Source organism: Armigeres subalbatus, chromosome 3 (genome assembly GCF_024139115.2).
Source record: "Armigeres subalbatus isolate Guangzhou_Male chromosome 3, GZ_Asu_2, whole genome shotgun sequence".
Taxonomy (NCBI): domain Eukaryota; kingdom Metazoa; phylum Arthropoda; class Insecta; order Diptera; family Culicidae; genus Armigeres; species Armigeres subalbatus.
Genome location: NC_085141.1, coordinates 226,805,969 through 226,941,031, shown reverse-complemented (window position 1 = coordinate 226,941,031; position 135,063 = coordinate 226,805,969). Strand labels below are relative to the sequence as shown.

At 41.2% G+C, this 135,063-nt stretch overlaps 2 protein-coding genes across 7 annotated transcripts; one reads left to right on the top strand and one right to left on the bottom strand.

Moving 5' to 3' along the window:
* Nucleotides 1-14,516: 14,516 nt before the first annotated feature.
* Nucleotides 14,517-84,620, top strand: LOC134226281 (uncharacterized). Of its 6 annotated transcripts, XM_062706948.1 has the most exons (6): nt 37,467-37,983; nt 38,185-38,676; nt 68,156-68,942; nt 83,576-83,774; nt 83,842-84,000; nt 84,066-84,620. In XM_062706948.1, exons 3-6 carry the CDS (start codon nt 68,482-68,484, stop codon nt 84,249-84,251), a joined length of 1,005 nt encoding a protein of 334 aa, XP_062562932.1. In that variant the 5' UTR covers nt 37,467-37,983; nt 38,185-38,676; nt 68,156-68,481; the 3' UTR covers nt 84,252-84,620. The 6 variants fall into 6 exon arrangements, with proteins under 6 accessions (XP_062562934.1, XP_062562932.1, XP_062562936.1 ...); XM_062706950.1 differs by lacking the exons at nt 37,467-37,983; nt 38,185-38,676 and adding an exon at nt 14,517-14,539; XM_062706952.1 differs by lacking the exon at nt 38,185-38,676 and having other exon boundaries at nt 68,467-68,942.
* On the bottom strand, nt 66,635-67,188 carry LOC134219076 (NPC intracellular cholesterol transporter 2 homolog a-like). The gene is made up of 2 exons (XM_062697750.1): nt 66,975-67,188; nt 66,635-66,909 (listed from the first exon to the last, which is right to left on the bottom strand). Exons 1-2 carry the CDS (start codon nt 67,186-67,188, stop codon nt 66,635-66,637), a joined length of 489 nt encoding a protein of 162 aa, XP_062553734.1.
* Nucleotides 84,621-135,063: the final 50,443 nt, after the last annotated feature.

The window sequence follows — 135,063 nt, the reverse complement described above, 5'->3', positions numbered from 1 at the left end:
CTAGCGACTTGCAATTCCATGTTCCAAGCTTCCAATCGTGATCCTGTATTCGTCGCCTAGGTCTTTGCCGATTATATCGAGTCGCATTATCTCTTATATTGTTCGTAATGATTGGTTTTCTAGGCGGCTTATTGGGCCAGCGCAAACCTCCTGTCTCGTCGGAGGGCCGTCGTGTCAGGGCTGTTTAGCGTCCCACCTAACACCAGGACTTGGGCTTGTGCGCTTTGAGCGGCACACGGTCGCTTTGGTGGGGCCTACTTGCGGATACATGCAGCTTTTTATAGAGGTTTAACAGGGCCCACTGTCAAACCCCACCACATCCTAGGCAAGCCCCACAACTCGCAGATGGCCTGGGGAGGGATCGTCAAGCCCTTGGACATAGTCCCTGCTGCCCGAAAAGACGAAGTATAGTGCTAATGTTTTTTTTGGGTTTCCGTCACTCAAAGCTCCAATATATAGGCCCAACATTTCAAAAGGGGGACATTGCTTTTGTAAACAAGAGCTGCTCACATTGCAATCCAACACCACTGATAGAAGCAGTGAACCCTCTCCTATCATTAAATTGCGCTGGATTGCGTAGGTGAGCACAATATGGCACAGCAGCGACGTGAGGAGCTTTTGTTTAAAATAGCAGTTACTTCGAAGAAATGTAATGAAAATGGTTTAACACGTATCGGAACTATGAATGGCGAAAACCACTACAATCACAACTGTTGATTGAAGGTTCCGAACTCAAGAAAAGTTTGGACAATCTAAAATATTTACAAGCTGTCTTACAATGTCTTTTGGTCTTACATACATCACCTTGATGGATACATGTCGAAGCTTTGAGCAACAGAAGAAACCTTCAAAGCAGCTATAGCGTTCAAAAAATTAGATGATGCAGAAAATATAAAAACTATCTCACGATTTTAATTGACCACCCAGGAGCTGTACTGCACATGGTTAAATATAAACTGTTACTTCCGATTACCGAAATCGATAAAATTTTACTGAGTTTTTGAACAGCCGACTAAAGTCGGTAATAATTTGAATTACTGTAAACTCGGTAAACCGAAATGCTTATGACTTGTCAAGAAGTGCCGATCAAGTCAGTAATTATTATTACTGTCTTGTTTGGTAAAAGTTTTGTTTACTATTCGTTTGCTGAGTTTTTCAGTAAACAATATTTCTAAAATTACCTATAGGTATACCAAAATAAGAAAAAAAAAATGTTTTCCAAAAGTAGCAATAAAAAGAGTAAAGATCATTGTTTTACTGCAAATATTAGGCACTCGCTGAATTATTCATGTTCATTTGAAATTGATTATTTTTTAGCTCCAATCCGGAGACCTAGAATATCAAACCACTCCTTCAACTAAAATGTTCGTGACAATTTTCTATAGTTTTCATTATGTATTGCTGGATTTCACATGTAAATTTCTTTTCCGGCTGTACGAATCCAGATTGCACATTCCATGGCGATGAATGTATTCAAATGATGGCGATGAATGTATTCAAATCGACGAAAAATGTTTCTTTCTGCAGGAAAGTAATTTCAAGAATTTCTTTGTAGATTTTTCGGCTGAATTTCTGACGAAATCACTGGAAATAATTTCGGGAATTTCCAAAAGAATTACTTAAGGAATTTACAAAGACGCCGTTAAAGGAATTTCCGAAGGAATTTCGATGGAGTCCCAGAAGGAATTTAAAAGGGAATTGCTGAAGGAAGTCCTGATTTCCATAGGAACTTGTTAAGGAATTTTCATAGGAGATTCTCGGAGAAAAGCCCAAAAATATACATAGAGAAATTTGAGAATGTCGAAAATGTCTGCAGGAGTTTCTTTAGAATTTCCTTCAAGATTTCCTCCTTCATTTATCTTGAAAATTCGTTCTGGAGCTCCTAAAAAAATTCTCTTAATCCGTCCTAGAAGTTGCACGGTGGCGGAAACCCCGACAAAACTTCATTTTTTTGTATTTTTGCGAATCTCGTATTTTGTTAATTTTACACATTATATTAAATGAGCTAGGTCCTAAGTTTGATGATTGTAGCTTGTAAATTTAATTTTTGGTGACTTGTTAAAGTTGGTGCTGTGAAGCATCTCCCTATGTAAAGAAAAAAGAAATTTGACTATTTTTTTGTCGGGAAGGATTCGGAACGTTCTGGTATCATGTATCAAAATCTATTTTTTTTTTCTATTTTCCGGTGGTTAGTGTGGTGAATTGCGCCTAGCTGCGCCAAAGCTGGAAATTGACTTCTTCAATGTTAGAATGAGGACGCTGTTACTGTTTTAGATCCTAAGGCTAGGGCTTCCGGAAGTACTTGAGTAGCATAGCATATGTCAGATGACAATTCTAACCACAAAATGAATTCAGCAATCCAAACTTACTCTTTGGTGAAAAATTCATATTAGGTTTTGTCCGACATTTGTTTGTGGGCCCGCAACTGTGGGTCTTACAGTTTTGGGAGAAAATCCTGGAAGAAATTCCGAAATACCTGGAGCATGTAACCTGCCAAATTGCTTACATTAGAAATTTACCTAAATTTACTATACATAATTAATTATTCATAAAATTCTACTTACTATTTACATAAACTATTACCTACTATTGCTCTAAAAATATTAAAACTAATATGAACTTAAAAGTAACGGAATTGAATTAAAATAAAACTGAACACAAAGTATCGAATATTGAAATACAGAAATTATCTTGCACATCCCTAATCCCATCCCGCATCACACCCGTAACGCACCGTTGACATCGACTGTCAAAGCGACAGCGCATCGCCACCTTCTCGAATCGCAAACCAACACATCGACAGATGAGGCATGAAAAACGACTGGCGATCGCCGAGATCGCTCTCTACCAGGGACAATACCAGTTCCCCCGTGCAGCCAATCTGGCGTCCATTGTTCTCTGCTGAGTGTGATTAGCTGATACAGCCTAGGCATTGGATTCCGGTAAAAATCGAGCCAGTGAAAACACGGTCATCAGCGTAGTGAAGTGAGACGTATTCGCATTACCGTTGTAAAGCGTCGGGGTTTTGCCGAACCTAGTGTGAAGAGCGGTTCCGATAGTCAAGCCTCCGCTGCCGAAAAACGTGTTCTGTTCGACCGTTGACGAGAACGATAAGCGGGCGGCCATTTCGACGCCAACAACGTATTGAACCATCGAACTGCTGCTGCTCCCGAATCCCTCCCAGTGGTTCCCGACGTCAAGAATGTCGGACCGACAGATCGCATGGGCAACGCTAATCCCCCGTTCGGATCCTGGTCGCATGATGCCAATCCCCAGGAGAAATAAATCTCCGCAGTGCTGAAAGTAAGATCAGAAGGAAGAAACTTCGCCGCCTGGCGATGTCCCGGCAGCCTCCTTCGCCGCGGCCCTGCATCCAAACCAACGGAAATGATCAAAGGTGTGTAATAATCCTATTATCCTCATTCCATTCAATCCAGTAATTCATGTTATAATGAGTATTGAGTCGAAAGCATTAAAATGAAATCGTAAACTTCAAATGAACACTGTAATATTTATTAGAGCTTATTCCCAACATTACTATTTTTCAATTGGATTAGTCCACCTTGACCGTTTTGTTTAAGGGAAGTATTTCCGCTCATCCGCCCAATTTCTCCCGAAGAGCTTCCGGAAAACGACCCTGAGGTCACGATAAGGGCAGACGAAAGTCCCCAGCAAATAGTATCTCTAACAAGCAATTACCAAATTACCAAATGAAAGAATTTCTGATGGAATTTCCGATGAAATTCTTGAAAAAATGTCCGAAGGAATTCCTAAAGGTATTTCGTATGATATTTTTAAAGGAACTTCTAAAAGTTTCTAATGAAAACTAATGAAAGTTTCTAATATTTTCCTAAAGAAGTAAGATGAGTAAAGAAATTTCTGAAAGAGTTCGTGGAGGAAATTCCGATGGAACCCCTCAGGGATGTTCCGACAGAATTCCTAGAGTGTTTGGATGATTTTTTGCATGAATTTCTGGTTTCATTGTCGGAGGATTTTCCGAAAGAATCCCAGGAAGAATTTCTTCAGGAATGTCCGAAGGAACTCCAAGATGCATTTTAGAATAAATTGTTAAATGAATTTCTAATGGAATCTCCAGAGGTATTTCCTTAATAATTCCTTTAAGTATTTTCGAAAAAAATGTCTAGAAGGTTTCTCGCAAAAAACACTGAAGTAATACCCACAATTGAAATTTCGTAGTAAGTATTGACAACAACCTTGTCAACGCCTAACAACGCTGTATCTGATTAATTACTTTACTGATTAGCCCCTTCAATTATAGCTGTTACTGCTGACGCTAAATTATCAATGAACCGTTTACGCCAAAATAACTGATGCCTCATCATTACCAGAACTCTGGCTCCGTCAGTGATTTTAAGGCTAGATTAGGCAGGACAAACACCTGTCATCCCCGTACAAAATCACTCTACTTATCATCGTTTTTGGTACTTCTGTTTTTGGTACCTAGTTTCAGGGTGGTATACCTTAATTTAACTGCTCATATTGGGTGATTGGCTTGTTTGAAGTTAGTGCTAGTTACCGGCAATTAATCTTTCCTAACGGAAACTTGCAATTAGTTGAGATTTATCGAACATTTTGTGTTTGTATAGGGGCTGTCCATATACCACGTGGACAGTTTAGAGGTCAGTGGAGATATGTCGATTGTCCACGGTACATACAAATTTTTGAAAATTTATATGAGCAAATGTCCACGCTGGGGGAGGGGGTATCTAAATCTGACCAAAACTGGTCCACGTGGTATATGGACAGCCCCTTAGATATTTTATGTCGAACGTTCAGCTGTTGAGAATTCATTCCATTCTGATCCAATATTGAATAAAAGCATTCCGCTGTAACATATGTGAAATATTCTGCTTCTTCTACTTCTTATTGGCATTACATCCCCCACTAAGACATTGCCGCCTCGCAGCTGTGTTTATTAAGCACTTTCCCAGATATTAACTGAGAGGTTTCTAATCCAAGTTACCATTTTTGCATTCGTATATCATGAGGCTAACGCGATGATACTTTTATGCCCAGGGAAGTCAAGACAATTTCCAACCCAAAAATTTCCTAGACCGGACGGGGAATCGAACCCAGCTACCCTCAGCATGGTCTTGCTTTGTAGCCGCGCGTCTTACCGCACGGCTAAGGAGAATGTCAAATATTAGTATGGTTGGAATATTCTTTCCCAAAATAGTTGACCTTGAGGTAAAAACAAATTATTTGATATTTTCTCTCACAACCCCATATCATGGAAATGACCAGCCACTGCCCCATTACTAGCATCTTAGACAATTGATATCGACTATTTCAGTCAAATTTGTTTCAATGTTAAATAGATTCGAAAACCATTCGAAAAAGACCGGAAATAAAAAAAATCGCTGTGTTTTATCCAGTACTGCAATTTCTCTTTTCTTTTCAGTATCTATAGACGCGCGGTTACAAAGCAAGAACATGCTGAGGGTGGCTGGGTTTGATTCCTTGTCTCGACTTAACTCGCATAAAAGTATCATCCCGTTGGCCTCATGATACACGAATGCAAAAATGGTAACTTGGCTTAGAAACCTCGCAGTTAATAACTGTGGAAGTGCTTGTGGAAGTGTAATGCTAATAAGAAGAAGAAGAAGATGTAATGCCAATAAGAAGCAGAAGAAGAAAAGAAGAAGAGAAACGCAAAGAACGAATGGCATGCTACAAAAATTTCAAAAAATATTTGTCTCGTGACTTTATTTTCAAATTTATTACCACTTTCAACTCGGTGATTTAAAGAAATATGATTATTATATCGACTAGTCACTATTCTTCGCATATATCTATTAAAATAATTTAGAAATTTCAAATTTAAAATAAAGCACAACATCCTTTCATGCGAAATTGATCAAAGAGCCCAAGATTCTTTCATTTGGTCGCCCGAAATAGAAAAAGGTGCTTTGCTCTCTGCCTCATGATGATCACGACCTTTTGCAGTACTGGTTTTATCTTCGAAGCGTTGTATCACTTTTTCCGTTGGAAGTTTCGCGTACTTTCATAAAATCAAATTGATAAAAACTTAAAAATTATATTTCAACCATTTTTGAAAAACCAACTTATTTAAAAATATATACCATTTTTGTCCACTATTTCTTCCTTATGAAACATAGTGCAGAATAAAACATATATTATCTGCTACAGCATATTAAAAATGAAAAAATACAAAATTTTATTTTTGAGGAAATCGATTTTAAAGTTTTGTTTTCAATGTTCAACAGTTTTTTTCACAGTGTATATTTTTCACATAGCCCCATTGATAACCTAAAACTTTGCCTAAGACATCAAAACCATCGTACAAGCTGTTTTCGAGTTATATTTTTTTGAAAAGTGTTAAAGGTGGTTTTGCTTTGGCTTTTGTCAAAAGTTACACTAAAGTCAAAATGACAAACCAATGATGCAAATTATGTTTTTTGTATAGGAGGCCCGGCGTTATATACCAATCGACTCGACGAGCTGAGGTGATGTCTGTTTGTGTGTGTGTGTATGCGTTTTTTTTTTACAAGGGAGATTGCATTTACACACTAACCCAGTACACGTTCATTGTAGTTGCCAAACTACCACACGGAAGTGTACTGGAGTGTCGGACTCGACCATACCGGTAATACCGACTAAACTCCCTTGGGCTCCATCATCGTTTCCCCCAGGAACTACCTCCCAGTACTACTTCTGGGGGATGGCAGTACTTAACGTACTCGCTCATTCTCGCTCACACAGGCACCCGTCCCATGCGAGTCTGACTTGGGTGCTCGCTCTATCGCACCCTCAAACACACCCTACATACTCTGTTGCACCTCTATCATGCCGTGTGGGTCTGACTCTTGTGCCCACCCTTCTCATGCCATGTGGGACTGACTTGTATGCCCACCTTTATCATACCATGTGAGACTGCTCACCTCTTTCATTCAGTTCGCGCTGACACATACTACTCGAGTCATTCGACCTAACACTCCCTCTGGCATCCCTTGTGGGACATTTCGCTTAGGTTCCCACTTCTGACATACCATGTGAGTCTGACTCACCTCGTTCATGCCATATGAGACTAGCTCAACTCGACTCAACTCATTCCTTTCGTACCATGTGAGACTGACTTGGATGCTCACCCACACTCCTCTGCCACGCCGCGGGGTATCAGTAGTCATAGGAACCAACATTCCTGCGCTACTCCCAGCGCGGCATGTGCAGTCCATACATACACCTATTCATTCACACTTCTGCCATGCTTCGAGGTGACGATCTCGGTTGCCACCCACTGCGCCAATACCTCTGCATGGGCAGACCATTCACACACTTCTCCGCTTTCGGCACTTTCGCTCTAACTAACCAATCACAAGTTAGTCATGCTTGTCGATTGTTGCTCAACGCGCCAGAATCTCTGCAAGCTGCAGGCAATCTGAGTGGTTGCAGTCGAGACTGCGTTCCACTTCTCCACCGCTTGACACATCCTCTGAATAAGATTATCCGGAGTTGTGTCCCGGCCGCAAATGTCTAGCATTGCTCTTCTTTCGACGTCGAAACGAGGACATACGAACAGTATGTGCTCTGCAGTTTCGTCAACACCTGGGCAGTCAGGGCAGACGGGGACCTCCGCGTGCCCAAACCTGTGGTGGTACTGTCGGAAACAGACATGGCCTGACAGGAATTGTGTCAGATGGAAGTGAACCTCCCCATGGGGTCTCCCCACCCAGCTTGATATGTTAGGAATCAGCCGGTGGGTCCACCTACCTTTCGATGAGTTATCTCACTCGCGCTTCCATCTGGCAACCGAAGTCACCCTGGTACGCTCGCGGGCTCCTCTGCTGCCACGTAGGTCAAAACACTCCTCGTCTTCCCGGATGACCAGCCCGACTGGCATCATACTCGCTATCACGCAGGATGCGTCGCACGATACCGTGCGGTAGGCCGATATCACCCTGAGACACATCAAGCGGTAGGTGCTCTCCAGTTTCTGCAGGTAACTGGTTACCCCCAGTGCTTTTGCCCAGGACGGGCCGCCGTACCTAAGAATAGATGCGACAACGCCTGCCAGTAGCCTACGTCTACTGGCGCACACCTTGGAGCTGTTGGACATCATCCTCGATAATGCCGCCACAGCAGTCGAAGCCTTCTTGCACGCATATTCGACATGACTACCGAAGGTAAGCTTGTCGTCTATGATGACCCCAAGAATCTTCAGACTCCGCTTTGAAGTGATCGCGACGTCTCCTACGTGTTCAACTGCATGTTGTGCCGACTTACGGTTGCTGACGATAACCACCTCCGTCTTATGTTGAGCGAGCTCAAGGCCTCTCGCACTCATTCAATCCGCCACAGTGCTGATCGCGTGTTCTGCGGTTAGCTCTACTTCGGGGATTGACTCCCCGTAGACCTCTAGGGTTACATCGCCAGCAAAGCCGACGATCTTCACACCAGGAGGGAACTTTAGCTTCAGAACTCCGTCATACATCAGGTTCCATAGTACCGGGCCCAGGATTGACCCTTGCGGGACTCCTGCGGTAATAGGAACACTTTTCTGACCGGCATCGGTCTCGTATAGCAGCACTCGGTTCTGGAAGTAGCTTTCCAAGATCCGGTACAGTCCCACCGGCAGGCTAAGCCGGTGTAACGAGAGCGCGATGGCATCCCAGCTTGCGCTGTTGAATGCGTTCTTCACGTCTAGTGTCACCAACGCACAGTATCGAATTCCTCGCCTTTTCCGTTGGATCGCTACCTCTGCAGTCTTGAGCACTGAGTTGATAGCGTCCACCGTGGACTTACCCTTCCGAAAACCAAACTGGTTACTCGACAGGCCATCCGTACCCTCTGCGTACGGGGTGAGCCTGTTGAGGATGATCCTCTTGAGCAGTTTCCCCGTCGTGTCGATCAGGCAAATTGGTCTGTACGCCGATGGATCGCCCGGAGGCTTCCCGGCCTTCGGCAGCAGTACCAACTTCTGCCTTTTCCATCTCTCAGGGAAACGACACTCATCCAGGCATCTCTGCATAGCTAGCCTGAACATGTTCGGGTTCGCTATGATCGCTGCCTTGAGTGCACTGTTTGGAACTCCATCGGGGCCTGGAGCTTTGTTCGTCGCAAGGGTGTTAGCCGCTGCGAGTAACTCTTCGTTCGTTACCGGAGCCACCATTTCGACCACACTCCCAGCGCCTTGCAGCGCAGGAGGGTGCCAGGGACTTGTGGCTCGGGATGGGAAGAGTACTTCGATAATCCTCGCCAACCGGTCCGGTGACCGTTCGGGGGGTGAAGAGCCCCCTTTGGTCTTGGCCATCACGATCCTATAGGCGTCACCTCACGGATTCGCATTGGCACCATCGCACAGGTTGTCGAAGCACGCTCTCTTGCTGCTCTTAATGGTCTTGTTAAGGGCCAGTCTCGCAGCTTGAAACACTTCCCGGCGGACCCCTCTTTCCTCCTCGATGCGGGCTCATTGCGTCCTACGTCTAGCCTTGAGGCAGGCTGATCGTAAGGCTGCAATTTCGGCACTCCACCAGTATGCCGGGCGTCTGCCATTTCTTGGCAGGGCTTTCCTCGGCATAGTAGCATCGCACGCGCGTGATAGGACAGCTACCAGCGCATCCCCGCTGAGACTGTCGGTGTTGGCCTCCAGTCCCAGGGCCGCGGTGAAAAGTTCGCTATCGAAGTGATTGGTCTTCCACCCACGGATCTGGCAGGGATCACGCGCCCTCGGACGCTGCACACCATAGTTGATCTTGAAGCGAATTGCCAGGTGATCACTATGGGTGTAGCCCTCGTCTACCCTCCAGTCCAGGTCCGAGACCAGACTGGGGCTGACAAACGTTACATCTATCCATGACTCGGCCCCATTCCTACGGAATGTGCTACTGGCTCCGTCATTGACAAGCACTGCGTCGAGTTTTGTAAGTGCCTCGAGTAACGCTTGTCCCCTCTGATTGGTGCAGCGTCTGCCCCATTCCAGTGCCCAAGCATTAAAGTCTCCCGCTATAACGAACGGGCTCCGACCTACTAGGTCGGACGATAGCCTGTCGATCATCTGGTTGAACTGTTCCATTGACCTCCTTGGTGGGGCGTAGCAGCTACAATAGAACACCCCATTGATCTTGGCTATCGCGACACCCTCCGCGGAGGAGTGTACAACCACTTGAACGGGGTACCTTCCCGTTGTGCAGATTGCCGCCGACCTAGACCCGTCCGCCACCCAGTTGCCATTGTCGGCAGGGACGTTGTACGGGCCGGACAGGAGGGCGACATCGATCCTCCACTCCGAGACCGCCTGCCACAGCAGTTGCTGGGCAGGTGCACAGTGATTCAGATTCAGCTGTGTTACTTGCACGGCTTTTTCCGATTGGCTTCTCCGAAGGGACACGCAGGCCCGCCCATAGCATGGTTCCGGGCCTGCTTCTTACTGGCGCAGATAAGGCACCTAGGTGCCTTGTCGCATTCCTGCGCCTTGTGTCCCTCCTCGCCGCAGCGACGACACATCTTGCTTCGGTCTGGGCCCTTGCAGTCATAAGACTTGTGCCCGGACTCAAGGCACCGGTAGCACCTGTCCACTGAAGGTGGCTGGAGCACGCTTACTGGGCATACTGACCAGCCGATCTTCAGCTTCCCTTTCTCAGTGACCTTTTTGGCGTCAGCCATCGGTAGTCTGAGATAGGCTACCTGCGTACCAAAGAATCCCCCTCTTTGACGGCAGAGACGACGTCTTCCGCGGTCGTGACCTCATCCAGCTGCTTACACTGGAGGGTCACTTCCGCACCCAACGACCTGACCTGAGCGCCGTCACCCAAGACCTCCTGGACAAGCTTTTTGTAAGCCACCCCGCTGGATTGCGCTGGATTTCACCGTTCTTGGTACGTCTAACGCTGCGCACATCCTGGCACATAGGCTATCGGCCACTCGCAGCGATTTCAGGCCATCGGCGTATTTGTCCTTGTCGGTTTTCACCAACAAGGTCTCGCCTCTGCCTCTCACCTTCTTCGTAGGTCGAGGGGTGTTTGACTTCCGGACCCTACTGACCAGTTGCCAAGGATTCGCATCCCCTTCGGCGAGTACCGATGGCTGGCTGGGGCCAGCTTGTGGCTCAGCAACTTGTGCCTGTCTAGTGCCTTTTGCCTTCTTGGGCACACGCCCTTCAGGCTCCGGTGCACCTTCCAGGCGACGCTTCGCCTTAATGGTAGCGCGTTTGGGTCGCTTCGAACTTGGCGTTTTCTTGCCCTCACTGGCCGTAAGGGCGGTCGCCTCTTTCACCGCAGTAACACCGCTAGGGGAGGAGAGGACCTTGGTCTGCGTACCTTTGGCTACCTTCTCTGCTGCCGCTACACGCCTGATATAAGCGTCCTGTTCTTGTCTTGCGACACGAACAGCTTGCCGTAGCACCAACAGGCTCTGCTTAAGCTCCTTGTTGGTGTTCTGCCTGCCGCTTACGAACTCGATGATCTCATCGAGTTGCTCGGCCACCACCCGTAACCCTGGTAGTGGCTCGTCAGGCGTGCAGGCAGGGCTACTCCCCATCACCACTCCACTCGCCCCCTCTTTAATAGGGGACCTCGCTAGACCCCTTTTGGCAAAGGGGTTCGTCACCTCCAACTCAAAAGATTGATTACGTTCAATGCTTATTGCTGTATGGGTCCCCCTTGCGGCTGCCGCCGAATCCTACTGGAGTAGTCGCCTTTAGTGATCCCATGGTTATCTATGCCTGCCTTGCGGCAAGCAGGGAGGCCATGCGAGGGTTGACACTTGCGTGTTTAGAGCCGGATCAGCGCAAGTCAGGAAAGGGCATCTGAGCCTACTCCCACCCAGTAGGCAAAACTGGATGGCAGGATTGGGCAGCGTGCTACAAGGCCCGCCACGGTTTTATGGTACGGAAGACAGCCTAGCCATTAGCCCACTCGCCGTTTCGAGTCGGTGTCACCCGGCCCTACTAAGAGAGTAGAATGTCAGACTGGCAGCCCTCGCTTCACAATATAACAATATCCAAATACAAGACCAATACACGCAACCAGTATGCCATAATCAGGGTCTTACTGGTATCAACCCTGATGTGCCAGTAGCACTCCCTGGGCTTGTGCTTTTGAAGCGGCACACAGTCACTTTGATAGAGTCTGATTACGGGCACTTGTGGTTTTTTGGGAGGGATTTTAGCAGAGCCCACTGCTAAATCTCACCACGCCCTAGGCAGTTCTCCCTGACTCACAGACAGCTGGGGAGGGGTCGTCAAGCCCTTGGATATGGTCCCTGCTGTCCCCTGTGTGTGTATGTGTGTGTCTATCTGTGTGTAAAAATGTTGTAGACGCACTTTTTGGAACTTAGCATTGTCCGAATTACTCGCAACAAGTTCTATTCGACGGGGAATCCTATCCCATTGATGCTATTGAAAATTAGCCACATCGGACTATGGAATCAGAAATCACGACCAAAATACTATTTTTTATGCCCAAAACACGCTAAAAACTACTCATTCATATATATATATATATATATATATATATATATATATATATATATATATATATATATATATATATATATATATATATATATATATATATATATATATATATATAATATATATATATATATATATATATATATATATTTTCCACGAGAAAGGAACCAACACCGCTAGGTGGATTAATCAGGGTTTTGATCATAAAGAATGGATATGCAAAATTTCAGGGAAATAAAAAAAAAAACAAATATAAATCGACCTTCGATTTCACAGATAATTGATCTATAGCATTTACGTTTACATAGTATACGAGAAGACAAAAACGAAAAGGAATAGTGAAGAATGAAGATGGAAGAATTAAAATGGTGTTAAAGAAGGAAGAAAAAAGATGGAAGCAAGCAGAAGGAGAAGCATTCAAATAGAATAAAGAAGGAGGAAGACAGGAAAAAAAGAAGAAAGAAACAGATGGAAAAAAGGAAGAACAGACTTCTCAGTCACTCATCACATCTCATCACATCATCATAACCATTAGAGTGATTCAAACTTGTTTTTTTTTTTTGTTCGGGAAACAAAAAAGTCGAAATTTGAATCACTCTAAAGACCATTCAGCCAAATGACCTTCGACGTATGAACAAAACCCTGAGGAAAGGTCCTCAATTTCCCTAGTCTTAAAATATTGACCTTCCAGACACATGTAGCATTGAGAAGTCAAATTTTCATCGTTTTATAGTCAACGGTCACCCCACCTAAAGTGGATGTAACCCGAAGTGTCGACACTGTCAGAATTGGAACAAAATTCATTTGTCATTTCCATGCAAAATCGTGTTCCAAACGAGCAGAAGACCTGTCAAATGCAGCAGATGTCGGTACTCTTACCTAAAGGACACTAACCCCACCATTCATAGTATCAAGCATGCATCGGCCCACATAAGAGTGCACTCAGAAGCATCTTCCCTTGGGATGAACGCGTCAACGAGCCAAGGGGGATCAATTGAATAAACAAACGATCGATGCCGGACTTGGAAACAACAGCTGACGATCGTTCAACTTGTTTATACCATGTGCTCCATTGATTTCCGCACTACTGGGTCTGGGTGTGAGAATCGCTGCTCTCATAATACTACTGATGAAGCGCTGCATATCATCAGTTGATAAATCACATGATTACACATGAAAGAACGCTGCTCAAATATGAAAATATGATGAATAAATATTTTTGCCGGTGGGTGTGGGATGTGTACAGATGACGCTTTAATCGCCGCAATTGTTGTTCTTTTTACATTTGCTATGGATAATGCGATCAGATGTATCACTCTTTGCCTGGGTGCTATTTTGTCCGAGTAGCATTTTACTTCGATCGTTTTAATTTACTGGCTGTTAATAACGCTCATTGACAAGCAAATTCTTTTCTTCTTTCATCGGCATTGTTTCATACACGAAAGTCAGAGAATTTATTATTGCAATAAGAGTGATTCAAGCTGAATATGTGCTAGGCATACGAATTATGTAACTTTTACATAACCTGCGAATTATTTTTTTCGTATTGTGCACGATTGTACGTAGGTACATAATACGAATATTACCTTAGTAACACCGACAGCATTGTACTTCATCCTCTAGTTATTTTGTTGCCATATGATGAAGTAAGTACCCATTTACGCATTGTTGCGAAGGTGACTTGAACCAGAGGTTAAGGTTAAATCAAAGTCTCTGTCGTTAGTGTAATCAATTGTGCTAGTCTTATCAGTTTTACTATTTTACTAGAAGTTAATCATACTCACAACTCAGTCTGTTGCATTGAAGACATAATACGTAGTGCCAACTTAGACATATCAGGAACTATACTACGATTGTCTTATCAGCTGCACATTAGCGTGTTGGTTTTTATGACAAGCTTGTGGGGATAGGTTATGTTAAATACCTGTGTCAGACATACAAGGTTTGTACAGAGACTAATCTTATTTTTCTTCTACTGGTATTTTGTTTCTCAGTCGGGACAGTAGGTACTGCCTCGTAGCTTAGCAATGTTCTTCCCGCCATTCAATCGATTATATTCATTAGTGTTTATTGAGCATTAATTATTAGGTTTGTACATAATTGCACATTTTAGTATTTTCATAGCATGTGGCCAGTATGAATACTAGAGTGATTCAAGTTTTGACTTTTTTGTTCCCCTGGTCTCCAATAGCCTTGCGAGCAAAGGCGTAGGATTGTCAATCGGGAGATCGCAAGTTTGATTCTCGGTCCGGTCTTTCGGATGGTTTTCGGATGGCAAATATTTTCGATTCCCTGGGCATAGCATATCCATTGTATTTGCCACACAAGATACATGCTCATTAGGGAGCGTCCATAAATTACGTAACGCTTAGAGGGGGAGGGGGGGTTAAGCGAAGTGTGACGATTCATACAAAATTTTCAGATGTTTCATACAAAAAGTGTGACAAAGGGGGAGGGGGGGTTGAAAATGCCCAATTTTTACGTTACGTAATTAATGGATCTTCCCTTAGAGTGATTCAAATTTTGACTTTTTCGCTCCCCTATGCTTAAACGATGACATTTTCTGTTTTATTAATCCTCCTAAATTTTTAGCTGATTTGGATGTAACTAGACTGAGCACGAGCAGTTTGAAGTTTGTATGGATATTACTATAGAAATCGTCACTTAAGCAAAAGACCGTTCCGTGTTGCAAGCCATCAAATATTCAAATGTAATCGACCCGATGACTTCATAGAATACTTCCTTAGTTATAGGACAGTTGTTGTTGCGAAGTGATCTGACTTTTGTAAACGAAGTTATAAAGAAAACAAAAATGCTCATTATTGATATTGATGTTATTCTTTTACGTGTTAAATTGAATTTACCACGATTCAGTATTTCCCCAATTACTTTTCTTAGAAGCACAGAATCGTTTCGCAACAAAGACGACCAGTTTCATTGCAACATTTTCTATGTTGCCAATAAAGTCGTATATTTTTTGAACTTAATGAGTAACGTTATGGAACGGTTTTTCACGAAAGTGACTGTTTTCATAGTAATTTTCATACAAACTTCAAATTGCTCGTGCTCAGTCTAGTTACATCCAAATCAGCTAAAAATTTAGGAGGATTAATAAAACAGCAAATGTCATCGTTTAAGCATAGGGGAGCGAAAAAGTCAAAATTTGAATCACTCTAAATGCTCATGCAATAGCGGGCATAGAGAAGCTTTCAATTAATTACTGAGGAAATGCTAATAGAATATCAAGTTGAAATGCAGGTCAAGTTACAGTTGGAAAATAGAGCCACTGAAGAAGCAGAAGCTCCCGTTGCTGAAGCCATTGCATTTGCTATTTGAATAATCCTCCCAATTTTTTTAGCTAATGTGGATGTAATTTCAATGCGCATGTGTCATTCATGTTGAGAACAAGGTTTTTATGAAAACAATAATGGTTGATGATATTTTTTTACATATTAAATTGAATTTCCCACGATTCACTATTTCCTTAATAACTTTTATTGCAAGCATGAAATCGCAGCATTTTAGTGCAAGCATCAAATCACGGTGGCCTCCAGTCGCCTTGCGAGCAAAGGCGTAGGATTGCCAATCCGGAGATGGCGAGTTCGATTCTCGTCCCTGTCTAGGATGTTTTCGAGAGTATTTAGCTCCTCTAATGTGAACGTGTACTATACACATGTGGAAGTGTTGGCTTGAGAAATGGATTGCGAGTGATTTGACTATGCGACCAATTTGGGAATCTCGAGCTCGTTCAGTAGCCGCTAGGTTGCGAAGGCTGACGGAGGTCCTTCGTAGCTTAGTTGGTTAAAGCACCAGTCTAGCGTACTGTAGGGTCATTGAAGGGAAAGTGGTTACCTCCAATACATTTTCCAAATCAATATCCAACACATAATGTACATATTCACATATGAGTTTTCACAACATTGTAAATTAATCCCCGGAAATAGGCAATTAACTTTGATTGAACTATTGTCGGCGTAGCACCAAGTTAGAATTCGGAAGTCGGGACTTCCGAACCGAACTTTCTTCCGAAGTTTTATTTGTCAAACTAATTGATGCGTAGTTTAGCGCATCTTTAGGCGAATCCAGTGCACTACTTCCGAAGTTGGGAAAGTTGCCTGTAACTGGAGAAAAATCCAACTTCGGTATAAAAAGCGGTATAAATTTATTCCGGATAGAGTAGAGTGGGGCAAGAGTGCGCGTGGGGTAAGAGTACGTTTTCGATTTTTTTAAGTAATAAAAAAAGATAAACTAGCAGCACTGCATCAGTTTGACAGGTATTCTGGCCAACTATTATCATGTGTAATTGTAAACGATTTGAATAAACAACAAGGGAGATATGGATTTAGATAACTTTTTGGTCATTTTGCTAAAAATAATTGGATTTCCGCAACTAGTATTTCATTACCATATATACATTCAATCAGGTGAACATTATACCATTTCGATAACCTATTGTATAGAGTACTTTATGGTACAGAACACCAATCCGGATGGTTTTCCAAGAAGTCAAAACCATTACTTGAATAATTTTTGGGACTGTGGGGTAAAAGTACGCAGGAACCGGTAGGGCAAGAGTACGCATATGAATCTTCAAGTTATGATGTCAAACCCGTGTCTATGGCCGAAATAAGACTTCTTCCAAAGCGTAAAGATTCACAACTAAGAAAAAAGGGACATTATCACAAGTTTTTAGGATAAGTTGAAGTAATTCGGTGTTAGAAAGGACAAAGCACTGAAGCGAAATAATGAAATTGTATTAGGACTTGTTGTACACCTAAACATAGTACGAAAACACAATTTCATCTAAATGATAATTTCATTTAATGAAAAGAAGCATTCATAAATTACGGAACGTTTAGCTGGGAGGGGTTGTGAGATGTGTGACGATCCATATAATTGTTAGAGGATTCATACAAATAGTGTAAGATAGGGGGGGGGGGGGGGGTTATGAAATAGCCAAATTTTACGTTACGTGATTGGTGGACTTTCTTTAAGGAAAATGCCTTTGTATACGCCACGCGAAACCTGATATATATTTTTACCTCTGTAGTTTTTTGTATATATAAAAAAAAATGGTTTTTCGTATGAAAGTGCACATTTTTAGGACCTCCTCCCCCTTTAAGAGTTACGTAATCTTTAAACATTCCCTAATATATGCTAATTAAACATCAATTAAATGTTATTAACTCTTATTTGTGTTAATATATACTTAAAGCACATGATTGGATAAATACGCACTCTTACCCCACCCGATGCGCACTTTTACCCCACCGGTGGGGTAAGAGTGCGTTTTTCACTTGTCTTGCAATAAGGGTTCTATTAAAACGAATCTCAATAATTTCAATATTTTTTGCACTGGGTAACATAAAGGAAGAGTATATGAATCATCGACACTGATTTGATATGCAGAAGCTTGCTTCATAAGGGCCACATGATCGATTGAAAACTAAGTGCGTACTCTTGCCCCACTCTACTCTACACAATAACTCGATGCAGGTTAATTCGTCTCGTTAAAAGTATCCACGCTAACTTTCACCTACTCAGTGACTGAGTAAAATTGTATTGCTCTCTCTTTCTATCTCACGGAAATTTTACTCAATTTCCGCCAAAAGCAGGACAACTCAAAACTATGAGTAATCCTGCTTTTGACGGAAATTGAGTAAAATTTCCGTGAGAAGAAAAGAGATGGTAATACAATTTTACTCAGTCACTGAGTAGGTGAAAGTTAGAGTGTCTCCAGTTTAATCAACTGACACCGATCCGGGTAAGGTGGCAGATTTGATGGATTCCTCCAAGGAAGTTCCCTCAATGTAAAGCGGATGAACTTTTTTTGGCACCCGTTCAATTGCGAGTACATGCGTTGTTTGATAAGGACACCATATGGGGGCAGAATATTCGTACAGTTAGTGAGCAGTCAAGCGTTTTTAATGCGTATGTATCGGTAAAGCTAGAAGCATGGCGACGAATGAACCCTAGTATGGAATAGGCTTTAGCAGTTATTATCCCTATGTGATCCGTAAACCTGAGCTTAGAGTCCATAGTTACTCCTAGATCACAAGTGGATTGTGCACGATTTAGTATGACGTTTCCCATGGAGTACTCGTGGTGCAAAGGACTGTCTTTCCTTGAAAATGATATGACGATGCATTTTTTATTGTTGACTCGCATGCCGTCACACCATAAAAGCATGTTGTCGATATCTTCCTGCATTGCTTCTCAATCGGATATGCTGAAGATAACTCGGTAAAATTTGAAGTCGTCAGCGAAGGAGAGTTTAGACGAGGATATCATCGTGTTCAAGTCGTTCGCGAATATGCTAAGCAACAATGGCCCCAACACACTGAAGCTATTGAGATCGACCGAGAACGGCAGTTGTTGACTACCACTAATGCTTTGCGAGACGTTAAGTAGGAGTAAATCCAATCAGTGATCCATTCGGGATATCCCAGGCGCTTCATTTTATCGACCATCAAAATGTGTGGAACGGTGTCGAAGGCTTTTGCAAAGTCTATCCAAAGGCGTAGCCAAGGGGGGCAGGGGGAGGGCGTCGCCCCCCCTAAATTGTGGAAAGATTGAACGGGTACTGAAATGAATTCCCTCAAACATGTGCACTTTACGATCCAATCATATACAGAAATAGGTGGTTGAAATTCAAAAGATTCCCAAAACTTATTAGGGCATCCAGGATCCATAATATATGAAAGTTCAAAACAACTCGAAACATTTCGGGCTCAAAAGTTCTCCTTGAAATCCTTCTAGAAGCTCCCCTGGGAAATATAAGAAATATTTTCATTAATTTCTCCTGGAATTCGTCCAAGTATTTCCCCAGAAATTCTTACAGGTATTTTTTTAGTTTCTTCAGGTACTTCTCCAGGAATTCCTTCAGGAATTTCTCCGGGAGATTTTTCGCGGAAGTGTACTAGAATTCCTTCCGGATTTCACTCGGAATTTACTCGGATATCTGCCAAGAGTTCTTCCAGTAATTTCTTCGCAACAATCCGCAATTCATCTGGGAATACTTTCAGGATTTCATCTGGGAATTTCTGCATTAATTTCTCCTGGTATTTTTCTGGGAATTCCTTCAGATATTTTTTCGGAAAATCCTTTAGGAACTTCTCCAAAAAATATTTCAGGACTTCCTTGTGGGAATTCCTCCGGAAGTGCTTGTGGGAGTTCCTCCGGGAGTTCTTCCAGGAGTTTTTCCAAGAAATTCTCCGTTAATACCTCCAGGAACTTTACAGGGAATTCCTGGACGATATTTGGCGGGAATTTCACGGGAAATGGGATTTCGGAAGTTCCTTCAGAAATATTTTTTCTCTTCCTCTAGGGTATTCCACCGGATGTTTCTCTGAAGCTCCACCAGTAGTTCCTTCGGGAATTCAATCAGGATTTCTTCCAGGAATTCATTTAGCATTTCTTTAGGCATTTATCTACAAATTCCTCCAGAAGTTCCTCGGAGAATTTCTCTGGGAGTTCTTACGGGAATTCCTCCGGAAGGTTCTTTTAAGAGTTCTTCCAGGAGTTCCTCCTGGAATTCTTACGGAAGTTCCTTTGGGAGTTCATCCTAGAACTCTTACAAGAGTTCCTCCAGGATTTCCTCCGGAAATTATTCCTGTAGTTCTTCAATAAATTTCTCCAGAAGTTCCACCGGCAGTTCCTCCGACAATTCCTTTGATAATTTCTCCGGAAATTCCTATAGAAAATCCCCCGGGAGTTCCTCCGGAAATTACTCTGGGAGGGAGCTCCCGTAAGATCTCCCGTAAGAACTCCCGGAGGAATCTCGGGAGGAACTCCTAGAAGAATTCCTAGAGGACCTCCCGGATGAGCTCCCAGAGAAACTATCGGAAGAACTTCGGGAGGAATTTCCAGCTTAATTTCTGAAGAAAACCTAAATGATTTCCTGAAAAAAGCCTGAATAATTTCCTGGAATAGCTTCTGGTGGAACTCCCGGAGGAATTTCCGGAGAAACTCCCGGATGAATTGCTGGTGGAATTCCCGGAGGAACTCTCGAAGGAATTTTCTGGAAGAATTTCTGAAGAAATTCCCGGGAGAATTTCCAAAGGAACCCCGGGGAAACTACCAGAAGCATTCTCGGAAACAAGAGAATTCATCTTATAGACAAATCTCGTCTAGCTGGAACTTTTGTTGGGGTTTGTAGCTGGACCATCATCAGAGGACCTCCCGGAGAATTCACTGAGGAGCTCGCAGAGAAATTCTCGGAGGAGCTTCTGGTGGAAAATCTATATAAATTCCTGAAGAAGCCTAAATAAATTCCAATTTTGCCGAAATTCCCGGAAGAATTTTCAGAGGAACTGCCGATAGAACTACCGGACTTATTCTTGAAGGAAATCCTAAAGAAATTCTTGGTCGAAATGCCGGTGGAACTCCTGGAAGAATTCCAGGAAGAATTTTCGGAGAAACTCCTGGAGGATCTACTAGTGGAAATCTTGAAGTTTCCACCGGAATTATTTCAGGATTTCATTGCAAATTAATCTAGGAATTCCTCCGAAAATTCCATTGTTGATTTCATTTTCGGTATAATTTCTGTATAAATTTGCAGTGGAATTCCTGGAGAAATTCTTTTAAATTTTCACAAGAAATTATTCGAAACAATTATTTTATGGAATTTACACAAGAAATTCGAAGATTTTTCGTGAAATTCTCAGGAATGTTTACTGGCAATTCTGCGGAATTCTTCCGGAATATTCTTATTCCTAAAAATTATGGGAAACAGCACGAAATTATTTAAATTATTACAGGGAATTCTGCAGAACTTATAAAGAAGTTCGTGAAGATTTTCTTGGAGTAAATAATGGTGGAATTTTCGGATCAATTCCCGGCAAAATTAATGGTGGAATTCCTGAAGACACTGCCGAAGAAGTTACTGGAGGCATTCCTAGAGAATCCCTAATAGAATTTCGGATAGAATCCCAGGAGCAATTGTCAAAGGAATTCCTGGAGAAAGCTTGCATATTGATTTTTCTGCCTATTTTATAATAAACTAGCTGACCCGGCGAACTTTGTCTCGCCCAAAACTGATCATTTTGCTGATATATTTTTTTACGTACACAATTTATCTAAAAAACAAACCGGTTTTTCTAAATAATTTTTCCTGTTTTTGACATTATTTTATCATGACACTTTTCGAATTAATTTAGTAGCCAAACCAAAATTAACAAAAATCGATCTTTCCGTTATCTGATGATAATGTCAACTTAGATGACATGATTTGAAATTATCATACAAAATGCACGACAAACCATTCCTTCGGAGAGATTTTATTTCGATTGTCATTTTTTTTCAAAAAGGAAGGGATATAAATTAGCAAAAATTAAGCAGTCTATTCTTGAGCCACGCGCGGCCAACTTTGTTTTATATATATATATACATATAGATGATCAAAATTGAAAAAAATCATGCAAAACTGTACGAAAAACCATTTCCACGAAAAGATTGGGCATTGATCTTTAAAGTATTCCATTTCATCTTAACATTTTTCCTCGTAAATAGAAGAAGAAATGGGATATAAATTAGCAAAAATTGGGTTGTCTTTTCTTGAGTGATGCGCGGTTGTACGAATGCCATCTTTGAAGAAGAAGAGATGATCAAAATTGAAAAAAATCATGCAAAACTGTACGAAAAACCATTTCAACGAAAAGATTGGGCATTGATCTTTAAAGTATTTCATTTCATCTTAACATTTTTCCTCGTAAATAGAAGAAGAAAAAGGATATAAATCAGCAAAAATTGGGTTGTCTATTCTTGAGTGATGCGCGGTCGTACTAATGCCAACTTTGTTTTATACAGGGGATGGACAAAATAATTAGGATAGGCAAATTTTGTGTAAAATTAGATGTGTTGTAACTATCTTAGTTATCACCCGATTTTGACATTTCAGGCATGCCCGAACTAGGAAATTAATGCAGTTTGACGGTATGTCCATGGAACCGACTATGGCCACCGGATTCCGGAGATATTCCGGATTTTTCGGAGGTAGGTTCAAAACCGTAAATTTGAGGTGGATATTAGGAGAAGTTGTGGTTAAAAATTGAATAATATTAGTAACCACAAATGAAGTAGGGCTCTTGCTGATTGGAACCATACATTGAGATTTGGAATCGGACCAGAATCAAGTGAGATATGGCCATTTCTTTAAAAACGGTTCCGATCGATACTTATCAAAGGGGTCAGGCCACAACTTTATTTGAATCTCGCATTTTGATAGATCGGCCACTATGATTTTATTCTAGAAGGGCTCTAATGTGTCCAGAATGAAAAAACAAATGAATAAACGGATCCTGGAGTCGCTGGGATGTCCCCGGGGAACCTGTGAATGGGGACATTTAAGTTTTAGCACCAAAATCAGACATTCGACGGCTCCTTTTTCATGGTTTTCGATCAGGAAACGAAGTATGATTAGAAAATGGTCCATTGGCGGCTCTGACGGCTTCCAGGATCTACGGATTGGCCTCGGGGAACCTGTTGGGGACATTTTAGTTTTACCACCAAAACCAGTCATTCGACGGCTCTTTTTTCATGGTTTTCGATCAGGAAGCGAAGTATGAATATAAAATGGTCCATTGATGACTCTGACCGCTTCCAGGATCTACGGATTAGCCCCGGGGAAGCTGTTGAAGGAGAAATTTTAGTTTTACCATCAAAACCAGTCGTTCGACGGCTCTTTTTTCAAGGTTTTCGATCAGGAAGCGAAGTATGAATATAAAATAATCAATTTACGGTTCTGATCGCTTCCAGGACCTACGGATTGGCCCCGGGGAACCTGTGGAAGTGGACATTTTAGTTTTACCACCAAAACCAGTCGTTCGTCGGCTCTTTTTTCATGGTTTTCGATCAGGAAGCGAAGTATGAATATAAAATGGTCCATTGTCGGCTCTGACCGATTCCAGGATCTACGGATTGGCCCCGAGGAACCTGTGGAAGGGGACATTTTAGTTTTAGCACCAAAACCAGCCATTCGACAGCTCTTCATTCATGGTTATCGATCAGGAAGCGAAGTACGAAAATAAAATGGATCATTGACGGCTCTGACCGCTTCCAGGACCCAAGGATTGCCCCCAGGGAACCTGTGGAAGGGAACATATAAGTTTTAGCACTAAAATTAGTTATTCGACGGCTCTTAAGTATAAATATAAAAGGACCATTGACAGCTTTGACCGCTTCCAGGACCTACTGGTTGCCCACGAGGAACCTGTGGAAGGGGACATTTTAGTTTTTACACCAAAATCAATCATTCGACAGCTCTTCTTCAATATAAGCAAAGTATTAATATAAAATTGACCATTGATGACTCTGACCGCTCTCAGGACCTACAATTTCCCCCCGGAAAACCAGTAGAAAGGAACATTCAAGTTGCAGCACCAAAATCAATATCTCGACGGCTTTTTTCGTGATTTTTGATCAGAAAGCGAAGTATGAGTATAAATTGGACCATTAATGGATCTGACCGCTTCTAGGACTTACGGATTGCCCCCGGGGAACTGTGGAAGGGGACATTTTAGTTTTATCACAAAAACCAATCATTGGACGGCTCTTTTTTCATGGATTTCAATCAGAATGTGAAGTATGAACAAGAAATGGACCATTTCTTGGCTTTGGATCAGGAAGCGAAGTATGAAGTAGGCAGGTTCCCCGTGAGCTATCCGTAGGTCCAGAAAGCGGTCAGAGCGCACAATGCTCCCTTTTATATTCATTTCTCGATTCCTAATCTAAACCACTAGAAAAGAGACGTCGAATGACTGGTTATGATGCCTAAACTAAAATGTCCCCTTACACAGATTCTCCAGGAGCAATCCGTGGGTCTTGGAAGCGGTCAGAGCCGTCAATGGATCATTTTACATTCATACTTCGCTTCCAGATCAAAAATCGAATGGCTGGTTTTAGTGCTAAAACTAAAATGTCCTCATTCACAGAATCCTCGAAGGCAATCAGTAGGTCCTGGAACCGGTCAGAGCCGTCAATGGTCATTTTTAATTCATATTTCGCTTCCTGGTCGAAATTCATGAAAAAAGAGCCTTCGAATGACTGGGTTTGATGCTAAAACTAAAATATCCCCTTCAACAGGTTCCCCGGAAAAAAGAGCCGTGGAATGACTGGTTTTGGTGCTAAAAATTAAATGTCCTCTTCCACAGGTTCCTCGGAGGCAAGCAGTAGGTCCTGGAAGCAATCAGAACCGTCAATGGACCACTTTATATTGATACTTCGCTTCCTGATCGAAAACCATAAAAAAAAGCCGTCGAATTACTGGTTTTGGTGGTAAAACTAAAATGTCCCCTTCCACAGGTTCCCCGGGGCCAATCCGTAGATCCTGGAAGCGGTCAGAGTCATCAATGGACCATTTTATATACATACTTAGCTTCCTGATCGAAAACCATGAAAAAAGAGCCGTCGAATGACTGGTTTTGGTGGTAAAACTAAAATGTCCCCTTCCACGGGTTCCCCGGGGCCAATCTGTAGATCCTGGAAGCGGTCAGAGCCGTCATTGGACCATTTTCTATTCATACTTCGCTTCCTGATCAAAAACCATGAAAAAAGAGCCGTCGAATGACTGATTTTGGTGCTAAAACTTAAATGTCCCCATTCACAGGTTCCCCGGGGACATCCCAGCGACTCCAGGATTCGTTTATTCAATTGGTTTTTCATTCTGGACACATTAGAGCCCTTCTAGAATAAAATCATAGTGGTCGATCTATCAAAAAGCGAGATTCAAATGAAATTGTGGCCTGACCCCTTTGATAAGTATCGATCGGAACCGATTTTAAAGAAATGGCCATATCTCACTTGATTCTGGTCCGATTCCAAATCTCAATGTATGGTTCCAATCAGCAAGAGCCCTACTTCATTTGTGGTTACTAATATTGTTCAATTTTTAACCACAACTTCTCCTAATATCCACCTCAAATTTACGGTTTTGAACCTACCTCCGAAAAATCCGGAATATCTCCGGAATCCGGTGGCCATAGTCGGTTCCATGGACATACCGTCAAACTGCATTAATTTTCTAGTTCGGGCATGCCTGAATTGTCAAAATCGGATGATAATTTAGGTAGTTACAACTCATCTAATTTTACCTAAAATTTGCCTATCCTAATTATTTTGTCCATCCCCTGTATATACAGCGATTCCACGGGAAAAGAATAGAGTTGAAAAAAAAGTTGTCCAATTTTGCTCAAAATCGCTTGGTATGTTCTTCATCGAAAATAATTAGACCCGTATTTTTTTATTTTTTTATTAGGGTGACCATGTTCGATATAGGGTTTCCAGAAAAATCGCTATATATATAGATATTATTTCAGAGAGGATTTTTTTTGCCCCTTTGAATTGCTATGATCGGGGTGGGTTTTTGAAAATTGACAAGTGATTATACCGAAAGAACTAGTCTACTTTGACCAAATGAACACCGGACTGTGGGAATCAGCTAACATAATCTTCTTGAAAACTTTCAGGAATGTGGTTTTGTCAGTCAAGACAGTCACATAGGACAAAGTCTAGTCAAAATGTAAATTAGGCGTTGATTATTTCTATTATTGTGAATTTTATAATTAATGTAAAACACTACTTGTCTTCTATATTTGAGATCTATTATTGTCATTGTGTTGTTCTCGGTTTTCTGTTATGTTTCAACATAAACGTCTTATATAACTTTGTCTTATTAGTGTTTTAGTCATTGTTAGATACAGTATGTATAAGACTACAAAAGAATTGTTGAGTATTTACTTACAAATCCTATGTCCTTCCTCTATCTATCAATATCTGCTTTCTCCTTTTTATCAATCTCTTTTTCTTTTTTATATTTCAATCTCTACTCTTTTAATTCTGTCTTTCTTCCATCTCAGAATTTCAATTCAATATTTCTCTATCCAATAGTACAGTAATCTTCTACCTTGGCTACTCTAAACAATTTCTCAAACAAAAATTTAAAAAAAATTCTGTTTAATAACTGAATCTAAAATGTTCAATATTATTATTTCATTTTATGATCAATCTAATTTTTTAATCCTACGTTTTTTCTTGGCTGATGTCTGGTTTGCTATGATGTTAAGAATTGTCATCAGAACCAATACAAAGTTTATGCAAGAAATATTCATTGTAATGGAGAAACATAAATTCGGATTCCTATCATTAAGCTATTTTCTATTCATTTAATTGCATAATGCATCGACATTACTATTTTGAATTTTTCAACCTGATGTAAAACCTGATAAGTCTAAACTCCCAATTGAAAACATTTTGAAAATTGAATGTCTCTAAAATACAAGAATGATCTATTGTGATTCATGGCTTCTCAATTTCAATCTGTATTACAACCTATCCTATCCTACCTATGGCCACGCGTTGGCTTCGCTACTTCCAGTTGACGAGAAATTGATTAATTTCCCGACCCCTTGGAGAGTGCTAATGAGCCCTAGCGGATCCTCCATGTAAAGAGCTATACCTGATAAGTATGCCGGGACAAATACGATCAGGGGCTCAGTCTGCAAAGCAGCCGATCCACTGTGAATCGTTAGAGGCGCACTGAAGTGCTCCAAATGTGATATAATACACAGATGAATATTATCTTCAGTACCGTCAACCCCCGTGACCTTGGCTAGGGATAAATATTATTTCAGAGAGGATTTGTTTTGAAAGTCAGATGCATGGTTCTAGTTTTCTTAAACTTATGGAAGAATGCAGGATTTTTATAATAATTGTTATAGTCGATTTTATATTCTTTCTGAATACTAAGTTCGTTAATATGTTTCTCACTTTATTTAAAAATATCTGATGAGCAATAAATCACGCATTTTTAAATCCATTATTGTTTCGATTTAATTTCATGTGTTAATATTCATGTGTTTTTATAAAACTACTATAAAACTACGATTTAGAAGACCAACAAAGTTGCCCCCCTTTCTCGAAATCCTGGCTACGCCCATGAGTCTATCTATACTGCATCTACCTGACGTCGTGCTTTAACTTCTCGTGACAACGCGGCGATGTAGCTCATCAAATTGGTAGAAGTTGATCGATGTTTCATGAATCCATGCTGGGTGTTTGAAATTAACGGATACGCTGCATCATACAAAGCTTTGTGTACCAAATTTTCAAAAACTTTACTTAAGCAGCTCAGAATAGAGACTTCTCTGTAGTTGCATACGTTGTTACGATTCCCAGATTTGTAGATCGGCGTGATTCTTGCGGATTTCCATGCAGCCTGAAATGATTTATCGCGTATCGAACGATCAAAGTTTTTGTAATCGGAAGGGCAAGTGTTGAAGTGTTGAGGAAGAGTGGCGGAATACCATCTGTACCAGCGCCTTTGTCGGCGTCGAGATTACACAGTGCTTCCAGTACTTCATTCGTTGTAAAATGAATAGCAGGCACAAAAATATCGCAGTTGGGAACATGTGTAAAAAGTTTCTACGTTGAACTGGCGACGCTTTGCTATACACATTTTCAAAAAAAAAAAAAAATCGGCAAAGAGATCAGCTGCTTCAGAAGTAGTTTTGGCCGTGGTTGAACTATAGCATATATTAGATGGAATCCGGCTAGTCGACTTTCGTTAGCTCACGAATCCAAAAAAAAAAATGACGGGTCTTGCTTAACCTTCTGTTGTATCTCATCGATGTACCTGTAGTAGGACGATGATAATAGCGATTTATATGAAATTTCAATATCCCGAACGATCTCTCTGTCGTTATTGGATCTTAGCGATAAAATCGTTTGCGGGCTTTCCTCAGACTATTTCGAAGATTTCTTAACTCTGGTTTCTTGGAAACAGGATTCGACATCAGAACTTTCCTTGGCACGTGATTGTATATGACTGCGTTGAGACTATCGTAAAAAATCGAAAGCATTTCATCCACTGTTCCTTTCATAAGCTTAGTATCCCATCTGATGAGAGAAATAGCATCGTTCACCTGGCAATAATCGCAAGCTTGGAAGTCGTGAATAGTCCTGTAGTCTATATGGTCTGGTTGATCAGTTTCGCAGCCGTCCAGGAGTAAAGCTTGATCCACTTAGTGTTTGGCCGTTTCTTTCCAATTACTGCGGCGCCTCTGGTGGCCGTACCGAGAAGTAAAATACATCACATCGTTGCGGAAGCCAATCAACGCAAGGATGTGCAAGCTGAGGATAAAAGGCCGTTTCTTCAACTATAGCATCATCAACGTGCACTGCCCACACGAAGGGAGATCCGACGACGAGAAAGAAGCATTCTACGCACAGCTGGAGCAGACATACGATGGATGCTTATTGCGGGACGTCAAAATCGTCATCGGTGACATGAACGCTCAGGTAGGAAGGGAGGAAATGTATAGACCGGTCATCGGACCGGATAGTCTGCATACCGTGTCGAACGACAACGGCCAACGATGCATAAACTTTGCAGCCTCCCGCGGAATGGTAGTCCGAAGCACTTTCTTCCCCCGCAAGAATATCCACAAGACCACATGGAAATCACCTAATCAAGAAACGGAAAACCAAATCGACCACGTTCTAATCGACGGTAAATTCTTCGCCGACATCACGAACGTACGCACTTACCGCAGTGCAAATATTGAATCCGACCACTACCTCATTGCAGTATGCCTGCGCTCAAAACTCTCGACGGTGATCAACACGCGTCGGAGTCGTCCGCCGCGGCTAAACATTGGGCGGCTACAATACGGTAGGCTAGCACAAGAATACGCGCAGCAGCTGGAAGTGGCACTCCCAACGGAAGAGCAGCTAGGCGCAGCATCTCTTGAAGATGGCTGGAGAGATATTCGATCCGCCATTGGAAGCACCGCATGCAGCGCATGCAGGCACGGTGGCTCCGGATCGGAGAAACGACTGGTATAACGGCGAATGTGAGCAGTTAGTTGAGGAGAAGAATGCAGCATGGGCGAGATTGCTGCAACACCGCACGAGGGCGAACGAGGCACGATACAAACGGAGAGGAAAAAGCGCCAGCAGGAAGATCGAGACCGTGAAGAGACGGAGGAACTGTACCGCGCTAATAACGCACGAAAGTTCTATGAGAAGTTGAACCGTTCACGTAAGGGCCACGTACCACAGCCCGATATGTGTAAGAACATGAACGGGAACCTTCTTACAAACGAGCGTGAGGTGATCCAAAGGTAGCGGCAGCACTACGAAGAGCACCGCGATATGGCAGACAACGGTGGCGGTATGGTAATGAACCTAGGAGCGCGCAGGACATGCGACTTCCGGCTCCAAATCTCCAGGAAATCCAGGAGAAGATCGACCGGCTGAAAAACAACAAAGCCCCTGGAGTTGACCAACTACCAGGAGAGCTGTTTAAACACGGTGGTGAGGCACTGGCTAGAACGCTGCACTGGGTGATTACCAAGGTTTGGGAGGATGAGGTTCTGCCGCAGGAGTGGATGGAAGGTGTCGTGTGTCCCATCTGCAAAAAGAGCGATAAGCTGGATTGTAACAACTACCGCGCAATCACATTGCTGAACGCCACCTACAAGGTACTCTCCCAAATTTTATGCCGCAGACTAACACCAATTTCAAGAGAGTTCGTGAGGCAGTACCAGGCGGGATTTATGGGTGAACGCTCTACCACAGACCAGGTGTTCGCCATACGTCAGGTATTGCAGATATGCCGCGAATACAACGTGTCCACACATCATCTATTTATCGACTTCAAAGCCGCATATGATACAATCGATCGGGACCAGCTATGGCAGCTAATGCACGAAAACGGATTTCCGGATAAACTGACCGCCGATAACGATACCAGCAGAGAAATTCGAAGGCGCATAGTGGCTGGAAATCGTAAGTACTTTGGACTCCGTAAGACGCTCCGATCGAATAGAGTTCGCCGCCGTACTAAACTGACTATCTACAAAACGCTTATAAGGCCGGTAGTTCTCTACGGGCACGAGACCTGGACGATGCTCGTGGAGGACCAACGCGCACTGGGAGTTTTTGAAAGAAAAGTGTTGCGTACCATCTATGGTGGGGTGGGGATGGCGGACGGTACGTGGAGGAGGCGAATGAACCACGAGTTGCATCAGCTGTTGGGAGAATCATCCATCGTTCACACCGTGAAAATCGGAAGACTGTGGTGGGCCGGGCACGTAGCCAAAATATCGGACAGTAATCCGGTGAAAATGGTTCTCGACAACGATCCGACGGGAACAAGAAGGCGAGGTGCACAGCGGGCAAGGTGGATCGATCAGGTGGAGGACAATTTGCGGACCCTCCGCAGACTGCGTGGTTTGCGACGTGCAGCCATGGACCGGGCTGAATGGAGAAGACTTTTATGTGCAGCACAGGCCACTCCGGCCTTAGTCTGATAATAAATAAATCGTTGCGGAAGGTTTGTTTAATCTATGGGGAAAGTTTCATCAGTATTGATGCTCACGTTCAAAAGTTATCGAAAATGGAACGCGAGAGATGGGAAAAAAATTTGCACACTCACGTTGGAAATCCAACATGTTCAGGAGGAATGGTTTCAAAGTATCTAAAATTACCGAAATTAACTGTAAAAACTGTCAAACGTTATCGGGAAACACTATTACTAATTCAATAGAATAAATCCAAACCTAATCCAAATGCAATCCAAAATTTGTTCAAAGCCAATCCAAATGCAATGAAATCCATTCCAAATACAATCCGAAGGCAATTTTAATCTATTCCAAATCCACTCAAGTTCTATTTTAAAACCATTCTAAATACAATCGAAACTTAATCCAAATCCTTTTTAAATTCAATCCACATGCAATGCGAATTCATTCGAAATCCAATCCAATTTCAATTCATTCCAAATCTAATTCAAACAAAATCCAATATTGAATCCAAATCCGTTCCAAATCCAATCCAAACCTAATGCAAGTTCAATCCAAATCCATTTTAAATCCAATTCTAATCCATTCCAAGTTAGAAATGTACCCTCGACCCAAGAACTTCCAGCCCACCGTGCTGCCAAAAAGCCAGGAGCTTTTTTTAAGTATGGAAATAATCCTTCATCATTAATTTACTTACTTGATACTTGTTGGGCTACAGCTCTTCGATGAACCTACGCCGAATGGAGTATCTTTCTCCAGTGGACTCAATCCTGGGCCAATCGCTTCCAGTCGCCCTGAACATTGAACGCCCTCAGGTCCTCTTCAACTGCAAAAAGTCATCGTGTACGCGGCCTTCCACGAAGCCTGCGGGCTCTTCCGGGTTCTCTACTAAATATTATCTTCGCTTGACGTTCTTCCGGCATACGAACAACGTGACCAGCCCACCGTAGTCGGCCGTGTTGTATAAGCTTAATAATATCCAGCCCTTTATACACCTGGTACAATTCGTGATTCAGATACCGTTCTCCTGTTTACCGCCGAGTATTGTCCGCAGCACCTTACGCTCAAACACTACGAAAGCTCTCCGATCAGCCTCCTTTAACGTCCATGTCTCATGGCCGTAAAAAGCCACCGGAAGAATCAGAGTAGTATACAGCTGGTTACGAAGTCCGTAATAAGCCCTATTTGCAGCTGCAATACGCCTTTTCACCTCGCGGGTAACATCATTATCGCACGTCACTAATGTTCCAAGATACACAAATTCTTCTACCACTTCAATTTTTTCACCATCCAGCACCATTTCGCTACCACCAAACCCACTTTAATTGCCAGCGACCATGTACTTCGTATTGCTGGTATTGATCGTGAGTCCAATCCTCGCTGTCTCCCTCTTAAAAGGCACAAAAGCCTCTTCCACGGCACGTCGATCAATCCTGATAATATCGATATTGTCAGCAAATCCCAGAGCATATGCGATCTTGTGATAATGGTACCGCTTCTTTGCACACCAGCTCTCCTAATCGCTCCCTCGAGCGCTATATTGAACAGTAGACTCGAGAGTGCATCACCCTTCTTTAATCCATCTAAGGTAACAAATGACGTCGATATTTCATCCGCAACCCTTACACTTGATTTCGATCCGTCCAATGTAATACGAATCAGCCATATCAGTTTCGCCGGAAAACCATATTCAAGCATAATTTGCCATAATCCATTCCGTTCCACTGAATCGTACGCTGCCTTGTAATCAATAAACAGATGATGTGTCTGCAAGTTGTACTCCCGGAATTTATCAAGGATTTGTCTCAGGGTAAAAATTTGACCCGTCGTTGATCGGCCCTCACGAAAACTTGCACGGCATTCGCCGACGAAGGACTCTTCAAGCGGTTTCAATATGTTGAACAGAATACGGGACATAATTTTGTACGCCGAATTAAGGAGGGTTATTCCTCGTTAATTGGCGCACTCCAGTCTGTGTCCTTTCTTAAAGAGAGGGCAAATGAGGCCGTCCAACCAGCTAGCAGGCATTTCCTCGTCTTCCCATTATTAGGTGCAGAACTTCATAAAGCTGCTCACTGCCATGCTTGAGAAGTTCAGTCGGGAGCTGGTCCTTCGCCGCAGCCTTATTGTGTTTCAGCTCTTTAACGGCTTTTTTAACTTCATCTAGTGGCATCGTTATTATACACATTCATTTTAATCAAAAAGCTCGTGTTATTATCTATGATGCCATCCGTCTTTTTATTACATCTTTTCAGAAACCAAGAAGTCTATTTTTCGATCTTTGAATCAGAATGAACAATCTTCCGAATAATCGGCTTTCAATCTCTGAAGACAGCATAAATCCAAAACTAACTGGTGTTGAAGAATGGTCCTCTTTCATCCAGGACATGCAAATTGAAACTTGGTGATAGAATTCCATTATATATTATACATCCGATTCTTTTTATACACGGGTGGGTTCCGTGTAAAAAAAGTTTTCAGTTCAAAATTTGAAAATACGTGTAAAAAAAGTTTTATGATTTCTCGACAAATCACGCAATATTGAGCAACTTTGCAAAAAAATTTATCGGTGTACTATTTTGTGAACCATTCACACACCAGCCGGTTTGCCTTCTCCAATGAAACCCCACCCAACTATAAAAGCTGGCAAACGAGGTGAGAAGGACAGTTTTTGGATTGGAGAAGGCAAAGGAACGGTCCTGTTGCAAGTGTTTATTCCGAACGTTAAGCAATAAACGGTAAAAACAATCCAAGTGTTTGAAGTGTGCGATCCGAAAGACTTCCCATATCGCGTTGGATAAGAAATCCAACATGTATATATTTACCAAATTATTGAAACCATATGATTATTAACAAACAAAAAAAAACATCAGGGCACCCGATTGAAGCGATTTGGATAGGAAGAGTTGAATCGCCAACTTCCTATTGTTAACACCGCGTGGATAAAAAGGCGGGTTCTTCTCCCCATCTATTGGATCAATCTGGGAAACGAGGGCTAACTAACTTTCTTCTAGAGGGAGATTCTCTATTCATCCCGTGAATTCGCGTAAGTGTCTCTGCTTATGGAACCACCCCACCCATTGTTGGCCCTTCATACAGGATTTTGATGAAATACGAACAATAATATAATCATGATCAAATCGTTTGTCATATATTGCCAGTGCTATCGGCAGGTGCCTTGCTAAAATGGACATCATCATCATAAAATGCAATAAAAATTTCGTAATACATATTTGAAATCGGTTGACGATTTTTTCAATTGATTTATCGCTTGACTGATTACGCTCCCAACTGTAGTTCAACCCCGTACTGCTTACCGTTTTTAATTAAATTGCTTTTAGATTTTTTTAGAAGAGTTTTAAAAACTTCTTCATATGCTTTCCCGTGGAAAGTTTTTCGATTATCATCTTTCTGCTTCTTCTTCTTCATGTAACATCAATGCGCCAATTAAGATTACGAGAACCTTTTGAAAAATTTGGTTTAACTTTTGAATAGCTCTTTATTATCAAAATGAAAAAAAAGAAGAAAATTTGGAATATCAGTTGTTTTGAAATTTTATTTAGATAGTTAAAATTTTATCGTGTTTGTTTGATATGGTTTGTTTCTTGAACTTCCGCTTCACAATTGCTCAACTTTTATCATAAATTTCTGTAAGTTCGATACAAGTGCTCACTTTACCTTCCAAACCAAAAAAATTACTATTTACCTCTACATCATCTTTGTGAAGGTTGTCCTATTTGCCGCTGCAGTTTGAACTAATATTGTTATGAATTTATTAAGAATTAAAGTTTACGGAGAAATTGTTGAAAATTACATCAGACCCTATTTTTACGGCCTCGTTTGATATTTTGGATAGTAATAGCTATTTGTCCGGTCTCAAAAACAAAATATTAGCTCAGGTACCTTATCATATTTCGAGGAAGACTTATGCTTGAACAACATACCTACGCCTTAATAGTGTTTCAATCTTAATTTAGCAAACTGTTCATTTTACCACCTCTTCCCTTATAACTTTTCGGTGAGTTTAGCACTGCCCAAATGTTGACCGATTTGGCAGAAATTCCGCCCAAAGCCCATCAAAATATTTGAAGTATACTACTATACTAATTTGAGCCACCCTGATATTAATATTGCATCCTGAGGTAGGGACACGGCAGGTATTTCCGTCCATCGTCGTAGGGGCTAAAACCAACAAAAGCAACGTCCATTTGCTAGAACTCCACTATAGCAAAACGTGTAACGGCCATTCGGTCCGCTACAGTCGTGTAAATATTTATAACAAAGCAATTTGAATTCATGTAATTATAGAAAGTAGTTTAATTAATATTTTCCTGTAAATAGTATAAAGCTATGAAATAATTCCATTCCAGTACACCGCGTTTCAAAAGCTCTTTTATTCTCTCACGCTCGCAGAACGCGCAGAACGTTCTAGATCAACGTGCCTACCATGTGGCGACCGCGTGCGATTACGTCACGGGTCGGGTAGTGACCATCCACCTGGGGAAAATCCCAACAAAGCCTCTTTGATAATTTTCGGGAAAGATCGGCAGGCAAAGTAGGCTGCGATCCGAATGGATTAATTGCTTCCTGCACTTCGATCGTTAGGAGGGGGAAATGCGATCTAGGGACTTCGTGAGGTCAAAACCGAAGGCTAAGAATTAGGACAATCTTACATTTAATCTGAGGATTCTTGACTGTGACTCGTTCACTTTGATCTGGATTGTGGAAGAGGCAGGAGTTGTCCGATTTAGTTTCGCGTCGTGAGGTGATATTACAGGTAGACAAGTGACATGGTAGCCTCTTTGAATTTACTAATTCGAGTCTCCTAGTTATAGCAAAGACAGTCGTTCACTAGTTCCTAGTTTAGCTAAAAACTGTGCTGGTTGAGGAAAATGTGCGAGTGTGGAGCGACAATCAGGTAAATCACGTGCTTTTAAATGTGCTTTGAATGTGCTTGTAACAGCGTGGCGAACACGTTTAATCTTCAGAATCGTGGCCGGTGTGCTGAAAGCCCGTCACCTCACCCGTTTACCAGTGACCACTCCTGACCCCACTCTGCAGCTTCGAAGTTTCCCGGCGGTCCACTTTGCCGGAAGGGGCAGCGACCGACAATTTCGCGCCCAGGCAGGGCGAAGGCAAAGTAAGTCAGCAACAGCAACCGTTTTCCCGCTGTCGGTGACGACCGAGAGCGCAGCAGCAGTAAAGACCACATCTCGTTGGCGAGGCGCCGTCGGCGCATGAGGACTACCGTAGCGTAGAAGGAGGAACCGCAACAGAGCGCGCACCGCGACCGCGGTGTAAGAGACCGGCATCGTGTTAGATGAGCCGTAGGTAAGCGTCACCTTCTCCACCATCCCGTAAGCACATGGCAAGCGTCGCCATCTCCGTCCGTGGAGCACGTGCGTAGGCGTCGTCCGCTCATCAGGCAGCCTGCGGCACCGCACCGTTCTTCGACCGGTCAACAGCATCGTCCAGCAAGCGACCGATAGCAGCGTCCCCGTCGTGGAGCTACAACGGCGACAATAATACAGATGGTCCGTGAGTAGAACAAACGCATGCATGCAAATTAAACCAGCCAAGCGCGCTTGGCTAAGAATATTTTGGATTTGCCTGCTCCCAATTTTGGTTGGTGATGCGTGGCGGTGAGAGGCTATTTTTCTATTAGCCGATCCCTGAAAGTGAATGCCCCACCGCACAAAAGCACGTGATAGGAGATAATTAGATTACGAAAGAATAGAAGCGAACAGAAGAAGTGAAGAGAGAGAGAGAGTTTTGAATGGATAGTATGTAGGCCTACGATAGAATAAAGAGCAATGAATTAAACTGCGAATATGTATATTGTTTGATGAGTTTGAATAAATAGCAATAGGGTCCACAGACAATCCGACTTGTTTAGTTCGCCGGAACGAGAAGAGGTAATGTAGAGGAGGTTTCCATGTCACCCGGTTTCGTTATTTTGTAGCATTTTCTTTTGATTGTTTTACTGGGGAGGTTGACCCTGAATCCAACCAACGGACACTCTCCATTTTTTCAGATCTGATCGGGGTGAGCTGTTTATAGCCAACCGATGATGATAACGACTGTAAGCGGATATTCTGCTTTAGACTAGGTTGTCTTTCTTTCGATTAACGATCGATCTGTGTTTTGAAGGGGGAGTAATTTTTATTTGGAATACCTGTAGCCTGCCGATCTTCGCGCTTTCCTTCCATTATTGGAAAACAATAACCCTTTCCCCTGAAAGGTCTTAGGCCGAGCAACCCTAAAACAGGTGGATGGTCTCCATTAGGAGTGGCGCTAAAACCATCCGCTAATCCTTTCGGAAGGCGCGGACGGATCGTACGGTTATAAACGTTTCTCCTGAGCTTATGGTTTAGTACGGATGAGTTTGGCAAAAAGTGTCTCCTTTTATTGGTTTTCAAAACTATGACGAAAAAGACGAAAATGCCTGCTTTAACCCTATATTCACAATTTCATGAAATGCATTTCATTAGAAGTTTTATGCTTCTATGAAAGCTTCTATGACCTTTGAGTTGAACCCTGAGTCAGCTAATAAAGTTATGTTACACAATTTCTTCGTCCAAGAACTCAACTCTTCGCCTGCTCTGCTGTCATGTCATCTCTCACAGCTCTTGAATTATGAAAATACAACGCCGCATGCTTTCGCCAAGAAGCAACACACACTTGAATTTGTCACCGACATCAACAGGCTGCTGGGCTGAGTTTGGCCGATTAGGTGCGCTCTTCTCAGCTGCTCTCTCTCTCGCACATTCCTGGCTGGACCAAACAACATTAGCTGCTGATAACAAAAATATCGAACTCACCGGATTGGAGCTCTTGTGGTATGCGAGGAAAACTGTTTTTCCAAGAGACCAAAGGCCAATTTCCCCGGGAGAGTGAGTGCATCGGAAAAGTAACGTTCCTTGTTTTTCGCAATTTTCGCGCACGTCCCATATCGAAAATTTCACTCGACCGCCGTGCAAGTAAATCAATTTTCGCTCCGTTTGCTGCCGTTTGTATCCAAAGGTGTGATTTTTCACTTGGATTTTATTGTTCGTTCCTTGGTGTGATTCATTGAGGATAGTGTGAAAACGTTTGAAAAATTATTGTTCCTACGGTGAGGTGGGCGGCGCTATTTATGCAGCGGTTTGATGGAATAGAAGCGAGAAAACTTATTTCGGTGAACCCGCTGAAGTGCTGCTCTTGAGCCCGGGGCAAAGTGTGAATAGTGTCCAGGTCAGTATTCTAAAGTGCTATCTATACAAGTGGCAATAGAAATGAAAGCAAAGTGTTGAGTGAAAATCACGGCTGCCCCAGAAGGGCCAAGAAGAACTAGGCATAGAATGGGCTAGTGCAGAGGGACGACGAATTTATACGATGGAGTAGTGATGAAAGCTTTGTGTGCCGTTTTCTAAGCGAGTCTTCTCACCAGTATAGTAGTCGCCATACGGATAGGATGGTGGTACGATAAGAGTCATGGAAAATGCTAAAACCTAATGGGGAAGAAAACCGTGTGCCGGATGGCGCAGGAGCGTTTTGCAAAAGCGATGGGGGAAAAATAAGCGATGCGAATAATATTAGGGCGTAAAGTGGTTCGGCACGATCTGGCGATCTTATTTTCTGTGCATTACGGGATGTGCGCCAGTAGCAGGATGCTATACCAATAACAGTGAAATACCGCATACATCATTAGTGGATAATTAATCGTTGGGTAGGAATTTTCTTCATCGCCATTCGCTAGTCTTCATCGTGGAAGTGGATATCTAGGACTATGAGTGACTCGGCTTTGTTTGCATATTAAATGGAATGACGGAATGAGCCATGGTCTAGATGATGGTATGCAGCATCTCATACACACAGTTTGGATTGTTTCCAAGTTGCCATGTGGATAAAAGATACTCGATACTATACGCCGACCGAGACATTAAGGTGAGTTAGCATGTGGAAAATATGCGATTGAAAATTTATGAGCGATTTGTTTTGTTGAGAAATTTTACTAAATTTGTTATTGATGCTATTGTGGCGATTACGTCAAACTAAGTTGAAGATGGAGATGGATGAATATTTATAGAATATGACCTATTTTTAATTATTGGTAAAATAATCGGATAATTTGTTCTAGATTGAAAATCTTCCATGAAACGTGCGATAGTATCTTATAAGAATTTAGATCATTTTCCTTCCGAAGCCTTTCTGATGAAATTGCCCCAACGTCACATAAATAGAATAGCTTTTGTGAATGAGCAGCGAGCTATGCCTATGCTTCGAGCGTGAATCAGTTGATATTTTATCAATATGTTATGATGGATCCAAGACTATTACTTTGCATTGATGTGTTTGATTAGCTTTTTCTTCCTCTAACACTTCGTTTGAACATTTTCTTTGCTAGGAGTTATTGCCTTAAATCTGGCCGTTATGCCCGATCTATTTACCATACGTTCTCGTGCTAAATACAACATACCAAAGAGATCCAATACAAACACTATTTCATATCATCCTTGAGCGGTGACCAGAGTTTGTAGAAATCGCTCTCAATAGTAGAAGTATAAGTACTAGAACGCTAGTGGCGTTGTAGTCATTTAAATTATTAAGCCAAATTATGCTTCAACAAGCTTCAATTGGACATAATTTATGCATCATGTTGTAGTGCATGTTTAATTCCATCACAATCATCGGTTTGACACTTGTAGTACCGGTGCTTTGGCTGCCAGGTCAAAGTAACCTAGATGTTAGTCACGCGAACAGGAACGACATTAGCAATCTTAGGGTGCGGCCAGAGTAGACGCGAAGTGCGAAGCGAAGCGTCCATACGATTTGACAGCTCCTTATTATTGATTGTTATTCCTTTGTGTGCAATTTTCGCGCCGCGTCGCGTAGACGCGTCTACTCTGGCAGACACCTTAGGGTGCGGCCAGAGTAGACGCGAAGTGCGATGCGAAGCGAAGCGTCCATTCGATTTGACAGCTCCTTATTTTTGATTGTTATTCCCTTGCGTGCAATTTTCGCGCGGTGTCGCGTAGACGCGTCTACTCTGGCAGGCACCTTATACTTTTGAATCAACTCTCTCAATAGATAACGAACAACGATAAAAGAGAGCCGAAAACCTCTTCGAATCATAGAAAGCCATGAAAACAAGTCTATCGCACTTGTAGGGTATGACGGCATAAAGTGCCTGCCCCTGTCCAACACGCCCCCTTTGATTTGTAGCAAACTATAACTAACTTAGGTTCAACCGTCTAAGACGAATTAAGTACTCTCCATTTAATTCCACCAGTTAATTTTCGTTATCTTTGCAGATACGTATTTCGACCACAACTGTGTGGTCGTCTTTAGTGTCTCGTACTTGACTCGACTTACTCGACTTAAGTACGAGACACTGAAGACGACCACACAGTTGTGGTCGAAATACGTATCTGCAAAGATAACGAAAATTAACTGGTGGAATTAAATGGAGAGTACTTAATTCGTCTTAGACGGTTGAATACATTCCACTAAAAGAGCTAATATATTTTTCTAACTTAGGTTACAGATTTTTTTTATTATCAGACTAAGGCCGGAGTGGCCTGTGCAGTGCTTAGAAGTCTTTTCCATCCAGCTCGGTCCATAGCTACACGTCGCCAACCACGCAGTCTGCGGAGGGTCCGCAAATAATCCTCCACCTAATCGATCCAGCTTGCTCGCTGTGCGCCAAGCCTTCTTGTTCCCAGCCCCACCTGCGCGATGTATGTAAAGCGACCCCGGTAAGGTAGCTTACTGAAGCCCCGCAAATACCACGAAAAATGAAGATAGAAGAAAAAGAGAACGTTATTTTTGGCAACCGACCCGGCAACGAAATAAGGACTATGATTGGAAACTCGGTACCTGGAATGTCAGGACCCTACCCGAGCAGCACAAGTCCGACAAAACTGGTTGCAGCAACTTGATTGTGACTAAATCTGGTCACATATGAGTTGTAGTAACCTATGTGGAATATGTGTGCTGCTAGGGTAAATGAACCTGGACGAGTGAGCCTTCTGGCTCGTGAACTGCAGAAGGACGTGGCCACTATTCAAGAAGTCCGATGGCCTAGATCCGGAGAATGTGAATTCCGAGCCGTGGACCCCACGACCAACACTGCATTCAAGTATAACATCTATCACAGCGGCGGCGGAAAAGCAGAGCATGGAGTTGGTTTCGTAGTGATGGGCAAGCAGATGAAGCGAGTGATGCGGTGGAAACCCATTAGCGAACGAATCTGTGTGTTGATGATATGGGGCAAATTCGCCAATTACAGCCCAATCAACGTTTACGCGAAAGATATCGAGTAGGCTTCGCCGCGAACGGTTGACACTAGATTTTACTGTTACGGTTTTTTTCTCGCTCTTAGTGATGCATAAGAATAGTATTTCGCGTCCGGAAGGAGAAACAATTGCTGATTCCATTCCACACCGCCGTACATTGTGACCCCTATGCAATAAATGACAAAAAAGACAAACCCTTGAAACGAACTCCTTAACTTATACTACCATCTACTGCAAATCGCCGGAAAAATCGTTTCTGTGGTCGTCGTTGTTGGCGTATCCTGCTGAATTGTGCAGCTGATTGATGGAGAAAAAAAACTTGAATCTGGTGAGAAAGTTCCAATTGTTTCCTTTAACCCTTTAAGACCCAAATGTCCGTATTCGCTCAAAACCATTTTTACTTCCTTTTTGTCAAATTCAGTTTTTGAACTTTTAGAATTTTGTTGCAATAATTTGTCATACTTGGACATAATTTGTATCATACCAAAAGTATTATGTATCTTCTAAGCTCTTTATGATATCGGATTAATTGTGAAAGAATACTAAACCACAAATATATCACTCATCAAAGTAATACAAATTTGAATACTAAAATATAAAAATAAAACGTTACTAAACGTTACTAAAGTTACTCTAAAATACACATTGATTGACTTCAATGTCGATAAAATGAATTATGAATTATAATTATTTAAAAACTAAAAACATCCGTTTAAAGGTGATCTTGGGAATTAGAGAGTTAATTGTATTATATTTTTGATACCTCATTTGTATCTATTATATATTTGCAAACTAAATACGTACAGGGCATCGTTTGCTACTATTACCGCGGATATTGTGGGAATCCCAGGTATCCGGTTCACGCTTTAGTTGGCAGCGGTGGTTCTTCTCGACCTTCTTCTACTCCCTGAGTAGTCAGTACGAATAAGGGCGTCCTTGTGAAGTTTTGCTGTACCTGTTATGGCTAGCTAGTGCATCCTCATCCCCTACACTTCCTGAAGACACCCTTCTTGCTTCAGCAGTGATTCCTTTTTACAGCACTAGTCTTCATAACGAAAAGGGCACCATTACGGAGCATGAGATATGATCAAATTTTTCGTAGTACTACTCGACCAACACCCCCAGCTGGGTGAGGGATAGAGGATGACACACACAGCCTAATCAACGTTTACGCATCGACAAACGATAAATCCGACGTAGTGAAGGACACGTTCTATGAATGTCTTGATAAAGCCTATGGAGATTGCCCAAAGCATGACGTGAAAATTGTTATCGGAAACGCTAACGCTCAGGTCGGTAGAGAGGACTTTTTCCGTCCCATAATTGGTAAGGAGAGCCTTCACTCCGCTACCAATGACAACGGCCTACGGCTAGTAAATTTAGCTGCTGCCAGAGGGATGGCCATTAGTAGCACCTACTTTGCACGAAAGAATATCCGAAAGCACACCTGGAAACACCCAAATGGTGAAACTTGCAACCAGATAGACCATGTTCTGGTGGATGGGCGCCATTTCTCGGATGTTATCGATGTGCAGACATTCAGAGGTCCGAACAATAACTCTGATCACTACCTCGATGTCAGTAAAATTCGATCACGGTTGTCAACTGTATTGAACGAAAGATCACAGCGAACGATGCGTTACAACATCCAGCGATTGTCGGCGGAATCGGTATGTGCCGCCAGAACCTCGACGAACGGATAATTGCAATCAACGTTAGCGACAACATCAACGATCTATGGGAGTTGATCCATGGAGCGGTGAGCACAACAGCACGAGAAGTAGTAGGCACTGCACAGAGGCGACCCAAGACGGGTTGGTTTGATGTGGAGTGTCAGAGAGTGACAGACGAGTAGAACGTTGCCAGAAGCCGGGTGTTGGTGTCGGGTACCCGATCGAATAGAGATCGGTACAAGGAAGCAAGAGTACGAAGAACAAGTTATTAGTGAGGCGCAGGAAAAAATGGAGCAGAACGATATGCGGAGGTTTTATGAGTCTGTCAATGGCGTGCGGAGAAAGACAGCGCCATCTCCCGTCATGTGCAACGACCAACATGGGAATTTGCTGACAGATAAAACTGAAGTGGCTGCCAGGTGGAAGCAAGCCTGATATGTGTAAGGACATAAACGGGAACCTTCTTTCGAACGAGCGTGAGGTGATCCAAAGGTGGCGGCAGCACAACGAAGTACACCTAAATCGCAAGTAGAACGCGCGCAGGACATAATTTTTACCGGCTCCGAATCTCCAGGAAATCCAGGAGGAGATTGGCCGCTTAGAAACTCCCTCGGAAATTCCTTCAGCATTTCTCTCATAAATTTCTTTAGGAATACTTTTCGAAAATCCACTCAAGTTCTCCTTCGGAAAATCCTTCAATAATTCATTTATAAATTCCTCCAAAAAAAATCTGGGGGCTTCTCGAGGGGCACATTTTCCAGGAATACCTTCGGAAAAGTCCTTGTAAGTTTTTCCAGAAATTTCTTCGAAAGTTTCTAAAGGAAATCCTCTAAAAATTCACTATTGAATTTATATTTATATATGCTATTGAATGTCGACCATTATTTTACAAAACTTTGGAAATTCCTTTTGTAATAAGTTCGGATACTCCTAGAGCATCGCCCTAATATTTTCTAGATGAAATCCCAAATGATCTACTGGATACATTTTTGAATAAATGGAATATCTCGTGTTGCGATTTCGATACAAATTAATAAAATAATTTCTGAATTAATTCCTGTAGAAGTTTCTGAAAATATTACTAAAGGATTATTTGGAGTAAATCCCTTAATAAAGAATTTCTGATCAAATTGCCGGAAGAATTCTTTACGGAACTTACTAAGGTTGTCCTGTCCCATATCAATCTGTTTTAAAAAATGGACGCCAGAGCCGCAGGAGCATGCGCATTGAAAATACACTGCAGAAAAGGGAATTAGTTTAAGGGGAAACGTTTGCATTCTACAGAATCGCAAATCCGTCCCGGAACAATGCTTTGATTAAGTAAATAATGATTTGATTAAATTTTTAGCAGTATAATTTTATCAGAATTCCTTTAATTAGGTACTTTCTTATAAGTTTTCACCAATATTTAACCCTTTGGATTTTGATAAAGACTTAGCATTAGCATTAGCATTAGCATTTAGCAGTTCGCACAAATTCGTAGGTGGTACAAGCCAAGACTATTGTATGAGATTAGCATCACTTTCATCCGTTACCACAGATATTGATTTGGGACTAACCACTAACTCTTAGATGGAAGCAATGCATTCTTCAATAGTCGAGATCTGTCCTGGCCACGTCCTTGCGAATGCTGTGGAAGGGGAAGGATGGTTTGTTGGACACCTACTTAAGAAAGATGCAGAGAACTCTACGACCTCTCATAGGTGTCACGGGAGGTTTTGGGATTGTGTGCAAGGTTATAACAGTAGGAATCGTTTTGGTATAACGCGAAACACAGAAAGAACTAAGATAGAAATACAAAGTAGGAAAGGGACGAGCCTGGAATTGAACTCACGACCTCCTGCTCATAAGGCAGAAGCGGTAGCCATTAGACCACCGAGCTCCTCTTGGATTTTGATAAAGACTTATAGTAATAATGCTAGGTCTTCAATCGATATTTAATAAAGTTTTATCGCTTTTTTTTTTCAAATTCCTGCTTATATTCAAGTATTTGTTCAAAAAAGTCTTACGAGCTTTGAATAATTTTCTTAAATTTTATCAGCAATCCTTACTGCTTTTACAATAAACATTCTGATAAAATTGCGAAGCTTCCATATTTTCGGGAACTTTAATGAAGTCTATTCAAATTTTTGGAAGTCCTTAGGAGCTTCCTGCAATTTACGCAGATTTCCATTTCGTTCACTTTTTTAACGGTTGAATTATTTTTTTGTAGGTGGTCAATCGGCCACCGATGGCGCTTCCATCGATTTTGCTTGTGTTTGACGTTTGCGCACTACCGCCATCTGGTTGCCGCTTGACCACACACAATGGTTTTAGCATTGGGCGACAATGTTTCCGTGACGATAATTTTGATTGCATTTTGTTCTAAGTAAGACGTCTGTTTCTCTGTGGTCGAAGCTTGCCTTTTACAGCAAAAGACTGTTAGATCGTTAGTTTCAATGCGAGAAATTAGAGAAAACATTAAACATATTTATGAACATTCTTTAGGTAAATTTTTTTAATGGTTCATCAATTAACCATTTTGCAATCTTTTAAATATGTTTTTCCTATATCAACGGTTTCGTGCAAAACAGACACAACTCGAAATCAGAAAATGTTTAGAAACTACATTAAAAAATTTCAATAAAAAAAACTTGATTGTTTTGTAAATATTTCGAATTCCATGAATACTTTGGCATGTGTTGATAGTGTTGATACATCAGGATTACTTTTATGTGTTTCAATAAAAAAAACTTGAAAAAAATCAATAAATTGGAGGTATACAAAGTTTTTGAAAAATCGTCAAATTTTGATGCATTGTGAATGTCGACCTGAGACTTTGTCAAGTGTTACTGTTGGTGTTACTTTATATTTTTTTCTGTGCTTTGCAATTAAAATGTCAAAAATTAAGTTTTTTGAGTCGTGCCAGTATTGCACGAAACCGTCGATATGTGCACTTTTCATGATTTTCCTGCCACATAGCTTCTAGAGTGCAATCAATATCTCAAAAGCTTTTTGGACAAAGCAGCAGTTAGAACTAGAAGTCTCACTAGAAGTAAGTCATGAGTCCGTAAGAATTCAATGCTTTCTATCAAATAACTGAATTAATAATTAAATAAAATGTTGTTTATTTTACATACCAAGAAACTATTCTCTTTGTTCAAATAAAATACTTTGTTTTACATAATCAAAACCCTCTCAGGTACTTTTAAAAATTTCCGGGACAATTTTGAAAAGCCTACCGGGAAAACCGGGAAAACCCGGGAATTTTTTTTTTTACTAAAGTGGTCACCCTGAATAAATAAAATGTGAAAACGATAGTATTAGCGTTGGGAATAGTTACTGTCAAATATATGTATAGGAACTGCCATTACGGCGAGTGAATTGTGTGTTTAGGGCACTATGCCTTGAATCAATTTCTTTTTGATTTTTAATGAAAGTTAGGATATAACAAGACCACACACTTAAATCATTTCACAGATTTCGGTGAATGTTGCTTCAATTCACCGAAATCTAAACAGCAGATTTGTTCGGTAATTATTTCACCGATTTTCTGCGGTATTTTCCTTTGTTCAACTGTCAAAACCACCAAATAATCTGTAAAATTTTTACCGAACAGTTCTGCTGTTGAGATTTTGGTGAAATTTCACAGAAATCTGCATTTTATTTTATGTGTGCAGTAACTATAAATTTTGACGGTTAGTAGTCTTGTGGTTATCTAATTTATATGCATTGAGAAAAGTTAGAGATGAGACGTGTAATGTTCTGTATTCTAGGATTGTGGAGGAGCGCCGAAGCGCCAGCAAAAATTTTGAGCGAATCTACTGAATTGATGTTGAAGCAATCTGGCATCGCTGAGCAGAGCCCAAAACAGTGGGCGCTGAACGACGGCCGTAATGAGACTCACGTTGCGGAAGAGAATAGGAGGTGCTGCCAAAATGGTCCGATACCCTAGTCTAACGTTGATAGTCAACGTTTCAATAACACTGACAAACTGATGAAGAGTTTCCGAGTCGATTGACATATAAATCGCAAAAATCCATCAAAAGATGAACGCACTATTAACGTTCAAATCTTACATGATTTCGTGACGGTCCTCTATTTTGAAATTTTCATTTTACACTCTGTATCCAAGCCTTCCCCTTAGACGTAGTTTTCGTCAAAACGAACTTGAAGAGAAGACGTTCAGTAAATCGTGATAACTAAAATTAATATTTCACGTGTATTTGCTTTGAACTACGTTCTGGGTAACGCAAATTTGGTTCGGAATGGATTTCATGATGCGCGGATTTACTTTTAGTTGGCACGGAAAACATTTCAGGACTTCCGGAACTACCCTGCATTTGTAGTTTTTATCCTTTTCTTTCATTTCCCAAAGCGAAAACTAGCAAGGAATTTTGCAGTGATGTGTTCTTGAACTTTTGAATATCCTAATGCAAAGCGTTTCATATATACACATGTGATATGAATTCCAAGTTTACTTAGTCCTTGTAGTGGTATGTCGAAGAGATTGAGTCAATATTTGCTTGAGACAAATCTAAAAGGTATTGAACTTCTCTTTCGTATAGAATGCAATGATAGCTGTACGACAGACCTTATACAGCATAGTCAGGGATTCGAATGAATCTTATGTTGCCTTTGCGTTATGCTCTTGGGGTAAAATGCAATTTAGTACTATACATGTTCTTTTTATTAGATTGGAATTACAATCATAGCCCCTCTGACCATTTGTAGTGTACATTTCTATTTACAATGCAAATTATTCCGCATAAAGTTTTGATCCATGAGCTCCAAGAATGTAAATTTTTCATCAAGACTACTTCGCTAGGTGAATCAATCCTGTTCATAGTCGCGTTTCTAGGTTGTTATCTCTGGAGATACGATTCTTATTTATGCATCATCATAGACCACACTTTTGGGCGAATGTACGAGTGCTGACATGCTTTATCAACCACTGGTTCCGATCTGGAAGCATGGAATGTAGGTGAACCATGATACACTCTGCAGGATGAGACATCATGTGACGGGGAATGGACGACGATGACGAGCAGCATCATAGCTCTGACCGTGGCGATGAATATTGAGCAGCATAACATAAATGAAAAAAGCAGAGAAACATTCAGAAAAAGGACGACGGATACATTCTAGTCAAGGATGATGCGGTGAATGAGACACGTGGCTTTGCGCACATATATGTGAACCAACCTATCGTAATGTCTGGATTTATGGTGGTGAGGTCTTTCATCTTGCTTTTCTGTGGTTTGTGTTTGATTTCCAGGAGCAATTACAAACCTGACGTACATGATAGAGCACATTTCATGCTTAATGTGACATAGAGTGACGTTCCTTCAGTAAGTCGTAGGAAACGACCTTGAAAGAATATGACACCGCTTATGCCGTTAGACATTTGTGTGATTCTTGCGATTTATTTTATTCTTTGTGGTGGACATGTGGATATCATTCGTATAAATAGTCATGATATCGATTACTATCGAAGTCATTGCCCCAAACGCTGTATAAATTGTCCTAATATCGATAAGAGCAGCCTCAAGCAAATGGATATGTTGGATAAGTTGATACTACAGCAATTAGTTCTTAGATGTATTGAGTAAAATTCTCGTGGGAAGAAAAAAGAGGGCAATACAATATTACTCAGTCACTGAGTAGAAATAAGTTAGCGTGTTGAAACTTTTGTACGCTCGTAGGGCGCTAAAAGATAAAAAGGTGGATCGTTGTTTGGAATTTTAAGCGTAAAAAGAGGGGCATAAAAAGAGGGAGCGTAAAAGAAGTTTTACAGCCATAAATCCTTAAAAACGCATTCGTTATTAAACTAATAAGGTGTGGTACACTAGTTACGTTAGAGTTGTTTCTGATCATTCTTTTGCCCAATAATAAGATATTTGTTTTAAACTATTTTTTTTGTGTGAATCTTGAGAAAATGATAGTTAAATCATCTCTCCATAAACCCGGACGTATTTAGTGCATGCCCTCAAATATTTCTTAAATATATTCTAACATTCAGTTAACAATTTCCATCAATTATCGCGTCATTAGCTTCGCTATATTTGTGTAGTATCAATTATCAGTTTATTATTCGGGGACGCTCAATATTGATTCCGTTAATGCAATAAGCGTTATGATGTCAATCAATAGACACGCATATGGCTGGTTGGCTTCCAGTTAATTGGCTCGTGCTATCAATTGGGTCATACAATCTGGGAGTTGTGCATTATGAATTTTGATATTCTGGCGTCGTTTGTGTGATATGCTGGGTCAGGTGAGATTGATATTCACCGGGGATTAAATGTCAAAATTGCTGTTTGATGTAAAAATGTTACTTTAACAACAATGAATACCGTGTGTGTGACTCGTGTGTTACAGTAATGATAAATGATAAGTGTAGTGTATAGTATAGGAGAAAACGATTTATTTCAGGGCCAGCTTCCAAGCTAATAAATGTTTTCAAAGCCATATCCATTTTCAACGTTACAAACATCAGCTCGTTCCGTAACATCTATTTAGTATTGAAATTCACTGTTAGTCATACCCGCGTTCGGGGAAGTGAAGGTAATTTTGCACAATCAATCATATTCGTAAAATTAATTAAAAATTAAATAAAATTCGAAAAGGAATCGAACAGATCAGAAATAAATTGAAATACCCGATCTTCAAATACTATCAAACCAAAGAGTAAATTTTGTCCGTACATTAGATTGCAACTCCATAATTTCATTGCACCGTCCTTATTCAGCGTTTGCTTGACGATTTGACAACACATTCATCAATTTGAAATATTAATGATTGAGCCGTTAGTGCTTTAAAATGGAATTGTTTTCCGTCAATCCATATTCTTCGAATGGAAGATTGCCGGAGTGTGTGGGTTTAGGTAGGGTAAAATGGTATGTTGTGCGTGAGCCTCAACGTGGCCTAACAGTTTGATTTTCAAAAAAAAAACACGGCCGAATTTGAAATTCAGTTTGTACAACAGAATATGTGTATCATCATATTATGCAAATTTGCTTGCATGACGAGAATTAAAGCAAAACGCCAAAAGTAATGCGTTGCATTAATGATAGGTTCCTTTCTCTGATGACGAAAACATTCGAATTTGCTTGATATCTCGAACTCAATGATCGAATAACCGATTGTGGAACTTGTTTAAATTGAATTTAAAACCAATAATCTTAAAAGTTGTCTATATATTACCTTGAGATATCTACCAGTAAGCTGAACTAATAGAGCAAACGTGATTATGTGAGAGACTGTCATTGTTACTTCTTCATTATCTTTGGGCTACCAAATAACACATTAATTACGTGAACTGTATTGATAGGCTCTTTGAAGTTATTTGAGGGGTCGTAGTACGTCTTCTTACCCTACTGCTAAAATTAGCAGCACTCCGAAACTCATGATGTCCAGTTGAATGCCATCTCTTCCGTTTGGTTTCAAGTCATCGTTTGCTTTTCCTCTATGTGCTCCACGTGTCGGGATAACTTTTTTCCATCTCAGGTCGTTTTCAATTATTCGTGAATAAAACGCTCCATCCCACGCTGTTTTCCACTTCCAGTGCTCGCTGGTTTCGTTCGTTTTGTTATCTAAAGCACAGTTAACTCAAACGAAAATTTACCTTCTGCATCAATCGACCTTGGCACACTCAGTGCCGCTCTCTTCAGGTGATTCTCGTTTTACGAATCACCAAATCATGGCTGTTAGTGGATGACGGATGATTTTGGAAACGATGAAAGTTTATCGTTCTCTTCTGTTTCTGGAAATTCTATAGCTCCACGTGTATACAGAGAAGTGAAAGCATAATAACAAAAGATGAGGAAAGACGAGACCAAGATGAATACACAGCTAGGTGTTTCAATCTGCCCAGTTTATGGACGAGAAGAAGGCGGGGGTGAAAATTCATTTTCGGTGCAAAACATAAACAAACCGGCTGGCTCTTCCAAACTAAAATCCAAGGTGGCTGAATCGATTGGAACACCTAGTGGTGTATTCATCTTGGACGAGACTATAATGTTTAGGGGTTAGTATGGGGGTAGAATGTGGAGATGTGAATGTGTATATAGGGATATAGCTCCGGTACATCATCCCATAGCTCCCTAATTATCTCAAAACTTATTTTTTAAATTTACGTAGATGTAGTTAGTGGGAGCTCTACATAGTTGGCAGAGTGCCCTTCTTTCACATCTGTTTTGGTTCCGCCGTGTGTTCCTTCAGGTTTGGTGATGACAACTGAGGTCGCCGCAAAGAGTCGCCAGCGTCGTTGAGTCAGCTCGGTGATTGTCGGGAGTCAGGGATTCATCCCGCATGTTAGCTTGTTTAGTGTAGTAGCACGGTAGTAAGCCGCGCTGATGGGTCTGGTCCTGCATAAGTGGTTACTTTATTGCCTATGGCATGAATAACTTTTTGCTTAGCACTTGGCTGTAGAAGGAAAAGATATTTTAGTTACAATTAATTGCATATTATTCGGCAACTCGGCCGTACGAAAACCATTTTTTTGTTAAATATCTTGGCTGTGCATATGCACAGCATATGTTTCGAAATGGACAAATTGATATGAAATTTGCGAAAAAGAATCCACCTCCTACTAGGAGTAGGAGGTTGAGGGTTCGAGTCCCTCCAAGACACGTGGATTCTTTTTCGCAAATTTCATATCAATTTGTCCATTTCGAAACATATGCTGTGCATATGCACAGCCAAGATATTTAACAAAAAAATATTTTAGTTACTAGATAAAGATTGTCGCTGTCTTCGCTGTCCGGAACATCTTTTGCTGGCGAGGATAGGGGATCAATGTCAAGGAAGAAAAAATACATACGATTTGACAGTCAGGTATCACACATATTTCGGACAGCAGAACAAAGGGAACCGAAGCGACAATCTTTATCTGGTTACTAAAATATCTTTTGAAGAAGGCAATTATTATTGCGAAGCTAGGCGATGACCAATAACCCTTTTGGCGCATAGCCGATATAGACCTTCTTTTCAAGTTCATTAGGTTAAAAAAATCATCCTTTAAATATGTTGGGTCTATATTGAACAATTGTCCTATTGAGGATCTTAAATTCATGGAATGGAATATTAAGAGCCCATACTTAACAGCAAAGATTATTAAATTTTAAATTTTCTTGATGGTGCTTAATTTTGAAATTTACGGTTGTATACTATTTCGCCGAAAAACATTTCGCGGAAATTTTTTTCGCGGTACGACATTCCGCGGAATGCATCAAATCAATCCTTGGTCGGACGCCAAGAAAGCTACGTGTAAGGGAACGGGCCAACGGATTATCCGACGCCTCCGGCGACCAACCAAGCGACGCCACGTGTTCGTCATGCACACTCAGTTCAGCTCGGCATTTTTTTTATTCTTTTACCAAGATCCGCACAGCTGAGCGCTCGATTCGAGACTTTTAGCTGATATCCCAGCTGACAAAGTAATTTGCTTATTGCAGCACTCAAGAGTGCCGCTGTAATCATACGTCAATGCAGCCGATGTCTCAGCTATTGAACTTTAACCGAGATTTGCACAGCCGATATCGGTGAAAAAATGTAAGTGTGTGGCATCCATCCTGCCCCTCGTTCCAGGCCAGCCAACCCACTTGAACCCATTGTACCGGGCGTATTAACACGGTAAACGCCACCAAGAAAGGTATGCCACCAGCGCATCTTCTTCTTAGTCGCATGAAAACACCAGGTACCCAACGGCAGGTCGCACTGAAATTAATCCTCCCAAAACTAACCCTACCAAAATGAACCCACAATAAACAAAAAAATGGCAGAGGGAGTGGAACAACTTGACTACCCGAGCAGGAGCGACGACCTGGATAACAGAAATTGGTATGAACTAGCCATGCATAAGAGGTAAAATACCAAAAACTTATATGCAGAATACTTGAGACATAACATGCTTAGGTATTTCAATACCAAACAAATAATTATTGGTTATGCATTTGGTATTGAAATTCAATTTAAAAACTAAGTGTGTTGTGGCTTAAGGTCACTCCTGACAGAATCCAAGTTTCAAAGTGCTCACGTTTTCGGGGGCACACCACTCGATACGGAAGCAACGCACAACTGTCATTTTTATTATTTCACGCATGCTGCGACGCAGCAAAGCTGAATCAACAAAAATGACAGTTGTCCGCCGCCTCCGTATCGAGTGGTGTGCCCCCGAAAACGTGAGCACTTTGAAACTTGGATTCTGTCAGGAGTGACCTTAAGTATTGTGCATATTAGTTATTGGCATTTTTCCTTTGGTATTTTACCTCTTATGCAGGGCTAGTTCATAACAGAATATGGTATCAATGACATAATTAGGTGTTATTGAGCCAATTTATCCTGCTCGGGTAAGGGTAAAGTAGACCTATCGCTTATTTCTAAGTGTGTCTGCATGGATTGGCAGACTTCATGGAGAGCTAAACGTTTACTTGACCCAGTTGTTAACAGGCCATAACAAGGTTTGGACAAGCGGCTTCCTCCGCCTGTCCGCAATGATAAAACAGATAACTAAACAGATAACACAGAATCAACAATTTGACGCCACAATACACGGTTCGAGGCCGCATCTCTCCATCCTCGAGTACGCCCCACGCTCGCCAAGTCGTTTTGTACCTGGTCTGCCCATCTCGCTCACTGCGCTCCACGCCGTCTCGTACCTGCCGGATCGGAAGCGAACACCATCTTTGCAGGGTTGCTGTCCGGCATTCTTGCAACATATCCTGCTCATCGTACCCTTCCGGCTTTAGCTACCTTTTGGATACTGGGTTCGCCGTGGAGTTGGGCGAACTCGTGGTTCATTCTTCGCCGCCACACACCGTCCTCTTGCACACCGCCAAAGATGGTCCTAAGCACCCGTCTGTCCGCAATGTCCAGACCTGACAAAAAAGGCTGAGCACATCCTGTTCACATGTCCCCGATTCGGAGCGGAGAGGAGTACGGTGTTGGAGGACGATAACATCGTCGGAAGAATGTGCCAGAATGCAGAACAGGGGAGTGCTGTCGCAAGAGTGACCACCAGGATAGTCGACATCCTACAACAAGGTTGGCAAACGAAGCAGCAACAGGTCGCCATTGCGGAAAGCGGATCATGAGCGTCACACAGTTAATTGTTTTACCAAGATCTTAGCAATTTTATCGAGATTCGCACAGCCGAGCCCCAGCAAAAATGTTTTTGCTGAGATTTCTGTCAAAGTTGCTAAAAATCAGCAAATAATTTGCCGGAACCCACAAACGCCATTTTTGCTGGGATACCAGTTTTAATTTTTGCTGGGCAAACGGCTATGTGAATTTTGATGAGCTGCAGAAATAAAAACTGAGTGTGCAGATTACACTTCCGCGGAAGAAAGATGTTGTCAATGAACTTGAGCGCAAGCGCCCGCTACCAGCGTCGGAACTGTTGTCAACTTGCAGCGAGTGCTTAGTCGCAGAACGGGGTCTGTTACGGGGGACCTCCCGGGTGAATGACTTAATGACTATGTTGGAAGCACAATGGCTTAAAAATGTTGCGGCGGAATTGACTTGAATGAAACGGCTTTGACATCAGTGTTATCCATTACACACAGCGCCAGTGTTGTCGGTTTCACTAAACATATCAAGCTTCACTCAAGGCCCCAACCCGTGAAACAAACTTTTGATTACAGTATTAAAATTAATTCATGAAAAGAATGCTACTTAGGTCCTTTTAAAAAGTTAAGCGAGTATTCATCCAAGCTCGTTCGATGGGCAGGACGGCGCAGCCCTGGTTCAAACATGGAATAAACCTCTCAGTCATTGAAATGATGAAATTGACCATAGGTATCTTCAGCGAAGTTTCAATATACATCAAAGCCGGAGGAGTTGTTTATCACTTGATTTCGATGAACCTTGCTAAAAATTTCAAATTTCCAGAGCCTACTGTGATGATTTATTTGCTTATTTTCAAAAGCAAGACAAAAAATATGAAATTTGATCAGTAATTGTACTTTTTCAACACTTTTAAACATTGGATATTATTCAAAATCATAGATATTGGTAAAATACACGATTCGTGGCGTTGATCCAGTTAGAAAAAATGATTTTTGACGATTAAACGCGCAAAAAAGGCAAATTTATGGTATTTTTCACATATGCCGATTATGCGATGGTATTTCGGAGACGAGCCAGCCTAGGGCTGAAAGTCTCCTTAATAAAGACACAAAAAAAAAAAAAAAAGATTATGCGATGGGGCAGAGACGGGCAGCTGTTTTAATCGGCAATGGACAGAAAAATTGATGCCCTTTCAAACAAACACTTTCCTAAAGACATGATATTCGATGATTTTTTTCTAAATTAATTTTACTGAATGTCAGTACTGATGCTATAAAAAAATAACTCCTAATTATTTTCGATTAGTTAGGAGGGTAAATAATTAAACAACATGGTACAATGAATTAAATTAAAACTCGCATCGCACAAAAAATATAAAAACTAATGAAATATTGTTATTGCCCCTTTGGAATATATTATTTTATTTAAAAATATTTGTATGCACCCAGACGACAATGGATAAACATTAGATTTGTAAATATTGTATGGATTATTTTTTGTTCATGAGTTTTTTATATTAAACAATACCAGTATTTTCATATTTACTTTTAGTAAATAATGTAATATGTAAGTGTAACAGTAAAATATGAAAAAATACAAACAAAAGGAAAAACGCAGATATATTATACTTTTTGCAAATATCACAATGCACAGTAAAAATATTACATATGTACTGGTATTCAATTGTGTAGTATAAAAAAACTGAATAAAATGTCCATATCATATTTAAACAACTAACCCTTTTCTATTTTCTACTAAGTCGATGAGCGGCAATAATAATATTTCATCAGTTCTTAAATATATGTTCAACAAATGTGATGCGAGTTTTAATTTAATTCGTCGTACCATGTTGTTCGATTATTTACCCTCCTAACTAATCAAAATCATTAGGAGGTATATTTTTATAGCATCAGTACTGACATTCACTAAAATTAATTTCGAAAAAAATTATCGAATATCATGTCTTTGAAAAAGTGTTTGTTTAAAGGGGCATGATTTTTTCTGTCCAGTGCCGATTAAAACAGCTGCCCGCCTCTGCCCCATCGCATAATCGGCATATGTGAAAAATACCATAAATTTGCCTTTTTTGCACGTTTAATCGCCAAAAATCATTTTTTCTAACTGGATCAACGCAAATCGTGTATTTTACCAATATCTATGATTTTGCATAATATCCAATGGTAAAAGTGTTGAAAAAGTACAATTTCTGATCAAATTTCATTTTTTTGTCTTTCTTTTCAAAATAAGCAAATAAATCATCACAGTAGGCTCTGGAAATTTGAAATTTTTAGCAAGGTTCATCGAAATTAAGTGATAAACAACTCCTCTGAAGAAATCACACTTTAAAAACGCTGTTTGGCCAATTTGGCGTTTGGGACATTTATGCGATTATCGCTAAAAAAGATGAATATTGACCAAAAGGTCGGCATTGACGTATATTGAAACCTTGCTGAAGATACCTATGGTCAATTTCATCATTTCGATTACTGAGAGGTTTATTCCATGTTTGAACCAGGGCTGCCCCAGTGTGCGGCGCAAGATTGTCGTCGCTGTATCTCTGCTGCTTTACAACGCTTGACCTAGTACCGGTTCAGATTCGTTGTTTTTCTCTTCCAATAGAAATATGTTGTTCTTTCTTCACCGATTTTTCACAGATGTTTCGCTCACTACATTTGTTAACTATTAATGCTTCCCAACTGGATTATCTTTCATTTTTGACCTGTTGATCCAGCCTTGCTTTGTTTTGCTCCTCTAGCAGCTCGAGCTTTCTTCTTAGTTCGTCTATGGCGACTCTTCAACTTGATAGTTAGCTTCTTTGAAGAATGTTGCGGCAGAATTTTCTTGGCTCGAATGAAACAGTTCTGGCAGCAATGTTGTCCATTACACGCAGCTTCAAAGCTTGAATTTATTATCCAATAATAATCATTACACTTATGGTGTTTATTAAATCACTTATAAACTAGCCTGGTAATATAGGACATATGTCCCCTTCCTTCCAATCTTCCGGTAGCTGTTCCGTTTCACAGATTCTGATTATCGGTTTGCGCAGGAAAGTGGCCAGCTTTTCTCAGTGTTGCTTTCACCTTTCAATCACCACACGTTCGTTCGTCAAGATGTTTCCATTCTAATGCCTGCACATCTCGACTCGCGGTACAAAGCCTCTACGGAATGCGTTGAGCTTCTGATATATTTTGCGTGTTTCTTGAGAACGGCACAGCTGTTCCATCACCTCGCACTCCGCTTTTTTTCAGGCGGCGTTTCTTCTACTGAAAAAAGGCAGTTCTACTGTCTCCGCTTCCAGGTTCTGCCAGGACCCTTGCTTTAGCGCGACCGCTTACGCTGCGTCCTTCTCCTCCAGAATCTGTCTGAATTCTTCGTCGAACCAATCTTCCCGTCGACTTCGTCCCTGTTTGTTTTCCGCTGCGTCGTTAATGGCTGCCAGCAGCATTTCAGCATTCCTCAAGAGGTGCCCCATCGAGCTCACCCTCTTCCGGCAATGCTGCTTCGAGATGCTGCGCGTATGCAGTGGCGACATCTGCATTGTTCTGCGAATTCGAAGCTGTTTCTTACATGGTTTTCCGGCTAGAAACTGGGCTAGGTTGTAGGTGGCGGAGCCAATTGTTGATACTACTGGCCGGAGCGGTCTTCCTTCCTTATGAATTCGCAGAACAAATAACAGGAATGCACGTCCCAGCAGAGCACGTGCTATTCTCACTCGACGTGAAATCTCTATACACGAACGTCCCTGTGGATTATGCACTTGAATGTATTGAAGCGAGGTGGAATGAAGTAGCCGAAAACACACTGATCGAGAAAGAAAGTTTCCTACAAACAGTCAAACTTGTCTTAGACTCCACGTTCTTCAACTACCAAGGAACATGCTACACCCAAACTTTCGGCGTACCGATGGGGTCGCCACTATCACCAGTGAAAGCCAACATCGTTATGGAAAGGTTGGAACAGGAGAGCATGCGTAAGTTGGAGGAAAAGGGGATCGAAATGATCGTGTACAGAAGGTACGTGTACGATTGCTTCTGTATAGCGCGTGACGTAGACTTAGACCAAATACTCGTAGTTTTCAATAAATTCCATGAAAGACTACAGTTTTCAGTGGAAAAGGAAGAGAATCGAAAAATAAAATTTCTCGACATGAGAGAAAATGGGATACTGGAAAAAACTTGGCTACCGAAACAAGAAAACGGACGATATCTGGAATATCAGAGAGCCCGTTCTCGCATAAACGGAACAGTAGCTCTAGTAGATTGAGCAATCAAACTAACCGATGCTGTCAACCGACCAGAAGCCATCAACACCGTAAAAGGCATTCTGAAATGTAACAATTATCCAACATGGTTCATTCAGAATGTCTTAAAGCAACGAGTGCATAAGCACTACAATTGCAGGATATAAGAGAGGTAGAACAGACCAAATATGTTCCCTCACCGTATGTCCCATGCCTAAGCGAGAAGCTTACAAAAAATCCTTAGGCAAAGTGGATCAACCCTTTATAAGGCAGACGAATCTGAGCAATAAATTAACAAAAAAAACAATAGGACACAAAGTTGACATGGTATTAAACTCAAATGTATGTTTGTTATACATTAAACAAAAGATATTTTAATTACTAGATAAAGATTGTCGCTACTGTTCCCTTTGTTCTGCTGTCCGAAACATGTGTGGTACATACCTGTCAAATCGTATGGATTTTCCATCTTTGACATTTAGCTCCCCTATCCTCGCCAGCAAAAGATGTTCCGGACAGCGACGACAGCGACAATCTTTATCTAGTAACTAAAATATCTTTTCATTAAACAGTTCAGAAGCATTGAAAAATTGGTGGCAATATAGTTGCCACTGCCGGTCAAGCGGGACAACATTGGTGGCAATATAGTTGCCACTGCACTGCAAGCGGGAAATCAGCAACAACAAAAATAAATACAAGATTTTTTTAAATTAGGTTTTACGTAAAATCAGTCAAATCAAGGCACGTTTTATTTTTTGGTGAAGAGTCCTAGTCGGAAAACGCATTATAAGTGAAACAAAAACAAACACAATATCATCAAAAATCCAAAAACCAAATATACAGAAAGGCAAAGCTTTTTTTTCACGCTAATCACCTAATAATCTAACACAGGAGATTCAAAATAATTAATATCAACGGGAAAAAATATATCTTTGTCGCTTTTTTAACGAATTATAACTGAAAATCCTTCTTCCACTCGAAACTTACGATCTGTTCGTAAAAAAACTGTTCTCAAATTGACATTTCAATTTTTTATGGCTCAAATTCATCTGGGGTATTACTAGGAAGCAAATAAAGCCCCTACATGGGAAATAGGGAGTGAGTGCTAGTAATGGACCCCGTGCGTATAATGGACCCCCTGAACAAAAACCGAGAGTTTACGCTTGAATCTACAACTTTCTGCAAACTTCCATAGGATAAAGTTGCTTCACTTATCAGCGTAGTAGTTCCATACAATTGTTATGCACTGGGAGACTGAAATTTAGTTATATTAACTAATTTATGAATGTAAACGCGCTAGAGGGTCCATTACTAGCACAGAAAGGGGGGTCCATAATAGGCAACAGGAACATGTGGAAATGGAACATGTAAATCAAATGGGGGGACCATAATACGTATGTAAACAAACTCGATGTTGCGTATTATGGACCCGGGGGTGGCCATAATAGGCAACCTGGCTACATAATTTTAAAATACATATTTTAGTAGTAAAAATGCATGTTTTATCATGTGTTATGTACGAAACGCGATGCTGATACCTGTTGCTTGTCATCTAGTGCTGCAGAATGGCAATTTGTCATGAGTCTTACTCTAGCGGAGCGATTGAAGTAAGTTTCCGTCCTTAAGGGGTCCATTACTAGCACTCACTCCCTAATAAGTAGAGCTCTTCCCGCATAGCTGTGAACAATATTCATACTATGTCCTATATTATCCTGCACCATTTGCTACCATATCTGTACAATGCTATAAAACATGCGTCGTAACAATAATCCAACTCTACCATGAATTGTTTAAACAGTATGACTTATGGTAATTGGACAAAATACATTATGTGGAAAGGGCGGTTAAGTTATGTTACAATAAAAAATCGATCGTTTTCCAGAACAAAAATTGTCAAGAATTATAAAGGATAATGTTCGGATATAATCCACGTTTTTCAAGGATAACAATTTTGTTTGTTGTGAGTTAATAATTATACCTTATATAAAAAAGCGAATGTACCCTTTTATTTATTAGTATTTGAATCTTGATTTGAATATTTGCAAATCTTTCAATTTTGATTTAAAACACAAATGAAGTTAAACTATTTTTTATTTATTTCTATTTTTGTTGAACTAATCTAATAAACCGTTTTGCTTCTTAAAAGCTTCCAAAATAGATTTGACCACTTGTTTGAAATTTATGTTCTTACTTGCTATATGCGAGAAAATAGTAGACTGTGGGTTTGACTATCAAGATGTTACTACCTACGGTGATATTTATTACATTTGGCTTATTTGTATTATCATGAGGTGGAATTAAATGGAATATTATCAACTCGGCTTATGACAAGTGAAGACTTTACATTGGAAGGTTTAAATAACAATTTTCTTCAATTCAATACGGGAAATTACCAAACAAATCGAATACCTCACATAAAAATAAACATTCCCCATAGCGGGATATATGACAAGCAAAAATGGTATCACATGTTATCAATTCATAATCACATAATCACAAGTATTACAAGCTGATCGTATTTGACGAATACGATTCTTTGCATTCACCAGAAAGTGCTCCACCCGATGTAGCACTGACATAGCTTCTCATTATTCGTTCCCTGCCGAATCAGCAAATCGATCTGGTTCACTCCATCAATAATTTCCCGTCATTGTTGTTGGTGCCGTCCGCTGGGTATGCTATAGTTGATTTCCTGGTATATCACATCGTCCGCGGTTAGTTAGCCGCATTCATTTTCCAATGTTGAGCATTGATCGCCTGAAGATCTTATGGCTCATCAACGCTCCGCTATTAACGTCAGTGGCAGTTAGCCGCATTCATTTTCCAATGTTGAGCATTGATCGCCTGAAGATCGAATGGCTCATCAACGCTCTCCGCTATCAACGTCAGTGGCATTCTTAGATCACCGTTTTTTATCCGCATCTAACAGTCGCCCGTTCAGCAATGGATCATTCTTGCGTCCGTCGAAGCACGTTCATGACGCTTTCACATATTCGGCGGTATGTTTCTTATATGCCAATTACTTCCACCCCGTTGATTAACATTCGTATCAAACGGGGGCATTTTTCCCGAGCGATTTGCAACCTCGAAACAATCGCCAAAATTTATATGATGAATATTACCACTCAAGTGATCCAACATCATAGAATCGAGTCAGCGTGTGCGTATCACGAATTAGCGTATTACAGTGCCGCACCCACCCAATCAAACCGGAGTTGATGCTTAATGACTACGTAACGTTGAATCGGTAAATTTCTCCTGAACGTATCCGGATCGTTTAATACACATCTTCGTGACCCTTGAATCTGAACATTACTCCTTTCCAATGGAGCCACGGATGCAAAGTTGCAGAGGCCTCTGTTTCAAAGTGATCACCTGGTGGTTCGATTGGATGCTAGCGATGCGGATTCGCTCCTCACCGGGAGCATAGCTTCGGTGCGTTACTGATCATGATAGGCTAACAATTTTGGAGTACCAACGAAGTAAGCATTGCCGTGAAATTCAACGGAACACCTGATGGTACAAATTCCAGGCTTGATTCAAGTCGTGTATAATACCGGAGCTCTTGTTGTAATGCACCATTCCTGCGTTGAACATGGTTGAACAAAGCTTCCTTCAAAGTTTTAGGCCCCTTTGGCAAGTGCTGGTTCCAGTGATTCAAACATACGTTCAATATTCCTCAAAATCTCTAAAATGCAAATGGGATAGATGCTTCGTCCAGATCCTCATGTCACTGCTCGTGCCACATGCAGAATGTCAACATGGATCAGTTCCTCACTGCACATGATCGCTCCATTGCCTAGACTGAACCCATTTTGAGCAGCCCGCCGACAAGCACTGGATTCCGAATTGTAAGCAGCGGTCAAAGGGTGACACTTTTCGGTATCATTCATTGTTGTTGTATACTAGAAGATAGGCAATGCAGAAGTTATATATAAGACCAAAGCAATCCGATTTGAAAAAGTTCTCTTACCTTCATTATTTGGATTGTAATATTTTTCAGCTGAACTAGTCGGTACGTCCGTCGGTGGCTCACGAAAGATAACCCGGATCCCTTCCAACATCAAATCTCGAACTATTCTGTAGAATGCAAATTTATTATCTGGAAGAAACAATTCAATTCAATAATACTTACGACTTTTCTGCTTTTTAATTCTAATCACAAGATTTTGAGAAGAAAGAAAAACATCTCAAACTGCTAAACAAAACACGGCGATCGAACTGGAGTTGAAAATTAGTCTGATGCTCCACACACACAGTTTGAGCTTAACATTAAAGGATATGGTAAATTAACGATTGAATTATATACTCTTCCTGAATGTGTGTGTTATATTATTTGATGCAACATTACTAAACGACGATAAAAACTTTTACTTGCCATTATTCCAAATTGTTACTTTTTTACAAATTGCTATAATATAATTTTCTATTGTTGACATAACTAGTTTTCACAGTAATGAACATTAAACTAACAATAAGGCAAACGTTAACAATTATCAAAATGACGGAATTGATGTTGCAAATGGTGGACAAACCAAAAATGGTTAAGGTTCAAATGCTAAATGGTGTTCAGACAAACCATCACCACATATCATCAGGTTAGCTTACTGTTAGTACCATATCCACGACGGTTTTTTATTATGCGGGTTGTTAATAAATAGAAAAACATATAATTTGTTGGTGGCAATATAGTTGCCACTGCCTTATAAAGGGTTAACGCTGACTGTTAAACCAAAAAACAAGGTGAAAAATAACATTTTTTCCAAACTGAAAGATCCCATACCAACAGGACAGCAGAAAAACGAGGTGTATTCCGTGCCATGTGGAACAGGAGATGGAAAAGTTTACATCGGACAAACAGGAAGGAAACTCGACATACGAATAAGAGAACATAGGAATGACGTAAATCGAAAAGACAACCGTACGGAATTAACACAACATACGCTGATTGATGGACACAACTTTAATTTTGACAAAACTAAAATAACTGAACGCATCGACGACCAGGAAAGCAGGATGACGGCGGAGACATTCCATATCAAGCTGGCGGGAGAACACAACACAGTCAACTCTGGCGAGTGTGGAATGTCTAACTCTGACCACAATGCATTAGTGGTTAAGCTACGAAATTCGATGAATGACGAAAGACGACGAAGAGAGACAAAGGACGACAAACACCACAATCAGTAACCCCCACTCTGCCAGTGGTAATAATTGAACCAATACCTCCTCCTCTCATCGACTGACAGTTGCTTTGCTCGCGCCCTTTAACGAACATCATTCGTTTTCCGGATAATAACCATTCGATTTCCCCTACCGCTGGCAAAGTCCATGCGAATGACGATCATCTCATTTCCATTGCGTATAGAGAGCGGTTGCCAGATGACATGCGGATGGGTGGCGACTGATGGAAGCATGATTTTCGTTTGATTTTAATCCAAAGAGAGAATGATTTTAATTTGATATTGGAATGACAAAAATTATTTAGTTCCGATTTATGGATTCTAGTCACAAAATTTATAATAAATTATCAATGGTATAAAAAATATCAATAAGTTTTACATTTTTATTATCATCAAAATGATAATTGCAAATAACAATTTAATTAACACATAATCCTCTGCACTCAACTTTCGGCCAATCTGCATCACTCGTCGGTTTGGCGGCCAACATCCAGCTCCACAATATCTTATTTATGCGCACTGGTTCTAGTTTTGGCAATCAACTATATGGTTTAGCCAAATCTCGCATCTCGAGAAAATCCGATGTGGTATATCATATACCATACTATAGTGTAAGCAGATCGCTGCGAATTATGCGAAAATAATTCAAAATAAATAATCATGGAATGCGTTAGTATATGTAACTACTTACCTTTATGAATACAAACAGGAATAAGAAACATCCAAAACTATTTAGATTTATTCGCTAAGCAGCTAAATTCAGTTAAGTTCGCTGCGTACACAAACGAGTTCTTTAAATGAACTGCGGCCTTCGAAGACAAAATTCATTTCTGTAAAAATGGCAACCATTTATCAAACCAGTCAGCAGTAGAAAGAAAAACAATTAAGAATCGTATGACTGTCGTTATAGGGTAAGATCAAAACAAACATCATCCGCTTTTCGAATGATGCCACAGTATCTGAGCGTAGACCGAAGATTGTCTGGTGGGTCACCCAATGTCAGAAGGCGAGAACTATATTTCTCTCAAATGATTTTCTATATACGAATATTAATGCATGCGGCGGTCGCTCTGCCTCTCATACGACAACTAGAGGAGATACATCAGAGAAAGTTGGAATGAAACGCACCAGTCGATGTAAGCATGGGCTTTGGGTTCAGTAAGACAGTGATCGCCCAGCAGACAACGAGGTGGAAATTGCTGCGGGTGATCGAAAATGTGAGTTGTGGTGGAAAAAAAGTGTGTTAAAGTTAAATGTAAAGCGCCGTTCCAAATAATTGTAATTTTAATTAATGCTTATTTTTGTTTATTTTTTTCAATAAATAAGCCGTCTGAAGATGGTCGAGACAAAGTAGTAGACCGAAACGTCACGCAGGGAAAAAGCAAATGGCGTATGGAAGTTATTGTTCACCGAAAAATATCAATAAATCAACCGCATATTGAGTAACGGTGATTAAACCAATCAAACAAAACCTTTTATGTTGATCGATTTTTTCACCAAAAAGTAATTTTGGAACACTTAATTAATTTTTAGGTAAGAATTGTTATCAGCCATATACTATGCTACTTAAGGACTCCCGGAAGCCCATGGCTGACAGTAACAGCGTCTTCATTCTTACATTGAAACTGTAAATTTCCAGCTTTAGCGCAGCTAGGCGTAGTTCACCACAATAACCACCGGAAAGGAGGCAAAAAATTGCTAAGTCAAATTTTCTTTTTCCATACATATTTGTTAGTGAGATGCTTTAGAGAATTAGCTTCAACAAGTCATCTAAAATTAAATTTTCTAGCTACAATCATCAACATTTGGAATCAGTTCATTTAATATATGTGTAAAAAAATACGAGCTTCACGAAACAACTTTTTTGAGGTTTTGTCCGGGTTTCCGCCACTATGCGTCGTGGCTTGGGTTGCTTTCGCACTCACGTTCCAACTTCGCATAGAATGCGTCCTCATCATCATCAGTGCTTTTGGAGTGTGGGCTATGGACGTTGATAATGCTAAATGGTAGAAATGGTAATTTTTCAAAAGTTTATCCAAGAGCAGCGCAATTTTTTGTAAACCATTTCTGACTACTCTGCTACGACTGCAGTGGCCACCCGCGCCTTCCGATAAAAACCTGAACATATGTAAAAAAATTCAATTTGTGAAGTTCGTCCTAGAGCAGAACTATTTTTCTAAACCATTTCTGATGGTGATTTTGGAGGAAATTCACAGTCATTACACTGCTATGACCGCAGGTGACCACCAGATGGCCTTTGGGATAATCCGGAACGAGCGTAAAAATGGTGATTTTGAAAGTGTTTTTCCTAGAGCGCCATACTTTTTTCTAAAACTACTTTCTTGTGGACGGCAGGATCTTGAAGATGTTCTTCAAAGTCTTAATCAGCTATGGCTTTGCAGGTGGTAACCTAGACGGCCTTCCGGAACAGATTTAGGAAACATCCTTGTAAAATAGTCCATTTTGATGGTACGTGCTAGAGCAAGTGAAATTCTTTTAAAGACATTTTTGATGGTAGGTCTTTAGTGTTAATTTACAGTTCTTACTCTTCAACGCTCGCAGGTGGCTACCAGACGGCCTTCCCCGCAAAACTGGAACGTCCGTGAATGGTCGTTTTGTTCAGTTCGTCATAGACCAATGAATTTCTTCTAAACAATTTCTGATAATAACCAGGAAGTTAATCAATGCTCTTTACCATAAAATATTGTATAGATTTTCCACCTTCGCCAAAGGTATAATAATAGCCCAAAAATATACAATTAATTGCATACCATTTTTTGTTAAATATCTTGGCTGTGCATATTTGTATTTGTATTTGTAATTGATATGTAAATTTGCGAAAAAGAATCCACGTGTCTTGGAGGGACTCGAACCCTCAACCTCCTACTCTCTAGATAAGCGTGATAACTCCCCTACACAACAAGACCACTTAAAGGTCACGTTTGCGGGAAAAGCCATCAGACACTCTCGGAGAGTACCAACCTCCACCGCGGTTAAACGCTTTTCTTTTTTGCAAATTGAATATCTTTCGGATGCTTGGTTTGTCCAATCTCCACATGTGCTTTACTGTTGTATATCCACAGTCAAGCGAGTGCACATTGTGAGTGAGAAAATGCATTCTTCTTAAAGAAGGTGTCACATTCACCATTGCCTCATTCCGGGCAAACGCATTATTTTTGTTTAAAATGATTTGCCTTATACTTCTTAAGAAGCTATATACATTTTGAAGATAGAAAACATATTTTCCAAAACGCTTTCAATCGGAATTGCAGTATGCGATTCTATTTTGTTAAATACAGCTTTAGTTCGACTATTTTAAAACATAAACTATTTTAATGCAAACAACAAAAGCCATCGCCTGGTTATTAACTCAAGTCTTAGTATTCCCTCACAATAAAATACTTTCCATACATCATAGCTGACAAAGAAACTCGATTTGAATAATCGACTATTTGCGCCTTAGTTGGCAACCACGCGGGCGTCAACGACGAAGCATCCGTGGGATTGTCCCGACTGGTCCACAAGATCGATTTCGATGGTAACACTGACCAACGGATAGATGGCAGTCACTGGCATGCTCAAATGGTAAGTCACTTCTTCTCCAGGTGAGAGTGGACAACGGGACTGCACCAGCCAGTTGCAGGCAGCAGCACGCTCAGCGGGCAGCTCATAGGGAGCGGTGATTCCCAGGGCGGTGGCCGTCACAACGGTGTTCAGGTTGGTAGCATCCTGGACTATAATGCAAAGAGAACTGTTAACGGAATCAACATGTCCCTAGCCGCTGTTATTGAATTCTTACCAGCAGTGAAATCCATTGCCATATTAGCATCTTGTCCACGAGGCAACAGACACGGCGATGAAGGACAATTTTCAATTCGAACAGCACTTGGAGTTGGGCGAACTCCAGCACATGGACGGAAGGAAACGGTTGACCAAGATTCATGGTCCACGTTGTCAGCGTTCTGCAGCATAACAGCTGGAATGAGTGCGACCAAAAGCAGATACTTGAACATTTTGCTGGTGGGATGGCGGTGGCCTCGCTGTGTGTGCTTCACGCTAGAATGGGATGAACTAATAGCTTTCCCATTCCAGGAAGAAAAGTTTTTATATGGATACGCGCTTTTGCAAAATGTGATAAGCCTGTCTTATCGATTTGCAAATATTTCGAAAAAAAACGAAGTCTACAACAGGTGTTTGATAATCCCAAAGTGGACACCTGGACAGTAGTTTCAGCAAAGGAACAGGTGTCCAATCGAAAGAGTATTGCTCATTACCCCAAGATAAGAATCCTATAGTCTACATTATTAGACATAAATGTGACCTTAATTTCCTGCAAACAAAGATGTTCCAGATGGCTTTGAATTCTGATTGCAACTTATATTTTATTTTTTCAAATAAAATGTGGATAGTGCAGTTTGACTAATTTGGGATCTTAATTACACTCTTTATATTGTTCCTATTTTTTTGGTGTTTGTTCATCAGTTTTTTTAATGAAAGTATAACTTATATGTGATTAAAGATGAAGATTGCGAAAGATTTCAAGACCCAAGAGCTACGTTACAGAAGTTGAAATAGATGTTCAAAAGCAAGTGTTTGGAATATAATCCATATTCGGAGTATGGATCATCATGGTATGTCAGTTGAAAAGCTTATGAATACAGCATGTTAATCATAGAAAAAGTGGCTATTATAAATGGATTAGATACAAATGATAGGGTACTCAGAATGCAAATGATGGGATATTCATTAATCTAGTATTTGGGAAGTGAATAATTCAATGCTTTTTTCCCAACTCCTCCACGATTTCATACCACATTATATCCGAATTACTAAAGTCGAAATATTTTTATCTGGCAAGATACAATCAAATTTATAAGAAATGCAAAAGCATTTTAAAAACGCTCATTTTATAGGCCTAAATAAGTTTTTAATTGAATATAAGTTTCAAATATATAATATGTATTTTCTTTCCCGTTTCAGATACTGCACACTCTCCGAGCTTGCTCAGTTTCATGTGTTTAATGAATATACGGACAAACGTAAATATGTGGGATAGTGAAGGATAATAATAAATATCCGTTTGCTGGCACATCCCTCTGATAAAATGCCCAAGCAATGGCCTTCCCAATAAGGCACTGTCGTTGGGACAGGACGAGGGCAACAAAATAGGATATCACTCGGAGAGCACTCTTATGATCTGGACACGACCATCCGTGCCAGCAGTACCACGAATCGTTTTCCATATTTAGTCAGTTGCCTTCACTTTCACGGTAGGTCCCTTTATCACACAGCGCCACAACGAGGAAATGCATTTTTGGATCGATAAGCGCTCGCAAGCTTGTGGTTTCGGAAGAGCGCGGGTGGCAGCGTCCCTATCTGGTGGCGGCGGGCTCGGTTTCGGGCATCCCAGACGCATACCCAGAAAATCAATGGTTACTCCAATTCATCGGTTTCAAACGGTCGACTGTACCAGGCCACATCTCTACCGGCATCAACAGCAGCAACAAGCGCAATCACAGAATAGCAACCATCATCAGCATTATAATCAGCAGCAGCAACAGCAGCACCACCAGACCAGCAATAATCAGTCGCACATTCAGCATCACCAGGCGCAGCTCCACAGCAGTGGTCACTATAATCAGCATAATAGCATAGTTCCACCATCATCGCATCATTCGCAGGTCCTGTCGCAGAACCACCAGCCTCATCATCAGGCACAGCAGGCAAATAGCTTCCACGTGCCAGTAGGAGTAAATCACATTTATAGGTACGTGGGGAATGTTCGCATTATTTTTAACACCATTTCCTAGAAATAAGGCACAGCTCGAGAAATCGCCAACAAAATAGACTCCTCATAGCAACATAGATTTCTTGGTTTGAACTCATCTTTGTGTGTAGAATATTTTGCGACAAACTTTTTGTACTTAACATAACAGTTGTATTCAATTTTTATGCGCGGTACCCGAGCAAAGTCTGATTACCATAAACAAAGCAAATGGAAAACATATTTTGATGTCGACATCAAATTGAAATCATGATTTATTTTCAACTTCTAATTTTCGTGATCGACTACAGCTTTTGATTTCATTGCTGTAGGTTTCTGAATTGAATGATATGACATCCAACTGATTACTCATTTTGTTAACGAAAACCAACATCAAAATCAGTTTTCAATTTGCTTTCATCGACAGCAGGAATAGTTTTCGAATTTAAGGTTTTTCAAATTTTTTGTTCCGATGATTGTTCGAATATGCAGACACTTAACTAACTATAAAATCAGTGATTTAGTCTTGCAAAAAACGTTTTGTTATATGTTTTGTTCAATGTGCCATTTTATGCGTTTCAATCAATCACGGAGTAGCAAATGCTTAATTATTTACACATTTATGATAACTCTTATGGTTTTTTCAACTTTAATTAGTGATATTTAAATCTCATTTAATGGCTGGAAGCTGAAACTCGGTGACATCTAAGAACTCGGTTGAATGTAGCATCTGTGAGAAAATCACGTTGATAAGGGGGGGGAGGGGTGTTGTGGGACTTGGGAAGGGGATTTGATTTACCATGTGTTTGGCCGTGTTCCCATAAATTGTCAATTTCATAACTTTAATAATTTTTAACCGATTAAGGTTATTTTGACCGTTTAAGAAATAGAAACTCATTTATTTTTGATCACTCCCAAGGACTACAGCTTTTGTTTATGGTTATATAAGAAATCCTGGAAGTAAAAACTGAGAGTCTACACGCGTAACCAAATATGCTACGTGCTCATTGCGCTTCTGAGAATAGAATGCGTTCACAGTATACGTTCCGCGTCATCCTGGAGTAAGGGCTTAAGGACTACACGCGTAACCAAATCCCTATCGACTTGTTTTAAAAGTGGTACATGCTCTTTGTGACCATACGAATAGAATGTAATCACTATATGTGTTCTGCGCTATCCAAGAAATCTCTCGGATAAGTCCTCAGTCATACAAATCAAGTGATACAAATTCCTGGAGAAATGTCTTAGGGTATAAACGCGTTCTTTGTGGTCCTCAGAATAGAACGTAATGTGGTCCTTGTGATAAAATGTGATCACAACATTTGATCTGCATTATTCAAGAAATCTCTAGAGTAAGACCTCAGTCATACAAGAAATCCCTAGAGTAGAGCCTTGTGTTCTGCCTGCGTAACCAAAGGTCTATGGTCCAAAATCAAATACGGTAAATGCTTTTTATGGTACTTAATGCGTTAAAAGTAAATGTTCCGAATCATTCAAGAAATCTCTGGAGTAAGGCCTCAAAGTCTATACACGTAACCAGAAGTCTCTCGACTTGTTTGAAAATTGCTACATGCCCTTTGTGGACCTTAGAATATAATTTGATAAGCATATGCGGTATTTCGAAAAATTTCGTTTCAGGTTGTTTGAAACGAAATTCCGCGGAATTTCAGCATGGCGAAATCTGATTTCTTGATTTCGTTTCGTTTCGTAAAATTACAGAAAAATTCGCCAGAAAAAAACTAGCTTCTAACGAAATTTAACGTAATTTCGCGGAATTTCGAAATAAATTTAAACTTGAACTATACTTATCAAAAAATTTGGCTGCGTCGCTGAACAAAATCATAAAAAATAAGCTTTATGATTTTACATTTTTATGTTATACAGCTTTTTCTATTAACGCTTACTACACAATCCCATTATGAGTCGACACATACGTGTTTAATTTTCTTCTATGAAACGTCTTCGGTGTTTTGTTAGAAATATTTAAAAGAAAACGAAAAGTATCTTTAACTATTCTATCTTATGTTTTACAAAAGTGATCCGACTCAAAATTTAAGACGTCAGGGGTTTAAACGTCAGGCTTCTTCTTCTTCTTCTTCTTATTGGCATTACATCCCCACACTGGGACAGAGCCGCCTCGCAGCTTAGTGTTCATTGAGCACTTCCACATTTATTAACTGCGAGGTTTCTAAGCCAGTTTACCATTTTGCATTCGTATATCATGAGGCTAACACGATGATACTTTTATGCCCAGGGAAGTCGAGACAATTTTAATCCGAAAATTGCCTAGACCGGCACTGGAATCAACCCAGCCAATTTCAGCATGGTCTTGCTTTTGTAGCCGCGCGTCTAACCGCACGGCTAAGGAGGGCCCATACGTCAGGCTTAGAGTGTAAATTCAATTGGATATAAATCAGATACAGGGTGTTCAATAAGTTCGAATACACTTTCAAATTTTTTTTTTAAATTGAGATTTTATTCTTTCTTCTCCCGGTTGCATTTCATTAAAAGTATTGTTTATAAGGAACGTTTGTAACATTTCTTTTGGAATGATCTCTATTTTATACTTCTTCACGAGCTTCAAACGTTTCTAAAACCCATCGTAAGCGACACGCACGGTCTGCATGGGCATTTTGTTCCAGATTTTGAGAATTACTTCTTGAACTGGTCCAAGTTACTGACCTTGTATTCGTACAGCTTTAACATAATAAAGAACCAAACAAAAAAGTTACGAGGGTTCAAATCCGGGAAGCTGGGAGGTCGCAATGTTTTGATGATGATGATGATGATACTACCATTTATTGTAGCAAGGCACCTGCCGATAGCACTGGTCATATCTGACAAACGAATTGATCATGAATATACTATTGTTTGTATTTCATCAGACTCCTGTATGAAGGGCCAAAAATGGGTGGGTGGTTCCATAAGCAGAGACACTTATGCGAATCCACGGGATGAATAGAGAATCTCCTTCCAGAAGAAAGTTCGTAAACACAATTATATAATCTAGCCCTCGTTTCCCAGATTGACCCAATAGATGGGGAGAAGAGCCCGCCCTTTATCCACGAAATGTTAACAATAGGAAGTTGGCGATTCCACTCTTCCTATCCAAATCGCTTCAATCGGGTGCCCTGATGGTTATATATGTACTTTTTTTTTATATAAATTATTGTATATAATGGGATATAATGTAATTGTGTATAATGGAATTCTCTCACCAAATTTCCGTGCGTGAAAAATACAATGTTTGATGGGCGAGATCCTTTCTTCACACCAGTGTGTTTTGAGAATGCTTCGGTTTTGAGCCAATGTCTTGAAAAGCACAGACGTCTTAGACGGGACACGATTGGTCAAAATCATTTTTTTTTCGTGGGGTATCTTGATGGCATTCGATTTGTCAGTGATATTTGGATGTAATACCACATTTTATCCATTTCCGCTTTCAACCCACCCACGTCAGCTGGAAGGGGTTCGTCCATAGCCTGCTTCTGATTTAGCTGTCGGTCCCACGATACGCCGCTATAGCTCTTTCAATCCTGTTGTTTTTTTTTTGTTGGGGCGTAGAACCACTGCGTCCATTGAGTTGAACTTTTGTGGTACGGTACGGTACGTTGAACGGTTCTGATCTGCGAAGGTACTCGGTCGGGGCAATTCGATTGCATCACTTCCTAACAGCCTCTACGGACTACAAAACGGAGGGGGAGGACCACAGAAATCACCTCGGGGATAAAATTTTAGCGGCAAAATCCGTTTTTTTTTTCTATCCCGAAAATATGTCACTCCACTATCAATGACTGCTACGATTTCTTCATCAGACTCCTGTATGAGCTGGGAGGTCGCAATGTTTTGTCCAAAAAGTCGATGAAATTCCATATTAGGCTAAAATCGCAATTTCCGTGTATAAAGGGTTATCGTCCTATTGGAACACGTAGGGCTCATCTCCGTCTTATCACCGGGTCACTGGGGGCATCAATCGTCCCCAAAACCTCAGTTTTGTAGTACGCCTCAATGATTTTGGCCTTCAAAAACGGCTATTTATGATGCCCCAATCCATTTTCAACGCGCGTAAAAAACAAACAACAAGTGACAGAATGTCAACACCACACACATCCGATAGCGTATATATACCGTTAACGCTGACACCAATACTTATACAAAATATGTACATTGGGCTTACAAACACAATGATCAAACATTTGTATTCGAACTTATTGAACACCCTGTAAGTATAACTTTGTTAAAGCGGCAAAGTCGTGGCGTGGATTCCTAGGGCCCTTTAAGGTTTGTTTAGCGACTCTTTCTTATGAAGGCCAATTTCTTCACCTCCGCTTAGGCCTCAAACCAGGTTTAAGCGCATGAGTAAGCACCGCTTAAGAGTGAGGAAGGCCCTAAGGAAAACACAATGCAACGTTTTACGTTGAAGCAACATTTAGAATCTTACCTAAAAGTAAGAATAAAAGGTTCAGAGGACCAAAGGTACACAACAGTCAATATTCGGCGAATCATCGAAATGTACATATAGCCCCCAAGATTTAAACTCTGTGATATTATTTGACTACTAGCAGACCCGACGAACTTCGTATCGCTCAAAATTGATTTATTATATTTATTTTACAAATTTTTACGCCGATCGGTTCAGTAGTTTCGAAGTCTATAAGGTTCAGACAGACAGAAATTCATTTTTATGTACATATATAGATTTGCACAATATGAGTGCAGAATCGATCGTGTTGCTGCTAGTCACGGGACGGCAGTTAGTCTAGGAAACGCAAATTGAAAAAAATCTGCCTCGCGAGCAGATTTTTTTTTAATCAGTTTGCTATCGATCGTGTATCGACGAGACGGGAGGTCTGCGCAGGCCCAATAAGCTGCCTTTAAAAACAACTATTACGAACGACATAGAAGATAATACGACTCGATACAATTGGCAACGACCTAGGCGACGAATAAAGGATCACGATTGGAAGCTTGGATCATGGAATTGCAAGTCGCTAGGCTTCGTAGGTTGCGACAGGATAATCTACGTTGAATTACATCCCCGCAACTTCGATGTCGTAGCGCTGCAGGAGATCTGCTGGACAGGACAGAAAGTGTGGAAAAGCAGGCATCGAGCGGCTACCTTCTACCAAAGCTGTGGCACCACCAACGAGCTGGGAACCGGCTTCATAGTGCTGGGAAAGATGCGCCAACTCGTGATTGGGTGGCAGCCAATCAACGCAAGGATGTGCAAGCTGAGGATAAAAGGCCGTTTCATCAACTACAGCATCATCAACGTGCACTGCCCACACGAAGGGAGATCCGACGACGAGAAAGAAGCGTTCTATGCGCAGCTGGAGCAGACATACGATGGATGCCCACTGCGGGACGTCAAAATCGTCATCGGTGACATGAACGCACAGGGAGGGAATGTATAGACCGATCATCGGACCGGATAGTCTGCATACCGTATCGAACGACAACGGCCAACGATGCATAAACTTTGCAGCCTCCCGCGGAATGGTAGTCCGAAGCACTTTCTTCCCCCGCAAGAATATCCACAAGGCTACATGGAAATCACCTAATCAAGTAACGGAAAACCAAATCGACCACGTTCTAATCGACGGTAAATTCTTCTCCGACATCACGAATAGAGTTTCCATTTCCCGTCCATTTTCGTTGTCCCGGGATTCGGGATGAACTTGTTCGTATTTCCTTAGAAAACTTATTTTTTGATTTAAAAACGATTTTATTCAATGTTCAGGGGTAAAGTTCATATTTTAGAAAGGCCGGATAATACAGATTTCGAATTGGAACTCAATTCGATTCTAATTTGAATCGATTTTTTTTGAAAAAAAAGAACTTCAAGAAGCAAATAATATTTACGTTTTTCTCGCAAGGTAGAGTACCCTTTTGGAATATATGATCGCTGAGTCCGAGAAGAAGGGTTCACTGGCGGTTTAAGTCGGCTTGACTGTTTGCATTGTTTTGAATATGCATTGGGTTTAGATAGTTGCTGGGATTGCATTCAATACCCTAGTGACGAAAGATGGAAGATGTGCAGTGGAATCGTACTGAGATATGGGGACCCCCATACAAAGAAAACACAATACTAGAGTATCCTCCAACCCATGGCAGGCTACTATTTGATACTTTTGCCAAGAGCTGCAGCTCTTCCTAATCTTGAACAAATCGCTTCCTAATCTTGATGTTAATCGTTAATTTATCTTTATCGCCGATAAAGGTGATTGTGTTCAACATAATCGCTTGCTGCGATAAAGATGAATTAACTCAATTATTATCGGAGTTCGATAATTTAACGTAAGTTAACTCGATAATTTAACAATAATGGGGTTGATAAATTACGCGATTAAAGTTGGTATATGAATTTAACAGAAGCCGAAAACTGGACAAATTGATTACAGCCTGTTGACCAGAGTTGATTTTGATCGAAGCGATACATCAAAAAAAAATAGGCAGAGCATCGGGTCGGACCACTTGTACTTGCGCATGTGCTGGAAAGTTTGTTGTACGAACGTCGATTGGAAGGACATGAATTGGATCAAGAATTGTTTTGGAGGCAAGAAGCTCAGGAAGACTGACTCAATGTTGGGCGGTGCGAGGAGATTAGCAAGGCGAATATCAGCTAGTGTACACAATAACACAACCTCGCTGTAGACGGGAGATGGGTAGGAAGCAGGCGCCAAATAGATGTAGCTGATCTTGTACTTGTCCCGGGTATCCCGGGATTTTCGGAATTTTAAAAATAATATCCCGGGAATCGGGAAATCCCGAATTATCCTAAATCCCGGGATGGAAACTCTAATCACGAACGTACGCACATACCGCAGTGCGAATATTGAATCCGACCACTACCTTGCTGCAGTATGTCTGCGCTCAAAACTCTCGACGGTGATCAACACGCGTCGGAGTCGTCCGCCGCGGCTAAACATTGGGCGGCTACAAGACGGTAGACTAGCCCAAGACTACGCGCAGCAGCTGGAAGTGGCACTCCCAACGGAAGAGCAGCTAGGCGCAGGATCTTTTGAAGATGGCTGGAGAGATATTCGATCCGCCATTGAAGCACCGCAACCGCTGCACTAGGGCACGGTGGCTCCGGATCAGAGAAACGACTGGTATGACGGCGAATGTGAGCAGTTAGTTGAGGAGAAGAATGCAGCATGGGCGAGATTGCTGCAACACCGCACGAGGGCGAACGAGGCACGATACAAACGGGCGCGGAACAGACAAAACTCGATTTTCCGAAGGAAAAAGCGCCAGCAGGAAGATCGAGACCGTGAAGAGACGGAGGAACTGTACCGCGCTCATAACGCACGAAAGTTCTATGAGAAGTTGAACCGTTCACGTAAGGGCCACGTGCCACAGCCTGATATGTGTAGGGACATAAACGGGAACCTTCTTACAAACGAGCGTGAGGTGATCCAAAGGTGGCGGCAGCACTACGGAGAGCACCTGAATGACGATATGGCAGACAACGGTGGTGGTATGGTAATGAACCTAGGAGCACGCGCGCAGGACATGCGACTTCCGGCTCCGAATCTCCAGGAAATCCAGGAGGAGATCGGCCGGCTGAAGAACAACAAAGCCTCTGGAGTTGACCAACTACCAGGAGAGCTATTTAAACACGGTGGTGAGGCACTGGCTAGAGCGCTGCACTGGGTGATTACCGAGGTTTGGAAGGATGAGGTTCTGCCGCAGGAGTGGATGGAAGGTGTCGTGTGTCCCATCTACAAAAAGGGCGATAAGCTGGATTGTAGCAACTACCGCGCAATCACAATGCTGAACGCCGCCTACAAGGTACTCTCCCAAATTTTATGCCGCCGACTAACACCAATTGCAAGAGAGTTCGTGGGGCAGTACCAGGCGGGATTTATCGGTGAACGCTTTACCACAGACCAGTTGTTCGCCATACGTCAGGTATTGCAGAAATGCCGCGAATACAACGTGCCCACACATCATCTATTTATCGACTTCAAAGCCGCATATGATACAATCGATCGGGACCAGCTATGGCAGCTAATGCACGAAAACGGATTTCCGGATAAACTGATACGGTTGATCAAGGCGACGATGGATCGGGTGATGTGCGTAGTTCGAGTTTCAGGGACATTCTAGAGTCCCTTTGAAACGCGTAGACTGTTACGGCAAGGCGATGGTCTTCCGTGTCTGCTATTCAACTTCGCTTTGGAGGGAGTAATACGAAGGGCAGGGATTGACACGAGTGGTACGATTTTCACGAAGTCCGTCCAGTTATTTGGTTTTGCCGACGACATAGATATCATGGCACGTAACTTTGAGAGGATGGAGGAAGCCTACATCATACTGAAAAGCGAAGCTAAACGGATTGGACTAGTCATCAACACGTCGAAGACAAAGTACATGATAGGAAGGGGCTCAAGAGAGATCAATGTAAGCCACCCACCACGAGTTTCTATCGGTGGTGACGAAATCGAGGTGGTTGAAGAATTCGTGTACTTGGGCTCACTGGTGACCGTCGATAACGATACCAGCAGAGAAATTTGGAAGCGCATAGTGGCTGGAAATCCCACGTACTTTGGACTCCGCAAGACGCTCCAATCGAATAGAGTTCGCCGCCGTACCAAACTGACTATGTACCAAACGCTTATAAGACCGGTAGTTCTCTACGGACACGAGACCTGGACGATACTCGTGGAGAACCAACGCGCACTAGGAGTTTTTGAAAGGAAAGTGTTGCGTACCGGGGGGGGAAATGCTTATCTAATCTTCCGGTCAATGTCATCATATAGTGCATATACTCCTGTATATATACGATTGTGATGCATCACCAGTGCTACGATGTGCACGTATTACCTGGCAATCTAACTGCATTGATTGTCTGCCTTTTCAGAATTCCCAATAAAATTCCGTTGAAATATCACAAATGATGGTAATTGTTTGTGGAAAGGGAAAAGAAAAGTGCAGTGGGTACTGGCCAAGTTCCCCTGGCGGTGCTAAAATGATAAGCAGGAACAATGCCTAATTTCATTTAAATCTTTTAGTATCATTAGTGATTAGCACACGTTATTATTTTATGTGGGGGCAAGCATGGAGCATATTTTTCAACGCGGGTGTCAGGCGGCTGACTCCATGCTCGACCAAAATAGTAAAATTTAGCTAGAATATTTTAATTTTGTTTGATTGTTTTGCTATTGAATTTTATATCAGAAATCGCGAAAATACTTGAAATAAAACTTTGTAAAAGTTTAGTATAATTATCTTTAAAAGGCATGGTTTTTTGTATTCGATGAACCTAGAAGAATCGTTTTGCTCACTGAGCAGAAAGTACAAATTTGGTAAATTTAGATTTGTTCAACGGATATTTGTTGATAGATTGAGGTTAAGAAATCGTCTGTAAATTATTTAAAGAATAAACTGTAAATAAAATTGATATTAGCATACTCTTTCGACAGCCGGCTGGCAAGAGTTTAAATAAAAACAGGTAAACAACATAGTCTGTGGGTCGAATTGCCAGCTTGAGGCAAACCTCCATGACCTACCTTACCCTACCAAACCACCAACTCCGTAGAACTTATGAGGGCGTCGCCAAGTCGGGGGCCTCTCGTTAAGTAAGTTCTACATCAACATTTCCTTCCCTATCCCTAGTTACGGTAAAGATGGGCGTGGCTGGAGTAGTAATCCTCATGCTTATGCCATTGTTATCTTAGATTGGAATCAAGGGTAACTCCCCACCTTGATTTCCGATAGCAATCTGGATAAGGATTCCATAAGAAACATGAGTATCACTAGTGTCCAATCTACGAAGTATACCGTAACAACGCTAACGCAACGCTAACGCTAACGCTAACGCTAACGCTAACGGAAAGTGTTGCGTACCATCTTTGGGGGGGTTGGTGTTTAAGCACCGTGTCAAAACAAAATTGATTTAAAAAATTACCTTTTTTTCATTTTTTTCACATTGCAGTAGTCGAATAGGTCGTAATTATTACTTTAATTGTGCTAAATTTATGTTGTTTTGTTTTTATCACAATAAAAACAAACTACCGCAATAATAGGACGCAGTTGCCTATCGTTGCGACATTTTTTCAAGAAAGGGCACAGACTGGAGTAATCCAATTACCGAGTGATCACCGTTCTGGACTCGACGTACAAAATCCTGTCACGTATCCTGTTTAACAGACTAAGACCGCTTGAGGAGTCCTTCGTCGGCGAATACCAGGCAGGTTTTCGTCAGGGCCGATCAACGACGGATTAGATGTTAGCCTGCGAATGATTCTTGATAAATTCCGGGAGTACAACTTGCAGACTCACCATCTGTTCATTGATTTCAAAGCACCGTACGATTCAGTGAAAAGAAATGAGCTGTGGCAGATAATGTCCGAACATGGTTTTCCGGCGAAACTGATTAGACTGCAACGCTGGATGGCTCGAAATCAAGTATTTGGATTGCAGACGAAGTGTCAACCTCGTTTGTGACCTTAGACTGATCTTAGAAGCAGCGTGATGCACTTTCTAATTTATTGTTCAACATTGCACTCGAGGCGCTATTAGGAAATCTGGCGTACAGAGGAACGGCACTATCATCACTCGGTCGCATATATGCCCCTAGCCTTTGCGGACGACATTGACCTCATTGGAATCGATCGCAGAGCAGTAGTGGAGGCTTTTGTCTCACTGAAGAGGGAGAAAGCGAGGATAGGCTTAACCATTAACTCAATCAAGACAAAGTACATAGTGGCAGGAAGAGATAGAGGAAGACTTGATGGGGATGTGTTTGAAGTTGTTGAAGAATTTGTTTACCTTGGAACGCTTGTGACATGTGACAATGACGTTTCTCGTGACTTTTACGAATTACGTTTCGTCAAGTGGAAAAGGGATGATGAGATTTATTGAATAATGCAGAACGTATGTTGTGATCACATTCTATACCAAGGACCACAAATTGCCTGTACAATTTTTGTACCTAGTCGTTGGGCTTTTGGTTACGCGTGTAGACTCTAAGGCCTTACTACTAAGATTTCGTGGATAATGTAGAACATATACTCACCTGGTACCTGATTGGCTACAGCATCCATACACCTATGCCTGGCGTATTGTAGAGCTCCATAATCATCGGTCTTGGGCGATGTTCCTCTTGTTTCTCCGAGCGTTTAGGGTCCCTAGGTCCGATTTTACCGAGTGCATTCAGCGTGTTCGTGGCTTTCCACAAAGTCGCCGGCCCCTACCTGGTTTATCTGTTGAATATTGTTTTCGCTATTCTTCCTTCCAACATTCACACTAAGTGACCAGCCCACTGAAGTCTGCCGTATTTTATACGATTCATAATACTTTCTTCTTTGTATACTTTATACAGCTCATGATTCATGCGTCTGCGCCACACACCATTTTCTAGTTTCCCTCCGAGTATTGTACGCAGAACTTTTCGCTTGAAAACCCCATCTCCGGTCTGCTTCTTTCAACGTCCATGCTTCATGTAAATAAAGGGCCACTGGTAGAATCTGAGTTTTGTATAGAGCAAATTTCGTTACCGTCTGCCGTCCGTCCATCCCTGTAAAACAGAACTTTTCCAAACTTAGCCCAAAACATATCATGCGAGCGCTAATTCTTCATGGTTTTACACAATTAAACTTCTGGTAAGTCTGTAAAGTGTAAGAGAAATCATTTGCCACTTCCGGAACATCACGCAGTGAACCGGCGAAATCTGTAGGTGTGGACATTTCCGATTGTAGGCCAAGACGTGTCGTGCGGCAGCCGATTGTTCATGGTTCCTCATGAACAAACTTCTGAAGCTCTCCTGAAGGGTCTCATTGGTCACTCTCGGAACCTCACAAGGTGCCTCGGGAGAACCTATAGGAGGGGGTATTTCCTTTTGTAAACAAAAAACGTGTTATTCGCCAGCTCCATCTTCATGGTTTCATCGAATAATCTTCTGATCAGTCTGTAAAATACAATTGACTATTTCCGAAACATTACAAAGTCTTCTAGAGGATTCTATGGAAGAGGCTTGAGAGGCTTGAGCTTGAGCTAGAACTACATTGACCGCCCGTTGCTGCTCCATTATGACCAGTTCAGCTATTCTTGTTCAGCTAACCAACAGATTTTGGCTTCGGACTAGCAGTAATTTTCAATGTAGAAGTACTGATGATCTCATTTTTTAGGTCATACTGACGTCATCTAAATCAGCATACAAGTCAATGTAGGGAAGGGGAAAGAAATGATGATGCATACACTTGCTCACTGCAAGATGAATCTGGAACTTTATTTGCCACGATTTAATGCGAAATTTATTGTATTTTTTTGTTTTGCTTCGAGAGTTAGAGGTTCGGTGTGCACGCTTAGAATTTAAAATTTTACGATTGCCGAGACTGGCAATAATTTCGACGAATCTCGGTAAAAATATTACCGAGATCTCGGTAAGTTTTACCGAATCATCGGTAATCGTTACCTAGATCTCGGTAAAAAGTTAACTTTGCCGAATTTCGTTAGGGATGTAAATCCTACGCATTTGCTCGCAAGTCTACTGGAGATTCGACGTTTTCCATGTTATTGTAATGTAATATGCACCATAAGTCATAATCACATTTTATAGATTTTGGCATATGAATTTAAGTTAGTCAATCGATTAATGTTTATAATGGATCAATCGCCGCGAAATTTCTGGTGGGGATTCTCATCGATTTGTTTTCGGCGAAAAATGGCAAAACAAAACTTTGCCAGGCTGTTTGGACGTTTAGGTCGATTTACTGGCCTTCGACCATCTTCTGCGGACACTAAAAATCACATATATTGTTAAAAAGGGGTTAGGGACCAAAGGTCGAAAGACAAAAGGTCGAAAGGACAAAAGGTCGAAAGACAAAACGTCGAAAGACAAAAGGTCGAAGGGACAAATGGTCGAAAAGGACAAAAGGTCGAAAGGGACAAAAGGTCGAAAGGACAAAACGTCGAACGGGACAAAAGGTCGAAAGAAACTAAAGATCAATAAGATCAAAAGGTCGAAATGGACAAGGAACTGAAACGGAGAGAGTCAATCTAGCACCAGAGTTGTCCTACACAGTTAGCAAAAACTCTGATCTTTTATTTTTCACAATTTTTAACAAATAAATAAAATTCATTCAGTGAGTACAACTAATAGATGGATGTTGAGTTTTATAAATGTCACTTCGATCTGTCAAAATGGTGCACGCCGCACATCAAATACACCGGCGTATATTACACGCCGGTGTATTTTCAATGCGTGCGCCTGGGTGGCTACGGAGTACACTCTTTTGACAGATTGAAGCGACATTCAGAAAACCTAGATTTTCATCTATTATTTGCACTCATTGAATGAATTTCATTTAATTGCTAAAAATAGTTTAAAATAAAAGAGCAACTTTTTTGCCAATTGTATAGGACAACTCTGTCTCGCGCAATACAAGTTTTATTCATTTCCTAAATCAACAATCTTTTTATCTCTAACAGAACTATCTAGATATTCATAATATTGTTTCATAGTAATTACCAGGGTTTCGACTTTTCGTTTCAATGAGACCAAAGTAAGCGTTTTTCGGGCCAAGGGAAAATCTTGTTTCGTTGTTTATGTTGAGGATCATCTTTCACCCATCAATCTTTTCTCTAGAATTAGCATTGGAAGATAAACGAAAATCTTGCCTATTAGATGAAAATCCTTTTTCGTTTCATTACTTTCACCTCTCACTCACTTTTCGCGAGAATTATCGCAGAACAATTACAAAATTGTATGGCCACGCCGGGATTCGAACCCAGAATAGTAACAACAATAGCTGTGGGGATGCGCTTACTTTAGCCACATCACCACGCTATCTGTATGAAAGCCTGAAGTTATTTGTTCCACATAAGCTACTACCATTTGCATTGATGATTCCACGAAAATACTCGAATATGAAAGAAAAAGAGCAAACCAACGTTTAGCGGCAATCGAAGTGAGTGAAAAATTGTTATCACTCTCCAGGCTGTTTTTCTTTCCCGAAAAGCAATTACTCCCCGAATACTTTCGTGAGGGAAAATCATGTGCTCCTGAGATTGAGTGAGCATTATGAACCCTGGTAATTACTCCTTCTTTGAAAATTGCTCATTCTTCAACTTTGATTGATGTGATGAGTGTGTTATTTCTACTTGAAGTTAAATGCATTTCATAAATTCTTTCGGAATACACCCACTTGTTATCAACTTGTTCTTGATCTTTGTCCCTTTCGACATTTTGTCCTTTTTGGACCTTAGTCATTTTCGACCTTTTGTCCTTTTCGACCTTTTGTGCCTTTCGACCTTTTGTCCTTTCGACCTTTTGTCCCTTTCGACGTTTTGTCTTTTCGACCTTTTGTCCTTTAGACCTTTTGTCTTTTCGACCTTTTGTCTTTCGACCTTTTGTCCTTTCGACTTTTTGTCTTTCGACCTTTTGTCATAGATTCGTTAAAAAGCACATTGAATTTTACAAAATAGGCAAAGTTTTGTTTTGTCATTTTTCGCGAAAACAAATCGTTGAGAATCCCCACCATCAATCGATTAATCTAAAACCCAACAATGTTATTTTTGGCAAACTAGACAAGAGTAGTATGGGATGAGTGCTGTTAACATAATATGTACTAGATTACAACATAAAGATGGTTAACTATGAATCGATATGTTTTCGATTGTATTTTCAGTAATTCATCGTCGCAGCCAAATGCCATCGAAATCGATCAGAGCAGCGTGACGATCGGAATTGGGACGCTAAACCAACACGTGCCGCACGTTGGACACGATGCTCAACTGCTGCCAGCGCATCTCAAATGCGGAATGTGGGCTTCGCTCGCCCTGGCGACAGTGTTCGTTGCGGGAGCCAAATTCTACTTCGACCATCAGGTGCAACCTGTACAGCAATTCGTATTTGATACAAACTTTAATTTTTTATTCAATATTCCATTTCCAGGGTACCGGGCTGGAAGTGCTCATATTCTGTGCATTTTCGGCAACGTTCTTTCTAGCAGCATGCACCGTTTCACTATGTCGACGTCCAAGGGACCTACAGATGCCCGGTAATAATGTGATATCGGAGACGATCTCCAATGGGGAGCCAAGCTCTCTTCAGGTAAGTGCACGATGCCATATGGTTGAGCGAAAGGAGGCAAATTAATCGCTTTCCGTTCATTTTAGCACAATCCGGACCTGATGAGTAGCACTCCTTCGACGATGCTCAATGGCAGCGTTGGTGGGGCGCAGCCAAACACACTGGGCGTGCTGGCGCCGCCACCTCCATACCACATTGCCATTCTGCTGCCGGAAAGCACGAAGGAAACGGATGAAACGCCGCCACCGTCATACGATAAAATAGTGATATAATAATAATTAAAAATCCCCCTGGATCGTGTCGTATGAGTTACAACTGCGCACCATTTCATCTATATAAACATAGCATAGGCCTACATATATAATAGAAAGCCAATGAATAGAGGCTTCATGGAAATTTTGGTACTTGAACGCACTTTTATGCGTCTTTATATTATTTTCTGTTCTACAGTGGTTCTGAATGTCGACATTTGCAAGGATTTAGCTTACATTGGGCGAGATTTTACAGCGCAAGGATTTGATGTTTTACTGTCATCGTAAACTATGCACAATTTTGAAATACGATGAGAAATTCATGTACTTTTCCAACAAATAGGTCAAGTACTAATTTCAAATCTATTTTTTTGACTTGGCTTGAAATCTATATTTGAAAATTATAGGTCGAATGAAATAATTCATTTTAGGCTTGAATGTCAATAGACCATTGAGTATTATAATTTATGCTACAGGATGTGTTCGTTTCCATCCAACAGCCCAGGTCTTCTCATTCACGTATAACCAAAATTCAGCGTCTCGTCTCGATATTTCTTCGTGCACGGTATCTGATGGATACGCTTGTCATGTCTCGAGCCACCTTACTTTACATTAATTCAGCAGTTTAAAACTGCCTACATCGTATGCCCAATCTGCTCTTATTGAATGAAGACTCCTTATCGATGTTGATCCACATGGCACATTGGTTTCTATCGATCCATTGCACTCTACTCTTCTCGCCACTGTACGATGCCAATCTCGCATAGTATTCCGAGAGTCAACGCCAAATCTCTATAACTTCCACATAAGAAACGAACTGCTGGCAAGGTCAAATGTCATGAAAGATCTCGGTGTTATGCTGTAAACTATACTTCAGAGAACACATCAGCTACAATATCAGTGGGGCGAATAGATATTTTGTATCGTTTTTCGCATGTCTTCTGAATTTTTCAATCGACACAACATTCGATCATTGAATTCGTTCGGTATCGATCCAAATTTAACAGATACAACTATCGTTACGCAACTTTAATGACTTGCTATCCTACGAGAGTCGATGACAATGATTGGGAATGAATTAGGGATCCTATTAGAATCCCTAGAATGAACAATCTTCACAAGCAACGATACGACATAAAGACAATCTTTGTTGATATAAATCTTAAAACGGATACCTTCCTAGATATTGGGGCACCGTCGAAGGCAGGCCGATTACGGCGATGTGCCGAATGTATTATTTGGGTTGGACGTAGACTTCCCAGCACTTAGGTCGCGCCGAATGCAGTTTTCGTTATTGATTGATGCTGGTCAACGGAGCGGCCTAAGCCCACTGAAGCGACCACGTGGGATATCGGCATACCGACGTCCCAAAGGTCGAGAAGCTGAACACGTTGGCGGTAAGGTGACGTGAATCACTTTCCGAAGGCTCAGGTCTCGGGTGTTAATAAGGCTTGCTGACGTTTAATCATCTTTCTCTTGCACGCGCACGGAGGGGATAGGATTAGTTTTCATCGGGAAACGCTTCGGAAGCAATCCTATCCATTATCCAAAACAAATCCTATCCATTCTGTGCGCATAGAAGAGAAAGATGATCAAACATCAGCAAGCTCTATGGCCAGAGTGTCCTCTGTTACTTTTTTGACGTTGGACAACGTCTTACCCGAAGGTACTGGGTGTCAAATCAGAATCTAAAGTTGGGGCCGTCACGAAATCATGTAAGATTTTGAACGTTAATAGAGCCTTTATCTTTTGATGGATTTTCGAGATTTGTATATCAATCGACTCCGCAACTCTCCAGAAATTTGTCAATTTCATTAACATTTTTAATTATTTAGAAAATTTCAATTCTTGACCTACCCAGTAAAAATGCATTCCCAACACGGACATCAGAATGATGTAAGTTACGTGCCTTATGACCTACCGTTTCATTATCTCCGTGTATTAAAAGGCCCATGGATGGAAATAAAACCTGAACCAAGTAGCAGACTACCTACTAAAATAATAATTTTGGAAATTTCACTTGACTGCTGCTATCCATGCGAATAATTTTCGGCTGCGTCTTTCTCTGATGCGCGCTCGTGATTCCGCTACCGAAGGAAACCATCTGCCATCACCAAGCGATTAATTTAAAACTTTGATCAAAATTCGTCTCGCCTCAAGTTGTGGCTTAAGAGCTATTTTCACTGATGGTAGCCAATCGTTAGTACTTCAGACAAGAAAATTTAATCTAACCGCTGGTGACGACGACCCACACCATCGGTAGGAATAAAATGTCTAACAGGAATTCCGGCGATGCCGATGATGGGACCCCGGTTTGCTCTTCGCGGCATCTCGAACGACATTGCGCGCACTCGCGCGCGGAGGGGCTGCTTTCTTGTGATCAATAATTTTAACCATGTAGCCACGCCTCTTTGGTGAGTATTACGGTTCCCGAGTAGCACACGTGAGACAAAAATGGTTGCAGTAACTGGATTGTGACTGAATCTGGTCATACATGAGTTGCAGTAACCTATATGGAACATGTTTGCGGATAGGTTTACACAATATTTGCACTCGTAGAAATCAACAAAGAGGCGGGTCTAATGGGCCTCCTTTATTGATTATAAGAAAACTGCTTTCCCCCGCGCGCGTGGCTTTATCCTTACGTTGTCCAACGTCTACCTTGCGGTCGTGTCTTGTACACAACCCTTCTAATTTTTTTATTCTTTATTAAAGAGATTTTCAGCCCGGGCTGGCTTATCTCTCTCTGTTCTCTTCTGTATCCCGACGCCCGTGTCCAATTCTTCCTACATGCTGTTTTACCATTTTCATCCTGACGTCTGCTTGAAAGGCTTTCAAAAATTAAAACTGCTGTAAAAACCACACTTCTTGATCGATTGTTTCGCAACAAGTTGCATTCGATCCGGACGGATTCCAATTTTGGATTTGGGTCACTACTCAATGCGGTTCCAGAATTATTCCAAAACCCGTTGGGGCCAGTTGTCCCCGCAAAAGTTGTCATTAACAGCCTAAGGCTGCAAGTCTCTCTAATAAAGACAACACAAAAAGTCAAAATAAGTCGCACTGCAGAGATCCCTAAGTCCCGTTTCCAGAATCAGAGGGTACGATTTCTCCCGTATCGTGAACGGCAAACGGTCCATCCCCTGGCGCGATGGGAATGGGCGGTGGACCGCAATTTGGCTTGTTTCTCAGTGGCATCTGGAGCCTCTTACTCCAAACTTCAGAGTTCCAGTCTCCCTTGCCTGTGGTAGGCCGATTGGCCTTGGTGTTGTTTGATGTAATGACCGCGTAGCGTATGTTGTTTTCCAATGAAGGTTGTGGTTGGCAGCGATTGCTGCGTACATAGCTGAAGGAGTGTCTAGGTGGAGAGGTAGTTTAATATAATGTTGTTGCTCGTCACACCTGACTGACGCCTTGCTAGGACGTTTGTCGTGTTGATGCCGCTGAACGGTGAAGTTTGATTCTGGTGGCGAGAATTGAATTCTGCGTGGAGCAGCACCGTCTAGGTCCTCCGTTTTTCCGGAGCTTGTCGGCTTATTATTTCACTGCGTACCTTCTGCTTCCCTTGGGTGTTGTCTCCTCGTGCTGCACCGTTGAATCTTGACCGCCTTGCGTATTTTGTTGATTCTCCGTGGATAATCTGTAGTTGACAGCCTTTGCTGTTTACATAGCTTGTTAATTACTGCACTAGTCGGGTTTAATGTCCTTGGCGTGGTACTGACCACGCTTGCCATTCCGTACGTCCTCCAGCATGTATAGGTTGCTTCCGATAATCTTGACCACTGTAGCTGGAATGAACTTGGAATCGAGCTTACGATTAATGTGATCCACCTTGGATGACTGCGTGAAGGTTCTTCGCCAGACGAGATCGCCGACTTTGAACGTGATGTTCCGTGTCCTCAGGTTGTAACGCTGCTTGGTTTTCTCGTGGTTGTTCTTGATGCGTTGGATGATGAATTCTTGGATTCTTCGAATTGCCGAGAGTCGGACGTCTTGTGCAACCTTGGGATCATCCGGGGTATTCAACTCCTGCTGAGTGTAAAGATCGGTGTGCAATATCAGCTCCCTGCCGAAGTTGGCGTAATGCGGACTGACTCCGGTGGCTTCGTGCTTTGCTCCGTTTATAGCTGCGACGATTGCTGGCAGGTTCTCGTCCCACCCCCGGTGGTCTTCATCCAGGAGAGCACGTATGCACGTGATCAGTACGCGATTCACTCTTTCGGCATTGTTCACCATCGGACAGTAGAATGCAGTCTTCATGTGAATGATGTTGTGCTTGGAGATCAAGGCTTTGAAAGCTGCTGAAAGAAACTGCTTTCCGTTGTCGGAGAGGATGATTCGTGGTCTCGAGTATCGTAGGAAGACGTGTTTTTCCAGAAATTTTACCATTTTTAGCGAATCTGCTGACCTCATTGGATGAACGATGACGTATTTTGTTACCCAATCTACCACTACGAGCATTACCGTGTTTCCGGTGCGTGAGCGAGTGAAGGGACCGACGAAGTCAATGGACACCAACTCCCACGGCACGCGAGCGGGCTTCGGGCCTCCCATATTCGGCATCATCGCTTTGTTTGGGGCCTTACTTGCTTTGCAAGTTTCACAGCTTCTTACGTACCGAGCCACGTCTTCAATCATCTTGGGCCAGTAGAAGTGGTTTTGAATCTTCTGCCATGTTTTCTGGAAACCTAGATGTGCTCCTGAGGTTGAATCGTGGAACTTTGCAATTACTTCTGCTCGCTGATTGAGTGGCACGACCTTCTTCCACTTGTGTTCTACTGCTCCTTCTTGGTTCTTGCAACTGCAGTTCTTGTAGAGTTCTTGGTTCACCACGCGGAAATCTGGAAACTTGTCACCATCCTGTTGCACTCGTTGGACCAACTGCTGATACCACTGATCAAACGAATCATTTACTGAAAACACCAGTGTGTTCACGATCCTCGACAGCGCGTCTGGAACTGTGTTGATTACTCCCTTCCGATATCTTATGTCGAAGTCGAATGCGTTGAGTCTTAGTATCCAGCGACTCATGAGCGCCGTCGGGTTCTTCATGGACTTGAGGTAGCTTAACGCCGAGTGATCGCAGTGCACCGTAAACTTTGTTCCTTCCACATACGCTCTGAACTTCTCAATCGCTCTGATAACGGCGAGACACTCCCGCTCGGTTACTGAGTATTTTCTCTCGGACGATGATAGCTTTTGCGAGAAATATGCTATGGGGTGTTCTTCTCCGTCAGTTTCCTGGGTCAAAACAGCACCTATCGCCACGTCGCTAGCGTCACAGGCGATGGCGAATGGCTTGCAGTGATCGGGCATCGCTAGAACTGGTGCCGATACGAGAGCTGATTTGAGCTTCAGAAATGCTTCGTCCGCTTCGCTTGTCCAGCGAAACTTCGCTTTTGTCTTTGTTAGCTCCGTGAGAGGAACTGCGATTCTCGAGAAGTTCGCTATGAACCTGCGATACCAGTTCGACATGCCCAGAAACCGCTGCACCTCCTTCCTGCACTGTGGAACTGGAAACCGAACTATGCACTCAATCTTCTCCTGGTCGACGTTCCATCCACTCTGATTAAGCACGTACCCCAGGTACTTCATCTCCTCCAAACAAAACTTCGATTTTTCGGCGGAGATAGTCAGTCCCGCATCCTTCAACCGTTGGGCGACGTTCTCCAGCATCTTGATGTGTTCATCGAAAGTACGGGAACAGATGATGATGTCATCGAGGTAATGAAACACATGGGGCTCCAAGTCAGCGAACAAGTGGGTCATGAGACGCGCCAGAGCCTGGCTCGCCGTGCACAGACCAAACGGCACGACCTTAAACTGGAAGTGACCTCTCTGTGGCACCGTAAACGCTGTGACTGGACGAGAACTGGCTTCCAGCGGTAGCTGCCAGAAGGCATCTTTCAGGTCGATCGCTGAGATGTATGTGCAACCACTGAGATTATTCATGATCGCAGATATCTGAGGTATTGGATACCCTTCGTTTACCATCACCGAGTTGAGGTGACGCGCGTCTAGGCATACTCGATATTGACCCGTTTTCTTTTTCACGGCTACTAACGGATTATTCCACGGCGAGAGTAGTGCCTCTTCAATCACGTCGAGTTCCAGCATACGGTCGATCTCCTTGTTCACTTCATCCAGCACGTACTTCGACATCGGGTAGTAGCGTTGTTTCCGCGGTTTTGCGTCTCCTATGTCGATGCGGTGGGTATAGCGATCCGTTCTGCCCAGCTTTCCGGGTTCTGCTTTCGGGAATTTACTTATTGCTTCCTGGAGTCGAGTGTGCTCTTCCGTGCGTAACTCCTTTGTCGCTTCCTGTTTTGACTTCTCTTCCTTCTCGTCTTGCAGAGTCATGGTACAACATATAGGCTTGATGCCGAAAGTGTTCCAGAAGTTCATTCCGAAAATCACACACGTCGGCAAAGTTGGGAGTAGCAACATGGTGACGATTTCGTTCTTGTTGTTGTAGGCTACCGGTAGCCGAGTGTAGGACTGTATCCTGTGCTCGGTGCCGTCGGCTGTTCGTATTCCTCCTTCAAGTGCTGTTTTCTGTAGTCCTAACTCCTGTGCTAATCTCGTGTGATCGCCTCCTAGGATGGAGCAGTTGGCGCCACTATCGAGTAACCCTGTGATCTGCCTGCCGAGAACTTCTACTACTGCGTGAGGGCGATTGTCATTGTTGGGGTTGATGATCAGTGAACTGATCTCGAGTGTGTCTGGTATTGTTGAGGGATCGTTGACTTGATGCGAGGACTCTGCTCCCTCGGTTATTGGTTCCCCGCCATCGCGTTTCCCGAACGTTGACGGCACGTTGGGCAACTTCGTAGCGAGAATCCCTTCTGTCCACAGCGGTAGCAGAACAGCACGGCCTGTGGTTTAGCACAGTCCATGAAGCGGTGTCCCTCTTCGTCACAATTCCAGCACATAATCACTGCAGGTGGCCCACGAGCGATTGTTGCTTCAGGCATCTGTCCTTGTTGGACATTGGAACTACCGCCCGACGATTGTTGACGCTGCTGGTCGAAAACTTGCCTACCTACTGCTTCACGACGGTCGAATCGTAGTTTGAGAGCGTTCACTTGCTGTAGTATCGCCTCCATACGCTGGTCTATTCTCTCCTCTTCTGGACAGTCGCTTTCCACCGGTACTTCACCACTTGTGTAGCTCTGCGCGTTGTCTACTTCCAATGCATGGACTCTTCCAAAACGTTGCAATGGTTGCTGTGGTTTTGCTTGACGCTGTGACGGATTTGGAGTGGCTAAAGCTGGTTCTATCAAAGCACCGTAAGGCAGCGAGATCCGCCGCTGATATTGCTGCAGCTTTCGGAGGTCATCCAGTTCCTTACATGCTTTCACCAGCAATCGCATGGAGTTCTGCGAAGCGGCGATGGGCGCGTACGTTGAATTCATGTTCTTCTTGATTATGAACAGCTTCTCCAGATCGGTCATCGGTGGATCAACGTATTGGAATAGAGTCGAGATGTCCTGGTAGAATTTGTTGAACGGCTCTTCCTCGCCTTGTATGCGGTGGTAGGCCTCTGCCCTCAAGATATAAGCGTAGCTTGCTGGTAGGAACTCGTGTCTGATTAGGCGTTTGAAATCCTCCCAGGTACCGAATACACCTGTAGCATACATGTTGCTGTACCAGTTGAGAGCATCGTCCAACAGCAAATGTTTGACGCTTTTCAGCAGCAAATCATCTGCGATCTCTTCTGATGCGGCGAATGTTTCTACTCGTTGCAGGAATGTGTTCAGCGATGAGCCATCCTTTTCCCCCTTGTAGCGGAACGGCCAGTTGTGAATTGCTTTCAGCGTCCTCCTTTCCTCGAACAGCGGCCTCGGAACGTTATCTTGCCAACCTTGGTTTCGATACGGAGCGCGGTTTTCCCATCGCTGATTCAGATTGCGCAGCAACTCATTGCGCAGCTGATTGTACTCCTGGAAGTGTAAATCCTCCCTAACGTCTGGCTCGACTGCTTCTGTTCTCGACTCATATGGAGGTGGAGCGAAGCTACTGAACGTTGGCTCACGCATGCTGGATTCTTTCTGTAGGCTATACCTGCTACTCTGCACCGTTGGACGTTGACTCGCATTCCTGTAACCTATACCTCGATTGACTCGTTGAACTTCTAGGGATTCTGCTCCGTGTTCACTGCCCTGGACATTTGAACTATTTCGCGTTGGAAGTGCTGCTAACGGATCGGTCATTGTTGGCGTCGATCTGACGCCCTCCTTAGCCGTTTGGTTAGACGCCGGCTAAAAAACAAGACCATGCTGAAGGTGGATGGGTTTGATTCCCGGTGCCGGTCAAGGCAATTTTCGGATTGGAAATTGTCTCGATTTCTCTGGGCATGAAAGTATCATCGTGTTAGCCTCATGATATACGAATGTAAAAATGGTAACTTGGCTTAGAAACCTCGGAGTTAATAACTGTGGAACTGCTTAATGAACACTAAGCTGAGAGGCGGCTCTGTCCCAGTGTGGGGATGTAATGTCAATAAGAAAAAGAAGAAGAAGAAGTCGTGTGATACCTCAAACTTCATGATTTCTCAGAACAATTCTGGAAATGATATTATTAGGGTTCTTGGACCACTCGGCTTCAACCCGGCCACAATCTGGGGAGCCTCCGGAATAGCCATTTCCTAAATTGAGCCACAATAGTTCGTGCGACACCTCAAACTTCATGATTTCACAAGCACTCGGTACCATTGCCACAATCCAGCTTTTCAGATTCGGACAGCAGTTTAAATTTATTTTTGGAAGCCCTTAAAACAGACGTTAGTGACGAAAAAGTTTATAATTGAATCAAAATATGTCGTGTGACAGCTCAAACTATATGATTTTGAAAACCAGTGCTGTAAATTATTTATTCAGGTCTCCTGTGCAACTTGAATTCATTCCGGTCACATCGACCACATTTCGAATGTTCTGTGGAATGTCATTTTCCTAAATTGCGTCAAAGTACATCGTGGAGCACCTCAAACTTTATGATTTTACAATACCAACGATGGGATTGATATTTTTAGGGTTCCTTGGTGACTTGGTGACTTGAGTTCAATCCGACTAGACTAGGCTTGATTTTAATAACCTGTTTTGATCCAATTGAACGAGTTTTCATTTAGTAGATTTCACGGATCGCAGCCAATGTGACCAAATGGTCTATGAGCCATAATAACAGATTTTATATCATTGTTTCGTGAAATCATCAAATCACACCATAATCACGTCCTATTTTGATTGAATAGCCTTTCCATAGGTCCCCAGATTGTGGCCGATGTGGCTGGATTGAACCTGAGTGCTTTGTGAAATCATGGAGTTGGAGGTGTCGCACGACCTATTTTGGAGAATTTTTTTGCGATTCTGAAAAAGCAACCAAGAGATCGAGTAGCTTTAGCCACAACACACGATACATGCTGTTTAAATGTAAGTAAGAAATCCAAGATCAATCCCAAATCCTTGATATGGTCCACGCGTGCAATATCTGCATTCAGTAAACGATAATTAAAATCAATCTGACTTTTTTCCACGAAAAATAAACTACTGAACTTTTCTTCGGTTGAGCCCGCACCAATCTGCAAACACTTCAAGCTGCTGCTGAAGAAAGTGACAATCTTCAGTTGAGCGAATAAGACAAGGTCTTCTGCGAATGACAATCGTGGTGCCTTCAGAACTAGATACACGTCATTAAAATACAACAGAAACAGGAATTGAGCCAAGTGACTAACTTGAAGCATCCCTGATGTTGAAATGTTGGTCATTACTGAGAAATGGTTCGCAACGGGCCTCAAGTTCCAAAATAACCAGCTCGAATAATTTTGACACAGCATTTATCGAAGTGAACCCACTATAGTTATCAATATCACGTTTGTTGCCCTTCTTGTTAACTTGAAACATGTTCGCAGTTTTCCAGCAAGCAGGAAAAATACCACTGTTGATAGATGATTGGAAGATAAGAAGTATCGGGGTCACCAAAACGTCCAAATGTCTTTTCAGAAGAACCGAGGGAAATCCGTCGGGTCCCGGAGAAAAGCTTCATTTAAGCCAAGAAGCAGCGTTGATCACCATCGTTGCATCAATGTCGATGGCGATAAGAGTTTGATTGACAGTCGGAGCAGTTTTCACAGCGCTCTCGATTTCCACGGCTGCTCGTTCGAGAACACACTCGAAAACTTCTCGGAAAAGAACGAACAGATGTCCTGGGTCGTAGATGCCACGTAGCTTGAAAAAACGCTACGTGGGCATCAGCCCTAATGCTGCTGAACTGTAGCTGTCGAGTAGCTTTACCGCTCAGGCGTGTAAAGAAGAATGATCGGTGTTCGAATAAAGATAGCCGTTGAGTGAAGTTATCCACGTTATGTTTGGTAGATTAAAATCCCCCAGGGCTATGATTTCATCAAGAGCAGTCGCTATTCCCAGCCCTGCCGTCCTTCTTAGTCACACTTGGTCGACAACTAAGAAGCTTTGCCCAAATCTAAAAATTTCTATTAGTCTCTTTAGGCTATATGTGTGCATGTGAGCGTGTATGTGTGTACAAAAAATAGTGTGCCGTACGGCCGAACACCTTTACAGTCTCTTTAAAATGCCCCACCCCCTTCCCCCTCCCATGGCTGTCACCAGGATTCGAACCTAGAGCATGAACAAAACCGTCAGAGAGATGCGTTGACGCTATACACTCCTCTATGGTTACTGTTTGAAATGTTTTTGTTATTGAATTAAGCCTTTCTGACTGAAACCACACGAAAGGAATATGAGAGCCTTTCGCTTTTGTGTTCGTGATATGTGTGGATGTGTCAAGTAGTTTAATTGTAGCTGAAAAATTCAAAAAAACAAGCAACAAAAGAGAATAGCGATAACTCTTTGTTTCCATATGCAGAGAATAGAGACAATCTTGTGTTCCATTTTATCTGCAGCTAATATGGTGGTAGTGTTGCGATAGATTGCATGTTTCGGAAGTAAACCACAATTCCTCGAGTAGCACATATGTTCCAAGTCAGGTGTCGCAACTTATACACTAAGCATACTGGTCGTAAGTATTTCATACGACCAAACTTATGAGAATGTTTCATTAGAATTGAACTATGAAAATATTAGGATCATATTTCGTTCAAATCAATCTTTTTTATTGTATATCCAACAAGACGTTTCCCTAAAGCGTTGGTGGGCGTGTGGTGTGATCTCACGCCTCCTAATCACGACATCCACGGCTCGAAACCAGGTTACACTTTTTTTAAACGAACATAAATTTTTTTCATTTTTTCAAAATGCATTCCATTAGTGAATCGTATGAAAATGAAAACATTTTCTTGTGGCGAAATTTCAAAGAGAATCGTATGATCGTCTTACGACCAGTATCCTGAATGTACCTATATGTCTGAATTTGGTCACAATCATGTAACTATAACCAGATTTGATAGAAATGTGTTACTTGAGTGAATTCAACAGATTTTAAGCTCGCTCCAATTTAATTGCAATATTATACTTTTATATACCAGTATCCTCAGAGTTGAACAAGAAATCTCTGGAGTAAGGTCTCAGTTTACAAGAAATCTGTGGAGAAAGACCTCAGGTCTACACGCGTAACCAAAGTTCTATCGACTAGAATCGAAGTTTCAAAAGAGGTACACACTCTTTGTGGATTTTAGTATAAAATGGAATCACTACATATATCCTGCACTATTCTAGAAATATATGGAGTGAGGTTTAAAGTCAACATGCATAATCAAAGTTCTATCGACTTTTGAAACCAAAAGTGGTACAATCTATTTATGGTCCTTGTTATAGAATATGACCACAGCATATGTTCTGCGATATCCAAGAAATCTCGCTTAACTTTTCAAAAGGACCTAAGTAACTATTTTTTCATGAATTAATTTTAATACAGCAATCAATAGCTTTAATGTTGTTCTGTTGATTGCGCTAACCAAATTAATTCATGAAAAAAATGTTACTTAGGTCCTTTTGAAAAGGCAAGCGAGAAATCTCGGGAGTGAGATCTTAAGGCGTACACCCGTAATCAAAGGTCTTTCGAGAAGTTTCAAATATGACACATGTTTTTTGTGGACCTTAAAATACTATGTGGCCTTGTCCCATTCATTTCCTGGGAAAATCTATCATACATATGAATATGTACCATGCTTGAAACAGTCTGGTAGATCTTCATTTACGATTGAAATCTTAAAGGATTACTTCAGAGACTCTCGTCAATTTAAACTTTGTCTATTTTTCGTGTCTTTTGTCTTTTCTTGTGCGCGATATATTTGGCCGAACACCTTCATAACCGTAGAACTCCTGCATTTTTATGTGAGTGAATGTTTGTGTCTACACGAATTTACATGAAGACACATAAATCAAAAGGAAAAGTGTTCACCACCCTAGCAACGATTTCGGTACGATGCAAGGTTTGCATCGCTCTCAATAGATAAGATAGATAACGAACAACAAAAGATATCTCAGTTACAAGATAAAGATTGTCGCTGTCGTCTCTGTCCGGAACATCTTTTGCTGGCGTAGGGTGCTAAATTTCAATGAAGAAAAAATACATACTATTGGACAGTTTGGTACCCAACATGCTTCGGACAGCAGAACAAGAGTAACCGAAGCGACAATCTTTATCTTGTAACTAAAATATCTTTTCGAACAACGATAAAGAAGAGGCAAAAACCTCTTCGCATCATAACAAGCCATGAAATCAAAACTATCGCACTTGTATACAAGTTGAAAAAAAAACCTGATTCGGATAGGCGACCTCCACCGAGGGGGTTTGATAAATCGCGTTGTTCTCGCTCATTTTATGTTGGGACCATATTTTTTCGCACAGCTATGTAAAACAAGTTGAAATGCATCGTCAGAACCGGAGACCCCCAAATTGCCAATTGCCAAATTAAAAGAAATTTATTGTAGTTGTAGCCCCAGAACCATTTAATTATCGTAACAGCTGCCGTCTCTCATGGTCACGGTTTGCTATCTATTGAGAGTGTATACAGGCATGATGAGTCAAGACAAAATTTTCAAAACGACTTATCTGCTTTTGTAAACAAAGATTCAAACGACGATTTGACAAACCTGATAGCTCTCCCACGCAAACCAACACCATCAACATGTAGCGGAAACCTTCACCTACCTATTGGTATCAGAGAGCTATCAGATTCGTCAAATCGTCGTTTGAATATTTGTTTACAAAAGCAGTTAAGTCGTTTTGAAAATTTTGTCTTGAAGTGATAGATTTTTTCTTTGGATTCAAACCATGGTAGGATGCAAACATACGAAAACATACCGCATAGGTAGTTCTTCAAGGCAGCTTCAAAATGCAACAGCAAACTTTTTGTTTGTCATATCACATGGTATGAAAACTAAGAAATAGTGTATACACACCACAATGAGTTCGATACCATATGTTTGTATTGTCAGAACTCATAACATGTTACTTTGAGCGACATTTGTTTCAAAAAGTGGAAACAGTTGAGTGTTGACGGAAAGGTCTTACAATTTGCAGACCTAAGTTCGATTCTCAGCTTGTTTTTTTTTAATTAAAAAATAATAATAAACAACATGTAAACTCAAACCTCCTTAGCCGTCTCGACTTCCCTGGGCATAAAAGTATCATCGTGCTAGCCTCATGATATACGAATGCAAAAATGGTAACCTGGCTTAGAAACCTCGCAGTTAATAACTGTGGAAGTGCTTAATGAACACTAAGCTGCGAGGCGGCTCTGTCCCAGTGTGGGGATGTAATGCCAATAAGAAGAAGAATAAGAAGAAGAAGAAGAAGAAGATGTAAACTCAAACACATGTTTTTAGATTACGAATGAAATAAAAATGAAATGTTTTTGAAAACTTGCTTTCAATAATGCCATTTATTATTGTTAAAAGTTAATCAATAATAAAACACTGAAGAGTTTTTCTCAAGGATTTTTTTTCTGAAATTCTCATAGGAGTTCCTCCAAGTACTCTTCATGAATTATTTCGAGAATTTACACATAACAAAACGCCCAGAAATTTCTCCAGATTTTTCTCTGGGAATGCTTACGGAAATTCAATTGCGAATTTCTACAGAAAATACCTCCACGTAGTTTCCGAAACATTCGTCCAAGAATCCACCTGGAAAATCGTTTTCGAATTTGTCAGTAATACCTTCGGAAATTTCCCTTAACACTCCTTAAAAAAATCTTCTGGAATCCACATGAAAACTCCTCTGTAAATTATAAGGCATTTTATGCAGGGGGAGAAGGCGGAGCACTGAATCCCTACCCCAACATGTGCGACATCTGGATTTGGTTCTAAACTGTAAACAACAGTGTTAATTCTCTACCACCTTTTTGTTATGGCGAGGCAATTTTTATGCACACTTTTGTTTTCGATATTTTATTAAAATTAAACACTCAATCATGCAGCAATATAACGATCTGATATGCTTAAGATACCTGCTTGATTATAGGGAAACGAAAAATAATTTATTTGCAGTAACTAACCGAATATAAAAATGTTCACATTAACGATTGCGCCCTAACACCGGTTCTAAGCTTCGATGCAGAGTACACGAGCTTTGTTCGCCAGTGACAGGCGTATGAGGCCCTTGATTTTATGAGACAGATCGAAGCAGCTGTTTCTCTCGCGCTTATCTACTTTGACAAATAGTGGGAGCCCGTTTGTTTGGTTAATTCACGCTGAATATTCCAATGGGTCGGATCATAAATTCTACCTAGTTTTTCTTTTTGGTTTCTAGAGCTTAAGAATAAAGCTTTTCATACCATTTCCAATACGTGTTGCTAGATTATTCATACTATTGCATTCTTAGCATAAAATGCTGAAGAAAACATTATTAAAACAAATTAAAAGTTAGAAAAATTATTTTGTGTTTGGACATAACGAGATGTTCAGACAGAATCATACCAAAACAAAACATTAAATTACATGTAATCGGGCCGCCGCGAAACGTCTCATAAAATACCTTATATCCAGTTTTCCGCGAGCGGGGAATTTTCGACGAAATTTCTGATTCATTTCCCATTGGACATCATGGAAAAGTTACCGAAAAAATCTGAAAGAATTGAAGTATTTCTAGAAGAAATTCGAAAAGAATTTCCTGTTTCGAATAAGATTTTTTTTAAATAAATTCTTGAAATAACTTCGGGCGGATTTCTCGATGGGCTTCTATATTCTCGACGGAATTACTAAAATTTGAAGTATTTTGAAATGGAGCTCCTTAAAAAAAAAGAATATTTTCGAGTTTCCAAATTAAATTACTTGTCATAAGACAACACCAATGAAGAAGAAGAAGAATATGAAATTGACTGAAAATATGTATTTCCAATAGGATGAACCAGTAGAAATGTTCAGTACGAAACTCGTTAACTTACTGGTGTAATACTCGTTCAATAGCCATTGGCGTGGTGAAAAATATTCATCCGGCGGCACGCCGGCTCGACGGCGGCGGCGACGTGAGAAAATCACCGGCTGCGGCGGCGGCATGACGCAGCGGCGCACAGGTCTTCCTCATGCAGTAATCCATGTGGTATCATACGGTACAATCACACCATACTGCTAAACCACTGAAATAAAAATTAGCCTTACTAATCTTCTTTCACTTTCACTTTGTGAAATCCTGATTCAGGATTTAAATAACACTTTCTTCTCATTTCTTCACTCCGCAGCAAAACGAAGTGCACATATAAATTCAATAAGCCCCAATTCACTGAAAAAAAAGCCCACCACACGACCGCAACTACCGTCACTTGCGCGATAAATTCAATTGAACACTACTAAAGAAGAAAAAACAGTCAATATTCAGCTGATGTAACTGTTATTTCTGTTTTTTCTTCAAAACTATCACGCAATAGTTACAAACAACGCGAACCGCACGCCCGACCGACGACCGTGTTGACAAGACTTGAACTGTTCCATTCGATTTACCGGCCGTGGAAGGCAACTCGAACCGCACGAAGACTCTGAGAGTGGGTGGTTAGTTTGCACGCTTAAGTTAATCAACATAGTTTTGTATATACATAACGGGAATTTCATGAGATAAAATTATTATGTGAATGGTAAATTAACCAACAATGGATCTCCTAGCACCTGCATTTCACTATTGCTACTAATGTGGTGTCAAATTGTTGATTCATTGTTATTATGGTTCCAGTTGAAATTAAAATGGACCGCAAAAACCGCCGCTATGAAATGAACAGATCGTGCCACCGTAGACATGTTCTGTCAAAAGCACATGAATAGAAATTATGCGTATACAGTGCCGCCGTTGTTTTGATGCGGTGAGTGCTAAATGAGATACCTTGATTGATCCATTTCGATCTCTCGAAAACTGATTTTATTCGCGTTCAACTTATAGCGCATCATTGCGCATGTAGTACATATTGTTTGCGCTATACAGCGCACCAGATGCGCTATTCAGAGCACCAGATGCGCAGTAATAAAACTTGCGACTAATAGGAGAAACATTGAGTTTCGCGAGTTCAAAATTTTTAGCTCCACAAATAATATCTGTTTAGATAAATATATAGAAGCTAAATAAATGAATGAATATCTAGCAGAACAATCTTCAAATTCAATTGAACGTTGGAATTGCTTAGAACATTTTTACATGAATGGTGTTTGGCAATGAAGTCACCAATAGAGTAGAGTGGGGCAAGAGTACGCACTTAGTTTTCAATCGATCATGTGGCCCTTATGAAGCAAGCTTCTGCATATCAAATCAGTGTCGATGATTTATATACTCTTCCTTTATGTTACCCAGTGGAAAAAATATTGAAATTATTGAGATTCGTTTTAGTAGAACCCTTATTGCAAGACAAGTGAAAAACGCACTCTTACCCCACCGGTGGGGTAAAAGTGCGCATCGGGTGGGGTAAGAGTACGCATTTATCCAATCACGTGCTTTGAGTATATATTAACACAAATAAGAGTTAATAACATTTAATTGATGTTTAATAAGAATATATTAGGGAATGTTTAAAGATTACGTAACTCTTAAAGGGGGAAGGGGTCCAAAAATGTGCACTTTCATACGAAAAACCATTGTTTTTTTATATATGCAAAAAACTACAGAGATAAAAATATATATCAGGTTTCGCGTGGCGTATACAAAGGCATTTTCCTTAAAGAAAGTCCACCAATCACGTAACGTAAAATTTGACTATTTCATCACCCCTCCCCCCTATCTTATACTATTTGTATGAATCCTCTAAAATTATATGGATCGTCACACATCTCGCAACCCTCCCAGCTAAACGTTGCGTAATTTATGAATGTTTCTTTTGATTAAATGAAATTATCATTTAGATGAAATTGTGTTTTCGTGCTATGTTTAGGTGTACAAGTCCTGATACAATTTCATTATTTCGCTTCAGTGCTTTGTTCGCTAAGTCCTTTTTAACACCGAATTACTTCAACTTATCCTAAAAACTTGTGATAATTACGAATTCTGTCCCTTTTTCTTAGTTTTGGATCTTTGCGCTTTGGAAGAAGTCTTATTTCGGCTGAAGATACGGGTTTGACATCATAACTTGAAGATTCATATGCGTACTCTTGCCCCACCGGTTCCTGCGTACTTTTACCCCACAGTCCCAAAAAATTTTCAAGTAATGGTTTTGACTTCTTGGAAAACCAACCGGATTGGTGTTCTATACCATAAAGTACTCTATACAATAGGTTATCGAAATGGTATAATGTTCACCTGATTGAACGTATATATGGTTATGAAATACTAGTTGCGGAAATCCAATTATTTTTAGCAAAATGACCAAAAAGCTATCTAACTCTATATCTCCCTTGGTGTTTATTCAAATCGTTTACAATTACACATGATAATAGTTGGCCAGAATACCTGTCAAACTGATGCAGTGTTGCTAGTTTATCTTTTTTTATTATTTCAAAAAATCGAAAACGTACTCTTACCCCACGCGCACTCTTGCCCCACTCTACTCTAAGGGTTGCATTGCATTGAAAAGGAAAATAGGCAACGATAGAGGAAAATTGCCCAAAGTTTGTTTCTACAGAAACAGGTTTAAAAACTTTGAAACGAATTGAATAATGCATGTTTGATTCGTCTATTAATAATGACAATCATTAAAGGATACCAGGAAAATCCAGCTTTCCACGCTAGCCATAATGGCGGCTGCTATAAATAAATGTGACAGTAACTGCAAAACTGTGTGACGGTGTGCAAAACTGTGTAAAGATTTCGGGCGAACACTCCAGTTCGTTCGAATCACGCCGGGGACTAAGACAAGGTGATGGACTTTCGTGCCTGTTGTTCAACATTGCGCTAGAAGGTGTCATGCGGATATAAAACATGGACAATGCTCGAGGAGGACTTGCAACCACTCGGAGTATTCGAGAGACGGGTGCTGAGGACCATCTTTGGCGGTGTGCAAGAAGACGGTGTGTGGCGGCGAAGAATGAATCACGAGCTCGCTCAGCTCTACGGCGAACCCAGTATTCAGAAGGTAGCTAAAGCTGGAAGGGTACGATGGGCAGGACATGTTGCAAGAATGCCGGACAGCAACCCTGCAAAGATGGTGTTCGCTTCCGACCCGGCAAGTACAAGACGGCGTGGAGCGCAGTGAACGAGATGGGAAGACCAGGTGCAAAACGACTTGGCGAGCGTGGGGCGTATTCGAGGATGGAGAGTTGCGGCCTCGAACCGTGTATTGTGGCGTCAAATTGTTGATACAGTGTTATCTGTTTAGATGTAGACTAAATAAATTAATATACTGAAAATAAATTCTTTTCCTAGTCGCTATAATCAAGCAGGTATCTCAAGCATACCACATAGTTATATAGTTGCATGATTGAGTGTTTGGTTTTGATAAAATATCGAAAAAAATTTATGCTTAAAAAAGGTGGTAGAAAAGATATTTTAGTTACAAGATAAAGATTGTCGCTGTCGTCGCTGTTCGGAACATCTTTTGCTGGCGAAGATAGGGTGCTAAATGTCAATGAAGGAAAAATACATACGATTTGACAGATTGGTACCACACATGTTTGGGACAGCAGAACAAATGGAACCGAAGCGACAATCTTTATCTTGTAACTAAAATATCTTTAAGGAGTAGTTAATTAACACTGTTGTTTACATTTAGAATCAAATCCATATGTCGCACATATCGGGGTAGGGTTTTACTGTTCCGCCTTCTTCCCCTGTCGGAGTGGCCTGTAGTACACAAAAGTCTTCTCCATTCAGCTCGGTCCATGGCTGCACATCGCGCAACCACGCAGTCTGCCTTCTTGTTCCCGTCGGATCACCACAGTCTTCCGATTTTCACGGTGTGAATGATGGATGGTTCTCCCAACAGCTGATGCAATTCGTGGTTCATTCGCCTCCTCCACGCCATCTGAACCTCGCCATAGATGGTACGCAGCTCTTTCCTTTCGAAAGCTCCCAGTATGCGTTACTCCTCTTCGAGCATTGTCCAGGTCTTGTGTTCGTAGAGAACTACCGGTCTAATAAACGTTTTGTAGATAGTCAGTTTGGTACGGCGGCTATTCGATCTTAGCGTTTTGCGGAGTCCAAAGTACGTACGATTCCCTGCCATGATGCGTCTCCGAATTTCTCTGCTGGTATCGTTATCGGGGGTCACGAGTGAGCCCAAGTACACGAAATCTTCAACCACCTCGATTTCATCACCGATAGACCGATAGAAACTCGTGATGGGTGCTCTCTGACCTCTCTGGAGCCTCTTCCTATCATGTACTTCGTCTTTGACGTGTTGATGACTAGTCCAATTCGTTTAGCTTCGCTTTTCAGTCTGATGTAGGCTTCCTCCATACTCTCAGAGTTACGTGCCATGATATCAATGTCGTCGGCGAAACCAAATAACTGGACGAACTTCGGGAAAATCGTACCCCTCGGGTCAATCCCCGCCATTCGTATTACTCCTCCAAAGCGATGTTGAATAGCAGACACGAAAGACCATCACCTTGCCGTAGCCCTCTACGCGTTTCGAAGGGACAAAAGACGTTCAAAAAAGACTTCACAAGGGCCCTACTAATCGCCACGTTTTGCCTTTTTGACAAAGTTATACTGATCTGATACATATCTGATTACATTTACACTCTATTTAAACATTGAGTCGGATAACTTTTGTAAAAAAAATAGGACAGAATAGTTAAAGATACTTTTCGTTTTCTGTTAGATATTTCTAATAAGCCACTGAAGACGTAGGGGAAAAACTGGCCAAACTTATTTTTGATATGCAAACAATGTTTAAGACAAATTTGAGCATAATCAGTCATAAAAACCTCCTGGCAATAATAGAACAAAACCTGCTGAATCCGCCATTCCCCTATTATAAAAGAAAAATAAATACGCATTTGTCGACATTATATAGGGGAACGGTTCGCCACTTCATCTCATAGCTCCTATTTCCATCCCATCAAAACAAAGCAATGGAAACAAATTTGGTTTGTTTATTATTTTTGCGATTTTTTTCAGCAGTTAGCACGCATGTTGACAAAAAAAGCGACAAATTTAGTGCCGTATTTCTTTGTTTAGTGATGAGATGGATATATGTACAGTGAGATGGAGATCGGAACAGTTCCCCTAGTGAGCGTTAACAGAAAAATGTGTATAACATAACGAATTGAAAATAGCTTCATGATTTTGTTCAGCGGCCCAGCCAAAAATTTTGGGTTCACTCTTGCACTTAGAGTTATATTTTTTTTAAGAGAAAAATTATCCCAAAAACACTAAATCGATTTGAAGCGCAGCTAAATTTCAACCAATTGAACTGAAATTTTCACCAGAAGTCTATCTTAGCATAAGAATTGTGAATACCAGTAGACCGGTCGATTTTAGGAAACTTTTTGAAATTTGAACAGATCTAGTGGGCAGGTTGTATTCTTGGCATTTCTGCAATACTTGACGTACGGCGAATACCTGATCTGTGGTAGAGCGTTCACCCATAAATCCCGCCTGGTACTGCCCCACGAACTCTCTTGCAATTGGTGTTAGTCGGGGCATAAAAATTGGAAGAGTACCTTGCAGGAGGCGTTGAGCAATGTGATTGCGCGGTAGTTGCTAAATCCAGCTTATCGCCCTTTTGTAGATGGGAGACACGACACCTTCCATCCACTCCTGCGGCAGAGCCTCATCCTCCCAAACCTTGGAAATTACCCAATGCAGCGCTGTAGTCAGTGCCTCACCACCGTGTTTAAGTAGCTCCCCTGGTAGTTGGTCAACTACAGGGGCTTTGTTGTTTTTCAGCCGGCCGATCTCCTCCTGGATTTCCTGAAGATTTGGAGCCGAAAGTCGTATGTCCTGCGCGCGTGCCCAGGTTGATTACTATACCGCCACCGTTGCTTGCCTCATCGCCATTCAGGTACTCTTCGTAATGCTGCCGCCACCTTTGGATCACATCACGCTCGATCGTAAGAAGGTTCCCGTTCATGTTGCTGTACATGTAAAGGGTATGAACCACAAATTGTACCAGCTGTTGGGAGAACCATTCATTGTTCACACCGCGCACATTGGACAACGGTGGTGGACGGTATATTTAACTTCACTCAAGGTGCGGGTTGGTTAGTTTCCATCGTCCGCTGAACTGACGTAGTCATCTCTTCTGCTTCCTACAGCCTCACTGCCTTGACTTGACTCTTACTGCTTATGTTCTCAGCGCCATTAAATTTTCCACCTTTCGATCGCCATATATTCATATGCAAGGAGGCTCTCATCCTTATCCCTGCACAGTGGACACTGGCGTTTTTTAACGGTACTGTTCCATCTCCTCGCACTCTTCTCCCAGGCAGCTTTGCTTCTCATGGAAGGGGTGGGTCTGCTGTCTCTGTTTCCGTCTATTGCGTTCTACGTTCTTCCGGGTTCTTTGCTGAAGCGCGACTGTCCACGCTGCGTCCTTCTTCTTCCGAATCTGTATGCACTCTTCGCCGAACCAACTCTAGTAGATGGTATGATTACCTGTAAACGTTCACACCATTATTGATCCCTTCTAACACTCCTCCTGCAACGCTACGATGCCGAATCTGCTGTCTTTCAGCACATCGACAAGGATCCGTGTGCTCCCAATGAGGTTGAAAGATTTGCAATTCAACGAACCGAACTTTCGATTCCAAGTTTCACTGAAATTCGTAGTTTTTAAATATGCGCCCTCATAACCACCTTGTTGTACCAGCGCCCCCTTTAAAAATAGGCGACTAAGTAGCTCATATTTTACGACGACAGGGCTGGCTATTCCTAAAATATAGAAAAGCGAACTGCAGTGAGCTTCAACATATGCTGTATCCCGGACTCGGTCGGCTGAGATATACAGCCCACACAAAAACAGTTTCTGGTCACGATCGATCGATTGTCCAAACCTGTTCGAGGCAGTCCCACGAAGATTTTACGACAGATTTTGATTTGAGAATGGAATTCACGCGACTACCAGTACACCAGTATGGTTATTATTGTTAGAATTTCGATCACATCGAAAAACATCGTAAGCAGGACCAAAAATCTGGCTGGAAAGCGTGTCATCATTCAGCCAAGTCTCAACGAGAACGATGATATGGAAGCACTGATCAGACGCTGCAAGGCGGTAATCCTGACCGTGGAATTAATGCTACCCACATTTTGGTAGTAAAGCAGCAGTCGTTCATTTAACTTCATTAGACTGGGCTGGGACTGGGACGGCTGCTGGTCGCCATCTGGAGTGACTCGACAGTGATTGGGGAATCCAAGGCTACCATTAGGCTTCGGGCAGTCATGCGTCCTACTTGGCTACGGATGGTTTGGATGGAAGTCGTAGATACTTCAGGACACGAAAAGTTCGAATAAGAAATGTACTTGTCCGAATTAGGATTTCGGAAGATCTCTTCATCGAGTCCAAACACAGGACCGGGACGGCTGATGGTCTTTGGCTGGAATGGCTCGACTACGATGAGGGGTCCGAGGCTTCCATTAGACTTCGGGCAGTCGTGCGTCCCAGTTTCCAACGACGGATAAATAAAGCAGGATAAAACGGTGCTACTGATACGGTAATACTTATTGTAGATTTGGCAGACGAGCGGCTGCTCCTTTTTGTGGATTAGGTACAAAAGGTCGGACACTGATGCCATCAGGCCAATACCAGGCGTCACTGATCACACTTGAGACCAATTTGCAGACCGATACTTTGAACGAAACGAAAAAGAGATCGTCTGTCGCGAGGGACAAGCTCGGTGACTAGAGAAGAATGTTGGAAATCTCAACAATATACTTGTTTACTTCCTCGACTTCCTGGTCAGGAGCAAACGGAGTTACGTAGAAGGATTCTACATCATTTGCGGATTGAACATTATTAGCCATTTCCAGCGGAATAGTGCATGAAAAGCCATGAATGCTGTTTTCCTTAGTGACGTCAACGAGAACGAGAACGTAAAACATTTCCATCAGCAGGCGGTACTTTACTTGATGGTCCTTTCTTTTGTTCTGTTGGCACGGCTGGCTCAATTTAGGCAATGGCCATTCCGGAGTGATTTTCCGGGCGACAAATAGAGGAAACTTCTTCAACAGAACTTCTGATTTATTGCCTCCGAAAGGCATGCCTGCTTGGAGGTTACAATGAACACTGCACGGACATTCATTTCAGAGTCGTCTTTTATAGGCCTAAACATATTATTTCCATCATTATTTTGTAAAATCATGAAGTTTGAGTTGTCACACGATCTGTTTTGACTAAAATTTGTAAATGGCCTCTTTTTCCGGGGACAACTGACCCAATAGATTCTGGAAGAATTCTATGACCGTACTGAGGATTGACCCAAATCCAGTATGAATCAAAGATTTGGCCTCAGTTTCAATGATATGGAAATGCTAATATCTTCCAAACTTAGACGTACATGTTCATGATAGAATTAGAGGCGATAGTATAAATTTGATAGTTCCGTTATTATACGGCAGGCATGAAGAGTGTTTTATAGAAGCCCATTTGGAAGGTGAGCAGAAGAGACATGGAAGAGACTTTTGTGCCTTTTAAGAGGGAGGCAACGAGGATTGGACTCACGATCAATACCAGCAAAGCGAAGTACATGATCGCTATTGCTATTGTAGAAGAACTTATGTATGTACTTTGGAACTCTAATAACTCTAGTTACCCGCGAAGTGAAAATGCGTATCGCAGCTGCGGATAGGGCTTATTACGGATTTCGTAACCAGTTTAAGTCCCGTAGTCTGCGAACGAAAACGAAATTTGCGCTGTATACTGCTCTGATTCTTCCGATGGATTTATACGGCCATGAAACATGGACGTTAAAGGAGACTGATCGGAAAGCTGGGGGAGCAAACTACGGTGGCCTGGACACATTGTTCGTATGTGGGAAGAGCGCCAAGCGAAGATAATATTCAGTAGAGAACCCGAAGGCTTTGTGGAATACCGCTTTTTGTAGTAGAATAGGACCTAAGGACTGTAGACGTTCAGGGCGACTGGAAGCGATTGCCTCATGATCGAGTCCAATGGAGGAGGATACTTCATCCAGCGTAGTTTCAGCCAGGAGATGTAACCCTTCAAGACTCAAGAAGAAGTTTCCCCAGAATAAAGAAACAATTAATGTTTTCTTCTTCCAAAATATCCAGAATAAGGTAATGGGAGGATGAAGAGATCTCATCAAGAGAATGCGTTTTCACAGAATAAGGAAATAGAACCTAATTCTTACAAGTCTGTATTAAATCTTGACATAAAAAAATGTTGCATGACTGTAATAAAGTAAATGCGAATCTTTTACAGATAGTGTATGAACAAATACATAATTGTAAGGTATTTATACAATTATTATATTAGAAACCAGCAAATTTGTATATGCCAAAATTTTATCCAAAATATTCAGTACTTTAAAAAAGCTAGAAATTTGCTGGTTGGGTGTACTTCAAATGCATTTTTTTATATCTTTATTTCTGCCATTCTTTATATTAATTTCTTGTCAAGATAAATTCAACCACTGTAAAACAGCTATGTCATTCGAAGATGCCAAAATATATTGTCCATTAAATAAACAGTATTGAGGGTTAATTTTTAGACTAGTAGACAAAATGGAGCCAAATAATTTTCCAGAGGAAAAGAAACGAGATTGCAGAATCTCTTCGAGTTTTCAATCACTCGCTCGATGTTACACTATGATTAAGACTTTAGATTAAGCGACACTAGTTCTAAACTAGTAAGAAAACTACCAAAAGGAGCCGGCGGAAAAGTGGAACAAAAATGCTCACAATCTACATGCCTATGTTTAAATAACGTGTAATTAAGAAAATCCGATATTACTCAACATTTGAAACCGATTCCTAAAATAGATATATATACAATGGACTCATAGTAGCGTGAAGCAAACGGAAGTTTCATTTGGACATGAATAGATATCTCTAAACGTACATCATTTTTATGTTATTTGCGCTCCAACAATCTGTACACTACTGCGAACATAAGCTACGGGACGTAGTACGATTTCAATTCTGGGAGTGATAGTGAAGAATTAAATGGGTAATCTGGCGGAGGGAAGCTTTGTGCCACAGTCGTACAGGATACGACAGTAGGCACACCAGTTGTGTTGAAATATATTTAAGTATTAAATCGAGTAATTAAAATTTTAATAAATTTTATGATCGATAAGAATTGTTATGTCAAATTATTAAGAAAGAAAGTAAGCTTCCTCAATATAGTTAAATTTTATACAATGTTCTAAAACTTCATATTATAAGGAATTATTTGAAAAAATGACTTGATGGTGTGGGTGTGCATCACGAATTTTACCAAGTGGCCTCCTTCTTTTAACTCAAACTTCCACATGTTGTTCGTATGCAAGCTAGACCAAGAGTGTGTCGAGCAATAAAAAAAATATAATTTTTATTTTCATTAAAATTAAGTTACACTTCAACGTACAAACTAAGACTTAAGTCCTGTCTCACTAAACCTATCGTCAGCAGATTCCTCATCGATTGTCGATCCGTTGCCCTCGGTTTGGATACTGCAGCGTTAACAATCGCATATCGAACGATTGCTTGTTCTGCTTGGTCAGCAGGTCGAAGTCCGGGTGTGTTGTTGCCATGGATGGTTTGGGCAGCCATCCGGGTGTAACGTGCACATATTCTCTCAAATATTGCCCAACATATCACAACGACGAATCACACAAATAGAGGTGTGCGCCGCCGCGCCACGCCGCCGCCGCTGATAGTTTTTGGCACGCCGCCGCCACCGACATTTTTTCATCGACGCCGCCGTTTCAAATTTTCCACGCCGCTGATCTATAATTATCCACGCCGATTCAAATTTGAAAACGTCTACACAATTTCTTATGGAAATTCCGAAGATTCAGTAGAATTTCCAGACAACATGACATTGGAATTCCAGAGATTTTTTCTTAAATATAGGGTAAATCACTACTTGGGCCTATGGACCCCATTCCCGGCTCACTGCACAGAAAGCTAATGATTTATACTGTTTAGTAGCCGTAGGTTTATGATTGATCATTTTAAAAAAGTCTCCTATTTATCTCGCACAATACTCAATATTTTTCAACCATTTATTTCACTCCTAATCGATTCAATTATAGAAAATAAAAATGTAGATTTCAAACTTTTGCTCTTCGTTGCAACACCACTGAGCCGGAGTGATTCTTTCCACTTTTACAAAACGGTATCATCAAATAAACACCTACCTGAAAATCGTCACAGTGCTCGATACAACCATTGTTTCAGGCTGTTTATCACCACACAATAATGCTAAACTCACGCACTTCAAACTTTTGTAATTGTTCGTATCACTAGATTTTATATAAAAATATTGGAATACATTTAAAATGTACCCTCAAACCGAACAAAAAATCATCTCGGCCCAAGAACTTCTAGCTGTACAGTGCTGCCAAAATGCCATAAGTCTTATTTTAGTATGAAGATAATCCTTCATCGTTAATAGGAAAACTGTCTAATACGTTGACGCTATCATGTTATTTATAATTCTCTCGATTTCAAAAGGTGGAAAAGATATTGTTTTTAAGTGTTTGGAAGAAATTTGGATAAGTAAATATATCTTCTCAACCAAATAAAAATGATTATGAATAATACCATCTGGCATCTTGTTGCGTGGAACGTGCATATTTTTGTTTACGTCGCATTTTCTACCGTCCCGAGAGAGAGAATGAGAGTAAGATGTTGAGAGATTGAGTAAAATATTGCGTATGCCGAGGAGATTTGGGGTATGCCGGATAAGCAATCGCCTATGACTGAAATGAGTGCTGCACCATGTTAATTTAAATCAAATAAAAGCTTTTTCAAGCGGTGTTTAGCAAGAATAACTATTTTTGAAGCAGAGGTGAACCCCATCGCAATATTACACGGCCCACAAAATTCAGAAAAGTTGTCCCTAGTCATAAATATCAATTAAATAATGCAGTCGTGCGCATGTTAGGCCGGGAATGGGGTGAGAAACCCTATGTAAATATTACGTAACGTGATAAAAGCGATTTTCCAAAACCCCCACCACCTCGTAACAAACTGTAAAAATTATCTCAACTATCCCACCCCCCAAGCGTAGCGTAACAAATTTAATTTCTTAATAAAAATCTCTTTTTTAATGGAATTTGAAGCATAGGATAAATGATATATTTTGGACATGTACATATTTTGGACAAGCCTGAGCTTCTTCGATCAATTTTAGATAATGTGTAGGAAATTTTTTATCGGAAGTATGATCATTGCATACTTTTACCTCAACTCTAGTGGCTCCTGATGAGAATTCACAAATCAACTATTATTTATCTTTGAAATTATCTAAAATGTAAAGCTATCTACCAAAGTGCCTGCTGGACGCCAGTATGCAGGAGAACATGCATTATAGGACTCTTCGTAACATGCACCTGAAACACGTTTAAATTGGTTCAAACGGCAATCTTGAGGTCCTGCGGCCAAAGTTTGATTGTAATTGAGATACTAACATATTCCAATCGCTTAACATGAACTTGAGACGGATGAAAAAGAAGTGACCAAAATGAAGTTATGTTTTTATTCATCAGACATTTATTGGTCACCCCATGTACAGTACATGGATGCACCATTAATTGCCAACTTTCAGGCTGTTTTCAATGATATCGATAAGATTGCGAAACAATGTTAATTTTTAGTTTAATCTATGTCAGTTAAGCAAATAAATGAATTTAAATGAATGTGGATACGTGCAGGTAAGTCATACCATTGAGATCTGTAGGTGGCCATTAGGAGAAAATGACTCTGTCCAAAATATATGCATTTTCCATGTCGAAATTATATATTTGATGTCCAAAAAGAAAATATTTCAGTTCGCAGTATATCACAGTTTACACCTAGTAAACGTAATTTACTCAAAAATTGGGCAATGGAGACACAAGACTAATCATAGGTTATGAATTTGGATGAACCTAGTGGTTTTCAATTGTTTTATACTATTCAATCTCGATAAATTTTCTAATGAATGTCCTGCGCTTGTCCAAGATACATCATTTCACTATGGTCCAGGATACAGATTTACGCGGAAAGATGAATTTTACGCCAAAACTATATTTTTTAGAAAAAACTGTTGTTCTACAAAATTGTTCGAAATAATAAGGCCATCATTATGGTTTTACCAAAAAATAGGGTGGCCCATCGTATAAAAAAAATTAGAAAATATTTTTTTTATGTCTTGGAATATTGACATGTTATGTTCTACAAAGTTGTAGTGTAGCTTATTCCAATCAATTTTGCTAATAAAACTTGTTCTGTAGCTCTTAAGTTGGCTGATTTAGAGCTATTTTACCTCATTAGATTAGGGTGTACCTCAAAAAAACAGTATTTTTGATCTAATTTTTTTGTTTTAGATTTCTCGAAAAAGTCGTCTTCAGGTGACTTTTAGAGCTCGAAAAAATGCAACTTTCCATGCTTCAAATTCCATTAAAAAAGAGATTTTTATTAAGAAATTAAATTTGTTACGCTACGCTTGGGGGGTGGGATAGTTGAGATAATTTTTACAGTTTGTTACGAGGTGGTGGGGGTTTTGGAAAATTTTTCCTATCAAAAGTTATAATCGTTTTTCTGTCAAAATTTCATCTTTTTCATAAGTTGATATCTCCGGTTGGGGCAGACCAAAATAATATGTTTACACGGCATTTGAAAGATAAATTAATATTCTTTATTATGTCAAAAAATTGGGAATATGTTATTTTTTTATCTCAAGTTTTGCCAATTTTACTAAAATCATGTTTTTTCAAATAAATTAATATAACTCGACAACGGAAAAAGATACAGACGATATTCTTATAGCAAAACACGCGTTTTGAAAAGCCCCAAAAGATGACAGAAGATGACATTCGTGAGAAATGAAAAATAAAAAATCTACAGCTCTAACACTTTTTATAAGTTTTATCATTATCATCGTATTGCAAGATTTACGAGAAAAGATGCATTTTCGGTCTGAAGCATACTTTTAAGAAACAAAATTTGTTCTACAAAGTTGTTCTGGATACTTGGGCCCTTATTATAGAGTTACCGAAAAATAGGGTGGGCCATTTTATAAAAATGTAAAATTTTCATTTTTTTTATTTTGCGGAATATTGACGTAAAATGTTATACAAAGTTGTAGCGCAGCTTTTTCCAATCAACTTTGCTATATAAACTTTTTATGTAGCTTTTAAGCTCACTTGTTTAGAGTATTTTTACTTACCAGGATTAGGGTGTCCCTCAAAAAACAAGATTTATGATCTGCTCATTTCATTTTTTATTTTTCACGGATGTCACCTTCTGAAGACTTTTGGGGCTTTTCAAAACGCGTGTTTTGCTATAAGAATATCGTCTGTATCTTCTTCCGTTGTCGAGTTATATCAATTTATTTGAAAAAACATGATTTTAGTAAAATTGGTGAAACTTGAGATAAAAAAATAACATATCCCCAATTTTTTGACATAATAAAGAATATTAATTTCTCTTTTAGATGCCGTGTAAACATATTTTTTGGTCTGCCCTAACCGGAGATATCAACTTATGAAAAAAATGTAATTTTGACAGAAAAATGATTATAACTTTTGATCAGAGGAAGATATTGTGCATATTTACCCATCAAAAGTTGCATTTTTTTGAGCTCTAAAAGTCACCTGAAGACGACTTTTTCGAGAAATCTTAAACAAAAAAATTAGATCAAAAATACTGTTTTTTTGAGGTACACCCTAATCCAATTAGGTAAAATTGCTCTAAATCAGCCAACTTAAGAGCTACAGAAAAAGTTTTTTTAGCAAAATTGATTGGAATTAGCTGCGCTACAACTTTGTAGAACACAACATGTCAATATTCTGAGAAATAAAAAAATATTTTCTAATTTTTTTTATATGATGGGCCACCCTATTTTTTGGTAGAACCATAATGATGGCCTTACTATTTCGAACAATTTTGTAGAACAACAGTTTTTTCTAAAAAATATAGTTTTGGCGTAAAATTCATCTTACCGCGTAAATCTGTATCCTGGACCATAGTGCATTTACCCTAATACGACAATTGTCACTTTATGTAAATATAGTTTATTTGATTTCAAAGAAAGTAAATCATTTTATTATTATCGTCTTTATTTAAGAGGTTTTCAGTCCTTGGCTGGCTCACCTCTGCAAATCATTTTGAAAAATTGAAAGTTCATGCTATTTGATAAATTTGTTACGCGTAACAATATTTTAAAACACCCCACCCTCATACCGTTTTGACTCGAAGTCCGGACACCTAAGCACTGCTGAATTTTCAATTCAATATTTCAAACGGAATTAAGTACTTGACACAGAGTGATAACACACCCTGTCAAGATTAACTTATCAAATTTGCTGTAGTGTACTGAAAATGACATTTTGTATGCACGAAATAACTAATATAATCGAAAACATTGATCATCGTTTGCTTCGAAATCCGGACACAGTATAAGGGATGCTTCAAATACCGGACAATTTTGCTTCGAATTTCCGGACACTTCGAGTTTGGCTATATTGATTCTCAAATAGCCAATTTAATCCGTCCAAAGACAACTAGGATATAGCATTCATATTACTCGATTAATATAAATCCGTAAGGTAAGGTTTTTGTACACATTTGTATGGAAATCTGGCATCCCCCGGTTGTGTGTACCATCCGAAGTTTCTGCTCCGAGATTGACCAGGACTACAAAAAACAGCATTTGAAACCAAGCAGGAGCATTTAACTGCAATATACAACATTCGGAATCTAATAATTTCATACAATCTCCCCGCTCCCCCCTTTCAAGGTAGAACGCTTTTTTGACATTTTACGTGTCTGTGGGTAATGAAATATTTTCTTCAATACTACCTCTCAAATTTAACGTGGGTAAGCTGCCCTCCTTAGTCGTGCGGTAAGACGCGTGGCTACAAAGCAAGACCATGCTGAGGGTGGCTGGGTTCGATTCCCGGTGCCGGTCTAGGCAATTTTCGGATTGGAAATTGTCTCGATTTCCCTGGGCATAAAAGTATCATCGTGTTAGCCTAATGATATACGAATGCAAAAATGGTAACCTGACTTAGAAACCTCGCAGTTAATAACTGTGGAAGTGCTTAATGAACACTAAGCTGCGAGGCGGCTCTGTCCCAGTGTGGGGATGTAATGCCAATAAGAAGAAGAAGCTGCAATTAGTGGTATTTATGTGTCTTTTCAAAACCGTTTCAGTTTGCTTTTAAAAATCAAGGATTGGAAGGAGGGATTGAAATAATGAATTCATGCGAATTGATGAATCCGGACGTGTTTTTTTCATTTGACGGGAGTCGTTCACAACGTGTCTTTTTATACAATTCTGTTAAAAAGCTAGTTTTACGAACTTTTTTTTTTCTACTAAAATGTGAATGGTTAAAAAAATACATTTGAAGACAGCCTTTCACTAGAAACTGAAGGCAAGTTTTGCTACTTGTGTACGATTAATAAAGTGATATCATTTACAATATGTGTATAAGTATATATCGATAAGCTGAGAGCAAGCAATGTTCCTTTTGGAGTGTAGCAACTGAAATCTAATGAAATTGTTACTATGATTGATCATTACGAATCATTTGATTTCAATTAACTAAACTGATAAACAGTTATTTAACATCTTCTCAGCATGTCCGGAAATCGAAGCAATTGTAAAAACTTGCCTCAAAGTCCGGACATACAGAAAATGTAATGAAAATTATAAAGCTATGCATTCCCAAGCAATTTCTCTAATTCATGGCAAAGAGTGCTATCATACTATGTTAATAAATTACAAATACCCCTTGCAAATGATAGAATATAGAAAATATGAGCTTAGTTTTTCTAATGTTGAGTCTTAAGGTGGTTATACAACAAAGCCACAAATCGGCCATCTTGGAAACCACGTGCTTTTTCTAGTGATTTTTCCAGAGCACGAATTGAGAGAACCACAATGCCCATGGGGATGAAACATCCGTAAATCACTTGCTTACTCATGCTTAACAATCGACTTTAATTTCAGCATTGTATGAACTTTTGATAATAAGAGTAGAAAACCGTGTGGTGAATTTGAAATTCACCACATGGATTGATTGTATAATCACCTTAAGCTGCATTCGAAGAAAAACGAAATTCACCGTTGATTATGACATGCTTTCAACTTTTACCTCTAATTTTCAAGTTTTCACCACAGATCACGGATTACTTACATTTGTTAAAATGGTTTCAAGTCCAAGAATCGTTCCCTGCATTGATAACCCAAGAAATACTTGTTGAGATGGTAAATAAAGTCAAATAACAATTGAAGTGTCCGGCTTTCGAAGCGTCCGGCAATTCGAAGCAAAACGGTATATTTTGGTAACAAATCGTAACAACAATAGAACAACCCCCCACCCCCCATTGCGTTGCGTAATATTTGAATAGGCCCCAATTTCCCGTTGAAATTTTGTAAAACTCTTCGAAAAGAAGAAAAACCTCGAGTGGAAATTCCGAAGGATCTCCCGTTGATATCCGAAGAAATTCTCATTAAATAGAATTTCTATCGGAGAAGAGTGGTTTGGTAGAAAGCCATTTGGCCGAAGGCCACTAAGCCGAAAGTTACTTGGCCGAATATGTCGTTTTACCGAACATACTATAAGGCCGAAGCCCACCCAACTAACAATTTTGGTGCTTTAAGCTTTATCTTCTGTATAACATTCGAATAAAAGCAGCAAATGCTGAATAAAAAGTAAGCCACCACAATTAACTCCTTAAGGTTCAACTCGATTATTACTCAAATATCTATCAGCTAGTCAGTTTGTGCCGATTGTCTTTCACCTTTTATCGTTTATGCAGCTTCCATACAGCCATAAAACAGCATAGTCTGAATTAGAAACACAGTTAATCGATTAAGAGCTCATGTATGCAATTGTGTTGCTTATTAGCAACTTTCCTTATTACGATGAGTAACATTCACTTTCAATACGCTTTCTCTCTTGTTATAGCACTAATAAGACAGCGTAATGTCGCTATAAACGAATTAACGAAGCTTTTTCGCAACTTCTGTATCCTTGATGGTTGCACAACGTTTAAATAAACCTTAAGGCTCAAGACTCCATAACTCTGTTTTGAAAATTAATGACGTTATTGCTTGTTAGTATAGGTGAGGCAACTAGTACTAAAAGGGACGAAAATTTGAGGTGGGTGGAAGTGGGGTGGTAAAAGCTTGTTAGCTGCTACATAATGTTGCCAGATGCAACAAAATGTTTATTTTTGAGCATTTATGAAATATTTATTATATGGAAACTTATTTTAAAATTCTTCATACACCACTGGGCTTTCAACATACAGTGTTATGGAAAGTACGGTAAAACACTTTGATTCTCCGAATATTTACATTTTATCCGGTAAAATTTCGTGTACCGAGCCCACTGAGACAGTTTCCCAAATTGATGTAAGACGAAATTATGTCTTTTTTATTCTTCATCCGCAGACTGTTTGTTTGCGTGAGTCTCGTGCCATCCATCCACACTTTCTTGTGCGCAGTGCAAATAGAACAGAATCGAGTTGAATTAGGCTGTGGCACACAGCCTTGAAAGAGTGCTAGCCACAGATACTGATTTATTAGTTCTAATCTGTAAAATGAGAAAGGAATAATGAAATGTACATTTGACACCAAAACCGATTATATGTTGAGAAATTATTCTACGAAAACATTGATTGTGGGGGGAGAAAATAGTAAAAGTATGTGCTGTCGTCTGTTTGGTCGTGGCTGCTGCTGCGGCTGTCGTGGTTTTGTTTTTTTACTGCATGGTAGATGAATGGAACGATAAAATTAAATGTCAACCATTCTCCACCCTGCCAACAGAAGCTTGCATAATCTTTTCATTTTTTCTGTACTCTGAAATAAATTTATACTAAATAGATTTAAAGTCATTCTAATCGGCTATTCGCCTGGTTGACCCCAAACTCGTATTCGAACCAACAATACTGGGATAGTATAACTTTAAGAAAATCGTTCGTTAGTATAAGTTAGATTTATGACTGTTTAGTTTATATTGAATTTGTTTATAATTTGGAGGTTATGTCGGTTTGTTTTCTTTTTTCATGTTGAAAAAATTTAAATAAGAATGAAAGTAAAGCTCTTACGCAGAAAAGTTTATATTATTTTTATTTATTAAACCATGTTGTTATATACGCTAAAAAGATTTGATCGCTCTGGGACCAACTGCAGGAGCCGGGGTTTGATAAACTGGATGAAAGTGCGTGCGGCTGGTCTTGTCCGGTGCTGGGCTGTCTTCGAGTGAGGATGAATAATAATTCCTCCTACCAATCACTAAGTCAAGAATGTGACCGTCTAGACACTGCAGGCTTACACTTCCCTATAGGGAAAAAATCGGGCCTAGTGGTACCATCCGTTCTCGGATGATCGATTTTGATCAAGAATATTATCAATTCAGTGCAAAGCCGAGTTATAGCCGCTAACAAAGTTGGATTTTTCTCACAATCCATACGTTAAACCTAACTTCGGAAGTGGTGCGCTGTTTTCATTTGGTGATGTGCTATACAGCGCACCACTTCCGAAATTAGGTTTAACGTATGGATTGTGAGATAAATCCAATTTCGATAGCGGCTATAATTCGGTTTTCTACTGAATTTATAATAGATTCCGGTAGTGAGAAATTCCACTGCGGCCGGAATATGGAAATTAGGAGTCCGTGGGTTGACCATCGTTTCACTTGCCATTCGCTACAGCATGCCGGAACCGTATATTTATACATTTCTATTTGGCGTTCCATATCGGCTTTTCGTGGCGATCTGAAAATATGTTTTTATTTAGTTTATGTTTGATGGACTACAAGAGGAATGAAAAATAACGGTGGCATGTGTCGTATACCAAAAACAAAATACGGTTTCATAAGTTTTCGCTGACCAAAAAGCAAATTCTGAATACTTACGATTCCTCCGGCGCCGTTAGCACGTGATACGTTCTCTGAATAAAATCCAAGCTCTATCAAAATCCAATTTCTTGCCCTGCTGGAATATGGCCGGAACTGACCCTTGTTTTTGGTGGAGGTGAAGGCGATATCATGATCTGCTATTTCGGAGGTCTTTACTCCCAGTGGTACAACACCAATGCGTAAATCTATAGCTTAAATCTAAATCTAAAACTTCACCTTTCTCACACAAATCTAAACATTTCAACGCGGTGACTTGACTAGAGCAACATTTTCTTAAACAAAAATGGCGTAAATGGGAGAAAATATGAAATTTCACCAAAGACAAAATGCAAACAAACAATATGTTCACGCTATTCCTACTTAGTATAAAAATAATGCTGGATAGTATACTTTTTATACTATGTAAGGTATAAATGTCAAAAATGATTGAAAAGCTTAATTTCAAACCCTTCATGGATTTATTTTATTTCTGAGTGTGGTTGATTTGATTATTTCGACAAACCGCAATAATTATTTGATTAAATAAATCTGGCAACGATGAAATGATGATTCTTTTCTTGTATATGCATAAAGTTGTTTGCGTGTCGACTAGCATGTTCGATGTATTGTTTTGATATTTCTAAGTTGCTTTGCCGAGATTTTGAGCGCACTATTTCACCTAATGCGGTAGTGAATTTGGGTGTTCCGAATTTTGCAACATTCACAATACGGCTGTCAAATTTGTCTCTCACTTCAAATTTTTTAAAGCAGTTTTCGTTGATTTTTCGACATGGAGTGAAGAAATTGGTGTTCAACATCAAAGACAAAAGTGAAAGTTAGGTAGTGAATTATGTTTAGTTGTGATAAAATCAAGAAAACGGCGAGGAAATAACAAGTGAAAAACTGAGTGCATGTTCAAGATAAGTGTATGGGTGTGTTTCGATCGTTCGGAGTTGGTGTGTGTACAATTAGTATACGAAAATTTGTCTAGGAAAAAAGCAGTTTTAAGCGCTGTTCAGTTAATTAATTAATAATTAAATAGTTAGTTGAGTGAAAAATTCATATGAAAATGCCATGAATATACGTTGACAGAGGTAAGTTTTTGAATAGCAGTGAAATATTGAATTTTGGCTAAAATTGCATTAGTATTAGTGCGAATGAGAACAAAATCATCTTCATCATCAAATTGATTACGGTTTATAGAGCCTTAAACTGCTTCTTTTTATAGCTTATCAGTATGGAACGTCAAAACCGCAATGTTTACATTTGATTTTTGTTGCCGGAGCTGTGTATGAGCTATTGATTTCTGTAATGCAGCTTAAAAGGTATTCAGCTTCTCGTATAGCAACTGACAAAGCGCTGTCATAGATGCTAGCAGATAGTGTAAGAAAACAAGCCATTTAGAAGCAATATTTCTGTTGACGGTTACTGTAAAACGATTAGCAGCGGATGCTGCTGCATGCAGGTCGAGAAATTGTTGCCTAAAAACAATTTCAGCGATTGATGATGGATAAAAGTTAGCCAATACAAAATGCTGAAAGATGTTTGAATAATAATTGAATTAATGCTGAAAGTACTATTTTTAAGCTTATGTGCTAAAAGCAGCATGTAGAACTCTTTCTAACGTTTATACAGCTCGAAACTGAAAATAGCTTTAGTAAAACAACCTAGATGGTATGCGAAGAAGCACATTTTCTCTGTTATATACCATATGTCAAAGTGACTGTGTTGACAGAGCAGCAGCCATTGAATCCGGAGATAAGCTGATCGAATCCAGGTAGCAACAAAATTGGAAGTGACGGACGGTCACACTTTTGGTTGGCTTTCACACACACGGTAGCGGCAATAGGTCGGACGGAAAAGGTATTAAAGCCAGGTGCTTCGCACTACGGCTCATTCTGTGATCGGACGTCGTGACGGACGGTCACACTCTTGGGTTGGCTTCCCCGCAGACGGTAGTGGCAGAAGGTCGGACGGACCTTTCCCCTTTCGGAGGAAGAGGAATAAAAGCGGTGGTGCTTCGCACCACGGCTCTGTTTGGAGGAAGAAGGTACGGGTGAATCTTTAATTGGAGCACGGCTCCCTTTCAGAGGAAAAGAGGAAAAGGTAATTGCACCATGGCTCCCCGTTTGGAGGAATAGTTCGGCTGGTTCTTACGCTGAACATCTTGACGGACGGTCATACTTTTGGTTGACAGTAGGTCGGACGGGCCTACCCTCTCACCAGTAGGTCGGACGGGCCTTGTCTCTTCCTAGTGGGTCAGGCGGGCCTTCTATTCCTAATAGGTCGGACGGGCCTACTCTCTTCCCAATAGGTCGGACGGGCCTACTCCCTTCCCAATAGGTCGGACGGGCCTACTCTTTATATTATCATGGAAGACAGGTCACAGCGGAATGCTTTACCGCCGCGACCACCAATGGCAACAGAAGATTTCGACAAATTCCATACAGCTTCTCTTGGAATTTCTAACAAATTCTCGAAACTTCAAAGTAGTTCTCGTGGAAAATCCGAAAATAATTTCCAAATGAGTTTTTGGAAAATTATCTGGGGAAGTTCATTAGTTTCTTCCAGCGGAATTCAAAAGATTTTCCCGTTAGGCTGTGAATGCAATGTAACGGAAAGTAATGGTATCGGCAGGATTAGACATAAAACTTCTGTAAAATCCTGCCGATCCGTTTCACATTGCGTTTGAGCCTTTAATGTCTTGAAAAAAAGCCTAAAAAAACGCATTTTTTTCTCAATCAATAGCATAATAAATTTTCCACGCCGATTCACGCCGCCGCCGCCGCCGGGTAAAATGGCTTCCGGCGTGACGTCGAAAACGCCGCCGCCGCCGACCAAAATTTAGACAAACGCCGCCGCCGGCGATTTTTGGACCGGCGCACACCTCTACACACAAAGCGAGAGAGGCATTATCACACTTAGATTGCAAAAATTTTTAGTGTTTAAAGTGCATTGTCATGTGTTAACAGTCAATCCTCTGGTTCAGAGCGTTTATTACACTTTGGAACAACGGCGCTACGTCGAATGATGTCATTATCAGTGTCGTATTTTTTAAAATTAAGGCTATTTAGTTTCTTTTTCTGAAGGGGCACTGATATATAAGGTCGTTTGTAAGGACCTATATTCGGCAACTGAAACAAATATAGTAAAATTAGTGCTAAAAGAAGTATCTTTTAAAATGAGTCCCATATAATAGAGGCGCCAGCTCAAATGTTTGTTTGATATGTTTTAAGAATGTATTTGAATATCCAATAAAACATTTATTTTGTAGGACTAAGTTTTATAGATGTAATAGTGGTAGAAAGGGAAATGGTTGCGATGAACAGTGAATGGTGGATAATGGTAGCTTTTGGAATTACATGTTGAACTACATTCTGACTGTAGATGTCAACAGTTGATACCACGCCATTGATTAGAATCAGTGAAATTGCACAATGAGTCTACTGAAAGGCTGACTGAGATTAGTTAATCATTTTACAGTGCAAGTTTCAGTAACCTAAAAAATCAATGTTGGCGCCGGTCACGTCCTTAAAGTAAGTTATGAAAACAGAAGAGACATTGTTTACGTGTTTACCTCTGAGTCTCCACAAAAATCACAGGAAGAACATTTGTTAATGGGTAGGTATCGTTGAGTCTGGATTCACAATTATGAGTGATGTGGCCGTCTGAGCTTTTTAGACGCTAGCATGAACAATCATAAATACGATAAATAGCGTCAGTGGCGTAGCCACGGGGGTGGTTTTGGACATAAGCCCCCCCCCCCAGAGACAACATTTTAAGAAGACATTTTTTTTCGAATTTTTTTTTCAGAAAAAAAACCCAGATCGCAATTTTGTAATGAGGATACACCCGGTTCTTTTTTTTACACGGGTGGGTTTTAGTTGATTCCGACCTTAAGCGTTGACGAAAGAGAAAGTGAAAGTTTGTTTCTTTTCCGGTCGTGTTTCTTCAGTAAGCGGATCGGCCGGTCGTCGAAGTTGAGTTTTGCTTTGTGCGGAAGGCAAAACGATCGGCCGGTCGCCGTAATTTTGTTCTGCTTTGCGCGGGTGAGTGAATAAATCAGAAAGGGAAAGTTTCAGACAGCGAGAGTGTTATTTCCCATTCCATAGATCGCATCACTTACCGAAGTGAATCCAGATAAATTATCCTTTGTAACTAAAATGATATCCTATCCCAAGACAATCGTGGAGATGCAGAGGTATACTCGGTCTCTAGTAGCAACGAGAGTCGGACTAACAATCCTTCTCTTCCTATATGACAATAAGGACGTGGCCGGCGCCGTTATTGACTTTAGATATTTGAGCTCCCGAAACGTGTACATTGAGAATCGGTAGCTAGTCCCAAGCCCCATTTATTGTGTTCTCTGTACAATTTCGCAAGTTCTAGTCAATCACGGAGTAGCAACTACGAATAGTGCGGTCATAATGCTCATGCTCATGCTCATTCCGACCTTCAGGGTTGATGAAACTATGAGTTAACCCCATGAAAAAATTCACAAAAATCAAAGAAAATTCAGGTTGTATTTAAAAAGCTGTGCAGGTCAAGCGGGAAATTAAAAAATACCAACCGTGTGAAAAAAATAAATACACCCAAATTTCAGGAATACATGCGCAGAAAACTCAAAAACAGTTATTGTTGACAGAAGGCCAATAATATTATCCATTGAGTAAAACACTGACGAAACACTGAACTGACAATAAATAATGTTAATTCAATACTATTTTCACGTTCGAAACAATAAAAAAGTATTACTGGCGGGGTTAAACTGTGGCATGATGAGGCACGTGACCTACAAAATTGAATATTTTCCCTGAGGTTTCTAAATATACGCCTACATTTTTCAGAAAAATTAAACTATCCCGTCAATTTCGATAAATACTGGAGAAACTTCCGAAACAATTATTGAAGCAACTTTCGTATAGGAATTTCTGGAGAAACTTGAGAAAAAAATCCTGAAGGTGTTTTGCGGTGGAATTCCTACAGAAAATCCAGAAAAAAAATCCTAAAGGACTTCATGAAGTAATTTCCATAGGAAATTCTAAAAATTTCATGGAATTTTATCGGAAATTTAGTTAAATATTTCTTTGAGTATTCCGTAGAAAATTCCTTGATAAATTCTTCAAGAATTCTTTTGAAAATTCCACTAGAATGTTTTCCCGGAAATCCTTCAAGGTTTTTACATACTTCCCGATGGAAATCCTGAAAGAAATATCGGAGGAGTAGCTAACACAAAATCCAAAAAAATCCTAAAAGAAATTCCCAAAGGAATTTTTTAAAAGAAATTTCTGAAAGAATTCTAAAATCCGAATGATTCTCGAAAGAATTTCTGTGTAAAGAGATGCCCGAAAGAATTCTTAAATGAATTTCCTATGTAAATTATAAAGGGATTACTGAAGAAATTGCAAAAGAAGTTTTCGAAGGATTCCAAAAAGAATTACCGAAAGAACTCATGGAGGAACCCTAATTAAATTCCATGACGAAGATTCCTAGATTTTTTGAAGGAACTGCTTGAGGAATTACTGGGGACATTTTTTTCTGAAATACTCGGTGAATGAATTCTTGAAAAAATCTGGAGAAATTCCTGAAACAATTTTGGAAGAAATTTATGAAACATTTTCCGCAAGAATTTCCGGAGAACATTCTAAGATTTCTCTCTTCGAACTTTCGAAGAAATATCTCAAAAAAATCCATAAAAATCGAAGTAATTTCCGAAGTAATGTCTTAAAAAAAAATCATGTATAGATATTATTTTAGAAGAAGAAGAAAATTCCTGAAATTTCGTCATCCGTTTTGGAAGGAATCCATGGAACAAATTCGGTTGAAATTACTAAAGAGATTTCAGATGGAATATCCCATGGAATACCATGCAGAATTCCTGAGATAGTTTCCTAAGGCATTTATATAGGAGATTATAGAAGAATGCATAGATATTTTTTTTAAAAGGAATTTCCGGAAAAAAACATCAAGGAATTTTCAAAAGTTTTCCTGAAGAAATGTTCGAAGGAACTAATGAAGGAAGTTCCAGAGAATATCATGGAAGAAATTCAAAAGAAATTCCTGGAGGAATTTTTAATAGAATTTATGGATTATTTTCCGGGCGATTTTTTGATGATATTTCCACCACTAATAACGGGGCCTTCTAGATCTACGGAATAAACGTAGTGCCGATATCGCGTCTGATCATCACCTCCTCATCGGCGAAATACGCCTTCGCATTGCGCGGATTCGTCGGCAGGAGGAAAGAGTTGGACGACGATTCAACACACGCCGACTGGAAGATGCCACGGTGAAACGGTCCTTCGTTGAAGAACTGGAGACGCGTGCTGCAGATATTCCGGAAGGTGGCAGCGTGGAATACCAATGGACCGCCATCAAGAATGCCTTCATCGCCACCAGTGGGAACAATCTGGGCGAACTACGTACCCAGAGAAAACAATGGATCACCGATGAGACCTGGAGGAAGATAGAGGAGCGAAGAGAAGCCAAAGCCGCGATAGAGCGATCGAAAACCAGAGGAGCCAAAGTCTAATCCCGTCAACGATACGCGGTTCTTGAGAAGGAAGTAAATCGCTCATGTCGACGGGACAAGCGAGCGTGTGCAGACTCTCTGGCTGGCGAAGGAGAGAGAGCTGCCGCAACCGGGGACATTTGCCTCCTCTACGATATCTCACGACGCTGGGGCGCCCTGAGACGCAAGGGGGTTCCTGAGAAAATCATCGGTCTCATCGAAGCACAGTACGAGGCCTTTTCGTGTAGAGTGCTGCACAATGGGGTCCTGTCCGACCCTATCCAGGTCGTAGCTGGTATGAGGCAAGGATGTATTCTATCACCGTTATTGTTCCTCATCGTAATCGATGAGATTCTGGTAGATGCGATTGACCGTGAACCAAACCGCGGGCTGTTATGGCAGCCTATAACCTATGGAGCCTATAACCAAAATACGAATTTTTAACCCTAACTAATTAACTCTAACTCAAATTTTTAAATCTGTGCTGTTATACGCTAGAGAAACATGGTGTGTATCAGTGGAGAACACTCAACGGCTGCAAGTGTTCATTAACAGATGCCTGCGGTATATAATTCGGACCTGGTGGCCTCACAACTGCTGTGGCGAATCTTTTTTGACCGCAGTTTCTTCTGGAGCCCGTAGTAGGGCCGACTTCCACAGACTAACATTATAGGGCACTGCACGGAAACATCTCTTTCTCTTTCGTTCCTCATAAATTTTGACGTTTACTGGCCTTGTTGTTTTCTAATTTCTTTGCAGCGAGAAAGAGACAAAGCAGTCCGTGCAGTGCCCTATTATCAGCCGTAAGCAAAGATTCAATGTAAACGAATTCATCGACCACCTAGAATGTATCCCCGTATATCGTAAGGTTGCTTCCCAGGCGGGCCCTGTCGCGCTCGATTCCGCCCACAAGCATGTACTTTGTCTTCCATGCATTCACCACCAGTTCTACTTTTGTTGCCTCACGTTTCAGGCGGGTGTACAGTTCTACCACCTTTGCAAATGTTTGGCCGACAATATCCATGTCATCCGCGAAACAAATAAATTGACTGAATCTGTTGAAAATTGTTCCCGGCTATTATACCCGGCTCTTCGCATGACACCTTCTAACACAGTACATTGGGCGTTTTTTCCTTAATTTGCATCTCACACAATAAAATTAATTTTTGACCATACAAATTAGCACTGAGTCGAAAGCTTTTAAATGTATCTATTTGCTGAGGGTAATTAAACGGTTATTGGTGTCAAATTCACCTGATACGAATCGATCAAAGCAAAAAAAAAGGTGCGGTCCCCCCTATAAATTTACTCTGAGCGCCATTCAAATGCTCCACGTAGTGCTGCTTCCACCTTTCGATCACCACACGTTCATCCGTCAAGATGCTTCCATCCTTATCCCGGCACATCTCGGCTCGCGGCACGAAACCTTTGCGGGATGCGTTCAGCTTTTGATAGAGCTTGGGTGTTTTTTTTAAAACGTCACAGCTGTTCCATCTCCTCGCACTCTGCTTCTTCCAGGCAGCGTTTCTTCTCCTGAAAGCGGGTCTGCTGTCTCCGCTTCCGTCTATAACGTTCCACGTTCTGCCGGGTCTCTTGCAGCAGTGCGACCGCCTGTGCTGCGTCCTTTTCCTCCAGCATCTATCTACTCTCTTCGTCGAATCAACCGTTCCGTTGCCTTCGTCCCATATACCCGACGTTGTTCTCGACTACTTCGTTAAGGGCTGCTTTAACTGTATTCCAGCAGTCCTCAAGAGAGGCCCCATCAAGCTCACCCTGGCGTATACAGTGGCGACATCAGGTTGCTTCAGTCGCTCTAGGTCGTACCGCGGCGGTCGTCGGTACCGAACATTGTTGATGACGGATAGTTTTGGGCGCAATTTAACCACCACCAGATAGTGGTCAGAGTCGATGTTAGCGCCACGATATGTCCTGATGTCGATAATGTCGGAGTGCTGTCCATCAATCAGAACGTGGTCGATTTGTGATTCTGTCTGCAGTGGTGATCTCCAGGTGTACCGATACGGAAGGCTGTGTTGGAAGTAGGTGCTGCGAATGGCCATATTCTTGGATGCGGTGGAATCAATTAGTCGTAGGCCGTCTTCGTTCGTCAGCCGGTGGGCGCTGAACTTCCCAATAGTTGGTCTAAACTCCTCCTCTTGGCCAACCTGAGCGTTCAAATGTCCTGTGATGATTTTGACGTCGTGGCTTGGGCAGCTGTCGTACTCACGTTCCAGCTGCGCGTAGAATGCGTCCTTATCATCATCAGTGCTGCCGGAGTGTGGGCTATGGACGTTGATTATGTTGAAGTGGAAGAACCGGCCTTTGATCCTCAACCTGCACATTCTTTCATTGATCGACCACCAGCCGATCACGCGCCTTTGCATATCCCATCACTATGAAAGCTGTTCCTAGCTCGTGTGTTTTGCCGCAGCTCTGGTAGATGGTATGATTACCTCTAAACCTAGACCAACATATGAAAAGGGCGTAACAGCCAAAATTTAATCCTTCTGATTCTTCGTGTAGATATGTAGACGAAGAATAAGTAGGAATAAATTTTGGCTGTTCCGCCATTTTCAAATGTTGGTCTAGAAACGTTGGCACCATTGATCCCTTCCAACGAACCTCTTGCAGCGCCGAATCCATGGTCCTTGAGCACATCGGCGAGTATGCGTGTGCTCCCGATGAAGTTGCAGTTCCACGAACCGATCGCTAGTCCCTTTTCGCTAGTCTCTTTTCATCATAGTGGTCTTCGCTGATGGTTCCGGTCCGTATTCTGTTGTTGATTGTTCGTTGCGTATGTTTTTTAAAGTCTGGCTTGTAGGGCCTGACACCAAACCCACTAAATTTCCAGAGGACCATTCCTCCTTATTCCCGGTGGACCATGGCGCACAGTTTCACTTAAAGTCCCTCGCTGGCACTCGAACGATGATCAGCCGCCCCTAACGTGGAGAACAGGCGCTGTTGTGAGCCGATCCTGACATGGAGAACAGACGCTCAGTAAGATTCGCACCTTCGGAGAGGAGCAAACCCCCTTCCCTGTCAGCATACGACCATAGTTCCCACCGGGGTTGGCTACCCGATCTTCCAAAGGTTGCTTGTATCCCGGCCAGCACCACGAGGAGGTGGGAATAGGAGTTGCTGGGTAAGAGGCTAAGGACCGCGAGATGGGGTCTATTTTATTCCTTCAGGTACGCGAAGTACCAATGCTACGCTTTACCCAGCATTTGCATTAGCATTGTTACGGTGTAATTCGTAGATTGGACACTAGTGATACTCATGTTTTACTTTTGAGATCCTTATCTAGAATGCTATCAGAAATCAAGAAGGGGAGTGGTCCTTGATTCCAGTCTTAAACAAAAATAACAAAAGCATGAGGATTACTACTCCTGGCCACGTCCATCTTCACCGTAACTAGGGAGAGGAAGGAAGTCTTGATGTGGTACTTACTTAACGAGAGGCCACCGACTTAGCGACACCCTCATAAATACCACGGAGTTGGATAATAAGAAAGGTGTTCGTTGAGTCAGGATTTGTCTGTACCTGGCAATGTAACCGTGATAGATTTTACCCCGTAACACACCATGTAAAGTCGTCTACCCAGCTACGCTTTACCCAGCATTTGCCGTACCATTACTAGCATTTTTCACCGTATGTGGTAACAACGTAGGAATCGACACACTTGCATATAGTTCATAGAAAACAATATTGATCATTTTGTCGGTTTTTTATAAGAGTGTACCCAGCGTCCTATCCCCTTCCCTGATTTTCGCTCATGGAGAGAAACGAACGAAAAGGCGTAATATCCGAAGCTCAATGAACGAAGATGGTGAGAGGAAAAGGAGATTGTCGATTGAGAGGAGAGTCGTTTAGAGACAGCCGTGGACGTAGGATCGAGATCGGAAACGATTAAAAACGACCGAATACATTTGAAAGTCGACAAGTGGACAGTTAACTCTACAGCCTGGCTGGCTGCCACCACGACGGAGCCGAGAAGAAGCCCGACGAATACCCAGCTGTCGGTCAGTTGTCCAACGCAGCAGCCTCGCCAGCTTCCAGTTCGTGTATCTGGGAAGAAGCGACGACGGATTAGACCACCTTCCTCGTGTACAACACCGGCAGTCTAGCCAACTATCCTCCACCCCCGAAGCCGAGAAAAAGCCTCACCGGTCTCCTCAGAAGAAACGTCTTCGTGGCCAACATCCCTTTTCCCTTCGTTCGTGAAAAGCTACGTCAGTTTGATTCACTACCCACGTGTCCAACCCTATGATACTAGCCGGCTATCCACCCGCGGAGCCGCGATCAAGCCCGACGAAAATGCAATTCAAGCCTCGACGGAGCCGGGATCAGAACGAACTTCTCCGTGGTCAACCTTCATTTCGGCAGTTAATTTCGACTAGTCGAGAATCGATCTCGGCGAACCCCGTTGCCGGTACCGTAGAGTACCACATGTATGCCCCACTACATGCGCATGCCAACCATGGACCCCAACTTCGTCAACGGTCCCAATTCCTATTCCTAACTACTAACCCTTCCCATTTAAAAATGAAAAAATAAATATCAGTAAAAATCTATTTATAGTGTTAATTACTTTAATAGGCTATCCCTATTTGCATGCAGAGCTAGTTTGGGACGTGCGGACGTCCACTGCAAAGACGTATGGACGTCGGTAGTAGTTACACATTTGTCAATAAATTTCAACGGTTCAGTAAAATTTGATTCTAGGTTTAATAGAATCGAAAACATTCGAAAATGACTGAAGATTTAAAGAATCGGTATATTTTATCTTATAATTGCTATACCTCAGAAACGGTAGCACTTAGAAAAAAATAATCTATACCGTTTCCACTGGAAATTTAACGCACTTTCATAAAATCGGGTCGATAAAAACGTAAAAAAGTATTCCGACCATTTAAAAAAAACCAACTAATTTAAAAAAATTAAAACTTTTGGTCCATAATTTCTCCATTATGACTTATAATGCAAAAAATACATATATTATCTGCTACAACCAGGGTTTGCAGAAATCGCTCTCAATAGATAACGAACGACGATAAAAGAGAGGCAAAAACTGTTCCGAATCATAACAAGCTATGATAACAAATTTATCAAACTTGTATACAAGTGCGAAAAACAGAATCGGATAGGCAGCCCCCACAGAAAAATTGTAATTCTCGCTTTGTTTTCGCTCATTTCGTGTTGGTTACTGCACAGCTGTGTAGAACAACTTAAAATGCATCATCATAGCCAGTGCTCCCCGCATTTGGTGTTTTCTAAAAGAAATTCATTTTCAAATTGCTCTCTATTATGACAGCTTGCAAAAAAGGTTCTCGCGGTATGCTACATATCGTATATGTATACAGAAATGATAAGTGAGAGACTTGTTCATTCTCTTTAAAATTAAATCTCTGGCTACAACATATAAAAAAATATAAAATATTGAAAAATTCGTTTTCGAGAAAATTGATTTTTTAGTTTTATTTTCAATATTTGAACAATGTTTTTTCGCAGTGTATATTTTTTCACATACCCTAAATGATTACCTAAAATTTCACCGAAGACATCAAAACGATCGGACAAGCCGTTTTCAAGTTAATTTTTTTAAGGTGTTCAAGGTGTTTTGCTTAGGCCCTTGTCAAAAGTTAGGCTAGAGTCAAAATGGCAAACCAATGATGCAAATTATATTTTTTGATCACAAATATACAAAATTTCAGAGAAATCAAAAAGTACATAAATTAATCGATCTTCGATTTCACAGAGAATTGCTCATCTTTCTTTCTTCTTGTTTCTTCTTCTTTCTCAATTATTTCTTCTTCCTTTCTCCTCCTGTCTTCTTCATTTTTCCTTCTTCGCTTTTTTCTCCCTTCTGCCTACTTTCTCATTCCTTATTATTCATTCTTTCTTCCTTCTTCTTTCTTCTTTCATTCTCCTTCCCTCAGCCTTCTTCCTTCCACCTTCTTCCTTTCACCTTCTTCCTTCCACCTTCTTCCTTCTTACTTTTTCCTTCTGCCTTCTTCCTTCTTTATTCCTTCCTCCTTCCTTTTCCTTCTTCTTTCTTCTTTCTTCTTTCTTTTTTCTTCTTTCTTGATCTTTCCCTCAGTCTTTTTTCTTCTTTCTTTTTCCTTCTTCCTTTTTCCTTCTTTCTTCTTCCTTCATCTTTCTTCCGTCTTCCTTCTACCTTCTTCCTTCTTGCTTCTTATTCTTTTCTTCTTCCTTCTTCCTTCTTCCTTCTTCCTTCTCATTTTTCCTTGTTCCTTATTCCTTTTTCCTTCTTCTTTCTTCCTTCCTCCTTCTTCCTTTTTCTTTCTTCCTCCGTCTTCCATCTTCCTTCTTATTTCTTCCTTCTTTTTTCTTCCTTCTTCCTTCTTCCTTCTTCTTTTTTCCTTCTTCCTTCTGATGAAGATGTGAAAAATTTCTCCGCAATAAAAATAGCACGTGCTATCCAAGCATTCGGGCTGCGAAATGGTGAGTTGACATCCGGGAAGAGGCGTCTAACATAGCTCTGGTCCTCACAAGTTCCAATACTCACGCTTCCACGGGTCTTCCGATGACAATTGACCGCCAGCTAAGGGTTGCGTACTTAGCTGGTAGTGCAGCCGGGGCACTGTTATCCTTCTGACATCAGCTAGAGTGAGAGGGTGCGTCCTGTGGGGTCTGCCTAGGATATGGTGGGGTTCGACAGTGGGCTCTGTTGAACTTCTATAAAAAGCTGCATGTGTCCACAAGCAGGCCCTATCAAAGCGACCGTGTGCCGCTCAAAGCGCACTAGCCTAGTCCTGTTGTTGGGTTGGACTTAAAACAAATTTGTCCCGACTGATCGAGCGTCTGTCCACCAAGGAGGTGAGGCTCCAACAGCGTCTGTTCTGGCATCCAGCGGCTGAGTATGAAATGCTATTCCCCGGAAGCTATACCTAAGATGGCAGCCCCATCGCGGGGGATAGGCAACCTTGGGCCAACAACCTACTGTTCCCGAAACATCAATTTGTTCGAGAATCCGATAATGAAAGAATACGGACTGATTTTACGGCGACGACTCTTAGCGCGAAACAACGGACACGAATAGGAACATGGAACATTTGAGCCCTAGTCCAGCAGGGTAAATTGGCACAACTTGCCAATGAGGCACGCCGCATGACTGGGACTGAGTGAAGTTCGTTAGCCAAATTTTGGAGAACACAGAACGCCGTCGGGACAAGTTCAACTATACTCTGGTTTACGAGGTGAACACGCTCCCCGGCATCGTGGAGTAGGCTTCCTACTAAGCGCTCAGGCACACTCTGCGCTTATGAAGTGGGAACCTATAAGTGAAAGGATAATCGTTGCCAGATTTAGAACACGGGTCCGAAACCTTACTATAATCCAATGTTATGCGCCAACCGATGCTGCCGATCTGCAAGACAAAGAGAACTTCTACAGTCAACTCAATGCCGTCGAAGATAGAATTCCGGAGGGTGATATCAAGATCTGTTTGGGCGACTTCAATGCGAAGATCGTATCCGACAACTCGAACCATGAGCGCATTATGGGGCGCCATGGTCTCGGAGGAATGGGCGAAAACGGAGAGCTGTTCGCAGAATTTTGTGGTAATAACGACATGGTAATCGGGGGATCGCTCTTCCCGCATCGACCGGTTCACAAGGTCACGTGGGTCTCCCGTGACGGCTTTACAGAAAATCAAATCGACCACATCTGCATCAGCCGAAAATGGAAACGGAGCCTTCTTGATGTACGGAATAAACGTAGTGCCGATATCGCGTCTGATCATCACCTCCTCATCGGCGAAATACGCCTGCGCATTGCGCGGAAAGAGTTGGACGACGATTCAACACACGCCGACTGGAAGATGCCACGGTGAAACGGTCCTTCGTTGAAGAACTGGAGACGCGTGCTGCAGATATTCCGGAAGGTGGCAGCGTGGAAAACCAATGGACCGCCATCAAGAATGCCTTCATCGCCACCAGCGAGAACAATCTGGGCGAACTGCGCACCCAGAGAAAACAATGGATCACCGATGAGACCTGGAGGAAGATAGAGGAGCGAAGAGAAGCCAAAGCCGCGATAGAGCGATCGAAAACCAGAGGAGCCAAAGTCTTAGCCCGTCAACGATACGTGGCTCTTGAGAAGGAAGTAAAACGCTCATGTCGACGGGACAAGCGAGCGTGGGCAGACTTTCTGGCCGACGAAGGAGAGAGAGCCGCCGCAACCGGAGACATTCGCCTCCTCTACGATATCTCACGACGCTTAAGCGGGGCGAAGATAAATGCAACGATGCCTGAGAAAGACGCGAATGATCAGTTATTGACCGACCCAACTGACCAGCTGAAACGCTGGTTCGAGCACTTCGAACAACTTTTTCAAGTGCCAGCCAGGCCATCACCACCTCGGCATGATCTGTCTAGGATCCGACGTATAACACGCGTCAATACCGAAGCTCCATCACTGCTAGAGATTCAAACAGCCATCCAAAGCATGAAATCGAATAAAGCCCCAGGGGTCGACCGCATACCAGCCGAGATGCTCAAAGCTGACCCCATGACATCCGCTCAACTATTGCATCGTTTATTTCGTAATATCTGGGACACCGCAACTTTCCCGGTCGACTGGATGCAAGGTATCTTAGTGAAGGTGCCCAATAAGGGTGACCTGACTGTATGCGATAACTGGCGAGGCATTATGTTGCTGTGTACCGTTCTCAAAGTTCTGTGCAAAATTATCCTAGCCCGGATTCAGGAGAAGATCGATGCGACTCTCCGGCGGCCGCAGGCCGGATTCCGTGCCGGAAGATCCTGTGTGGACCATATTGTCACGCTCCGCATAATTCTGGAGCAGGTCAACGAATTCCAAGAGTTCCTTTGTATTCATTGACTACGAAAAAGCTTTCGACCGTCTCAATCAGGAGAATATGTGGGGCGCCCTGAGACGCAAGGGGGTTCCTGAGAAAATCATCGGACTCATCGAAGCACAGTATGAGGCCTTTTCGTGTAGAGTGCTGCAC

What these genes read in the sequence shown, in the direction of transcription:
- LOC134219076 (XM_062697750.1), bottom strand. Translation starts at nt 67,188, where the DNA reads ATGTTCAAGTATCTGCTTTTGGTCGCACTCATTCCAGCTGTTATGCTG. An exon ending in GGCAATGGATTTCACTGCTG is followed by an intron (nt 66,910 to 66,974) that starts GTAAGAATTCAA and finishes TTTGCATTATAG; the next exon opens with TCCAGGATGCTACCAACCTG.
- LOC134226281 (XM_062706950.1), top strand. Translation starts at nt 68,482, where the DNA reads ATGCATTTTTGGATCGATAAGCGCTCGCAAGCTTGTGGTTTCGGAAGA. An exon ending in GGAGTAAATCACATTTATAG is followed by an intron (nt 68,943 to 83,575) that starts GTACGTGGGGAA and finishes TTGTATTTTCAG; the next exon opens with TAATTCATCGTCGCAGCCAA. An exon ending in AATTCTACTTCGACCATCAG is followed by an intron (nt 83,775 to 83,841) that starts GTGCAACCTGTA and finishes TTCCATTTCCAG; the next exon opens with GGTACCGGGCTGGAAGTGCT.